The sequence below is a fragment of the Erythrolamprus reginae genome, chromosome 2 (genome assembly GCF_031021105.1).
Source record: "Erythrolamprus reginae isolate rEryReg1 chromosome 2, rEryReg1.hap1, whole genome shotgun sequence".
NCBI classification, from domain to species: Eukaryota; Metazoa; Chordata; class Lepidosauria; order Squamata; family Dipsadidae; genus Erythrolamprus; species Erythrolamprus reginae.
Window position 1 is genome coordinate 256,966,751 of NC_091951.1, and position 111,137 is coordinate 257,077,887.

Below are 111,137 nucleotides of genomic sequence, written 5' to 3' on the forward strand. Positions count from 1 at the left end.
GCCTATTTAGCACTACCAGCACTAATCCAGACAACAGCAAATGGTAGACCTGTGCAGGAACAATCCATGAGGGAAGCAATTGCAAAGATACATGTAAGCAGAAAATAGAATTACAGTGATACCTCATCTTACAAACGCCTCATCATACAAACTTTTCGAGATACAAACCCGGGGTTTAAGATTTTTTTGCCTCTTCTTACAAACTATTTTTACCTTACAAACCCACCGCCGCCACTGGGATGCCCCGCCTCCGGACTTCTGTTGCCAGCAAAGTACCCGTTTTTGCACTGCTGGGATTCCCCTGAGGCTCCCCTGCATGGGAAACCCCACCTCTGGACTTCCGTGTTTTTGTGATGCTGCAGGGGATTCCCAGTAGCGTGAAAATGGGTGCTTCGCTGGCAACGGAAGTCCAGAGGTGGGGTTTCCCAGTGAGGGGAGCCTTAATGAAATCGCAGCATTGCAAAAACACAGAGGTCCAGAGGTGGGGTTTCCCATGGAGGGGAGCCTCAGGGGAATCCCAGCAGCACAAAAATGGGCGCTTTGGCTGGCAAAAGGGGTGAGTTTTGGGCTTGCACGCATTAATCACTTTTCCATTGATTCCTATGGGAAACATTGTTTTGTCTTACAAACATTTCACCTTAAGAACCTTGTCCTGGAACCAATTAAGTTTGTAAGACAAGGTACCACTGTACTAGAAAATTTAGTATGCTTGGACATCAACTTAACAAAGATCAGGATAAACTCTAGCAGGATATGTCACAGCAAGTACAAATTTGTACAACACCATAAGAGGTAATCCTTCCTTCCTTCCTCCCTCCCTCCCTCCCTCCTCTTCCCTTCTCTTCCCTTCCTTTCCCTTCTCCTTCTCTTCCCCTCCCTTCCCCTTAAGAGCAATACACTTCTTTCCCTTTACTTTCCTCCTCTTCCCACAAGACCAATACACTTGTATGTACCTGATGAAGTGATGATTGTGATTCAGAAAAGTGTACGGGTTTTTAAAATTTTGTTTAGTTTTATTTCTAAAGACTGGCACAGCAATCTCTCTTACAGTTCAGGATCTTGCTTTTGAGAGTATATTTATTTCTGACTTGCCCCAGTTAATTGAAAACTGCAGCCAAAGGTGGTTCATTTTTCTTTTGAATTAGACAAAAATGTTTTGTTGTTGTTGTGCAGTGGAATTATTCTTGCTTCCTATCCTACCATTCCATCTCTTGGTATCCAGTTTCTGGTCAGTCCTAATCCTGCAAGATTCAGCAGTCCATCTGCATTCAAAAGACAAAGGCCACTCCCTTGAAGACAGAAAAATCCACATTTTGGACAGAGAGGACCACTGGTTTGAAAGAGGGGTCAAAGAGCCCATCTATATCAAAATTGAGCAGGCTCCACACCATTTTGCACCACTCAGGTGATCCTGATGACACAGATAAACCTCCAGGTAGCCTCAATGACTCTCTAAATGAATGCAAATGACCAGCTATCTTCAAGGAGTATAAATCCTTCCATTCCCCACCATCCAATCAGAATTGAGGAAGCTTCTTGAAGGAGAAGGAAAATGTCTTCAAAGAAAAACCAGAAAGTCCAGTTGCCCCTTGAAAAAGCACCTTTGGGAAGAACACCAGCCGAAGCTTCTTTGATAAAATGAGAGATGGGATTTAAGAAATGAAAGGTTGGAAAATCTCTGTTCTAAACCATGTAGTATGAAGAGGAAATCTCCAGAATCTCTGGTTATGGGTAGAAATTACTGTAGCTGTGGGATTGTGATTGACCCTAAATTGGGTCCTGAGAGATGGAATGAGATGAAGCTTGAATAATTCTACTAGAAAGTGGGAGAAATCTTCAGATAACAAAAGCAATACTGCCTAGATTTCAAATTGCTTTGTGAAAAATAGGGAGGTGAAAACAATGGTTTGGTGGAAATAAAGCTATTGTTTATCAAGTAGAAGTATTATAGTAATACCGGTAGTAGTATAGTTCTTCTTCTTCTTCTTCTTCTTCTTCTTCTTCTTCTTCTTCTTCTTCTTCTTCTTCTTCTTATTATTATTATTATTATTATTATTATAATTATTATTATTATTATTATTATTATTATTATTATTATTATTATTATTATTGATTCCCATTATTTTGAGATTAGGACAAATGACAGCCCTCTCATTGTGCATTTCTGCTGCTTTATCAATCTCAGCTTTAGAATGTAAGTATCGCAGTTGTCACAAGAATGACATCATCATCATAATTACTTTCAGGCTCTATTCAAGTCATGCATTTGATCTTATAAAGCTCTACATGGCTTGGTATCTGGACCATGTCGTCTTCCCAGACTCAACTCATCCTGCAAATTTCACCTCGAGGACAGATGTTGAGCTTTAGGAGACCACATCTGGCTCACTTTTTGTAAGACTGTACAAAATATACAGCAATCTGCCGTATTTATTTTGATCTAAAATCATTACAAGCCAATTTAGATCAAAATTATTTTGATTTAAATTGGCTTGTAATTTTTGCTACGTGTTGTTCTTGATAGTTCTACTGTTGTTGTATTTCAAAGTCCCTTAGATTTTGAAAGCAGGCTAGGTATAAAAATTTAGAAACAATTAGTAAATTAACAGTGCTGTAGAGATTCAAAGCTACTGACTGGAAAACAGGCTTACGTTTGCTTTGCTCACTGACCGTTCCATTAACGGACACTTTTATCCCAGATTTATTAGCACTTTATTTTTTTAGTTGTGTACAAAATATTGGACAAAAGGACAAAATATTTCTTTCTGTGTCCCCTTGGCATTAGTCTTCTGGGGAGGTGGGGTCGTTGGCAGCGAACACGGCCCCGTAGGTCACACGAGGAAAAAGGAGGCGAGAAACATTTAATGCTTTTGGCAGTAAAACCCAGAGGCCTGTTCTCCACCTTGGGTGGAGTAATTTTTGCCCTCCTAAGCAGCAACACCCACAACAAACCTCACCCCCTTCCTTCCCCCTCCTTCCCACCCCACTTGGGGCAAGGCTAAGCCAGTTTTTTAAAGCCTGCCAATGGGCAATCACTCTTAATACCTTCCCCGTTCGGGGAATGTCAATACTGCTTTCCTGGACTCCGCCTGTTGTATCTAGAGGAAGGCGTGTTCGCATTGTCTTCCCTGCTTGCCCCAGGAAACATGATATCACACTTGAACAAAAGCGGGAAAGCTGTCAGATCTATTGAGATGGGTGTGACCCCAATACACACCTAAACCAGGCAGAGCCAGGGGGTCAGCAGTTCTTTAGTATGGGAGGATAAGTGTGCAATCTCCTGACTTGCCAAGAAGAGAAGAATTGGTATCCAGGACAGCGGTTGCTCTCAGAAATACAACAGTCTCTGCTTTACAATATTCATTTTGTGACTGTTCCAAACAGCATTGAAAAAAACAGTGACTTGACGGTTTTTCACACTTATGACCATTGCGGCATCTACTCACAAGAGCCTACAAAACTTTTGCCAGACCCATCCTAGACTACTGCTCATCTGTCTGGAACCCATACCACATCTCAGACATCAACACCCTTGAAAATGTCCAAAGATATTTCACCAGAAGAGCCCTTCACTCCTCCACTCGAAACAGAATATCCTACGAAAATAGACTAACAATCCTGGGCCTAGAAAGCCTAGAACTACGGCGCCTAAAACACGATTTGAGTATTGCCCACAAGATCATATGCTGCACTGTCCTACCAGTCAATGACTACTTCAGCTTCAACCGCAACAACACAAGAGGACACAACAGATTCAAACTTAACACGAACCACTCCAAACTTGACTGTAAAAAATATGATTTCAACAACCGAGTTATCGAAGCGTGGAACTCATTACCGGACTCAATTGTGTCAACCCCTAACCCCCATCATTTCTCCCTTAGACTCTCCACGATTGACCTCTCCAGGTTCCTAAGAGGCCAGTAAGGGGCATACATAAGTGCACTGGTGTGCCTTTCATCCCCTGTCCAATTGTCTTTCCTTTCTTTCAACTATCCTATATATTCTCTTCCTTTCATGTATCCTCTCCTCTAAGTTTACTTTCACCCTCTTTTATATTATCACATGTCTATCTTTCTTCCTATGTATTTGTGTATTGGAGAAATGAATAAATAAATAAAATAAAAAATAAATCTCTACAGTCACATGTTCAAAATTCAGATGCTTGGCAACTGGTTCATATTTATGACAGGTTCATATTTATGACAGAGACCCGTGTCCCTGGTCATGTGATCACCTTTTGCGACCTTCTCCTAAGCAAAAAAAGCCATATGGGAAGCCAGATTCACTTAACAGCCGTGTTACTAACTGAATAACTGCAGTGATTCACTTAACAACTGTGGTAAGAAAGATCGTAAAATGGGACTAGGCTCACTTAACAAAAGGCCTCACTTAGCGACATACATTTTGGGCTCAGCTGTGGTTGTAAATCCACAATATCTACCTGGAAGCCAAGTGGATAATGAACCAGCAAGGGCATTTTTATTTTATTTTATTTAATAAAGTAGTATATGATGAATGTTCAATGTGGAAAAATGATGTTTCCATGCATTCATCCTTCTTTTAAAGAAATTAGAATATTATATGATATATGCGTCTTTCTCCCTTCCTCCTCTCCTCACTAATTTTGGAAAATAAAGTTGAGGAGAACAAATAATTTACAACAAATAACAAATAACAATCTCTCTCTCTCTCTCCCTCCCTCCCTCCCTCCCTCCCTTCGTAAAATCCAGCATTTGCATTCTAAATTTTTCATTCTACATTGTTATACAAACTCTCAAAAAATGTATTCCCTTTCTTTTGTACTTGTCCCTATTTATGGAACATAAAGTAAAGATTGAATGCTATTTTCTACTTATTGACGGCAAGCCCTCCTGAAAAACATCCAGTTATGATTTTATAATTAAAACTAACAAAGAAATCTATGATCTCTATTTGTTTTTCTCAGTGAAGATTAACAACTGGCCAAGAATTGTTTTAGTTTATAGAAAGGACAAAGCCCTTTAGATACCGGCTTTCTCTTCCCCTCTGGTAAACCATCTGCTACAATTTAAAGTGAAAAATGCTGCACCGTTAAGCCTACAGATATTCGTGGAATTAAAGTAGTTAATTTTGTCTCGTGCAAATAGTGGCACACACATTCTAAAAAACTTAATATTGGAATATAAAGGAAATCAATATTTGTCGTCCGAATGATTGAATCGTGTTTTAATTTCACCAAATATAGATTGTTTAGTACTTTTTAATTTTTGTCCCACCTTTCTTCGGGGCTTCTAAAGGATAAAGTATTTCCAAAGTGAATGAACTTAACTATACACCTTAATAACCTTTAACACTTTTTACTCTTTATTTCTAAGGTTTTTTGGACCGAAATTTAAAAGAAATATAGGTGCGTTTTTTAAAAATAAGATTGTCAAGTGTAAATAGTACTGAAATGTTATATATAAGATTTTGTGATACTTTGGATAAAATGCTTTCTGCTTTATTTTCATTTCATCCTTACAAAAATTTTGAACCCATGTCACCTGCATAGTGAATTTTTCATATTTATTTGTTTAACTATGTGATTTTTTTTCATTCAATTCCTACCATTACTTTTTTTTAGGAAAATAAAAGCAAGCTGGCCAGAGATAAGCTATTGAATGAATGATACTTGGGATATAGCCATTAATTAAAGGCAGGGAAAGAAGAAGAAAAATAACATTTTAAAAAAACATTTGACTATCACAATAAAAATATGACTCGAATTTGAGTTTAGTACGTTAGCATGAATTTTAATTCTAAGAAATGTTATATGGCTGCTGGTCAACATGTAAACAAAGGAAGCTAATTTTGTCATTAATGCATATATGTGCAAGACTTGACTTCCACCGAACTAAAGTACTGATATCGTAATCAAGACAGACAGTATCAAACCATTAATAGCACAACTATTTAAATTGTGCCCCAAAACAAAGTACAAACATTCCACACATTTGTTAAACAATTATTTGGTAGAACAAATCTTACTAAAAGTGCATCTTTTAAATTACTTTTAAATCTTACTAAAAGTACATCTTTTAAATTACTTACGAACATCCCAATGATCAAAAGACATCATGGCTAATGAAGAATATGCTTTTTATTGTCACGTATCAAGTTAAGTGAACAGACAATTAGAGAACAACTTTAATGCAAGGATTTTGAGATCTTTACTATGAAGTTGCAAAGAACTAAAAAAAACCCACTCCTACCTGAAAGCATAAGGCGGAATCCACAGAAAAGAAGAAGTGCTAAAAATGTCCACGCTTTTCCAAGTATATCCATCCAGTTTATACTTTAGTTCATGAAATACCAGAGGTCCTTTCCGTGGGATCAGCCTCAATCTTCACTCTTTCTTCGCATCGCACAGCAAACTTGCTTACCAGGGAGCAACAGATTCACTGAAATACTGGGGTAGACTAGAGCAAGGTCTTAGCTGTCTCAGCAATGGGAGTTTTAAGTTCCTTTTTCCTGTTTCCTCTTGTAGATTAGGATGGGGAAAGCAGGATCTTAAAGTCATTCTTCATCAGCAGGATTTGTGAGATTGTCTGAGCAGCGTCTATTACATCTAAAAACTTTGCTTCTCCTGTAGGGAGGGAGGGGGAATGGGTTGTAAGCTCTCCCTCCCCAGGTCATGGCCAGTGCTGTCAGAAACAATAGAACATCCTCCGGGAGGGAGAATTATGAAAATAACAAACCCCTCCACCTAGACATGGTATGTGAAAATGTGCTACTCCACCTCCTCTTCCATCTCACCATCTGATAATTATTCCCAGGGCTCCCGTTTGGAATAAAAAGTTTTTGAATTCTTGATTTACCTGTAAGTACATAGCTGGTCCTTGAATGTTCAGGAAATACCTCCCTCCCTTCATTCTGCACCATTCTTTGTCATATGTAATTACCCTGGTCCTCATTCCTGGCCAAATTCTGTAGAGGGTAAGAATCTATCATTCTCAGCAACTCCACCCAGCTCCTTGCATCCCTATGGTTAGAGACAGAAGTGGTATTCAGTCGGTTCGAATCAGTTTGCATGAACCGGTAGTAGCGACCTGTGAGTCTGCCCCTTCCACCTGTCCACCTGTCCACCTGTCCACCGTCCCTGGTGTTACGCTATCCTATTTATTCATATTTTCAAGCCATGCGCATGAGTGCAAGCTGCAAAGCACATGTGTGGGAGGCTGTATGCAAGTGTGGAAGATGCATGCATGACCAAAGTGAGGGTATGAACACTGGATGAACTGATAGGGAAATTATGAGAATCCCACCTCTGGTTAGAGATGCAAGGAATTCAGAAACACTTAATGTTGTGGTTAGCTCTGGCCCAGCTCCTGCCCCAAGGAATGTGCAGGTGGATGTGGGGGAGACATCCACATGCCGCAGGCCTGTTTTGCTCCCGATGGAATCTGCCGATGAAGCCTCCTCTGACCAAGGCAGCATGAGTGACAGGGAAGAGGGGAGTTTGGCAGACAGCCCAGGAGGAGATCAATCATCTGTATCATCTTTGGATTCTGAACAAGAATTAATGACACATCCATGCATGCGTAGAGTGATGCATAGGAGACAACAACTGAAGGATTATTACAAGAGAAAATGAGGCCACCTGTGGTTGGGTGGGGCTCCAGTAATTAGGGCTGCTGCTAAAAATAGCAGCGTGTGGATTTGGCCATTGTGAAAGAGTATCTGATCGCAGTTTGTCAGGAATCCTGGGTTGCTGGTTTCTGGACTTTGCTTGTTGATTTTTCACGCCTTTGAAAACAAAGCACTTCGTTGGAAGAAGAAGAGATGTGAAGTTTCTTCACAGCTGCTAGCTAAGTACTTAATGACTGCTTAAGGTTAATTGTACAGACTACCCGGTTGTTTTGGGACGAGTGCTCTTTGCAATACAAAAAGAGAGTTTAGTTTATTTTGACTTTTGGGATAAAGAACATTGTTTTGAATTTTCATACGTGTGTGTGTCTGAAATTTGTACCCTTGAATTTTTGGGATGATCCTACCAGAGAGCCCAGCAGATCACTTAAGAACCAATGGTTTTCCACCAAATTGAAAGAAGAGATCCATAAAACTCGCTAAGTGTTTTTTTAAAGAACAACACAACTGTTGCATTTACAACATCAACACCAAACCCTTTAAATTGTGGCATAGTACAGGGTGAGAGCCCAATCCAGGGTTGATAGACTGCACTAAACTATGTTTTGACTACAGTTTATGGAACGAACCATTGTGGTCCCATTCATCTATAATACAAAGTGATAAATCCCCACCCACCACGCTGAACTAAACCCAAATATTGGGAGTCCTTATTTTACAACCACAATCAAGCCCAACATTTGTTGCTAAGTGAGACAGTTCTTAAGTGACTTTTGCCCCATAGGTAAGTTGTTAAGTGAATCACTGCAGCAGAGGGAAGAGATGGAGAGTGTATGAAGGGAGTGAGAAAATGAGATCTGAATGTAGACAGGTGATTTATCATGAAAAAGAAATAAATATGGATATAGAAATGATTAGGAATATTGATTAAGGTACTGTTTTTGACATTTCCATAAGATATATATACTGATATTTGTATGAATATTTGTTAAAAAAAACTTTTTACGAAAAAAGAATCACTGCAGTTGTTGAGTGAATCTGGCTTCCCCATTGACTTATTATTATTTATTAGATTTGTATTTATTTATTTATTCAATTTTTATGCCGCCCTTCTCCTTAGACTCAGGGCGGCTTACAACATGTTAGCAATAGCACTTTTTTAACAGAGCTAGGCTATTGCCCCCACAATCCGGGTCCTCATTTTACCCACCTCAGAAGGATGGAAGGCTGAGTCAACCTTGAGCCGGTGATGAGATTTGAACCGCTGACCTTCAGATCTACAAGTCAGCTTCAGTGGCCTGCAGCACAGCATTCTACCTGCTGCGCCACCCTGGCTCATTGTATGCCGCCCCTCTCTGTAGACTCAGGACTCAGCTTGTCAGAAGGCTGCAAAAGGTCATCATATGACCCCAGGAAACTCCAACTATCATAAATATGAATCAGTTGCCAAATATCTGAATTTTGATCCTGTGACCATGGGGATCAGTGGTTGGTTACTACCAGTTTGGATGAGCCAGTGGTGGACATTTGGCCCCATTCGCCAAACTGGTAGTGATGGCCAGCTTCCAAGCCCCCAAACTGGTTCGCTGGAAGCCGCTGCTTGAAAGTGGCTAGCAAATCGCCCTCCGCACATGTGCAAAGGCTTCTGTGCATGCACAGAGGGTCAGTACCCAGATGTGACATGCGCACTTCTGAACTGATAAGGAAAGTAAGATAAACCCACCCCTCTAAGTTTGGTTGTTTGCTTGCAGATATTTCATAAACCAACTAGATAATATAATTGTCTCACTGTTACATTGTTTTTGTATTACTGTTGTGAGCCGCCCCGAGTCTTCGGAGAGGGGCGGCATACAAATCTAATTATTAATAATAATAATAATAATAATAATAATAATAATAATAATAATAATCGGTACTGTTAATGTTACCTAGTTGATTAACGAACTGATGATATTACCTAGCTGGGTAACAAAATGTCTGTAAGCAAACAAGCAAACTCAGAGAGCACCAAGGACTCCACAAAACACATCAGAAGCAGAACGTGAAATCAGTATGCATTAGAAGTCTTTGGTTGATAGGAACTCATTACTCTTTTCAAGAATGAGAAGAAGAAAGAAATGCAACAGCCATCTTCTGCATAATTTACTTGCATTTACACTTCACCGAAACCAAGAGAACTTGGGTAGAGGTGCATATAATTCTGGTCTCAGTGTGCACCTCTAAGGTTGCAGTTGCAAAGCAAGGCATAATCGTATGAGAAAGCTTGTAGCAAAACATATATGAAAAAAAAAATACATGGAAGTTGGTTTCCTCATTGTGGAATTTATTGCACTATTTGGCTTGTTTATTCATGCCAAAATAAATATCCTGACTTTCTAAGTAAAGGCCATCTTGAAGAAACATACAACACATTAAAATAAAACGAACATGCAAAGCAGATGAATATATTAGCAAACTGACAGAATTATGATTAAGAAGTGTAGTTACTATAGAAGATCAATCAGTAAACAAACAAACAAACAAACAAACAAACAAACTCTTGTTGATGTGATTTGCTTTTAAAAATATGTTTAAAATGAAGTTTGATTCCATGGCTGATCGTCTTTGAATTTTGGAACCCCTCCAAGCTTTGCCCTAAGCGTAGCTACAACTAATCATCCTTGATGGACATCCTGATGATGCAGCCTTTCTTTCTTCCTAGATGTCATCTTGACAAAGGAATGCAAGAGTGCTTATGTAAGCATTCAGCCTAGCCCTGAAATATAGATGATCAGGACACCCACCCACCCTTCAAAATAGACCTGCTTTGATTCTCTCATCACAAAGAGAATCCAGACAGGTCAATATTGAGTTTCTTTATGATCTCTTCCTTTCTTTCAGAGAAGAAGGAGAAAAATTCTATCAGGCTCTCAAGATTCATTATTACACCTTACAACAATAATCATGAGTCCAGGAGACCTTGTAGAGACTGTTTCTGGGAGACCTTGTAGAGACTGTTTATTGAAGGGGTTACATCTCCAACAGGGGTGGGTTCTAAGTTACCTTGCTGCCGGTTCGCTTCCTCCCATGCCCATGGACTGTCACTGACTGAACCGGTTCTGTGATGTCACCAACGGATCGCTATCAGTTCAGGCGAACCAGTCTGAACCAGTCGGATAAATAAATAAACCCACCTCTAATTTCCATTCTATAGTTGAGGTAGACAAAAACATATTAAAAATGGTTGCAGGAATAGGGTATGACTAATCTAGAGAAAAGAAGGATTAGGGGTGACATGATAGCAGTATTTCAGTATTTGGGGGGCTGCCATAAAGAAGGGATGGTGGTTGTCAACTTATTTTCCAAAGCACCAGAAGGCCAGAAGAAAAGACGGATAGAAACTAATCAAGGCGAGAATTAAGGAGAAACTTCCTAATAGTGAAAAAAATTAACCAGTGGAAAATCTTGTCTTCAGAAATTGCAGCTGCTTCATTACTGGAAGTTTTTAAGAACAGATTGGACAGTCACCTTTCTGAAATAATATAAGGTCTCCTGTTTGAGCAGGGGGTGGGACTAGAAGACCTCTAAGGTCCCTTCCAGATCTTTTCTGACTGATGAATGCTCAGTTGCCCAGAGAAACAGAGTTGGTAATTTCACTGGGGAAGAGGCTAGGAGGTAAAAGGTAACACCCAGTTAATCTTTCAGTTATACTGGCACTGAAAAAAAATGACTTACATAAGTCCTCGCACTTACAAAAGTCTTTGCACTTATCACCATTGAAGCATCCCCATGGTCATATGATCGAAATTTGAGTGCTTGGCAACTGGCATGTATTTATAATGGCTGTGGGGTCGTCTGATCACCGTTTCTGTGCTTTCCAGATAGTTTCCAAAGTTAATGGGGAAAGCCACATTTTCTTAACAACTATGCGATTCACTTAACACTGTAGTGATTTTAAAAAATATTATTTATTTATTTTTGAGATTTATAAGCCGCCCCACTCCTTCTGTGTTGCATATAGAGAGGGGCGGCATACAAATCCAATAAATTATTATTATTAAATTATTATTATTACAACCGTGGCAAAAAGTCATAAAATTAGCCATGACTCCTCTTGCTTAGTAACAGAACTTCTGGTCCCAATTGTAGTTGTAAATCAAAGATTACCTGTGTATATATTATTTGAAAGCCAGTTGTATATTTAAGAGAGAGGGTAATATTTTGAATCAGACATTAGACAAACAGTCCTTGGCAGGTGTACATTAGAAAAGTGTACTTTATGCAGTGATGGGCTCCTACGGGAACGGTCAGGAACACAGTTCCGGTAGCAAAATTTGGAGCTCCACCCCAGAACACCCAATTTGCACTGAAAGATGTTGAAACAAAATGCATAAGCCACACCCACAGTGTGATAGTAAAAATTTTGGTAGCCCATCACTGACTTTATGTGTAGTCAGAACCTAAATATCACATGCAATTTTATCTGAATAGAAATGTACAATTGAAAACTGCCTATGGATCTGATTGTGCTAAACTGTTGGAGAGATATAAAAATAAGATTTTATTTTAGTTTTTAGGTCTTACTAGGCAACAATACAGGTTCGACTACTGTAATGCTCTCTACATGGGGCTACCTTTGAAAAGTGTTCGGAAACTCCAGATCGTGCAGAATGCAGCTGCGAGAGCAGTCATGGGCTTACCTAGGTATGCCCATGTTTCACCAACACTCCGCAGTCTGCATTGGTTGCCGATCAATTTCCGGTCACAATTCAAAGTGTTGGTTATGACCTTTAAAGCCCTTCATGGCACTGGACCAGAATATCTCCAAGACCACCTGCTGCCCCACGAATCCCAGCGACCGATTAGGTCCCACAGAGTGGGCCTTCTCCGGGTCCCGTCAACTAAACAATGTTGGTTGGCGGGCCCCAGGGGAAGAGCCTTCTCTATGGCGGCCCCGACCCTCTGGAACCAACTCCCCCCGGCGATTAGAACTGCCCCTACTCTCCTTGCCTTTCGTAAGCTCCTTAAGACCCACCTTTGTCGTCAGGCATGGGGGAACTGAGACATCTCCCCCGGGCATATACAATTTATGAATGGTATGTCTGTATGTATGTTTGTTTAGAAAATGGGGTTTTTAAAATATTTTTAAACTGTAATTTAGATTTGTTGTAAATTGTTTCACTTTGTTGTGAGCCGCCCCGAGTCTGCGGAGAGGGGCGGCATACAAATTTAAATAATAAATAAATAATAATAAATAATAAACAAAGTGGTTGAATGAAATCAAGTTAAGTTTCTTTTCCTTCATACTTTGTTTTATACATTTATGTTATACGTTTATTTTATTTATGTTTGATTTGTTTTGAGACTGTTATTGATTGTCAGTCGATTTGACTGAGCAAGTAATATTCTTTATGAAAAGAATTTTTCACTATCAAAAAAGCTGAGACTAAGTAATATTTTGAAAATGGATTGAAAATCTGCATGTAGCATCAAAGGTTAGCTGAGCCAGTGATTCACCTCAAAAATATTGTTTTGGATAATATTTTAGATGATATATTTGCATTCGGATAGTTGTATGGAAGGATAACTGAAGAATGTATACCAAGGACTCAGGAGTGGGTTCTAACTTACCTCACTGCTAATTTGCTTCCTCTCGCACTGTGTTATTGCGCCAAGTGGGCGTGTTTTGCGCACATACACACGTGCAGTGCCAAAATCTTTAAGAAATCCCCTCTCAAAAAAAGCCAAAACCAAGATGGCAACTGCATGCACAAGGCCAGAAACTCAGCTTTGGCACATGCTCAGAAGAAAAAATAAATAAATAAAAAATTCCCCCAAAAGTTGGCGGTGCCCACAGACTGGCACCGACCAAACCAGTTCTGTAACATTTATTTATTTATTTATTTATTTATCTATCTATCTATCAGATTTGTATGCCGCCCCTCTCTGTAGACTCGGGGCGGCTAACAGCAATAATAATAACACAATGTAAACAAATCTAATATTTAAGTTAATTTTAAAAAACCCCAATTTAAGAAACCAATCATACATACTGATATACCATGCATACATTTTATAAGCCTATAGGGAAGGGAAAGTCTCAATTCCCCCATGCCTGGCGACAGAGGTAGGTTTTAAGGAGGTTACGAAAGGCAAGGAGGGTGGGGGCAACTCTGATATCTGGGGGGAGTTGGTTCCAAAGGGTCGGGGCCACCACAGTGAAGGCTCTTCCCCTGGGTCCTGCCAAATGACATTGTTTAGTTGACGGGACCCAGAGAAGGCCAACTCTGTGAGACCTAACTGGTCACAGGGATTCGTGCGGCAGAAGGTGGTCCTGGAGATATTCTGGTCCGGTGCCATGAAGGGCTTTATAGGTCATAACCAACACTTTGAATTGTGACCAGAAACTGATCGGCAACCAATGCAGACTGCGGAGTGTTGGTGTAACATGGGCATATAACATTATCGTGATGTCACCAGTGGTTCACTACTGGTTCGAATAAACCAGTCCAAACTGGGAGGAACCCAATTCTGCAAGGACTGGGCTCACAATAGTGTTTTAGCAAAGTTTGACCGGATAGCGTCTAGACAGGGCCGCCGATAGGGGGGTATTACTGGTAGTGGTGTACCGGGCCCGGCCATGAGAGGGCCCGGTTTTGCCCGCCGTCGCACATGCGCAGTACCGGCCCTCTCTTGCCTGCCTCACCAACGAAAAAGGCGGGCCCTCTGACCCTCGCGAGGCAGGACTCGAAGAAGCCCCGACGGAGCCTTTGGCAGCGCGGTCCTCCAGTCCCAGAGTAAAGCGTGCGGCGAAGGTAGGAGCCCCTTCGGGTGGCGGTTGCAACTTGCACTTGTGTTAAATTTTGTTTCTTTCCTAAGCAGCCTTCTGTGTAAAAAAATCCATTTGGGAACGAGTCATTCCAAAATGGATTTTTTTACACAGAAGGCTGCTTAGGAAAGAAACAAAATTTAACACAAGCGCAAGTTGTAGGCTTGCGCAAGTTGTAGGCTCCCACGCGTACGCCAGCGTCCCCCAAAAGCCCCCCCGCACCCTTTTCCAAGGGCGCGCATGAAGCCACGGCCGCCCCCGCCCCCCCCGCGCCTCTAGCCCCCTTGCGCCCCCATGGCTACTCGCCGCTGCCCTCGCCCGCCCGTCCGCTCCGCCTCTCTTCCCTGCAGGCATTCTCACAGCGGGGGCCACCGCGCTCTCTCCATCTCCCTGCTAGCCTGCCCGGAGCATTCAAAGTAAGAGCGAAGGTTTTTCTTACTTTGAATTTTCCGGGTTGGGCTGGCAGCAGAAGATGGGGAGAGCGCGCGTCAGCCCACGCGCCCGACATTCCAGGCGCCGTCCCCTGACCCCGGTTTCCTGGATTCCTGGTGGCGCCGACCGAGCCCTGACCAGCGGGCTCCCGACCGAGCCCGGCCGCGGGAACGAAGCGAGTGGGGTGCTCCCCACCCGGCTGCGGCTCTTGTAACTCGGCCCGGGATGGGTGTGACTCTACGGGCTGCCCTCGTCGAGGAAAGGGAGGGGAGGGGAGGGGAAGAGAGGGCCAGGAGGACACAGAAGGGAAGGAAGGAAGGAAAAATAGGAAGGGAAGGAAGGGGAAGAGGGAGGAGAAGGAAACAGGAAGAAGAGATAGGTTGGTTGGTTGGAATGAAGGAAGAAGGGAAAGAAGGAGAAAGGGGAAGGGAAGGAAGGAAAGGAAAAGAGGGAAGGGGAAAGGAAGGAAGGAGAGATAGGTTGATTGTAATTGAAAATTACAATTGAAAGTAATTGAAAATTACTTTCACCAGCCTCCGGAGAACGAGAGAGAGTGAGAGTGATGACAGAACAAGATAGAGAGAAAGTGAGAGAGAGAGAGAGAGAGAGAGAGAAATAGGGTGAGAGAAAGAGATAGCAAGAGAGAGAGAAAGAGTGTGAGAGAGAAAGCAAGAGAGAGAGAGAAAGAAAACAAGAGAGGGAAAGTGAGAAAAAGAGAGAGAGAGAAAGAGGGGGAGAGATAGAGAAAGAGAGAGAAAGAAAAGAGAGAGAGATCAGAGAGGAAGGAAGAGTGAGAGAGAGGAAGAAAGCAAGAGAGAGAAAGAGAGAGAGAAAGAAAGTAAGAGATGAGAGAGGAAGGAAGAGAGAGAGAGAGGAAGAAAGCAAGATAGAGAAAGAGAGAGAGAAAGAAAGAAAGAAAGAAAGAGAGAGAGAGATGAGAGAGGAAGGAAGAGAGTGAGAGAGGAAGAAAGCAAGAGAGAGAAAGAGAGAGAAAGAAAGAAAGAAAGAGAGAGAGGGGGGAAGAAAGCAAGATAGAGAAAGAGAGAGAGAGATAGAAAGAGAGAGAGAGAAATGAGAGAGGAAGGAAGAGAGTGAGAGAGAGGAAGAAAGCAAGATAGAGAAAGAGAGAGAGAAGGAAAGAAAGAAAGAGATGAGAGAGGAAGGAAGAGAGGAAGAGAGAGGAAGAAAGCAAGATAGAGAAAGAAAGAGATGAGAGAGGAAGGGAGTGAGAGAAAGAGAAAGAAAGCAAGAGAGAGAAAGAGAAAGAAAGAAAGAGATGAGAGAGGAAGGAAGAGAGTGAAAGAGAGGAAGAAAGAGAGAGAGAAGAGTGGAAGGAAGAGAGAGAGAAATGATAGAAAAAAGGGGAGAAAAAAAGAGAAATGAGAAAATGATTGAGGCAGAGAATGACAGAAAAGAGAGAGAAACAGAGGGAGAAGTGATTCTTGATTTAAAGCATATGGTAAAAGCACTTAAATAATAACAGAGAAAAAAACCCAGCCCTCACCTGTTTTTATTAATAGTTTTGCTGGTTGTTTTAGTTTTAATAGTAATGGATTTTGGGTTTTTTAAATTATTATTGACAAAATTGAATGGGTCCAAAGACAGGCTACAAGAATGGTGGAAGGTCTTAAGCATAAAACTTATCAGGAAAGATTTCATGAACTCAATCTGTATAGTCTGGAGGACAGAAGGAAAAGGGGGGACATGATCGAAACATTTAAATATGTTAAAGGGTTAAATAAGGTCCAGGAGGGAAGTGTTTTTAATAGGAAAGTGAACACAAGGACAAGGGGACACAATCTGAAGTTAGTTGGGGGAAAGATCAAAAGCAACCTGAGAAAACATTATTTCACTGAAAGAGTAGTAGATGCTTGGAACAAACTTCCAGCAGACGTGGTTGGTAAATCCACAGTATCTGAATTTAAACATGCCTGGGATAAACATATATCCATTGTAAGATAAAATACAGGAAATAGTATAAGGGCAGACTAGATAGACCATGAGGTCTTTTTCTGCCATCAGTCTTCTATGTTTCTATGTTTCTATTAATTTCTTTTAATAAAAAAGAAGGGATTTATTTATTTATTTATTTATTTATTTTTTATTTCTATGCCGCCCAGTCCCAAGTTTTTCCTTATTTCCAGATTGCATTTCTTCTTGGTGAGGTTCCGCCCATTGCTTCTTGTACTACCTTCAGGTGGCATGGAGAATAAATAGATGCCATCTGCTCTGTGGCAGCCCTTTAAGATTGGGAAACTACTATTATATTCCCCCTCAGTTTTCTATTTATTGAGTTAAACATACTCATTTTCTTAGCCCTTGTTCATAGGATTTAGCCTCTAGGCCAGGGGTGTCAAACTCAATTTCATTGAGGGCCACATCAGGGCTGTGTTTGACCTCAGAGGGCCGGGGGAGGGCTTGCCCAGGGTGTGTGGCCATGGTGGGCATGGAACCGGATTTGGGGGGCAGTAGTTTTAAAATGGCCGGGGGGGGGGCAGACACTTAGGCTGTATGGGGCCCCAAAATTCCTGATGGTGGCCCTGCTTCTAGATGTGACATTCAAAGTAAGCTGAATATCACAGAAACAAAACTTCAATTATTTGAAATAAACAGCAGGATTGCAGTAACTAAAATATTTCCGTTGCAAATCAAACATTTTTTGAAATAATCCATTCCTCCCTCCCCTCCCCCCTGTTCATTTTTCATCTTTGGATGAAATGAATGAGTCTATAAATGAGCCAATCCCTTTTAAAATGACTTCCCTGGTCCCAAACTCTGGGAGTAACTTGTGAATCAGCACCAATAAAAAGACCTGGAAATCGACAAGGCCAGAATGTATTGCTTGAAATTCATAGGATACTTTTAAAAGACAGGACTATAGGAAATTGAGGTGGATATGTGATCTATTTGCTTCTGGACATCCATGCAACAGCTTAATTCAGAATGTCCAAGAAGTTAATCTCAGCTCATTTCCTTCTATTTCTATCTCTTCTGAAACGTTAAAAGAAGCTAAGTATGTGTTCAGCATTGTGTATATCCTGCTTTGGAAACAGCAAGGAATGCCAAAAATCATAGGAGAACAAAAGGCAGGATTTTTTTTTTAAAAAAATGCTTAACATAAGTGTTGCAAGACAAGATTCTCCAGGCATCAGTAAAGCAAGCAAACTATTCTCTGAGTTTTTCAGATTTTTTTTAAAGAAAGAGAAATTTACCTATTTATGATTGTTCATAGCCCAGGAGCTAAGAACAAAAAGAAAAGGAAGACAAAAACAATGATTACATGTATACCAACACACACACAAAGAAACATTATCCAATAACAACCTTATCAAACTTCTTTGATTGGATGTCTTTTACGATTGATATGAAGTCTACAGTTCTCATTAGCTATATTGGCTGATAGAGAGTATGAAATGCAATCCAGCAGATTTTGATGGGCATCATGCAAACTTCATGATGCCAATCAAATTCAGGTAGTCCTTGACTTACAACAGTGATAGAATAGGATAGATAGAATTTTATTGGCCAAGTGTGATTGGACACACAAGAAATTTGTCTTGGTGCATATGCTCTCAGTATCCATAAAAGAAAAGATAAGTTCATCAAGAATTATAAGAAACAACACTTAATGATAATCTGGGTACAAATAAACAATCCAATCTTATTAGGAACCAATCGATATAAATTGTAAGGATACAAGCAGCAAAGTTACAATCTTAGAGTCATTTGTGGGAAGAGATGGGTGATAGAAATGATGAGAAAATTAATAGTAGTTGTTATGGAGTGTGCATAACCCTTGAGTTATCAAGGACATGTACAGAGGAAAATGTGGCATTCCTGCAGATATCCAGAAGATATGAATAATTATTTAGTAATACAAGACAGATACATTCAAATGTATAAAATAGTGTTTACTTTATTAATAGCACAGTCAGGTTAAGCAGTCAATATTTCTTAATACAACAATAGAATTACAAGCCTGTCTCTGTCTTACATATCAGATATACATTACAGTTTACAAATACATCAAATTATCATTGAATACACAGAGTTTACTACATCAGTCACAGTGAATCAGTAGAAAGAACAGAGAGAGCAGAGAGAAATAATTTATTTATTTATTGGATTTGTATGCCGCCCCTCTCCGAGGCTCACAACATATCTAAAAAAAATATACAATATACATATCTTAAAAAAATCAAATTAATATAGCTAAAAAACTTTAAAAACTCTAATAACACTTAAAATCATTCATTCCCATTCACACAAGAAGACATACTACCCTCGTCAGCCAGGGTGCTAGAGTCTAATGGCCCCAAGCCTGGTGGTACAGATTGGTGTTTAAACTTTTACAGAAGGCGAGGAGGGTGGGGGCCTGATTCCAGAGGGCTGCCCCCCCCCAGAAAAGGCTCTTCCCTTAGGTCCTGCCAAGCATCATTGTCTAGTTGATGGGACCTGGAGAAAACCGACTCTGTGGGACCTAACTGGTCACTGGGACTCATGCGGCAGAAGGCGGTCCTGGAGGTAAGAATCATGTTTTTTAGCTCCCTCTTATGGCAATTTGCAACACTATTTCTTAAAGCTAGAGTATCTCAATACAAACAAACATTCATTGTTAGTTTGTATATTGCAAACCCAAATGTTTTGTACTAACAGTAGTGCAGCCTTAGTGAATAGTTTGACAGTGTTGAGGGAATTGTTTAGTAGAGTGATGGCGTTTGGGGGAAAACTGTTCTTGTGTCTAGTTGTTCTGCTGTACAGTACTCTGTAGTGTTGTTTTGAGGGCAGGAGTTGAAACAGTTTGTGTCCAGAATGTGATGTGTCTAAATATTTTCACAGCCCTCTTTTTGTCTCGTGCAGTATACAGGTACACAATGGAAGGCAGGTTGGTAGCAATTGTTTTTTCTGCAGTTCTGATTATCTTCTGAAGTTTCTGTCTTGTCTTGATGGGTTGCAGAACCAAATCAGACAGTTATAGAGGTGCAGATGGTAGACTCAATAATTCCTCTGTAGAACTATATCAACAACTCCTTGGGCAGTTTGAGCTTCCTGAGTTGGCACAGAAAGAACATTCTTTGTTCTGGTTTTTCGATGATGTTTTTGATGTTTTGATGTCCATTTTAGATCTTGCAATATAGTCAAACCTAGAAACCTAGAAAGTCTCTACTGTTAATACTGTGTTGTCTAGTATTCTAAGATGTGGAAGTATGGGCAGGTTTCTTCTAAAGTCTACCACCATTTTTATGGTTTTGAGTGTATTCAGTTCCAGATTGTTCTGGTTGCACCACAAGATTAGTTGTTCAACCTCCCATCTGTATGTGGCTTCATCATTGTCTGGAATGAGTCCAATCACTGTTGTATCATGTGCGAACTTCAGTATTTTTAACAGATGGATTGTTAGAGATGCAGTCATTGGTATATAGAGAGAAGAGAAGTGGTGAGAGTACACAGCCTTGATGGGCTCCTGCGCTACTTGTACAAGTATCCGATGTGATTCTGCTTAGCTTCACCTGCTGCTTCCTGTTTGTTAGGAAGTTTATGATTATTCGAAAGTTACCATGGCACTGAAAAAAGCGACTAAAACATTTCTCATATAACCATTGTGGCCACCCCAAATGTCACATAATCAAAATTTAGATACTCGGCAATTGACTCATATTTATGACGGCTCAAGTATCCTGGGGTCACATGATCACCTTTTGCAATTTTCTTACAGAGTCAATGAGGAAGCCACATTCACTTAACAGCCGTGTTACTAACTTCACAACTGCAGTGATTCACTTAACAACTTAACAACTGTGGCAAGAAAGGTTATAAAATGGAACAAAGCTCAATTAACAAAGCATCTTGCTTAGCAACAGAAATGTTGGGCTCCATTGTGGTCGTAAGTCAAGGACTACCTGTATTGGTTTATTAGTTTATTCAAATAGCCTGGTAGGATTTACATTCATGTGCGGTCCTTACGTGGGACATTTTAGAGACTTACAATGGGACATTTACAGAGCAAACCCTATTTTAGCATTCGGTGATCGAAACAGGTACCAAAACTTCTTTCATGCTAGTTCAGTTCCACACAGGATTTGGCTAGCAACACAGGGTATAGCAACTAAAAATATCATAGAGCAACATTTACCATTTTATCAATGTTTTCTGGCTGAATTGCAAAAAATAAAAATCCATATAAGGCACGGGTGTCAAACTCACTGCATTATGTTGCCATCACGTGACTTTTGTGACATCACATGACATTTCATGATGTTTTTCCCATTCACAGCGCTGGTGTGGGCGTGGCCTGCGTGTGTGACCCAACCGGCCCGCGAGCCACCCAGTTTGACACCCCTGATCTAAATTTTTTTTAATTTTCACTCATGTTAGTTTTCTAGTTTTCTTTTTTTTTTTAAATGTACGCTGAGAGCATATGCACAAAAACAAATTCCTTGTGTGTCCAATCACACTTGGCCAATAAAATTCTATTCTATTCTATTCTATTCTATTCTTCTAGTTTGTTTGGCACCTAAACTCTTACCTTACAGGTGCTAGGCTATCATAACATACCTGTATAAAGGTATCAACAGAGAGACCAACTAGCATGGATGTGTCATGAATTTGAAATTTGCATCAAACATACTAGCATGACTGAGTTTTTTAGCAACTGTCTTCATTGTTCAGCCTGGCGGGGGTTGCTGGAAGTTACAATTAGCAACATCTGGTGGCCCACAAGTTCTTCCACTTTGGGATACAGTAGGTTAAAAAATAGGTCAAAATTTAAGTGGGACATCTTCCTTTAGGGTAGTCTATGGCTGGGTGAACCTATACTGCTCCAAAAATGAAGGGAATACTCAAATAACACATCCTAGATCTGAATGAATGAAATATTCTCATTGGATACTTTGTTCTTTACAAAGTTGAATGTGCACAACATGTGAAATTGCTTGTCAATCAGTGTTGCTTCCTAAGTGGACAGTTTGATTTCACAGAAGTTTGATTTACGTGGAGTTATATTCTGTTGTTTAAGTGTTCCCTTTATTTTTTTGAGCAGTGTATTACAGTGAGTTAGATATATGAAAAATATTGTGATCTATTTCTGGAATATTTAAAAAGTTTCTTTTTCCCCTTGGAGTTCTCCAGCAAGTGATTGGGGGATGAGATGGCGTGTTTATTTCATAAATGAATCTTCAAGAAGTTAACAGCAATGTCCCACAGATGGCCCTGCTTTGAATTGTCAACCTGATAAACCCTCCCAGGACATTTCATGAATGAAATATTTAGGCTTGCAGACAGCTAAGGATTTTTTAAAAAATGCAATAGTATAGCTTATCTGAACACTTGTGACTAATTATGGTTTAACCTGATGATCTGGTTATAACACATTCATTTCATAGCTAGATTTCTACAATTTCATATGCCACCCGGGTTTTTAAAAACCCTTTGGCCCACCCTAACATGAGCCTGGTTGTTAGATATCAATGTGATGTCCAGAGAAGAAAAAAGGAAAACAGACATGATATATAATTAGTCTAGACAAGTCAGACTCCAAGGAATCATATAACTATGACATGTTTGATATGTTCCCAATGACTGAAATAAAAGGAACTGAAGAAACCCCAATCAGCTGTTTAGCATCTACAAACTATCAGCTAGATAAAAGGAGAATTACAGGTAGATAAAGCTGTAAAAGGAGAATTACAGCTAGATAAAAGTAGAATTAGACAAATGCAGGATTTCAGCCATTGTCTGAGCATCCTTTCAAGTAAAAAGGTTGACCGTGTCATAATGGTCTTCCAGGTCTCCCCAGCATGTTATGAAGTTCACTTCTCTATGGCTTGCCGCAAGGCATGGTATGCCAAGTCAACCAAAGGAACTTCTTGGAAGTAATCTGTATTGGGGTCCCAAATCCCATGATGTGGATCAGTACACCCGTGGCCTGTTAGGAACCGGGCTGCGCAGCTGGAGGTGAGCAGAGGTTGGCAGGCAGGGTAATTGCTCCCCAGCTCTAGCATCATTGCCTCAGATCATCAGGCATTAGATTCTCATATGAGTGTGAACCCTACTGTAAATTGCACATGCGAGAAATCTAGGTTGTGTACTCCCCCACAAACACCCCGTTCTGTGGAAAAATCATCTTGCACAAAATTGGTCCCTGGTGCCAAAACATTTGTGGACCATTGATCTATAAATGTATCATATCATATCATATCATATCATATCATATCATATCATACTATATCGTATATATCTATCATCTATCAGTCTATCTGTCCATCCATCCATCCATCCACTCATCATCTCCTATCAATTAATCTAATCTAATCTAATCTAATCTAATCTAATCTAATCTAATCTGCTCTGATCCGATCCGATCCAATCCAATCCAATCTAATCTAATCTAATGTATCCTTTGTAGGTCGAAAGAAATCATGGTTTAGAAACCAAAGAGGATAGATTTGCAATTATTACCAAGACAAAACAAGAAACTATTATTTGGCTTAGCACTGTGTATCACACTGTACACATGATGGTGCATTTTGGCTCTGTAGAGTAGAAAAGAGTACAATTAGGTGTATTAGATGTTATTAAGTCAGTGGAAGTCTTTCAATAAAATAGGTAAAATCTTGAGTTCCCAAGAACTCTTCATCAAACAAGGTATTTAAAATCTCAGGCAAAAGCATTAAAAAAACCAATCTAGACAATTATTTTATATTTCAGACACAGATTATTTCATCATTGTCAATCGAGGCAGGGCATTGCTTAATTTTAGGAAAATGCTCCAGGAAGTTTCAAGGTTGGAATTTGAACTCAGTTCCGTAAATCATCAAAACAATAATACAATCTTATACAAGTGTGTTCAAAGTATGCAATTGCAGGTCAGTGTGTAAAGGACTGCAGTCTTGGCCTTCCTTCCTAATCCATTCTTCCTCCTTGGTTGTTTAGCCTCTTTAGTACAAAAATAAGAACTGTTTAGATTGGAGATGGTTCATTTCTGCTCTCCTGGCATTTTAATGAAAGTCTCAAAGTTGCAATGGCTACCTTTGTGTACAGTTTATTTTCTGATACAAAAAGCCCTTGTGCCATGTCCAATTTGTCATTCAAAATTTTGTCCTGTGGTTCATTTCTAGGAAAAGTTAATACGGGAGGAGCATGTTCCATAATTTCCTTTGCAATGATACCCCAGTGATGGCAGTACAGTGATCCCTCGATTATCGCGAGGGTTCCGTTCCAAGACCCCTCGCGATAATCGATTTTTCGCGATGTAGTGGTGCGGAAGTAAAAACACCATCTGCGCCTGCGTGCCCTTCTTCCATGGCCGCGCATGCGCAGATGGTGGAGTTTGCGTGGGCGGCGGGGAAGACCGGAGGCGGCTGCCGAGCAGCTGATCTGCTCGGCAGCGCGGCAGCAGTGATGAGCCGAAGATCGGGGTTTCCCCTTTGCGTGGGCGGCGGGGAAACCCCGATCTTCGGCTCCTCGCTGCTGCCGCGCTGCCGAGCATTGGGCATTGGGCTTGGTGGAAAGTCCGGGGGCAGCTCCAGCGACTCCCCTCCCGTGGCTGCTGTTGAAGCGGCAGTGAGAAGCCCGGACAACGCCGGAGCGCTGGGCAGCCCTGCCGCCGCCGCCGCGGGGAGAGGCGGGCATGTGGGCTGGCGGCATTGGACTTGGTGGAAAGTCCGGGGGCAGCTCCAGCGACTCCCCTCCTGTGGCTGCTGTTGAGGCGGCAGCGGCGGCAGCCTCCGGCACGTGGCTCTCTCTCCATTCTTCTCTTTCCCCCTCTCGGGCTCCGAATGCGGCGGCGGGAAGAGGAAACGAGGCGCAAGGCAGCGCGTCTGCAGGAACGGGTGGTGGGGCGCCGTTGTTGTCCTCACGGCGCAAAGCCACACAGTCCCGGATCGCTTGCTTCCCCGGCCAGCAAGCCGGCTGCCTGGGAAAGCGTTTTTCAAATGCGCTGCTTTCCCAGGCAGCCGGCTTGCTGGCCGGGGAAAGCAAGCGATCCGGGACCGTGTGGCTTTGTGCCGTGAGGACAACAACGGCGCCCCACCACCCGTTCCTGCAGATGCGGCGACGTATGCGCCGCTGCCTTGCGCCTCGTTTCCTCTTCCCGCCGCCGTATTCGGAGCCCGATAGGGGGAAATAGAAGAATGGAGAGAGAGCCGCGCGCCAGAGGCTGCCGCCGCTGCCGCCTCAACAGCAGCCACGGGAGGGGAGTCGCTGGAGCTGCCCCCGGACTTTCCACCAAGCCCAATGCCGCCAGCCCACATGCCTGCCTCTCCCCACGGCTGAGGAGGAGCGAGAGGAGCAGCAAAGTCCCGCGCAAGTGCATCTTCTCCAGGCAGGGGCAAGAGCGGCGGGGCGAGTCCGCAGGAAAAAAGCCGCGGGCGACCGAGCGGATCCTGTCGTTTGGGGCATTCGGCGGGCAGGGGCATGAAGGATCTCCCCGCCGGCCTCGGGAGCGCGTGGGAGGGTGGCGAGCCTAGGAAGACGAGGCGACGCCGGCCGCCGTCGAGGTAGAGGAGGAAGCGGATCGGTGCTCCGCCCCGCCAGGGTTCCTCTCCATGAGGGCGTCCGCGCGAGGGGGGCAAATCGGGGCCGAGCTGCCCGTCTTCAATTCACCGTCTCACCCGGGCTCCCGATCCTGCTGGGCGGCGGGGAGACCGCGCGTCAGGGACCCAGAGCGCCCTTGTGGCCACCCATTCATGCCGCTCCGTCGCTCGCCATGCCGGCTTCCCCTCAGGAGACGCGCCTGAGCGGCCTTTTTGCTGTTCCTCTCAAGAGTTCTTGCGTGGGGAAAGCCGCTAGCCAGCTTTCGGAGCTCCTCCACCGTCACCCGGCTTCTGGTAGAAGCCTTCTCTCTTTTTTTTCTTGCTGCGAGCCCGAGTCGTTCCTCTCTCGACCGCAGCCGAGCTTCCCTCGGCCCTCTTTGGCCCCGTCGACTCCTCCCCGCCTGCCTTTCCTCGCCAAGCGCACTGCCTGCTTCTGTTTCTCTCGCTTGAAATTTTATACCTCCCTCTCATGACGTCTTTGAGACCGGGCCGGGCACAGGGGGAGCAACCGAGGGCTCTCCCTCTCTCTCTCTCTAAGCCCAGCCTTCGCGTTCAGCGCAATGCTCAGGGGGCGCTATTGGGTTGGGGGTTTGGGGGTGTGTGAACTTCCGCGTTTGGCTTCAGGACTCAGCTGGGAAGCGGCGCGGCTGTTTTAAAAGGTCGCAGCCGGCCTGGGGGGCTTCCCAGCACCCCCCCGAACAGTTTGGGGGGGGTGCTGGGAAGCCCCCCAGGCCGTCTGCGACCTTTTAAAACAGCCGCGCCGCTTCCGAGCTGAGTCCTGAAGCCAAACGCGGAAGTGAGTTTTTTTTAAATTAATATTTTTTTAAAAATCGCGATATAGCGTTTCGCGAAGATCGAGATCGCGAAACTCGAGGGATCACTGTATCTGTTTTATACACCTATTAAAATATCTCAAAATCTGTACATCATCAAATCCTAGAATAGATACTTAACTTATATCAGTCAAGAGTAACACACTTTTCTTAGAAGTTAGATTTTCAAAATGATGTAACAGGTGTAGAAACATCACAACAACCAAGTTTCTGAAGTCATGTTTGAATTGAAGATGGATTCCTATTCCAAACATTAAAGACGAATACCTTATACGACTTCCACAGAATTGGGAGGTTACATAACTGTATTACTAATCAATAGGCAACATCACTAACTGGCAACACCACTACATTGATTGGCTTATTCAGTACATCTTTCTACTCAGCAAAAAGGTAGTGTTTCCCAAGTACAGTACAACTTTGTTGAGCAGTCCAAAATCTGGTCAGTATAGGAGACTGCTTCATTTCTGCTTCATTTCTGGGTATTTCTTGGAATTAGATGGACCTTGGTCTGATCCATCAAGGCAATTTAGATGCTCTTAATTTACAAATGAGGCAATTGGACAGTAACTATATGAATCCAGATTTCACACTTATCAAGTAAGATACCAATGCCAAATAAACAATTAGGTGACATTACAGATCCTGTGAATCCCTCTGTACAGGATTACAGATCCAAGTAATCATTCAAAAATAGGGGTTCATGCCTGTGCAAAATTAATTGGGACAAACATGTGGCAAATAATAGGCAGTCCCGGCTATATCTCATTTTAAAAGCATAGTTGCAGTATATAGTAACTGTGGACAAAATTATTGTTGATTAAATATAGAAGACTTTGTGTGTAACTTTTGATACATAAAGGCTGCCATTTTGTGCCATCCCTAACATATTGGATCATTGGTATTACTGCTTGATTAGCATCTTACGGAGTTGAATCAGAATCATAATAGAGATGGAAAGGACCATAGAGGTCTTCTAGTCCAGCCCCTGTCTCAAGCAGGTGATAGAAGATGGGAGAGGAAGGAAATAATAGAAAAAAATATACTAGACAAATATACATTTAAAAATAGAATATATTAATAAGTGAAAAATGTGAAAGAAATAGAAAAGAGGTGTTAAATAAATAATGAATTGAGAGTGCAGGAAGACCATCCTGAGGTCTATTACAGGGGCCCCAAACTTTTTACACAGGGGGCCAGTTCACTGTCCCTCGGACTGTTGGGAGGGCCGGACTATAAAATAAACTATGAACAAATCCCTATGCACACTGCACATATCTTATTTTAAAGTAAAAAACAAAAAGGGGAACATACTTTTTAGAGGGGGGGAGAAGTCTGAAATTCATATACCGTATTTTTCGGTGTATAAGACGCACCGGTGTATAAGGTGCACCTAGATTTTAGAGGAGGAAAACAAGGAAAAAAGTATTCTGAACCAAATGATGCAACATTATATTATTTAATAAAATACCAGTGTAGCAGAATACTTTTTACAACCATGCATGCTGTTTAAAACCATGTACACTTTTTAAAACCATGTACACTTTTTACAAACTTCAAACTTGACAGCTTCAAGACTTATGGACTTCAACTCCTAGAATTCCTCCTTCAATCATACTACCTCAGGAATGGGAGTTGAAGTCCACAAGCCTTAAACCTGCCAGGTTTGAAGACCCTTACACTCCTAACCCCTAACTCAGGGGTTTTCAAACTTGACAGCTTTAAGACTTGTGGACTTCAACTCCCAGAATTCCTCCTTCAGTCACAAGCCTCAAATTTGCCGGGTTTAAGTCCACAAGCCTTAAACTTGCCAGGTTTGAAGACCCTTGCACTCCTAACTCAGGGGGTTTTCCAACTTGGAAGTTGGTCTTCAAACCTGTCAGGCAGCTTGCTTCAGGCATGGGGGAAACCCGAGCTTCTGTCTTCCGTCGTGTGGGTGCCTCTCTCCCTTGGTAGGTTTGTCTCACATGTAAAGATCGAGAGTGCCCACCTTTTCTTCTCCCTCTCGGCCACCGAAGAGAGCAGCATGGCGCTTGCAATGAGAGCCATCTTGGTTGCCCTCCCCATTGGGAGCCTCGCGTGATGTAAAGTACATTGTGAAATAATATGAAATAATGTACATTTGTGAAATAAAATTTAAAAATTGTAAAAAAAGGCAGGAGACCCTATACCAGTGATGGTGAACCTTTTTTTTTCAGGTGCTGAAAGAGCATACTTGTGTGCTATTGTACATGCGCAAGTGCCCACACTCATAATTCAATGCCTGGGGAGGGTGCAAACAGCTTCACTTAACCCCCAGAGGCCCTCTGTAGGTCTGAAACAGCCCATTTCTCAAACTGGTGGGCCTGGTAGGCCCGTTTTTCACCCTCCTCAGGCTCCAGAGGCAAAAATGGCCTGTTTCCCAACGTTTGTATAGGCTTGTGTCGTCCCCCCCCCCCCAGGCTCCAAAGGCTTCCCTGGAACCGGAGGAGGGTAAAAATGCCCTCCCCATCCCCCGGAGGCTCTCTGGAAGCCAAAAATGCCCTCCCAGAGCCTCAAAAACCAGCTGGCCTGCAGACACATGCATGTTGGAGCTAGCTAAGGCAATGGCTCTCATGCCAGCAGATATGGCTCTGTGTGCCACCTCTGGCACCTGTTCCATAGGTTCACCATTACTGCCCTAAACCATTTCAGACAGGTAGCTGTCCATGCTTTTCTTAAAAACCTCCAGTGATGAAGCAACCAAAACTTCTGAAGGTAAACTCTTCCATAGATTATTTGTCCTCGCTGTTAGGAAGTTTCTCCTTATTTCCAGGTTGCTTCTCTCTTTCATTAGTTTCTATCCATTGTTTCTTGTCTTGCCCTCTGGTGCTTTGGAAAATAATCCTTTCAAATACTGGATAAACCTCTCACATACTGGAATCAAGTTACAACAAAGCAAGCCAATAGAAAAACATACTTCTGATTCAAACGATCAATAGAAAGACATAACACAACATAGCTCATACAAATGAGAGTTCTCAAATTGTGATGATTCTCTAATTCTTACCGAAGCTGTTGTGCTAGAATTGGAATGGCGCAAAACACTTGCTTTTCCAGGTTTGGTCATTGCAGCATTAGTGTCTTTTGTACTACAAAGCAGGTCTTATTATTATTATTATTTAAAAAAGCAAATTGAAGAAAATAATCAGTTTCCGAGGCAGAAAATGTTTGTGGGGTTAAATATCAAAGCCGTGAGATACAGATTAAAAAATGTTTGAGACGTCTATAGATAAGAAATAAGCTTTTCAAGAGAGAATATCAAGGATTGTATCTTTAGAATCAAAATGTTCTTATTGTAGATACCCCATGAAGTAGAGACACAAGTCTGGGAAATTTTCCGATGCTATTCTGCAAAATCAGTGCCATGTCACAACTGATCCCATATGAAGAACACAATGAAATTTCATATAGTGTGCTTACTCAAGAGTGTGACTTTTGTCCATTAAAATACATGTGTTATTGTAGCATGGGAGATTTCAATGGATAAAGAGCCTGACAAAAAGACCCCTGTGAAATTATTAGAGACCAGCTTTTATCTTAATAAAAAATAAGAAAGTCTCACTGGAATAACTGAAAGTTCTCCCCAAAAGGAAGGAAGAGATATTAGTGGGAATTTCCCCTAGATAATAGGCTTGGGTCTATAGAAATCCTGTTTTGTCTTACTTAGATATTACGATATGAAAAACCGAATGAAGCAGATTTATTGGGTTGAAGCAGGAAATTGACAATTCTGAAGGGTATTCCTAAACCTGCCATTTTAATAAACAGCATCTATTTTTGTTTTCTCTTCAGATGGAGCAAAAAAAAGGAACCAGATGCTAGAAAATATATGAAGCCAAGTCCACGCTTTTATAAAGTTGTGCAGAAGAACAAATTCAGTTTCTTTAATAGTTCCCAAAACAATGGGTGTGCTATCCTATTCTGCATCTTACCTACACTGCTGAGTGAAGTGTTAGTGATTTCTGGCTATCAACAAATGCACAATGTCAAACATGTAGTGGTCTATTGTGTTCCATTATTCTAAAATGAAATAAAATTCTCCTCCAGGCAAAGCTGAAAACACATTTATTTTGAAGTGTAGCTGTAAGAGTTGTATAAATCCAAGAAGTTTCAGATCCTGGAAAATTAACCTCACTTTCTGATGATATGAGCAGTGGTTTAAAGACTGAGAACACTTCAACATGTTGCCCTGTCTGTAGCGGAACATGCACTAATAGTTTTTAAGATCACATCTTCGTGATGCAGTCTTCATCTTCATCCCATAGCTGAATCTACCTAACTATCCAATATGATGTTAATTTGTTACTTTCCATCTTCCTGAGTAGAGAATCTACTCACCAGTATCTGTTAATAGTACCCCAAATACTTACTTTTATAGGGAGAAGAGGGAGGAGACAGTATAGATAAGTGAATGAAAAAAGCAGAAGAGTAAGAGAGAAAGGTGAGAGCAAAAATATATGAATCACATAGGTGTAGAAATAGAAAAAACAACAAGCCCACCCAAATCATAGTGCTGATAATAATCTACTTATAAGTGCTTATGATAGATAAAATAGAGATGGCAAGGAAGTTAGTGATGGAGCCAGTAGAGTTGCTCCTAGTAACAGAGCCAACAACTAGTCAAAACAGGTCTGACAAGGTGACATTAGTGATGGAGTCAGTGATAGAGATGGAGCTATGATGGATCTGCAATAGAGCCAATTATAGCGCTGTTAGTTGATGATGGAATTGGTGATACAAATGTTGGAATTGATGATGGAGACCAGAAATTGAGATGGTGGCACTTATGATGGAGCTAGTGTTAGAATGGTAGAGCTAGCAACAGAGAGTGATGCAGAGGAACAGGTGATGGTTGAGAGAATGAACAATGAAACAAGAGAAAATAAACGACCCAGCAATGTGAAACAGGAAGAGAGTGTTCATCTGTGCAATGGACACCATACATAATTCTAATTCATAGGGCAGGTGGAAACTTCCTGGTAAGGCAGGAGAGGAAAACAGCTGGTTAAATCTGCCAGTCAAAACACATCTCTTCCCTTGCTGCAAACCATGTCCAGGGGAGTTGGCAGGATATCTATCCATCAACCACTTTGCTTAACTTGTTCCACTTTAAAAACTATCAGGACAAGATCTCCCACTATCATCTTTTTCTGAGACAGAATAAAAATCAGCTGTTGGGAAAGAGGACATTCTGCCATTTACTTAGAGTAGCTGCAAATCTTTGGTAAATGCATTTGTTTGTGTGTTTGTTTGTTTAACCACCCATATACCTGACTGGTTAAGAAATTATCTTAATCTGCCAAAAGATATAGGCAAAACTAGATAAACCAACTTCCTCAATCCACCTTTCAGATTTATACAAATCAATTCTGCTGCAGGTCAATTTAGCATGTCTGATAAATATCACTAATTTTTGTACATTTTTACATTTAAAAATCCCTCCCTCTCGTTAAATATAGCACAAGCATGAAATAATGTCTAGTCAAATTCTAATAATAACAGTCAAATTCTACTCTAAGGAAACTCATTTGAAAGATTTCAGACAATCACTGACATAATGCTAAATCGTTAGGTGGTTTCTTTTGAGAGTAGAATAATATGTTATGTCCATAATGGTGAAGCCATTGGCTTGTTTGACTAACCATTTGGAAATGAGCTACAAGATACCTGTCATAACATTTGTACTAGAGAGACAAACAAGAGAGACAAGAACAAAAAATTAAAATCTGTTAGAAATACAGCTCCAAATACTTCATTAAAAAAAAAATGGATTACATTTTATTATTTTGCATTAGTCAATCTGTGTAACTGCTCTAGTCATTCTTGCATTCCCCAGAAATTACCAGGTTACTGACCATCCATTGGAAAGATAAAGCAGCATGAAAAAGTTATTATAACTGTGAGGAAAGGGAGTCATTTGGCCTGTTGGTATCAATCAGAAAAACTAGTTATGCATTTTTGTTCTGTTTTGCTTTTCTTGTTTAGGCTTATCAATGGGGTTTTGCAAACAGAACATTACTCACAGAAGGATCCCTTAGGAACAAGGGAGATGGGTCAACAAGAAGAGCTGATCTGGTTTTTACTAATTCACAATGACTCCCTCTTCAACGCAGTACTTCTGCTTTGCTGTTTTTTGGATCCCATTGGGAGTTTTATCCTCCTACAGCAAGAATGTGATTCCATATGAATCTTGTATGCTTCAGATAGAAAGAATGTTGTGAATTTTTCAAGTCAGGCAGCTTATTTCAAGCTGGAGTCCCTGGCTTCCTCAGATACTGAAGGTTAAGAAGTCATTTCTTAGATATTCATTTTGCTACATATGACTTTTACTGCATAATTTTTTTGGGGGGGAAATACAGGATGACTTCTTAAATTACTTTATTTTAATATCCTTATGCATCTTAAACACAATGCAATGCTGAACAATTCTGATATGACAAGATAAATAGAAATATAGAATAATAACATTTTCTGCTTTTACAGTTACAACTTTAAGAAGAAATGTAAGCACTGCAGTGTACTTACAATGACTTTTTTAAAAAAATGATGTAAATAAAACTATATTGTTTATTTAACAAAGCAAAAGAAATATAAATTAAAGAACCTTTATTGAACAGTTGTTTCACAATACAGAATGAATTCAAAGGAAAACAAACAAATGTTCCTGGCATGGGTCTATCATGCTCCCTAGAATACAGGAAAAAAAGGCACACAGGTTATACTAATGCGAAGTGCCTTCAAATGTCAACGTTCTAAACAATAACTGTATGTAAATTCTTAATTTGGTTCATCCAGGAAGGTAGATCTAGGTCAATTCTTGCTGTTCTGTAAAGCTTCTATTATAGTTTTGTTATATTCTGCAACTTCCTTCATGACATCATTCATTATGGGCCGGTAGTCACTTTCCTGGCTTTTTGTAGCTATAACTTTATTATATCAATTAAGGAAAAAATTCTCCAATAAATGTAAAAGCTATCAATAAGAAACGCCATCAACTCCTAGTGCCTAAAGAACTGAGGCCATACTGGGAGAAAAAAATCCTAGATATCTATCATTTTTAGTGTGTAACATTTTGCCAGAGAAGAAGATGGCAACAGGGTTGAAAAAAACTCAGGGCACTTTTTTCAACAAGATGCACTCTCACTAATCAATCAAACAATCAATAACCACTTCTGAAACAATCCATTCTCTTTGGAGGGAAAAGGAATATTTGCAGAACACCCAAACATGTTATAGTAATTTATAAAGTATGAATTGGCTTCCACTGAATAAAGAGCCTGCTCCCCCGCCTCCCAATATACTCCTGGGTCAAGAAATTAAGAATAAGTAAGGAGTTGGGAATAAGCATGCTTAATAATCACAGACAATAAGGTTCTTTTTGTGTGTAGTGATTTAGAGTATTCGCACCTGGATTTACCACTAATGCCAGATGTAACAGTAAGATAGGACACATGTTAAATTACATCAAGGCCCTGTGTACATGGTTTTACATAATACTACCATGCAGGGGTGGGCTACTGCACAGACAGGGGGGAACGCTGTGGGGTAGCAAAAATGAAGCTCCACCCCAGAGTACCCAATTTGCACTGAAAGATGTTGAAAGAAATGAACAGCATCCTGCATAAGCCACACCCACAATGTGGTAGTAAAAATTTTTGGTAGCCCTTCACTGCTACTATGCCTCCACTTTGTGTGCTATGTATAACCAATGGAGAATTCTACTGATGCTAAGCACCCTAAAGGTCCTTATTACACTGAAAAATGGTAAAGGTTTGCCTTATTGTGGTCTCACCAAGGATAAGTTCCTTCTGGTTTGGACCAGACTGCCCGAGAACATAAAATGAGATAGAGTGATCTACTGGTGACGCAACAATGGCATTGCGGATCCAGTTCGGTCGGTGCTGATCTGTGGGCGTTGCCATCATTTGGGGGAATTTTTCTATGTTTGGATGGCTTCACCTCTTGAAAAAGAGCCCTCCTGCCCACCCCCGGGTTAATAATGACCTTTATTTCTTCGCCCGAAGCACAGCTGACAAGCTCCTCAGCTCTGTTTCGGGCTGAATCCTGCTGCTGAGCATGTGTGGAAGTGAAATCGCATGAGGGGACGCACATGTGTGTGAGTGGAGTGCGCATGCATGCAAAATGTCAAATGCAAATTGGTGGTGAAGGTAAGTGGAACCCACCCCTGGGTCTCATTGACTCTTTTTGGCCAAGGATCTCTAAAAATTCTGAAGGTACGATCACAGAGAAATTACTGTTTCACAAAGTACCACTCAGCAGTGAGAAGGAACAATGGAAACACATACAAATGCGAAATTCCTGCTTGCTGTGGTTATCTGGAAATTCACCATAGAAAAATGTTGAATGGAAAGAACATTCAGTTGTGCAACTATTCTTGTTATCCATCTCAAAATCTTGGTGGAACTTCTATTGGTCAAATAAACCCCCCAAACTACATATAAACCCTTAGTAAAGAAGCAACTATTAACCAATTGCTGTATTTTACCAGATGACTAATCAAATAACATATTTGCATATTACAACACACAATAAGCAGGTTATATTTTGGGTTCTGTATGATCTGAGAAGGTAGACAATATTTAACAAGCCTCAATTTATGCATCTGATTTAATTTATTAAACTCAGTACAGTGTGTAAGTGTTCGATGTGTGCCCTCATTGTATTCAGAAATATATCTGCACCAAATTTATTAAGAATAAATGTCAGAAGACTGGGGCTTTGGAGGAAGTACAGTAATAGTAATAATTTGCAGTATTTGACAACAGTAATGCTATTTATGAAAACAAAAAGGATACATTCTTTCATAACAAAATTATTTTGTTCATGATGTTGCCACTTCCTTTCCAGATTTGTAAGCTGAAGGTAGAAAATGAAAAATATGGTAACAACAGGAATGAATACTGTAGTTCCACTTTTTAACACAAGACTGGCCCTTCCTTCTATTCAACTGTTTAGTTATGTTGCTTTCTTTTAAGCATTCTGATTAACACTAATTGCACTATAATCTTCTCTTTCTATATGTGCATGCATGTGTGTATACATCAGTGGTTGGTTCTTCCCAGTTCGGACCGGTTCTATGGAACCGGTAATAACTTTGAGGCCTGGGATTGCTGGAACCAGCAGCGACCCAGGCCTGCCACGCTCCTGAATCGGCACTCTTGTTCCACACATGCACAGACTACCCCCTGTACGAAGCATGCGCACCTGCGTGGCACATCAAGGAACGAACCTGCAGCAAAGAAACCAGAACCCATACCTGAGATGTATGCATATGTGTTTGTACACACACACACACACGTTTAATGGTTGGGACGCTGACTTAGAAACCAGAAGACTGCAAATTCTAGTCCTGCTTTGCCTAAGTCATTCTCTCTCAGCCCAACCGACCTCACGGAGTTGTCATTGTGAGGAAAATAGAAGGAGGAAAGAGTATCATGTATGATACAGATTCTTAAGAGGTCAGTAAGGGACAAGTACAAGTGCACTAGAGTGCCTTCCGTCCCCTGTCCTATTGCTCTCCTATATCTCCTATACCTTTCCTCTATTCCTATATCTCTTCTTCTATTCTTTCATTGATATATTCTATTCCTATATCTTCTTTTCTATTATTTCTTAGATATATTTTACTATGAGTATCTCCTCTATAACCTTCATCATGTATTTTACTATGTGTATATTGATATATACCCACTAAAACCCTCATTGTGTATTAGACAAAATAAATAAATAAAAATAAATAAATAAATGTTCACCATCTTGAATTATTTATAAAAATAATAAAGATAGAATAAAAATCTAATAAATAAATACAAACTTATTTTTATAGCAACAAACTATTAAAATAACAATCCATCACAGCGAGGATTTGCTTTAGATGGGGCACAGAATTCTGCTAGTCTGGGGTTTTTTTGAGGGGGAGGAGGGTCGGGAGGGGGGGAAGGACTCAACAATTGCTTCCAAAATATTTTACTTATATTAAACTATTATATACTCTGCACTAAGGGGGAGAAACTTCCTCACTTCCATAGCTGAATTTCCTGTCTGATGGCAGAATGTGTGATTAAGAACTAGGTCTGTGCTGAGAATAGTCCAACACAATAAGTTAAACAGTGGAATTTTTGCCATTCGCTGTGCATAAATAACAAGGTTATATGGCTATTATATTTATGACTGCTTCCTAAAAATACTAGCAGCAGTTTGCTTGCCTAATATTACTGTTCAAACCTTGTTGGAATCAAAACATGTTGGCTCCTTACAATGAAACTTTCAAAAACATTCTGTGGAAGTCAACATGTTTACTTCAAGTATATCTCACTGTAAATGGAAAATTAAAATATAAGCCATTGTACGCATTAAAACAACAATTGTCCATTAATATTTGAGTTGGAAAAATACTTTAAGTTTTATTTATCAGTAAATTTTGAGAAACAAAATACTAAATCATAAGTACCATATGATTATAATTAATTGTTTTCTATGACATACTCAGCATAAAAAGTTATCAATTCATGTTATAAAAATTTATATAACAGTAGCCTCTGTTCTTTTCAGAAAGCTGAGTTCCATCCTCCTTTTTAATTCAAATTTGCCATCAGAGGTATTTACTAAAAAGTATATATTTTGTCCACATGTTAAAACACTTGTCTCAAGACATTTTTAAACAATTTAGTGCCTTAACAATTTACCTGTGCATGTGTTTCATTCTCCTGGAGTTGCAATTTTAGGCCTTCATATTCTTTGTTCAAATGTTCCATAATTTTCTTGAATGCATCCCGATGTTTGGTCAATCTTTCTTTCTCTTCTTGCAGTTTCTTAGCAAGATGAAATAATACAAAGTCAAACCACTCAAGGAGAGATAAATTATTTATATTTATAATTAAGTCTGCAGCACAGCATTTACCATAAAGAGAACATAAAATGAGATAGAGCTGATTTTTCAGGTTATGATTGAAGAGTGGCCAGCTTTCAGTTTTAAGTTATTCGAAGTTTTAGCAAGTTGAAAAATAAAACCCAGAAGATTTGCATGAATCCAGACTTTATACCTTTTATGTGAATCATTTTTTTTTCTCTTTTGTTGTGCTCATGCACCCACTTTAGATTTAATTTTTTGATTCCCAGCCAGTGTTTATGAACACATTGGCTTCTGCTATTTTTTCCTAGCTTTTACTTTCTAACACATTTCCTCTTCTCATAAAATCTTTTGTTCAGAGTAATAAATGGCACTTAAATACTGAAACACTTGGTATAAATAATGCACATTAGAATAAAGGATCTAAGGGATTGTAAAAAGGGAGGTACTATTCCAGATCTATCAGAAAAATGTATAGTAGGATAAAACTTGAATGGTTAATAACATATTGAAGGAGGGCACAACAAACTCCAATCCTCAAGACTCAAATTAAGCAGTAAGAATGTATTGTCCCCAAAAGCTTCACCTGTGGAACAGCTCTTAGCATAAAGAAGAAACAGAAGGGATTAAAATCTATACTGCATTTATTAGTTACAAATATTAAATCAAAATTGTTGAAGTGAATCTGCATTTTTTCCCATTGGGGAAAGTGTGGTCCAAAACTATCACAGCTGTATGTACTTTTTATCAGTTAAAGCCAAGAACAAAAAGAGCAGTCAGAAAAATGGGATTCATTGTTGTTGTATAGGATAAGAAAAACACACAAAAAGGATGAACCAGTGGTTCAGAAATAGGTTCTAGTGCAAAAGGTATAGGCATAGTTGTGTATCTAGTATACAAGTATACAAGGTTATTGCCATAGAACAGTGTGGGTTGAAAGAATTTGCAGTAGCTGCTGATTTAACTGATTTTAAAGCTTTAGCATTAATGTATCAATAAAACTTTACAGTTCCCTCAATTAAATGTTATATTATGGCTCCAAGGAAATGCATCTTTTCTATCATGGCTCCTGTCCTTTAGAATAGCATTCCCCCAGATATATGTATGGCTCCCATGTTTCCAGTCTTTCCTAAATTCCTTAAGACCTGGTTCTACTCCTGGGATTGAGTTTAGGGTGGTTGTGGAGCCCCTGGCATGATTCCCCCCCCCCCCAAGCTTTTGTGAATGTTACTGTTCTTGAATTATCCAGCAAATTATACATATTCCGTTATGCTATGTTTTTACTGTGTTTTAATTACACATTTGATATTCTGAAAGCTCCTGAGAGTTTTCTTGGAAATAGGGTTAGGGTTATGTCCACTTCGTATCAGAGTCCTTCCTGCTTATATTTACAGAAACCTTCTCAGTTGTGTAACATCCTGCAGATATTTGCCTAGCAGGAATAGGACTTTTTGCATTGTGTCTTCCGGTTGAACAACAGGAGATAAGCCACCTATTTTATACATTTTGGTATTCCAACATTTTATATTTATTTTATATGCTTCTACACTATTTTATATTGTACCTTATCTTGTTTACCCAATTATTAAATGTGTTATTTACTGTTTATTACAATCATAATATCAGGTACTGTAGAAACAGAATTGTTTATTTGAATAAATAAATTCAAATTCAGAAAATTATATTTCATTATGCTATGTTTTTAACTGTGTTTTAATTACACATTTATATGCCTCCTGAGTCCTCTGGAGTTGGGCGGCATATAAATCAAATAAATAAATAAAATCAAATAAAAAAAATAAATTTTAACTGTGATGCTTCTGACATGAATAAACAATAAACAAACATATCAATCTGTTTTGCATTACTGGCAGTATATGAACCCTTTAAATCATGGATGTCAAACTGATGGCCTAGATGTGTCACATGGTGGCCATGCCCACCCCTGGTTTAGTGTAGGGAAAACAAGTTGCGATACGTCACATGATGAGAGTCATCGCGAGTTTGACACCCCTGCTTTAAAACATCATTTACACCAACACCAACTTCTCCTTGCAGGCACTTTTAATTCTGTAAGGTAAAGAAACACAAATTGGGATAGCCTGAAAAATACACCTTCTAACAAACAGAACAAAGCACTGGGAGAGTGATTTGGAAACAACTGATTCCACTGCAAGAGAAAAGAGGAAAGCCTGTTTTGGTTGGATTAATTTATTGCCCATTCTAAACATTCATTCCTAAAAGGAAGCACTACTAATTTTCACAGTACTTATTTCAAGTGAGAAGACGGTTGGCTGTATAAGAAAAAAATATTTTTTTAAAGAATTTTTTAATGACTTTTCAATTTTAGGCATAAAATGGTTTCTAAGCATTCACTGATAGTTTTAAAGTATTTTTTTAACCAGTCTGATTATGAACCTTCTACTGGGAAAAACGGGAAGCCATATGAAGCAGCTGGATTGTATCTTCAGTTGCAGCAGTAAATATGCAAGTATTGCAACTACATATTCTGAGTTATTACTGACCCATCAAATGGCTCTGCCATATTCAGTTGAGATAAGATACGGGGAAGTTAGTCCTGTCTTATTTCACTGTGCCGTTAACAGTAAAAGCCCTATTGGGTGCAAGCAGTGGAGCATAATCCTACAAAAGTGATTATACAGTAAGAGCAGTTTCTATAGATAGGTTTTAGTAGGCTGAAGACCATCTGCTCCGAGTCCTCGGAGACAGGCGGCATACAAATCTAATTATTATTATTATTAATAATAATAATAATAGTAATAATAATAATGGTGGTAATAATAATAATAATAATAATAATAATTTAATGTCAAGCATATTTTCTAATTGCTTTTTAAAAGGTTGTCACACAAAAGAGAGAAAGTGAACTTATTCTTATTGCCCCAGAAGGCAGAATTGGAATCAGTGACTTAAAATTATAGGTTAGTGATGGTGAACCTATGGCACGGGTGCCACAGGTGGCATGTGGAGCCTTATCTGCTGGCACACAAGCCGTTGCCCTAGCTCAGCTCCAACGTGCATGTGTGTGCCAGCCAGCTGATTTTTGGCTCTCACAGAGGCTCTAGGAGGGCACTTGTGGCTTCCAGAGAGCCTCCTCAGGGGATGGGAGAGAGTGTTTTTACCCTCCCCCGGCTCCAGGGAAGCCTTTGGAGCCTGGGGAGGGTGAAACATGAGCCTACTGGGCCCACTAAAGTTGGGAAACAGGCCATTCCCAGCCTCCAGAGGACTTCCGGAGAGTGGGAGAAGCTGTTTTTGCCCTCCCCAGGCATTGAATTGTGTGTGTGGACACTTGCACATGCGTAATAGCGCGCACACAGGCTCTTTTGCACCCGAGGAAAAAAAGGTTTGCCATCAGTGCTATAGGTAATCGTCATTTACAGGTAGTTGTTGACTTATAACAATTTGTTTAATGACCATCTGAAGCACTGAAAAAAGGGACATGACCGTTTTTCACACTTATGACCGTTGCAGCCTCCCAATGGTCACATGATCAACATTCGGATATATGGCAGCTGACTCATATTTATGATGGCTGCAGGGTCACGAGGTCACATGATCCCCTTTTGTGACCTTGGGGAAGTCAGATTCACTTAACAATCAAATTACTAACTTCACAACTGCAGTAATTGACTTAACAGCCGTGGCAAGAAAGGTTGTAAAATGTGGCAAAATTCACTTAACAAATGTTTTGCTCAGCATCAAAAAAACAAAACAAAATAAAACAAAAAACCCTGAGGCTCAATTGCAGTTGTATGTCGAAGACTACCTGTGTCAACCATAACTGGATCTGGCAATTTGGCCTTTGAAGTAAAAAACGTAAGGGCAGCCACAGTTTCACTTAGTGATCATCTGAGTGAAACTGTGGCTGCGCTTACATTTTTAACTTCAGTTTTCTTTTGGTTTACAAATCTGCAGCGGTCATAAATGTGAGAATTGTTTGCAAAGCAACTTTTTTATCTCCACTGTAATTGAAAACAGTAGCTAAACAAGGTGGTTGCTAAATAAGGCCTACTTATAAACTGGACAACAGGAAGAATTTCCTGACTATATCATTCAGAGGAATAGGCTACCGAAAAAGTGCCAATTTTTCCTGTGCTAGATGTCATCAAAGAGAGGCTTGGTAATCGTCTGTCAGAGATACTCCAGTAGTAGATCCAGCACTGAGCAGAAATTGGATTAGATGACTCTCAATATCCCTTGTAACTCTATGGTTTTAGGATTTGGACTGCTGATTACCTTTTTCTTTTCTTCTCCTGCTGTTTTCAGAGCAGGCAGATTGTTATATACTTCCAGGTCCTTAGTCATCTGTTCAATTTTTTCTTTGAGTGAAGTTAGTTCATCAACCATTTTTCCCTCCAATAAGCCCATCTTCTGGAGGTCCATTTGGAGTCTCTGACTATCTATAACAAAGGAAAACGGTCTAGTATGAATTATTGACATACATATTTTCCAGCACAGAACATATTTACTTATCCAGTAGGATAACCAAGTCCTGCACCTTGGCACTAATCCATCTTTTGCATACAAATATCCATTATCTGATGAACTACCCTTTCCCCCCAAAATAAGATATCCCCTGATAATAAACCTAATTGGGCTTTTGAATGCAAGGCAATAAGGCCAAATGCTTAATTCAGGGTTAAAAAATACCATAGCATTATGGCAAAGACTGGTGCTGAAACAGTTTACTTCTGGCAGGAAAAGCTGCCAAACTGAAATTAAGGCTGTTATTCTTAATTTATATTTGTGACTAAAAGGAAGAACAATGAAAATAATTCCATTGCCTTCCTTAGCTTTAAATGATCCAAAATGTTATAAACTCCTAAAGATTATGCTGGTAATTTAGAAGGGGGGAAAAGCAGATTACTATGATTCAAATAGAAGCCAATCCTTTGTATACCAATTTTGTTGACCCACAATACAGTCCAACTGGTATACAGCTTTGAGGCCATATTTTAAAAATGTTTTTAATACTGAACTTACATCCAGATGCTATGTGGTCTGCCCATTTTTATTATTATTATTATTTATTCGATTTGTATGCCGCCCCTCTCCGAAGACTCGGGGCGGCTCACAACATGTAACAACAAATCATAAATAATCCAACAGTTTTTAAAATGTTTAAAGATTTAAAAGACCCCATATACTAACAGACATACACACACGCATACCATATATAAATTAAACATGCCCAGGGGGAGATGTTTCAATTCCCCCATGCCTGATGACAAAGGTGGGTTTTAAGGAGTTTACGGAAGGCAGGAAGAGTAGGGGCAATCCTAATCTCCGGGGGGAGTTGGTTCCATAGGGCCGGTGCCGCCACAGAGAAGGCTCTTCCCCTGGGGCCCGCCAACCGACATTGTTTAGTTGACGGGACCCGGAGAAGGCCCACTCTGTGGGACCTAATCGGTCGCTGGGATTCGTGCGGCAGTAGACTCATACCTGTCCAGTTTTAAAAATACCAAATCTCCAAAAATAATAATAATAATTAACCAATAGTGATTTTGTCATTGCCAATGATCAAAACTGATGGTGTTCAAGTGGTAATCTTAAATGTTTTGGAATTGCACACAAGGAATCTATTACAAATAGTACTATTTACTATTTCTTCTCTGCTGAACAATTGTTCACACTTGATGAAGAACATCCAAATTCCAGATTCCTATCTAAAACCATAGAAAGCTACTGCTACACAGTGTAAGCAAAATCAAAAGAGCAACAATTTGGTGATAAGACAGGCTGTTTTGCTGAACAATCTGGAGAAGGTACTAATTTTCTTCATCCAAATACCATCCTAGAGTAAAAAAAGGAAAGGAAAAGGGGGGAAAAACACAACCCTTTTCTCTGGGAAGAGACAGGAAGAGGATGCAGTCCAGTTCCTTCTGATATGCCACTAAGTCACAGACTTCAACAAGCAGTGTGTACATAGTAGAAAATTCTGAGACAAAATTGCTTCTGTGCTTTGACCTAGGGAAACGTTAGTGGGAAATGCTGCCATCAGCAAATCTGTTTACTCACAGAAGTTTCCTTTAAGGAGTGAAAGGCAGACAACTCTGTAGTGGTATTTTACACAAAGAGGGAACTTATAGTCTCCAAGAAATTTTCTAAAAATATGGAAGACTTGTTACTAAGTGAACAGCATATGTGCATATTGTGAAATACATGATTTCAAGACCAAGTCTTGCCTTCCTTTTATAGTTGTTTAAACAAATCAGCAACCAGAATAATAGATTAAGCAGTTTAAGAGAACTAAAACAGAATAAAAAATTGCCTCACTTGCCTGCCTTTTCCATCTTCCCTTTAAATTATATCCCATATATTTGTTTACAGTGCAATTCACAGATTCACAATTCAAATATAACAAATCTATGGTATAATCAACTCCACAAATGTTCCCATCCAGGATGCACACAAAGTATACAGAATGTGTCAAGATCTGAGTCCCAAAATGGTTTGTTCCTAAATTAATATTTCTGAAAATTGATAGTGCTTTTATTTTTATTCACAATTCATATAATCTCAGTGCCTTGTAACTTTATTTGGAGCCAAATGGCTTCTGGAAGATATAAATAAAACTATTTGAATTTTTTTTTTTGAAACGGTATATCCATATATCCATAAGTTTGGGGAAAACAGCAGTATTTGCCTGATTCAAACCAGTTTCAAACATTTTATTTAAATATATATGGTAAATATGTTCCTATTTATAGTTGAAGTGGTGCAGTGGTTAGACTGCAGCACTACAGGTGGGGGTGACACAGTGGTTAGAGTGCAGCACTGCAGGCTACCTCAGTTAACTGCTAGCTGTAATTCAGCAGTTTAAATCTCACCACCGGCTCAAGATTGACTCAGCCTTCCATCCTTCTGTGGTGGGTAAAATCAGCACCCAGATTGCTGGGGGCAATACACTGATTCTGTAAACCAGTTAGAGAGGACCGTAAAAGCACTATGAAATGGTATATAAGTCTAAATGCTATTGCTATAATGCAAGGAAAATACATACAAAAACATAACTCCAATCATTCAACCCACAGAAAAAGGGAAAGCAAATATAATTTTCATAGGCAATCTGAGATTTTTATTGCTTTTTGTAATTTTCCACTCATACTATCAAACAAAATTCAATAAAGAGAACTAGACAATTAGTCAACTTGAGATATTACAATAATTTGCTTGACTCATAATTAATGAGACAAATTCACCATGTAGTTATGGAGCAGGGAAAAACAAAGACACTGTTTCTCAAAGATCTATGGAAAACTTTACTGTAAGCATTTTTTTTTCTTTTCCAAATATAACATTCCACAAATAGCTTATCTTTCCTCTCATTACTCCCTAATAGAATTTGTAAGTTTAGCTACTTGGTCAAATTAAAAATCTTTCTCAGTGCTAAAACCTTAATGATGAACAAAGAGCGTGAACTATGAAACAGCTGAGTCTTTGAGATATAAAAGGGGAAGAGTTGTTTTTTGTAATGGAATAAATACATCTCTTACCTGTACCCAGGTTTTTAGCTGTACTCTGTGATTTTTGCATTTCACTTGATTTGAAAGTGAGATCTTCCTGCATAATCTTCAGTTCTTGATTTGTTACAGAAGATATCTGCTTGATACGACTTACATTCTGCACATTACAACAATAACAACATCAAACACTTTCCAAATGTGTTGCCATGTTTAGAGGCAGATCAATAAAAAATCTTTTTCCATAATGATTTTATCAGTCATGGTAAATGCCCTTAGGACATGTAAATATTAGAGAATATATTTCAAATAAAACATGGCTATGTTATCCATACAAATGGCTTCATTACTACTATAGTTTACATAATGAATCAAGGCTAAAGGTAAACAAAACATTAAAGGCTTACAATAATTGGAGAAAATTTAACCAAGGAATCCAGGTAGTCCTCGACGTACAACCCCAAATGAGCCTGAAATTTCTGTTGCTAGGTGAGACATTTTCTTAAGTGAGTTTTGCCCCATTTTACAACCTTTCTTGCCACAGTTGTTAAGTGAATCAGTACAGTTGTTAGGTTAGTACTGTAATAAGATTGCTAAATGAATCTGGCTTCCTCATTGACTTTGCTTACCAAAAGGTCTCAAAAGGTGATCACGTGACCCCAGGACCCTGCAACTGTCATAAATATGAATCAGTTGCCAATTTCTGAATTTTGTTCATGTGATAATAGGGATGTTGCAATAGTCATAAATGTGAAAAATGGCCATAAGTCACTTTTTTCAGTGCATTTATAACTTTGAATGGCCACTAAGACCACCTGTAGTTGTTTCTTGAAAAATAACCCTAACCCTTATGGTCTGAAAAACATCTTCACAGGCAATGTATCCGAAAGGAAAACTTTCTGAAATGTTAATGGGACAATCAGATTCTACTTCTGAAATTCTAAAGGAAGCTATTTTCACCAAAACATGGCACCTTAAGATGTTTCCAGTGAATTGACTTGCACCTGCAAAAGACTTAATAAAACACTGACAAATTTTATGTAAGGACAGTTTTTAGGCAAATATATGAAATGTAATTACTACATGGTTTAAGTTGTGCTAGGATGCTTTGGAAACATAAAAAGCATATCTGACAATCACTGTTCTGTTTCACATCATGTGCGATTGGTTGCAATTTGAGAAAAAAATTCTCTTTTCAGGCGTAGGCATAATAGAATAGAATAGAATTTTTATTGGCCAAGTGTGATTGGACACACAAGGAATTTGTCTTGGTGCATATGCTCTCAGCGTACATAAAATAAAATATACATTTGTCAAGAATCATATGGTACAACACTTAATGATTGTCATAGGGGTCAAATAAGCAATGAAGAAGCAATATTAATAAAAATCTTAGGATATAAGCAACAAGTTACAGTATTAAGGTATCAAAGGAAGAAACAAAAGTGATGGGGGAAAAGGAAAGAGGAGAAGTAAGATCAATTCTATGGAACCCAATGACTTCCTATGAGCTATGTTTTTAAAACCCCTGAAAATGTAACCCTACCTTAATTAAGTGCTAACACTAATGTTAAACAAACCAAAGAAGTATTCTTCTATCCTAGTAGCTAAGATCTCAAAGAGATCAAAGAGGCTTAAAATGTGTTTAAGAAAGATCTTGTTGTAAAAACACCATTTCAGGATGAAAAAAGCTAAAGCAAGGGTAGACTCTTCATTTATTAATTGCGTTTACTTTTGAAAATCTATATTAGGAAGGAAGAACTCTCAGTGACTTCTCCAACTGTGGTTATCCCTTAAGGAGCTCTGATAAAAATGTAAGGGAGTCTGTACTCACTCCTACGCTGCCTAGACATGGAGCTTGTTGGTACCAGACCAAGCCATATGCAGGATCCAGCTGCTGAAACATTCTTCAATAAACTTTTTACTCACTATAATGACTCCTATGAACTTGCTCATTCTTGAGTACTCTCCAACAAAAGGTAATTTTCCTTCTATTTATTTACTTACTTACTTACTTACTTACTTACTTACTTACTTACTTACTTACTTACTTATTAGATTTCTATGCTGCCCTTCTCGAGACGACTCAGGGCGGCGTGCAACATTAAATTTAACAATATACAAGAAATCTAAATAACTATACAAATTATGAAATTTTACTAAAAAACCACATTTTAAAATAATGTTTTCACACACATTAATCTAGTCCAATCCAATCATATCTAATAATGTCCGGAGACAATCTCATCACTCATGGCCCCCATGCCCAACGGAGGGGGAGGTACGTATCTCTGGGGGAGTTCATTCCAGAGGGCCGCCGTCATCATGGAGAAGGCTCTTCCCATAGGCCCCGCCAGTCAACATTGTCTGGACGACGGGACCTGGAGAATGCGACTATGTGGGATCTAACTGGCTGCTGGGATGCCAAGGTGACTCTTTCTGGGGGAATACCCCTAAGCATGGATGTCCATTCCAGGCAGGGAAATATTGCTTCTCCTTTCCTTTTTATGTTAGGAGAATGACATGCCCTGACTGCCTGTCTTTCTGGAGCATATCCTCAAAGTGCTATATTTTCTTAAGGTGGCTGCTCTCAATATAGGAAGACAGCCATCTCCTTGATAGCAATTACTAGTGAGGACTTTCCTTTTCTTCCTGTACCTATAGGAAATGGCTTCCTTCCTTACTCTTTTATGTGTAGTTCATAATAGGGAGGGTAATATCATACAAATTCAATAATTATTTTAGAGAGTCATAGTACCACAAAGTCTGAGAATTCTTGACACTAAATTACTATTATATTTACTCTTCTTTGCTTTCTGAAGAAATACAAACACAAAGAAATTTTAAGAAACCCATGTTATTATCAAATGGCTCTATGTTATTTAACGGGACGATTTTCATCTTTTAAAAAAATTAAATAATTGTCTTGGTTTCATTTGTTTGAGAGAGAGATATTTCCCTAATAGCAAATTAGGATTTCAAGAGGGATTATGTCTTACCCGACTTGAGTGCTCTAAAAGTGCCACAATATTGGCCTCTATCTCCGATTTCCGTTCCAGTTCCTGGTTCTTTGTCTCTTCAAAAGTTTCGAGAAAGTCTAAAGATTAAAAAAAAAAGATAGAGGAAGCTATTGTTTACAATAGGAACAGCAGAGAAGTCCAGCAGCATTGCTTACAATTGCGCTTTGAATGTTAAAACATTTAAAAATATATAAATAGCGAGTTTAAAATCAGAAAATAATTCAATGAAAAAATAGTTTATATGAAAAAGGACAATGAGAATCAGTTATTTAATTGTCACTCAATTGACACTTCAGCTCTATATCCCAAACTAACAAATAATAATTAAAATATTTCTAAGACGTTCAATGCCTCAATTACATTCCATCTGGACTCCTGTAACACAATCTATTTATCTATTATAACATAATCTCTGAAGAATATTCAAAAATTTAAGCAGAATGCTACACCTTATTGATTTCCCCCCCTAACAATAGCTTCACTGGCTAAAATACTGTTTCCAAATCCAATTTAAAATATTGATGATGATCCATTAAAACCATATATACAGGCTGCATGAAAGACCCTAAACCAGCAATACTGAATTCAATGGGAAGCTTTGGCTCATTTATTTATTAAATTTCTATGCCGCCCTTCTCGACACTCAGATGGCTTACAACAAAAACAAATACAGAGTACAAAGCATGTAGAAATCTAATATTAAAAAATTCTTTAAAACCCCCATTTCATAAAAAACTATCATCCAGATTTCATTCATCCACATTAATAATTCATCCAAATTTGTGATTCATTCATGACATCGGCCAGAGTTACATTTTAACACTCACCCCCACCCCCACCCACCCCCGGCATTGCCTGCCAGCACAGATGGTTCATCAGGGCCTGGTGGCCTATTCTGCTAAAATAGACTAAATGTTTCCTTAGCCATTTATCTTGGCAAAGTAATAATATATAGAATTCTTGAAATGAAATTAACTTCAGAAATTACTATTCTTTATTAGTCACGGTCTTGCCAAATGTCTGTTTTCTTTTATGATATTTTTCAACACATAAGGGAATATTTCAATTTACTTTTAATTTCTAATAATTTATTTTACATTCAAAAGACCTCAATGGGAACCAATTTTTACTCAATGTGTTGCCATAAATCCAGTTATTATGTGGGAAACTTTAAAAATTGGACTTATGAGTTTTAGCATTCCTACCAAGAGACTGACGATGCAGTCTTGTTCTCACTTACCTGAAACTAAAGGATAAAACATTGATAATATTTTTTCTGAGTAGACATATTAGCAAAATAATAGAGTTGGAAGGGACCTTGGAGGTCTTCTAGTCCAACCCCTTGCTTAGGCAGGAAACCCTACCATTCCAGACAAATGACTGTCCAATCTTTTCTTAAAAACTTCCAGTGTTGGAGCATTCACAACTTCTGGAAGCAAGCTGTTTCTCAGATTAACTGTTCTGTTGGGAAATTCCTCCTTAGTTTTTGGTTGCTTCTCTCCTTAAATGAATGTTTTCAGGGCACTAAATGCAAAGTTTGCATTTGATATATGTTTATTAATCTTACTTACTATCCATGCTTTCCTCTCGCTTCTTCAATTCTTTATATTTCAGATTTTTTTCACCTACAAAAAAACAATTTAAAATTAAACAATTAATACGGCAGTTGTTTTGTATTGACAGATTAGGATATAGGAAACCTTAGTTAATGATGGTAAGTGGGACCAAAATTTCCATTACTAAATGATGCAGTCAAAGTGTAATATCACGTTACCATTTTTCTTAGCAATGGAAATCCAGGCAGTTCCCATGGCCATCATTAATCAAATCCCACTGGTTGTTAGGCAAGGACCCACCCTAATTTAAACCATTCCTGACTTGGTTCCTCCTAACTGTTTAACCTCCCTTCTTAATTACTTTCGGAAATTGCTTTTTAGTTACTAGCAATTTTTATAATAACAAGTTAATTTGGAGTACTGGGTGAATCTCCTTCAATCTTTAGCAAAAACAAATAAATGCAAATAAAAATACAAATTTAAGAATTCAGAAGGAATACAAAATGAGTTAATTTGATCAAAGTTAAAGTAGATATTGTTATCTCTGCAAACCTTTAATAGACTTTTGTAACCAAGACTGAACAAGGTTTTAAAGATTTATTTATACATAAGACATGAGAGATAGGGGGAAGAAACCATTTGTTATATTTTAGGAAAGGCAAGTTACCAAAATTGTCTAGATTTGTTCCAATGAAGGAAGAAGTAATTTCTTTATATATATATATTTTGCTACAATATTCTTATTTATTCTTTCCTTCCTATTTGTTTTTGTCTTTTTTCTTCTACTTTTTTCTTTTTGTACTTTATTTTTCTTTTAGTTTAATGTGTTCTAGTTTTTAAACAGGTTATTCAAATTCCTATTAAATAAACTATTTTTAATGGCCACACTTGCAATATGGAGCAGCCTCCCTGTTGATATCAGGTTGACCTCTATATTATTGACCTTCTAAAAAATGTTAAAAATGGAATCATGTTGAAGGACAAATAGTGAAAGAAATGGCGCTGATCTATGATGTATAGTTTTAGTGCTTTGTATTAAATGCCTTTAGGAAGGCACTTAAGACCTGACTCTTCCTGCAGGCTCTGCCTTACTTTGGTGTGTGGCCACTAACAACTAGCAGTGCTGTAGAATATTTGAATCTATTTCTTCCCTTCATTCTTTTCAATGTCTTTATTTTCACTGTTTTTAACCCATTATAAGTGGTCTAGTCATAGAGTGAGTGACCTTAAAAATTGATCAAATAAATCATTGTATTAGGACTTTTTTTTAAAACCACAGATGTTTTATTACATCATTCAACATTATTGTAAAGCATTAAGAGTCCTGTTGAGTGCACTGGGGGCAAATTGAAAGATAAATAAGATGCATTTGAATTAATACATGATATATCTCTTCCATGATATACATCTATGATACCCACACTTTATTTATGATAACTGTAATCTCTATTGACTTACAAAAATGGCACATACAAAAATTTAAAATTAAGCGAGTAGATAACAGCTTTAGAACCTAAAGAAAAATGGAATGCATAAGCTAAAAATAAACCATATTAGAACTGGTAGTCCTGCCTTCTATTTTCCCTGCTATATTAGATGACATTCTTACTGTTTGCATTTATAAATTATAAATATGTGCACTGTCCTAAGAAGACATTTTTTAAAACATCCTGGCAACTAGGGTCCTATTTTTGTCAATATTCCCTTTCATGATAGGAAAAAAAATACTGAATTTAAAATCTAATTTTCAGAGGACCCTGAATGAAGATGTAGATTGAGGCTTAAACAAAAAAAATATTTGAAAAATATTTTATGAAAAATAGCTTCAGTTATCAAGCTATAAATAGTAAAACAATTTCTTACCATCTACAGTCATCCAAGCAATATAGGAAAACGATGCAAAAAGTGTATGAAAATAAAACAGATAAAAGCAGAACGATGGAATTACTATGGAAAGGCTAAAATCAAATACTAATTATATGATCAAACATAAGACTCAAGAAAGAAAAACAATACTGTTTAAATCACACGTCTAAGGAGATAGCATTAAGATAATTATTTCCTTTTAGATATTAAATCAAAACATACATCTACATGTACTTGTTTCATTTATCTAAGGTCATTTAAATGACTGCCCAATTCAAATAACATGACTCTGGGCAACATATAAAAAGAAAAGAAAAAAGAAAAGAAAAGAAAAATAATGAATCAATAAACATAAAAAAGCTGATTATATTGTAACTCCTCAAATTGGGAATTCTATTCAATTGACCCAAATGTTTGATGAATGAGCCAAATATCAACTGCTGTCATTGAGAAGGCATGGCTTTTGGGTTCCATAAGATGGCACCATTTCGGTAAAACAACCCAAGGTGTGCCCTCTGTATAGAATAGAAGCATCATTGGGTGTCACTGGATTACAACTCCCACAATAATCTGTTCAGATTTGGGAAGCACTAAGTTGGAAAAGGCTACATTATTAGTTGAAACACTTCCCCCTCCCCCAATTGCATGGAACTCATTATATATGGAACATTTCATTATACATATGTAGAGAATTACCCACATTCACATTCTTCCAAATAGTCTTGCTTACACAAAGCAAGTAAGAAGATTATCTATATATGTTGCAAGGATTAATGGGAGTTTTGCTGCATGATGATAGAATATGAACAACTCTTACTAGGTAGGATTAATTTTTGCCTTATTTTTGTCACACCATTATTATTATTTTCATTCATAGTGAAATACATTCTTTAAAGTCTTTTGAGAAAAGGGATATTTCCAGACAGTTAACAAGCTATCAGGTGCAATGCACTATGAAGCTGTATTAGCTGTGAACATCTTTTATAGATGTTTTAGCAGTAAGAAAATGGATAGAAGCGGAAGGTAAACTACAGGAAGGTAACAAATGAAAATAATTATCATATATAAGTATGGAATAAAATGTTGCACACAATTATGCAGTTTGCATATATGGGCACATTTTTGTATCTATTCACAATTCACAGACTATCTGAATATAAATAACCCCATTTCTGAATCAACTATAATAGAACATTTAAATAAAGTTTGGAATTCAGGTCTCAAAGCCTTCTTTCACCTTGGTGTTCCTCTAAATCCATGTCAAGCTGCCGGATTCCTTCATTGAGATGGTTGATCTTTTCTTTTATCTCTGTTAGCCTAAAACAATGTGTAAAGGGCATGGTGATAACTATAAATATGCAGCTTTAGACACTAGCTTTTTGCAAAAAGTACTGAACAAATAGCTTTCAGACTAACAATCAAACAACATTGTCTTTTTCTCCTAACATGTTTTCCCTTCTTCATATTTTTGAACTGAGTTTATACAATTTTACCTAAGCGAGTTTAATTTTGTAGAGAATGTAAGAACATAAGAATTTCTTATGTTAAATAATGTGTCCCCCTGCTGGTTAAAAAATTCATTACAATAATGTTACAGCAGAGTAGTGTTTCTTTACCTGACTTTCTCAAATTAAGTTTGATTTCAGAGACAAATGTAGGTAAAACATTAATTAAAAGAACCCAGCCGAAGTGCCCATTCTTGCGTTGCTGGGATTTCCCTGAGCCTTCCCTCAGTGGGATTCAAAGCAGCGCTGGCAAAAATGAAGGGAATCCCAGCGAGGGCAGCCTCAGGGTAATCCCAGCAAGAACGGGCGCTTCAGTTGGCAACAGAACTCCAGAAGTGGGGATTCCCAGCGAGGGGAGGCTCAGGGGAATCCCAGTGTTTCGGCTGGCAATGGAAGTCCGGAGGCGGAGCATCCCAGCGGCAGCAGCTCTGGTTCGTAAGGTGAAAATAGTTTGGAAGAAGAGACAAAAATATCTCAAAGACTGGGTTAGTATCTCAAAATGTTTGTTAGTAGAGGCATTCGTAAGACGAGGTACCACTGTACTATTGTACTATTGTTAATACTACAGTGTCATTAACTAGTTAAGACATCAGATGCTCCATTTTCACATATGATTCTTCAGAATATTTCAACAAGCAGCTCATAAAAACACCCCTGCTTCTTTTTACAGTCAATGGATACAATACACACGACTGACAAATCTTCCAAAAATATGCGGATATAAATGAAACTGATTTTACAGCAGACATTGAAAACTAGAGGAGCAATATAAAAAAGCACTCACTGCCTCTCCATGCTTGCTATTTCTTGATTGTCTTCCTTCACCTTAAAAAGAAATAACAGTAAAATAACATATTTCTTAGTGACCCAAATAAATTACTCAGTTATGGAAAGAATGGTAACAATGCTAACTTAGCTGTAGAAACAGACTGATATTACTTGTATTGTCTTTCAGTATCAAATATATGTATCATAGAAAGGTAATATACAAGTAGTGTTTCACATAGAACTAAAATTAAGCCCAGAATTATAGTCATAAGTTATTGTGGTCATAAGTCAAGCCATCGTGAGCTGACTTAATTTTTTGACATTTTTTGTGACGCCCTTAAGAGAATGCACTGGTCATTAGGCAAACATGGCAGTTGTTAAGTGAATCCATTTTCTCCAGTGGGAAAGTAAATAGGTGGGAATCAGCAAACACCCCCCCCCCAAACATTTCAAATCACAGTCATATGACTATGGGATGTTAGAAATGGCTACAAAAGGGACCTAGTTGCCAACTGCCCAAAATGTATCACACCACTGTGGGTGCAATTATTGTAACTTTGAAAATAGGCTGTAAGTAGCTCATGGAGGTCCATCTTAACTTTGACTAGTTGTTAAACTACAGGTTATAAATCAATGTATAGGATTATAAGTCTTACCTATAGGGGCAGAAATGTCTCCAAATATATCTGCTCAGATATTCACTAAAGTTGATGGTTTGGGATTCAAGGGACACAGAACTAAACCCAGAATAGCACAAATGTCATTCCTGGAGATATCCTATATTCACTTTACATTTTTTGTCAGCTACATGGCACTGGTAGCTTAGGTAGTTTTTCACATCTACTGCTACTAAATCAGATTTTCATAATCTTTTAGTTACATCCTTGATATTTTTCAGCCATCTAAATATGATACATTTTATTAACTCTTTTGGTTAGTCCAGTATTTCAGTCTATCAGAGAAGGGAAAATAAATTGTATAACACATACATATTTATTGCCTTCTCAGTTTTTATGATATGTGAATACTAAGTCACAATCAACATACAGTATCTCCTTCCAAACAAAAGAGAATAGAGTTCCTTACAAAAATGTGCTCTCACAGTTAGCTCTGTTGGTCAAGGTCACCAAGCTCCAATCATTACATTTGCTGGCCTAGAGTCATGATGGTGAAAATAAGTGTGGCTTTTCTACATTAACATGATATGTAAGTACTATAGGCCTTTATTTCCACCTGTTAATTGAGTTTTACAAATGTTACACAGTCTTTTTTCTACCTGTTTTAATAGTCTTTCTCTCTCCTCCTGGGGAGATCCCATGTTTTTGTCCTCTGCAATCATTTGATCTCGATGTTCCTCAAGACCATGGAGTTTTTCATACAGCTGTAAGGCCTCTTGTTTAATTTGGGAGTGGGTAATTTCCTAAAGACAGAATACATGCAAGTGGTATTTTGTATTTATACAACTAATAAAAGGTAATGACTAGGGACAATGAATTGATTTTGGCTTGCAAATCACATTATTTTATGTCTAACCAGCAAGTAGAGAGTCGCATAGGAAAGTTCCTGCCAAAACTGAGCCCTATGCCCATACATTCTTTAATAAAAGGCAAAAGATTTATATAATCTGAAGAGAAACCAGAGTATATTGACCATACATTCTTTATATTATATATATTCATTGATTCATAGATTATCCCTCCTAAATACTTCTAAACAAACAGATAGAACAAAGCCATTTTCTATCTTCACATACAGAGATATACACTCCTAATTAATATCTATATCCATTTTCCTATTTCCCATCTATTTCTCAGCCTTCTAAATCATTCTTGATTTCAGAACACATGTATTATCCAAATTATAATTCCCAATGTATGAAAATTACAAGGTAATAAAAGCAGCTGTCAAAATTATTTTCTGGTGAGATTTTAAAACTAATTGAAGTAATATCAAAGTTATAAACTTTGAAGTATCACATAACAACTTTTTAATAGAGTATCAAATGGGAAAATTCATAGAATAGTTGATACATACATATAAAAATTGTGGGAGTAATTGAACTGAAGACAACAAGTATTTAAAAAGTTACCCAAAGCTCTCTTGATTAGTATAATACTGTGGTTTAACATTATAAATTGAATAGTAGGAGTCTACTTAAAAGTTCCCACTTTAGAAATAGTTTGACTTTTATTTATTGAATGAGACACAACTGCATGAGTTTACAAGTCCCAATGGCTAAAGTCAGTCATTATGCTATGTAATATAGAATCCAGCCACATGGCTTACTGTTACCCAACAAAGGAAGCAAATAGTGATAATTTTCCTTCAGGAAACAATGATCCCTTCCAGTATTTTATGTTAAAATTTACTAAATGTATCGCTGAGTTGAATATAGTAATAGAATGAATAATTAAATAATATCCACTTATCCCAAGTTTTTGAGAAGGACTTGATAAATAAAAATGCCAAATCCATTCAAATACTTTGCTGACAAATCATAATAATAGAAGTAGAAAAGAAACAACTGGACAAAATAAACAAAATGTAAATACCTTCAAATAGCAATGGAATGATTATGGCAAAAGAAAGCAAGAATAGTACCAATATATTTTGCAGTGGTACCTCTTCTTACGAATGTCTCTTCTAATGAACTTTTCAAGATACGAACCTGGTGTTTAAGATTTTTTTGCTTCTTCTTCCGAATTATTTTCACCTTACGAACCCAAGCCGCTGCCGCTGGGATGCCCCGCCTCCCGACTTCCGTTGCCAGCCAAAGCGCCCGTTATTGCACCGTTGGGATTCCCTTGAGGCTCCCCTCGCTGGGAAACTCTACCTCAAGACTTCCGTTGCCAGCGTTTGTGTTAAAGAAGCAAGGTGAACGGAGTACTTGGAGAGACACTGAAAGGGTGTGTTTGAAGGAAGAAAAGGGAGGAGTGGCTTGGAGAGACAGCAAAAGAGTTTGTGTGAAGGAAGCAAGGTGAACTGAGTGCTTGTTTGTGTGAAGGAAGCAAGGTGAACTGAGTGCTTGTAAGGCACTGAAAGGGTGTGTTTGAAGGAAGAAAAGGGAGGGGCACCCCCTCGCCTTTCTTCCTTCCCACACACCATTTCGCTGCCTCTCCAAGCACCCCGCTAGCCTTGCTTCCTCCATCCACCCCTTTTCGCTCCTCCTCCGCGCCCTCCATTCGCCTCCCTTCTAAAGTTTGGGATTTTCCTAATGAATTTGTACGCATTATTCATTTTTACATTGATTCCTATGGGAAACATTGTTTCATCTTACGAATGTTTCTACTTACGAACCTCATCACGGAACAAATTAAGTTCGTAAGACGAGGTACCACTGTACATGCTTGGGGTGTAATCTTTAAACATATGGAGTCCCCATGAACACCAATGACATTTACAAAATCAATTTCAGTCAATGGCAAAAGGCAGCTTTACTTGGAACAGCTTACATCTTGGGACAATACTTTTAATAACATCAAGCAACAATATTCACCTTTTTTATTTACCTTACCCACAAAAAAAAATCAGGTATTTAAACTGTTTTTCACTTTGTTTATCCACCTAACTAGTCCTTCCCTTCCCGAGGATTAGATAGTATTCTGAAGGTAACAAACAGCTAAAATGAAACTAGACAGGGATTTTGACATTATTTTTAATTGTATGTAAGACATACAATCATCACATTTCAACTTATCTTTCCATTATGTAATGAATTTGAGAATAGAAAAATACATACTGCTTCCAGAACTTGTTCTTTCATATTCACAGCATCCATTTCTTGTTGTAAAGAAGACAATTCCTAGGAGAGGAAGTAAGATTTTCATATAATAAAAAACTGTTAAAGAGATTTAGTGCTTGAAAGGAACTTTGAAAATCAAGGCTTTATGGGCAGCCCAGTTATGATCATATTCTATATAAATGTACATATGTATTCACGGCATCCAATCTTATACTTGAAGTCACCCGTTTCTTTGCATAATTTAATCATTGGATTAATTCCCTCATCAACATGATCATCATCATCTTTAGATCCTCAGGACATGAATTATTTCAGTTTCCACCAGCCTTAGGCTGTGACTCTAAATGTAGATCTCCTAGGAATAATTATTCCAGGAATAATTGGAATAATTTCTTCTGCATTTGTAGATAATAAACTATGGAAATCAGTTTCCCTTTGAAACAGATGAACTCAAAATCTGAATGGGAATCTCTCCACATTTTAGGGTTTTTATTTGCTAAATGTTATAGTCAAAATTAATTTACTAGGTTCCTACACAGCTAAAATGAGATTCTTATAGAAACAAATATAAAAACATAAGGAATAATAGCTGTAATTCAGTAATTGAGTCAAGCAAAGTTAGATTATAACTCATGCTTCAAAATGTGACATTATTGTAAACGTTCTGATGTTAAAGAAAAACGTTGTCTCCTTAAAACTTTAGATTCATTTATCTTGTTCTGAACATTTTTTTTCTTGAAGGGGGTTAATCAAATATTTCATTCCAACATGGAGCTTTTCTACAAAGAAAAGCATCACACTAAATAATCATGCATGCCTAATGTGCACATTAGTCTTGCAATGGCTAGTTCCTCCAATGTGAGAGACAGCTACCAAGCCACACATCTATGGTCTCTTTAAAATAAGAAAGCATGCATCTGGAAAGAGACTGGAGAACTAAATGTATAAGAAAGAAAAAGAGGTTGGTAGATTCTGTAACATAATTTATGTGATAAAGAGTCAATCACACCCGTTCAACCTTTAAAAGATTAAAATCTTAGATTTGGCTGGAAGATATTTCCTCTGACATGTTGACTGAAGCTTCCAGAATTTTTTTTAAAAATTCCTTGGTCTGAAACTAGGCCGGCACATATCAAACTGTAAATTAGGGAAATATCAAAGACTACCTGCAAGAGCTTTTCATTTGCCATTTTCATTTCTATGTACTTGGTTTGATCTTCTTCCGACATATTTTTTATTATATTTTCTGCTGCTTGTTTTTCCTTCCGGATGTCATCTTCCACAGCTTGAATTAGTTTTTCTTTGCTGCATCACAAAAATAAATATTGTGTAAACCCGGTTCACTTTTTTTTAATACTAATTATTTTTAAATTTAGAACAGCAGTAAATTTTACACTAAAGAGAGTGAAAGCAAAAACAAAGCAATAACAACAAAAAGTAAAATTTTCCTTGATTTCTAATGACTTCATGGATTTTCTATGCAACATAGAAATGCTATTGTCAACTATGGGGATTTTTTGTTTTCAAGATTTTTTTAAAAAAAATTAAACAATATTATCATTATTTTAGCTAATATTTCATTAAACAATAAATTAAACAATATGTTTGGAGGGTTCTCTTGAGACCACAAAAAAAGGGTCATGAGGGCCATAATTTGCTTACAGTAACTAAAACACTGAAACTGCTGAGGTGGATTTGGAAGAGGACCTGACTATTAAAGAAAGTATGACAGAAATACCCGGCCAACGGTTTTAACCATTGGCCGGAGTTGCCTCAGGGGCGGGGGGCGACGGTGATGCAGCTCTTTTGAGCTGCGAACTTCCGGGTCTTCGGAAACCGGAAGTTCGGCTTCTGGCAGCGCGCCAATGAGAGCGCGCTGCCGGCTGGCTGAGGCGGGCCCACAGATCGCCCTATTTAAAGGGCGATCTGCATGAGACCCGCACTGGTTTTTCTTCTGAGCAAACACCCGCCCACCCTCCGCTATCACCAGTGTGTCCTCCAGAGGTCGCCTCGGGGCCGAATAGGAATTTTTTGCGGCCTCCCCTTTAGAGGCGGCCGTTTTTTCGCCTATTCCACACTGACGGGTGCGGATTGGTTTGGTTAGGGGGTGCGGTGTATTTAGATAATAAATAGGCCTCCCTTTGGTCATTGGGATTTGGCAGGTTTGGGGCGGAAATGGGCAATTAGATGCAACTGCGCATGCTCCTTTCAGGGCATCATTAAAGGGTGATGGACCGCCTCTCTCCAGGAACTAGAGGTTCGAGCAACGTCGGGGATTGGAGAGAGGATGTCCATGGGAATCACCGGATCCAATGTCCCACGGGGATTGGAGGGTGATCTCCTCCCACACGCAGAGGTGTGGCTAGGATCCAGGTGAAGGTGGTACCTTCACCTGGTTCAGCAAGGAGTTATTGCCCAATGTTGCCAAAGAATGTTATGGTAGGAATTTCCGCCCCGTTAAGTTTTGGCTCTGCAGGTCCTTAGTTTGTGTTGAATTAAATATTCAAATTTATTTATTTAAAGTTATTTAAAGTTATTTAAATATGTTAATTAATAAATGACTCTTAATTAATCCACAATCCATGTCTCAGCGTCGTTACTCCGCCTCCGGGGGCAAACAACATTTCCTTACACTGTTCAGACCCTTATTATGAAGCTCAGCTACTATTTGTTATCTGTTTTTTCTTGACCTTTATCTAAAATCAAGCATATGCCTGTTTTCTTTTAAAAACAAAATTTATAGACAGGCTATGTTATGTGCCAGGACTGATTTTTTTAAAAAAAACCTGCTAGTAGCAGTCATCACCCCATTAAAAAATGAAGAACTCTAACTTTCTAGCCTTAGCTCTTTGTATCCAGTGCAAAGTTTTATTGAAAACTCTAGATTAGTGCGCCCTCATCTTGCAATTTAATGTCATAAAACTGCACAGATCATATTCAAAAGTCTTCTTGATTGGTTGAAAGGCTCTTAAGCATAGAGGAACACAAATAGTCAATCTTTTGCTAAAGGTGTCCTGCACTTTATTTTAAACTTCCTCCCTGCTAATTGGGTACAAAGGTTGCAGCCAAGTACAGAAACATTACAACTTCCCTCTCGTCTTTTTCAATCATAGGATAATATGCGAGAATGATATTCCGAAGAAAAATTAAGAAGGTATGTTATATACAAATAAATCATGGTACAATTGTGTGATACTAAAATTTCCTTCATTGTGTGTGTGTGTGTGTGTGCATATAATGTCTGGTTCTGATTTTTTATGAAATTCAGAAAAGATACTGAACGATTTATGCTTTGTTAGAAGTTGTATTTAACTCTACTGTTGCCTTGAAATTGTACTTTGCTTTTAAACCACTTAAAACATAACAAAGATTGCTTCGGCAATAAATAGCAAACCTTGAGAAATTGCCTATGCTTGATTTTTAAAAAAAAATATGGCTGAAGCCTGAAGGTAAGATTGAGAGATGTTTTCACCACGAAACTTTACCGCAACCTTGGTTTTGTTTCGCAGGCTACCGCACTGTATAAAATAAACATCTTGTTAACTGTATTTTTTATCAATCTTTGAGAGATTTATGCACTGTTTTTTATAAAGAATGGTCACATAAATTGCATCATGACAATGAGAGATGACTCTCTGCTTTGTGCTGCCCTTTAAAGTGCAACCATTTTACAGCTCAGTGGGAGCAAAAAGCAATGCTCTTAAATTATTGAAGTTGCATTTAGAGAATATTTGGGTGGGTTTTTTTGTATTTTATAAAAATCTACAACAATATTAATTAGATGAATCAATGCATTTATATGAAGAGTTTGTACTTTTAGCAAGTGGACTTGGCATTCTTTGAATTCTTAAAAATAATAATTGCTGTTTGGTTTGCCAGCTAAAGATGCTTTAGAGAGAAAATCACAGATACTTTGAAACATTGAGGGAGCACGTTTCACAGGCTTTTTCCTACCTAGTCACATTTTCTGTAAGAAAAAAAAAACACTCTGAAATTGGAGAGACAATTTAGAAAGTTCTAGGCCAGAATTTTGCCTCCTCTATATGCATTCTGCGTGGGGTTGATTTGTCAATCACCTTTGCAAAAGTTTCTATGTATCATTATTCAAAACAAAAGGCAGAATTTGGGAATATGGGAGTATGAAGAATTACTGTGTGCATCTCTCTGTGTAGGTATTTGAGTATGTGTGTGTTTTTGCTCACATCATGCACAGTATCTTATCTTTTGTAAAGTCAGAGTAAGCGTTTCTTCCATACAGTAGGTCATCAGATAGTTGAATGAATGATTTAGGGATGAAAACTTTAATTTCAATGCTTTAATTAAACTCTAAGAATTCTATTCATTTATTTTGCTCTGCAATTGACTTTCGTATTATGGCGACAAATCATGACCCAAAGAACAAATAATAGCTCCTTAGTTTTCTATGTTAAATCCTCCATTCTTGTTACTATTTGAATTATATCAAAAATTAACAGATTTTGAACATGAAGCTTGCTTGGCTCCTGATACTGGTTGCAGGTCTTCATTATGTCAGTACTGAATGCAGTGATACATCTCAAACTGTAAGTTATCATTGTTTAGCTGTTAGCTCCCAATTTCTAATTCGATGAGAATGAGATTTAGATACAATAGAGCTATTTTTATGATGCTATGCAGTTTAAAAATGTTTTAGAACATGTATAAATTTGTGATATTTATAAAATATAATGATCACATATTTCTATTAATACCTAATACCTAGACCACTCCTGAGCACATATGTTCAAGAGTGGTCATTCCACCACTCTTGAACATATATGTGCCCAGAGCATGTCACACAATCCATACCAAAATTAAGAAATGCTTCTTCAGAGTGTTAAAAAACCCCATTAGAGAATATTTATTGTAAGAGATTAGAGCAGTGATGATGAACCCCAGGTGCCAAAAGGACGCACATGCATGCAATAGCGGCATGTTTTCCCACACCCATAATGCAATGCCCTCCCCCTGGGCATGTGCACATAACCCATACACACACTCCCCCCCACACACATGCACACAGGCTTCACTGAAACTTCTGGGCTTCTGGTAGGCCCATTGGGCCATTTTTGGTTCTCCTTAGGCTTCAGGAAAGTATATAACAGTACCACTGGGACTATTTTTTGTATTCAACAGGTTCTAGAGGCTTTCCTGAAGCTTGGGGAATGCAAAAATGGCCTCCCCCACCCTCTGGAAGATCCAAAATCAGCTGTTCAGTGTGCACATGCATGCTGAAGCTGACACAGGGCAACACCTTATGTGCCCTCAGATATGGCTCTGTGTGCTACCTGCGGCACACATGCGATAGTTTCGCCATCAGGGGATTAGAAATTCAATATAGGACTGAACATTTTGTAATACAGTGATACCTCGTCTTACGAACCCCTCATCATACAATTGCGATTTCGCTGAGGCTTCCCCCGCTGGGAAACCCCACCTCCGGACTTCCATTGCTAGCGAAGCGGCGGTTTTTGCGATGCTGGGATTCCCCTGCAGCATCGCAAAAACGCAGAAGTCCGGAGGTGGGGTTTCCCATGGAGGGGAGCCTCATGGGAATCCCACCAGCACGAAAACGGATGCTTCGGCTGGCAAAAGGGGTGAATTTTGGGCTTGCACGCATTAATCGCTTTTCCATTGATTCCTATGGGAAACATTGTTTTGTCTTACGAACTTTTCACCTTACGAACCTTGTCCTGGAACCAATTAAGTTCGTAAGACAAGGTATCACTGTATTCAGATTCAATTGCTTCAAGTATCATATTTTGCTGAACATATAGTGTCCATTATAAATCACAATGACATAATAAACAGATCTGGGTCATGATGTATTTATTGCAGAAGATGCTATTATATACCACATTTGATTTTCATGAGATGAAATCAGCCCAAAAAGTGAAGAAGCATTCCTGATCATGATATCTGATGCAAATAATTAACAATTTAAAATGGTCACATGGGCATGTTGGTATGATGCATATGTCAACATGTGGTGTCCCTTGCATCCTTTGCCAGCTATGGAGATTTTTAGAATGAAACAGCTCCTTATACCAAAAGATAATTTTCAGTCTAGGTTACATGAAAATGTCACATGCATTATGTTTCCTACTCCATTACAGAAAGCTTTCTAAAGACTTTGGAATATGGAAATTTTAAAGTATCCAGAATCAACATTCCTTCTTGTATACAGTATACTTGGAATAAAAATATTCATAACTAGAAACAGCTTTGTTTCTGATTTGGGTGGTGTTTATTTTGCTGTTCTCTGTTGCTACTTTTCTAATCTTGTTGGATTTTGTTGTCACATGGTTCTTTATTTTATTATCTAAATTACATGAATTTCTGTTTGAGCTGACAGTCACTTTTTAAACAACAAATATTATAAAGATTTGTAAAATATTTTTGTGAATAATTTGTTATGGTATTTAACTGTTTTTTCCCATTTCACAGGTAAATTGTCAGGAAGTGGCAAAAAACCATGTTTCTGTTCCTTCTAACATAAACAAAGACATTTCTGTGTTATATCTTAGTTGTAACCATATTATTTTAGACAAGAATGACACAGCAATGCTGTGGCAGTACAATAATCTCTCAGAACTGTATTTGAACAACAACTCTATTGTCGTTGTTTCTAATTACAGCTTTGTAAAACTTTTAAAGTTAAAAATTCTTGATGTCAGTAACAATTATATCCAAACAATTGAAAAAGCAGCATTTGCTGGTTTGAATGAATTGCAAATTCTGAATCTACAAAATAACAAAATTACAGAATTAAATCCTGATGTATTTGCCGGGCTAAAGAAGTTGAAAGTCCTAAACTTAGAAAACAATTTTTTAAAAGTTTTTGATGTTAAGGGAACAGTTAATTTAATATGTATTCAATTAAATGGAAATGTGACTTCTTCATGTGACCATCATTGGCTGAATAGCTCTATTGTGATAACTGGTAGGTCAATATATATTTAGTCTTGATTGTTTTTCCATTTCTAAAAGTAATTTCAGAATCGCTTTCTGAAATTCCTAATTTGGGAACCAAAAACTGTAAAAGAAAACTGTATATTGGAACAGGATAAGATACTTGGCTTATATACAACATTAATGTGATTTCCAAACAGCTGGATTGGGAAATGAGCTTATGTAATTGAGTTTTTAAATTTATTTATCATGAATTAATTTATGCACAATGCTAGTATCTTTGAAAGTGAAACTAAATATTGGCAAGACTCTTTGTCTAATATTGCAGGACCTGGTTTGGGATCATTCCAATCACATATGAAGCATTTAGGCATGGTTTAACACTTGTTAGCATCCCCATATGAAACTAAATATAGTCCTCATATTTTAAAGTATTTGAAATAGCAATTTCAAGAGTTATCTGTTTATCCAAGTGGATTAGAAAAGAGGTTTGCACAGCGAATCAGAAATATATTCAGAATAATGTAATTTACTAAAATAACTTTGATACTTTAATTAAGGCTATCTACCAGATCTGAGCTGGAAAAAAAATCAAGGGGACCAGTAGATGATAGCATAGAGAAAAAATTAACTGCTGTTATCTGCTAGTTGTTCAGGGTTTTCCAATGCAGATCTGATAATCCTACATTTCAGTATCTGCTTATAAGTGAGTCACTTTGGAGTTCTAAAGAATATCCTTCTAAGAAAGCAATTAACACAATTTAAACAGATAAGTAACACAATAATATACCTGTTGTTCTGTTTTATAATGATAGTTAAAACAGCATATTCATACATTTTTACTCAGAAATTGTTTTCTTTGGATGTCCAGTTTTTGTGAGATACTGTACATTACTAGAATTGATTTTTTACTACTATAACATTTTCCAGATGATTATCTAATGAATTATTCCATTACTGAAGCTGACAGTGATGGATTATATTTTTGAATTAGCTATTCATTAAACTTAGAACCAAGAAAGTGGCATTTCACTACAAAATTCTTCTGATATATGCAAACCAGTTGTTAATGAGTAAGATCAGTAAACCTGGACAGCATTTTTTGAAATTCTCAAATGAAGTTTGCTTTCTGTGCATGAATGCTAAATATTTTCTGTTGATATGTTTATCTTGTTATCTGCCCTAAAAGACCACGGATTTTGGTTTATTATGTTACATACTATTTACTTTGCTTCACTCTGTCAATCATATTGTGCTATCTCATCCATTTTTTACATTTATAAACTAAACAATATTTTAATATAAAAAGTTTGTCTTTATATAAGAGTGCAGGCCAAACATTTTAATGCTGATACTGAATATATTTACAGAAAATCTGAACAATACTACATGCCCTATTCCAATTACTTTGGAAGAATACCCTAACAAGGACCCAAATACATTAAATTATAAACAAATGGGCATATGTGGAACAAATGTCTCACCTTTTACTACTATTAATATTACCAATGGTACTACATGTAATTATACAAATGGACCAGCACATTCAGGTACATTTTAATTTAAATAAACAATTAAGTGTATATTATTATTATTATTATTATTATTATTATTATTATTATTATTATTATTATTATTAATTGGATTTGTATGCCGCCCCTCTCCGCAGACTCAGGGTTTTGGAGTTTTAAGTGTATAAAATGTCATTAATAATATAATTTATTTTGATTTTAAATATGACTTAGGCAGGTACCAGAGATCTATATAGAAAGTCAAGATTAATCATTAATTTATTATTACTTCAGTTGAAATTCCATATGTGATATTTAAAAGTACCACACTAGTTGACAAGTTTAATAAATAATAACAATTACAAAATAATAGTCAATTAAAATTACTTTAAATGTTTACAGCAGTTATATCTTTTAAAAAAAATTCAATAGGCTGCTAACCTAAAGCCCATATTTCTCATAAGGAAGAGGACTGTTTGCTTAATCAGATCAATAGACATTAACAAATGGCCTCTGGAAATCAAACAATTTCTCAAAATGTTTGTGTAGAACAGAGAGTTACGGAGGATGACTACACATTACAAATACTTTATTTCAACCTGCAGGTATTCAGCCTGTTGGCAAAAGCTGGACTTTTTTGATGGGTGTCCTAGCAGTTATCCTCAGCACTACAGCACTGATTATTGCTGCTATCAAATTTCCGACATGGTACCGTTATTTAAAAAGCTATAATCACAGACGCCTCCAAGAAAAAGAAGAATCTGAGATGTTTGAAGAAACGTTCACTCCTCAATTAGGGATACCCCCACAAGCATCAGCGACTAATGAAGAAGAGTCTATAGTTGTCTTTGAACAATTCCGTCCATATATTCCAGAAGATGAAGGATTTATTGAAGACAAATATATTGATCCATAAATGTTTACCATATATATTATAGACTGAAACTATTTCTATTATTAACACAGAATTGTGCCCTTCATTGTCCTATATATAGGACAAAAATACACACACACAATCTGTGTTGTCATTGATCAATTTCATATGATCTAAACTTATTAAGAAAAACATTACAACTGTGATTTAGCAGATATTGATATGATGGATTTCTAACGCAATGAATTAAATTTCTGTGGTAATTTATGACATTTGTTTTATGATGCCTATATTATTTGCATTTATTTACATAATTAATCTCTGAGGGAATGGGAGTTTAAGAAATAGCAATTATAAATAAAAATTTGCATCCAATAATAGAATAGAAAAATGTGGTTGTGATTATGAAGTAGCTCTTATTAAATGTGGGATAATTCAGTGCAGTCAATGGCTTCTGAAGGGAGACCACTGGTTTTGTCAATCTGCTCTCATCTACTGTACTGAATTATCCCACACTTAATAAGAGCTACTTCACAATACAGTATTTATACCAATTCTTGTTACTGTTGCTTTTTTAGTGTGGTAAATATGCAAATTATGAAAGGCTTCTTCAAATGTTTGAAAATATACCCCGGACAAACTGGAATGCATATGAAAATTCCATTCCACATTTTTTTAAAAAAAAATGTATTTAGGTACTTACCTCTGTCTTTCTGTAAAAATAATGTCTATGCTCTGAGCTTCACGGTCATTTTGAGCTTTTAACTATTAAAAAGACAAAATCATTATAATATCACCATATAAGAATGGAAACTGCTTTGGTCACACTAATGGATGATCTCTGGTAAGCCTGAGATGGGGGTCATTCCTCTATCTTGGTGCTACTTGACCTCTCAGTAGGTTTCGATGCCATTGACCATGGTATCCTTCTGGGATGACTAAGGGAGCTAGGGTTGGGAGGCACTATGCTGAGATGATTTTCATCCTCCTTCTCTGGTCGTTCACAGTCGGTGTTGCCAGGGGGACAGAGGTCGACCTCTAGACCCCTTGTTTGTGGGGTGCTTCAGAGGTTGGTCCTCTCTCCCCTCCTATTTAATATTTATGGGGTGAGGTATCAGCAATATGCTGATGAAACTAAGTTGTATATCTCCATCCCACATTAGTTCAGTGAAGTAGTGGATGTAATGTGCTGCTGCCTAGAAGCTGTGAGGGTCTGGATGGGTGTCAACAGGCCCAGACTTAACCCAGACAAGACCGAATGGCTGAGGGTACTGCTTCCTAAAGATTGTATTGACTGTTCATCCTTGGCTCGAGGGGGGGTAGGGGAGAAATTGTCCTCCTCAGAACAGGTTCACAATTTGGGTGTCCTCCTAGACCTATAGCTAAGATTAGACCAACATCTAATAGCTGTGGCTACGGGGACCTTTGCATGAGTTCATCTGGTGCACCAGTTGAGACCCTACTTGAATCAGGAGGTTCTTCACACAGTCACTCATACCCTTATCATCTCATGGTTGGATTATGCAACACACGCTACATGGGGCTACCCCTGAAGAGCATTCAGAGACTACAATTGGTCCTGAATGCAGCCACGCGAGTGGTTATAGGTTCACCTAAATCCATTCACATTACACCAAGCTCCACTGGCTCCCTATTGGCCTCCAGGCTCAATTCAAGGTGTTGGTTATTACCTTTAAAGCCCTACATGACTCAGGGCCGGGTTATCTCTGAGATCGCTTCTACCTCATAGTTCCCAGTGACCAGTAAGATCTCACAGATCTCCAGGTCCTGTCAGCTAAAAAGTGTTGGCTGGTGGGCCCGCGGAGAAGGGCCTTCTCTGTGGCTGCCCTGGCTCTCTGGAAACAACTAACTCTGGACTGACCCCATTCTATTGACCTTCTGGAAAGCATTGAAAAACTGGCTTTTCTGCAGGCTTGGGGCCGTTGATCTCACAATTTTACAAGGTTCGGCTTGAATGATATGTATATATGTGATTTTTAAACTGTTTTCTTCTTACTCTTTTATGATGTTTTTAAATGTATTTTATATCCCGTTGTAAGATGCCCAGAGTCCTAAGGGAGTTGGGCGGCATAGAAATACAATCAATCAATGCAATAAATAATACCAATACTAAAAAGAAACATCAGTTTTATGCTTACCAGGTTATAGTCACTCATTACTTCCTCCATATCAGTATTTGTGTTAAGTTTATCTACCAACTAAATCAATAAGAAAAGTTAATTAATCCTTTATGTAATCTCATATAGGAACAAAATCAAAAGCATTATTGCTTAGCATAGTTACTGTCAAATCTGCATTGATCTGAACTAGATTAGAGAAACAATAGTTGGAATGGTATTTACAAAGGCAATTCAAAATTGAGCCCAATTTTCATGCTGCATGATTCAATCTAAATATTACAAATTATTTATGAAACAATAACATACCATATTGTAGTCTGCCAACTGTCCTTGAAATTCTTTGATTTCACTAGCTAAAGATTCTGCTCTAAGAGCACAAGAAAATACAAGATTATTACAAAGTCTAGCAATGAATGGAATTTAAAACAAGCTCAGCAGTACACGTCCAACAAGTTACTCACAAATATGAATCCACTAAGAACAAGTGTATTTATAGATTCTGATTTGCAATTTACCTTTTTTCATAGGACAGATAGACAGAATTCTCCTGGTTATACATATCAACTTCTTTCTGAAGTTTATTGATTTCTGCAGTAAGCTCGTTTATTTTGCCTCTATAAGAAAAGAAATAGACGATCATCTTAACATATATACTGTAATCTTTGGTATTGCTGAAATTTCATATAATTTTGCTTGAGGTTGTACTTGAGAGAACCAAATGTAGTAAAAATACCACTCCATCTTTTTCATCTTGACAATAAAGGACTAAATAGAATGTGTACTAAATTGGATTTTTTCTGAGACCCGCAGTCCTGATTGTAATATTAAAATAGTTAGGATTTTTAATAGGGTCTTTTAAAATGTCCATATCAGTGTTCTGAAATATGAATTTAATATACAAGAGGATATATTTATCACTGACTAATTTGACAAAACTGTATTATTTTAGGGTAAGCTGGTTTTTCCTAGAGTAAGAACTATTACAGGTTTTGTATAGATGTCTTTCCAAAAAAAAGAGAGATGTTTTTATAGTTATCAATTCTTTCCCATTACAATGGTAGAACTATGGAAGTAGAAGGAAGTCTGCTTTAGGCTTAAAAATATGCAAGGAGATCTGGTATGGAGTATAGCCACTTCACTATTTATGTAGTAAGAAAATGATGGTAATTTAAAATGAGCTAAAAAAACCTAGCTTTAAGCAAATGGAAGGCAAATCATATAGTACAGAAAAAAAGCAAATAAAGTATAGCTGCTATAATATTGGCAAGAGTCTATTTCATTTCATTAAAAAATGATATGTTGAGAGAATACTGTAACCCTACACCTCACTCATTCAGATCTTAAGAATGTTCCTCTTGATACTACAATTTTTTCAAATGTGGAAAAGTATGCAACATTTGAACCAATACCATCTCATCTAACTAGTGATAAATTATTTCACATACCTAAGCACGCCAAGATAATAGGATTTATCCATAATTTGTCTCTGTGGACCTAAGGAAAAAAATATTATTCTGATATGACAAAAAAGTTTAATTAAAAATAGTGAAATGATTCTTACAAAACAACAAAATTATCATATAGAAAATTTATTCACTAATCACAAAAAATGTAGCATTTCCCTCTCAAAGATTAATGATAATATACTATCTATAAAATTAGAAAACTACTGTGTTTCCCCCAAAATAAGGCCCGGTCTTATATTTTTGAGAGCTCCAAAATAAACACCAGGGCTTATTTTGGGGAAAACACAGTATAGGCACTGGATATATTTGCTTTATTCTGGCTAACAGAATCTAGATTCAATCTAGCATTGATGGTACTGCTTATTCTATATTAAAATCTACATTATTTTAGTCTTTGTTATAGTCAACTAAATGAATTGTACACTGCCCCATGGTAGCCACAGCCTGTAACTGCTGGCTCATCCTAGCCAGCTCACTCTGGCTAGCTTGCCCCGAGCAATTTGTTTTGGGACAACTCACCCTGCAGGAAAACTAGCCATGGGTGAAATTATTGTACTGCAGCGCTAGGGCCTCATTGCGGGTCTGGCTGAGTCCAGCTGCCCCTTCCACCTCTTTGTCCTTGTAGAGAGAGTTGTCCTGCAACAAATAGTTTGGGGTGAGCTGTCTGGGACAAATTGTTGGTGACAACCAATGGTGGTGAGCCAGCCAGAGTAAGTCAGTGGTGGAGCACCAGCTGCAGTGAGCTGGCAAAATGTTCTATTGCATCCTCTGGAACATGAACGTATAAACATTCATAATAGTGAAGGAACCTAATATTTTGACTAAGAAATAATTATAAACTGTCTAGCCTCCCAAGGGGGAAGGAGTCAGTAAAAAAGGGGCAGACAATTCCAGAGGAATGGGTAGCAAATAAAAAGGTGTGCTTGTGTGGTCTCTGATCACGGTAGACTATAATTGAGAGAATGTGTGAGAAGTCTAGCATATCAGATCTAATCGTGGGCAGATGTTACAGACAGAATATGTCTCGGAAGTATCTAGATCTCAAATATTGAAAGCTATAAAGATGACAACCAGCATCTTACATTGTACCCAGAAGCAAATAGCTATCCGTGCACTCTTGGAGTAAAGTTGTTGTTTGAATACTTTAATATACAGTATACCATTTGTTGTCTGATCCACTGCCTTCTGGACCTATCAGACCTCCTCTGAAGTAACTATGAAGGTAGCTAAATTATATGCAATAACAATTGCTGCAAGGAAAACATGGATCTAACGGAATGGTATCTTCATTCCTATTAGATTAGATATTGTTGTATATTATATTAATTATTTAACTTTTCAATTTTCATTTAATTTTTACCTTGTGATGGTTTTAACCTTTGAATGGAAATAAAAAGATAAATGAGGTTAATATTTTTGTACTTTCATATCTCAAAGTACCTTTTATTCCTGTTTTCATTCCACTCAGTCCTTGCTGTGTCACTGGACGGTCTGCAACTTTAATCTGAGAGGACAAAACCACACCAGTTCCTATGGATCCACCACGTGTACCAGGTCTGGATGTACCGGGGGGCATCTGATACAGAAATCAAAATAAATAGGAAAACATAATTAAAATAGCACTCTCAAAGAACAGGACAGCCAGTTTGTTCCAAATGGCAACCTATGAATAAACAGGCTAAGGTACTGAAATTTTAAAAAATGCATAGCTTTTAATATTACTGTATATAAAACAGATTCTTTAACGAAAGAGTAGTTATAGGCAGGCAAAGATTGTGTAAATGCAAAGATGTATATTGGCTTTTATACTGTGGGATATAGCTAGTGCATAAAGAAGTAGTGAATTGAAAAGAATTTAAGATCCTACTGTTCATATGATTAAAATGATTTCTTCAAGAACCTCTTCAGGATACTGTGATAACCCATTAAACTAAACAATTTGTTTGTTAAACTATGGTTATTGAATACACCATAATTTGTAGACCACAATTCACAAATCTTGTTGGCAGGATTCACATAACACCCAACCAAAGACAAAAAGCATACCTATTCCTTACAATTGTCAAAGTACTGCTTTAAACCTTTATGTATATAGAATAGAGTACTATGTTAATTAGAGTGGTAGCCAATATGACACTAGAGAGATAAAGCTGTATCCCATCCAAGCCCTAACCAGGCATGGAAGATTCCCACAATACCGGCACACAATTAGCTACAGGGAGGGTATTTCAAAGTAATCTCCTTGACATAAAAATGTAGAACGGCCTTAATACATTTACGATGTATCAGTGACTACCATATATCTAAATTGGAAAGGGAAAGTTCTGATTACTTGGTTATTGAATATATTAACTTACCCCTCCACCAAGTAATGCTGCAGATGGAGGTCGTAATGAGGATGAAGGCGGCCTGGCACTCAGGCCTATTCGTGAAGAAGGACGGGCTGTAGGAGGTTTATTACTACTCGCCATTTCCACTCTTCTTCAAATTTCTTTCTAAAAAAAGACAATCATATTTTATCTAGAATCCTCCTTACTAGATAACTCTGATCTGTCTAATAAGCCAATTATTTTTTTAGAAAATAATAACATGCTCTCCATATTTTAAATAAAAACCACAAATCTTGGATATGTGCAATAAAGAACAACTTTTGGAAAAGAAAGGTTTTCTCAATTGCATTGAGAGTAATTACTAAAAGGGACAATGTTAAAAATGAATTTAAAATGGCACAAATTGATGAAACAATGCACATTAATGCTGATCTTTGGGTACTTATATAGTGACAATTATAAATCACAGGGGGTCAAAATGATAAAACATGATTTATTAAAGGAGGAGTATACTGAATGAACATTTTTTAAATTATAAGTGAATTTTACAAGATGTAAAATAAGCACTATTCAAAGTGGTTATTTTGCATCTTGTATAATTCAGTGTAGCTGGCACTTAGGTTTGCCATAATGATAATAGTTTGCATTATTTCTCTACTGTTTGCTATTTCTCAATTTTTCAGGAAGGGAATTTGACATTATATCACCCTTCCTGGAAGGATTTTTGGATTTATTAATGGATGTATTAAATCCTTTCATTCCCCCTTCCCCTCTTCAATCAGAACGAAATGTCTTCAATGAAAAAAACAATAAAGTCCAGTTCCCTTTTGAAAAGCATCTTTGGGACAACTAGAATAACAGTTAAAAACATTAATAGATCTGTCTTTTTGTTGTTTTAAATGTAAATAATAAAGTTTTTTTTTAAAAAAAGATCTGTCCCAGTCAGAACCAACCAAGAGAGAGCAGGGTCAACAGACCAATGGTAGCCCAAGCTTATCCAACCACTTTGTTTACATCTTCAAGCGGAACAAATGAAATGAGTTCATAACATTTTATCTTGACAATAGGAAAGTCAGAGCCCTCTCACTTCTCTTGTTAATTCTGCTGTGGCTGGCTACAGATCCCCAAATTTGAAGGGATGGCAAGACAAGTATGTATCTACTGAGATGGGGTGCGGTGGGAAGTGGCTCTTATACTTCCAGTTATCCCATACCATAGAAAAATATATCCATGGGACCAGATAACCATTGAGGAAGAAAAATGTGTGAGGGGAAGTTACCTTCCCTTCTGTTAACCTCAGCTATATACCCAGACCTGTGACAGACCAACATGTAACCTGGGGAACTACTGTATACTTTTTGACAACATGTAGTTTTCTGCAAACTGACTGGGCATATGTTAAAAAGCACCCTAGTGGATTAAGCATTGCAGAGATTAATCCACTAAGTAAAGGCAGTTTTGATATGTGTGGGGGAAAGTGGGGGTTCAGCTAAAGAGCCATTTGCTTCCCTTATCCTTCCCTGTCAACGATGCTTGCAATAACAACAAGATCTGCTCCTTCTCCAGTGTGGCAAGAGCCAGCACACTTTGGTTATGAACTGCCCAAAGTCACTTGGGATTTGGGTGGCATACAAATCCAAATCCATCCGTCCATCCATCCATCAATCAAGCTAGGGTATAAGCCTGACAAAATATAATTCCTTTGGTGAAAGTTCTTCAATCCAACAGAATGCTGAGATAACTAACAGAAAACCTGCAGGTCTTCTGAGCTGCCATTAGCTGATGATAAAGGTGTTTTTCACTGAGCTTCTCATTTGGGAGAGAATTATTCTGCTTCACTGCCATTGCAGTAGAGAGATTACAAATTTGGTCACAAGTTCTTTAAGTTTACATATATTCCTGGCAGTTTCCATACTGGATTTTTTTTTAATCTATCTATCTATCTATCTATCTATCTATCTATCTATCTATCTATCTATCTATCTATCTATCCATCCATTCATCCATCCAATACACAATACATATTGAAGAGAATAGACATGTAGTAATATATATAAAGAAAAGGATAGAAGAAAAGATATAAAAATAGAGAAGATATATGAAAGGAAGAAAAGATATATGAGATAAAGGAGAGACAATTTGTATGTTATTGCAGAAAACGCCACGGTATAGCTCAGCTTTCTCAAAGTGTGGTCTGAGGATCCCTGGAGGTCCTCCAAGATCCCTTCCAAAGGGCCATGAAATCAAAATTAGTTGCCATCTTATGGTGAAAAATAATACAATATTCAAATCACATCAAACACCTGTGAGAAGGGGCAGTGGTAGCGAATCCATTGATTTTATTTTTCAATAGTAAATACAGGTAGTCATCAATTCATGTCCACAACTGAGACAATTGCTAAGTGAATTTTGACTCATTTTACAATCTATCTTGCCACAGTTGTTAACCAAATTGTGGCAGTTGTGAACATGGTAATGCGGTTGGTAAATGAATCTGGCTTTCCCATTGACTTTGCTTGTCAGAATGTCACAAGTTGTGATCACATGACCTTGGAACACTGCAACTGGTAGAAATATGAGTCAGTTGCTGAGTGTCTGAATTTTGATCTCATGAGGACAGGGATGTTGAGGTGGTTAAGTGTGTAAAATGGTCATGACTATTGTAAGTTCAAAAAGTCACTAAATGAGCTATTGTAAGTCGAAGGCTACTGCATTGATGAACATATCCCATACAAAACAAAGCTCTTTGGGAGTCCTCCAATGTTTTTAAAGTGAGAGAAAAGTTTTAAGAAACACTTATTTTGACTTAAGATCAAGAACCAATCTGCCTTGCAAACTGTCATTCACATGTGGTATTTTGTAAGCCTTCAGTGATTTGTCAAATAAACCTATGCAGACAAATGACGTGATTTATCGTGATGCGACTTCACTTCAAGGTTTTCCTATCTGATTCCATTACACACCAGTCTATGCCGAAGAAGTCGAGGGCGGGAAGCGGGGCGATGCTGATGCGGACTTTCGGTGAGCAGTCCGGGGGCGTCGGTGATAGTCCGATTACTCCCATCCAGCACAACCGCAGAGAGTCAGGCAGACGAATCTAAAGACGCCCCTTTTGCTCCCTACTTCGAGTTTCGGCCTCCTACCTGGCTCTCTGCACGCGCGAAACGTCCAAGGCAGCGGTTGCTGCCAGCAAACTCCTTCACGCGCGCGGCGCCCGTATCATAGCAACGCGAGGCAGATCAGTTAAAGGGCCGTTTTCCTTCCACCATTCCGGAACGTAGACAAGCACGCGTTCCTTCACGTATTTTATCGCGAGATTCCATTTCCTCCCCCCCCCATATAATACAACCCGTGTTTATTTATTAGATTTATGTAGTCCCTATCTCATTTAGAAGGGACTCTAGTGAAAATATAATGTTATATTGTACTATAGTACAGTGTAGTATCATATTATATTATGTTATTATATGTAAACCGCTGAATGGAATAGAATGGAATGAAATGGAATTAGAATAGAATAGAACGGAATACAATAGAATTCTTTATTGGCCAAGTTTGATTACACAAAGAATTTGTCTTTGGTGCATATGCACTCAGTGTACATACAAGAGAAGATACATTTGTCAAGAATCATGAGGTACAACACTTAATGATTGCCATAGAGGTCAAATAAGCAATCAGGACTCAATCAATATTAATATAAATCTTAAGGATAGAAGCAACAAGTTAAAGGGGGGTGTAAAATATTGTGAAGTGCTATATAAATCAAAGTACTATTGCTATTTATCTGAAAATAAGATCTGAAGGGGAGCGGTTCAAATCTCATCACCGGCTTCAAGGTTGACTCAGCCTTCCATCCTTTCAAGGTGGGTAAAACACCAGTACGCACTATCTTTCCCCATTGCCTAAATGCTACAATCGGTTCGTTACGGTAGTGCTTATTGATTTATATACAACGAATGTCTGCAGAGATTCTCAGTCATCCAGGTAGTGGTTGTCCCAAAGGTGCTTTTTCAGGAGGCAACTCCACATTGTTTTTTTCTTTGAAGAAGTCCAGTTGCCTCCTGGGGGGGGGGGGGAAAGCACCTTTGGGTCAATCATGACCTGGATGACTGAGAATCGCTACAGATTTTTAGCTATACTGTACAGTTTGGGATCGAATACCTTTTGAATGGTGCGGGAGTAGGAATGATTTCCAGAAGTAAAAAAAATTGCAGACGACAGGAACCATTAACACTCCTCAGATGATCCTGAGGGCACCAATAAACCCCCAAATGCTTCAACGACCCTCTACAAAGGAGGCAAATCACCAGCTGTTGGCAAGGGATATAAATCCTTCTATTTCCCATTACCCTGTTTCAGGTGAAGAAGCTCCTTGTATGAAAAGCAAAATATATTCAAAGGGGGATGGGGGCGAGGAAAATCCAGTTGCCTTCGGAAAAAGCACTTTTGGGATATACAACGAACTTTAAATGCAAGACCGCCCCCTTCTCTCACCCCCGCGCCCCGTTAACGAGAAAACTAGGGGACCTCATTCCCCCTCCCTAGTGCTAGTCTCCTTCCGTCCTTATTGATTTCTAAGGAATCTTGGGATATGTAGTCCTCGTCTGTTTCCCGCCGCAGAGAACTGTGGTTTGTCGTCGTTTTCCGGCGCTTGGAGCTGACGTCATACGGGGGGGAAGCAAAAAGTGGGTGGGAAGAGGAAGGCAAGCGGGTGTGGTGACGGCTGCCGGTGGTGCCGCTGCTGGTGCTGTGTCAGTGTGTGTGTGTGTATATAAAATACCTGAGTGCGGGCGGGATGGCCACCCCGGTAGGTGTTTACCGGCTCCGCTGCTCCTTGGTTGGGCACGAGCTGGATGTCCGGGGCCTCAGTTGCTGCCTCTTCCCGACAGGGTCGTTCGTGTCCGTATCCCGAGACCGGACGGCGCGTGTCTGGGCTCCGAACAGGTTAGTACGGTGGTAACTCAGGGAAAGCCCAAGAATGTGCCGGGGGAGGGGGGGGGATAAAGGCGCCCTATAGGGGCTGGAGGCGATCTTGCCTTGCCTGCTTTTCGCGTTACTGTGTGATATCTGATGGGCTCCCCACTCTCTGAAATGGCATAGCCGTGATTCTATCTATTTGGGGGGGAAACCGGAAGGGAGTTGAAACAATTTGCCGGTTAGGACAATACCGGGGTGGGGTGGAGAGGAGGAGTGTCTTGGCTGAAAATCTGTCCAAATTACTACTTTTTCCTGTTTTATTAGATCAGAGGTTGATGGTCCCAGATAGTTTGAACTACAGCTCTCATCAGACATAGCCAGCATAATCATTGGTAGGTGCTTCTGAGAACTGAGGTCCAGAAACTAGGAGGCCTATAAATTTAATAAATTAAATTAAATAGCACTTTACCTGTCTGTTTGCAAACGGGGCAGTAGTGTTTAAAAATAACAAAGCCAAAAAAAAAGTTGTGTAGATGCTCCATCCATTGTGCATATTGAGATGGTCCCGGCAAATATGCATCATCGAGGTCTGTCTGGCTTTATGGAAATAAAAAACAATGTTTTTGGTAGTCTTGTGAATGCATCAAAAGAAATTGAACGATGTGGCAGTATGTTCGATTTCAATCGGAAGGAGTACCAAATCTGGCTTTTTTAGTGGAAGACAGAACTTTTATAAGCCCAGTTTTCTGAAATTTATAATGCCTGCCTCGGGATTTCTTACAAATCTACAACAAAAATGCAGTGCCTATGTTACATGTACCATCAGCATACATTCATTATTAGAAATTATTCTCAGATTTGCTTCTCAAATATTTTCCCAAACTATTTGCTTAAATATATTATTGCTGCTGTTACCTAACTTCTGTAAGCTTTGAATCCATTTTTTTAAAGAATACTGTTTTTTAGAATAATACTGTAAGTATAACTCATTTATATTTGATTAGATATACTGTACATATGAAAGGCCTGAATAGACATTATTTGATGTATTCATTGGAGAAATAGAAAGCATTGTGCCATTGGAGAAATGGAAAGCATGCTGACTAAGGAAGTGAGAAGAAGAAAAGGAAGATGTTTCAGTTTATAAAGGTTTAATTAGATCCTTGTGGTTTGTGGCATAGTTCCCCTGAAGAATAAGTTCTTCTAAACGATAATCAGAACTATTTGCAATACGTTGAATTATAACGGAATTATTTGCAATAAAGTATATGTATCCTTTTTCTTCACATCTCCTTAGTCTGGTGCATTTTTTCTCTTTGCCTTCCAGTGAATGGGTAATGCTTAAACTAATATATTGAGCAATTACAAATCAAGCTTGTTGTACAGTTAATCCTTAACTTACAGTCATTCATTTAGTGACTGTTCAAAGTTACAAAAAAAGTGACATGAACGTTTTTTACACTTGGGACCATTTCAACATTCCCATGATCACATGATCAAAATTCAGACACTTGGCAACTGGCATGTATTTATGAATATTCCCGGGTCATATGACTACCTTTAGAACCTTTGACAAGCAAAGTAAATGAAGTCAGATTCTCTTAATAACCATGTTACTAACTTAACAATTGTAGTGATTCACTTAAGAAAGGTAGTAAAACTCACTTAACTGTCTTGCTTAGTAGAGGAAAAGTTGGACTTAATTGTGATTGTAAGTTGAGAACTACCTATATTTATACATCTGGCTGGAACTCAATTGCAAACCCTGGGGGAATTCCGTAGCTCATTTTAAAAAACAAATTACATTCGATGTTCATCTGTTTATTAGATCAGGGATGTCAAACTGGTGGCTCGCAGGCCAGATGCATCACACGCAGGCCATGTCCATCCCAGCTCCGTAAAGGGGAAAAACTTTGTGAAATATCACATGACAGCAACGTGGTGCTGCGGGTTTGGCACCTACAATCTAGATTGTTTGCATTTCAAAAGTATTCCAGAAGATTTAGGATTTACAAAGAATCAGGGATTTTTTCAACATGAATGAGAGTTTTGTGGATAAAGGATCACTATTTTAAACATTTTTAACCTTCTGAAATTGTTGAAATGTATATTTTAGTTACAACTCAGTTATTTTATTTTTTTAGCAAAAACTCTTCTTGGATTGCAGAGAAAATAGGAACTATGACACGTTAATAAAGTACAGTGGTACCTCGAGATACGAGTTTAATTCGTTCCGGACCTGGGCTCTTAAGTCGAGCAGCTCTTATCTCAAACGACTTTTCCCCATAGGAATTAATGTAAATAATTTTAATTGGTTCCAGCCATCAAAAAACTCACAAAGTTAGTCTAAATTATGCAGAAAGACATGTTTTTAATGAAGAAATGTACATGTACATATAAATGAATAATGAAGTTTCTTTCACTTAACTTGTAAACTTTCTTAAACTTTTAAATTTACATATGTTCAACTTCTCTGCCACCCAATCCTGTAGGACAGAGGTCCCCAACCCTTTTTGCACCAGGGACCGGCTTTAAGCGATCAAGAGAGGAATGGGTGAATGAATGGACGGAGGGTGGGAAGGAAGGAAGGAAAGAGGGAAGGGACAGGAACAGAGGAAGGAAGCAAGGAAACTTATGAAAGGGGAGAGTAAGAGAGGAATGAGTGAAGGGAGGGAGGGAGGGAAGAAGGTGGGAAGGAGAAAGAAAAGAAGAAATAGAGGAAGGGAAGGTAAAAGAGAGAAAGAAAAAGAGAAAGAAAGAAAGAAAGCTGCAAGCACCCCCCCGAGCCTCCCAGGCCGGCTGCAACCTTTTAAAACACGCGCGCCGCTTCGCAGCTGTCTCCTGAAGCCGAACGCGGAAGTTAGCGTTTGGCTTCAGGAGACAGCTCCTTGGCGCTTGTATCTCGAATTTGGGCTTGTAAGTAGAACAAAAATATCTCTCCCCTCCCAGCTCTTATCTCGAGTTGCTCTTAAGTAGAGCAGCTCTTATGTCGGGGTTCCACTGTATACTGTATTTTAAGGTTCTGTCTCAAACATTTTCTCTAATCTCTTCAGTATATTAACATCTAAAAGTTTTATTTGATTTGTTGATCTGATTTTGGTTGTAAATTTGGTATTTATTTTTAGTCCAAACAGAGGATTTCATGAAATGCACTGCTTGAGCGGCCACTCCAATTTTGTTTCTTGTGTGTGTGTCATCCCTCCAAGTGACCTTTACCCCCGTGGATTAATTGCTACTGGTGGTAATGACAGCAATATTTGTATCTTCACTTTGGACAAGCCTACACCACTGTATATCCTCAAAGGTCATAAAAACACTGGTAAGAAAAATCTGTTTTAATTATATGTGATTTTCAGCAAAAGGGCATAAGTTATCTTAGCAGCTGTTATATACCGATAAACATATTTTGGGGGAAATATTCAAATTTATGTCGCTTTATCATATTCCGAATTAATTTGGCAGGGCATTATTATGAATGTGCAATCACATTTTATGATGCTCTGAGTTGAAGAAAGCTAAATATCCATACAAGTCAATATTAATTTGTATTTTGTACAAAATGTTATATGAGCTGGGGTGGCAAAGCAGGTAGAGCGCAGTACTGCAGGCCACTCAAGCTGACTGTAGATCTGTAGGTCAGCGGTTCAAATCTCATCACCGGCTCAAGGTTGACTCAGCCTTCCGAGGTGGGTAAAATGAGGAGCTGGATTGTGGGGGCAATATGCTGATTCTGTTAAAAAGTGCTATTGCTAACATGTTGTAAGCCACCCTGAATCTAAGGAGAAGGGTGGCATAAAAATCAAATGAATGAATGAATAATAGTATCTGTAGTTTTATAAAGGATTTCACATTTGACAGGTTTAGCCTTGTAAATAGGACAAATACTTAGGGAATGGCTAAGCTAGCCATGTTATATTGATACTGTTATATTTTGCCTATGACCATAAATTCTATGCAGTGCATCTCTACATTTACATTTCTACTTAGAAAAATCCAAAGCAATATGTTTAAGGAAAGGGAAAAGGCAGATTGAATTCAGTAATTTGTAGGAATGAGAGAAAGTGTGATAAAAAAAAAATTGAAGCCAGAGGAAACTTAATACAGAGTGTTAATGGCTATTTGGAAAGGATGTTGCTTGTTTAGGTATTTCATTTGGCTGTGGTTTCCATGGTGGTTTAGCATAATTTTATTGCTATTTCATAAATGAAATAATTATGGAAAACAATATTGGATTTTGTTCTGCTGTATCTTTAGGATTGCAGTAGTTATCTGAAAAGCTATATCTAAACTGTTCCTGATTGCTAGCATATCAACACTATTTCTAGATTTGACAGTGCTGATTTTGTTTTATTTTCTAGTTTGCAGCCTCTCCTCTGGAAAATTTGGCACCCTTCTTAGTGGTTCATGGGACACTACAGCTAAAGTCTGGTTGAATGATAAATGTATGATGATCTTACAGGTATGGAAGCTCCTTTGCTGCCATTGGTGAACCAACAGATAATGTGTGTATTTATTAAGTGCACACTTCAGAAATCACAGATGGGCTCTGGCAGAGAAAATATCCTTTTTTTATAGGGCCACACTGCAGCAGTCTGGGCTGTGAAGATACTACCTGAACAAGGTTTGATGTTGACTGGTTCAGCTGATAAAACTATTAAACTGTGGAAGGCAGGTAGATGCGAGAGAACATTTACTGGTAGGTAATTGCCTGTACAGTTTTTAAATACAAAATTGTGGAAAACTTCTTTTTTATGCAAAAATGGATATCTTTCCCTATCCTGAATGTTGAAACACAAAAAGGAAAAATCTTGTTTTGTTACTAAATACAACCATCAGAATATTTTATTTTGCTAGTCTGGTTCAGCTTCTGTTTACTCGAGAAATGCTGTGTTTCAGTTGAGACTTTTGACTCTGTTAGAACAGAGAATAGGTCACGTCAGTGTTTGATTTTACAGTACATGCACTGTAAATGATCTTGATTGGGTTATCAAAAAAGCTTTTTACATTTAACGAATAATGTGCAAGAAAATAATTGCGTCCATTTCCTTGATTAGTTTAATGACAGCCCGTTTATTCAAAAACCCTAAGGAAGTTTAGAGTTTAACAAAGTATCTTCTCACATAAATGAGTTTAACCCAATAATTCCCTTCTGTTATCCTCATATGAGGATAAGATTTCCATTGAAAGTAGTTAGCCTAGTGGCTTATTTACAATTCATATATCGTTTGTTAATACACTGTTAGAACAGAGAATAGGAAAATGTTAAAATAGGTGACAGGCACTAGAAAAATGTTTTTCCTTGGGGAAAACTAGCTTATTGTAAATGTTATGAGCTACTGTAAACTTACAGGCCCAGGAAAATTAGATCATTTTGGATCAAGTTTGGAGTTTTGTTGAAAATGAATGAACATCTTTGGTTAGAATTTAAAGACGTGAATATTTCTATACCTTTCTACTATTGTGGAAGGATATTCTGTGTTTGATTTTGCCACTAGAATGATAATTATTCATCTCTGAAGTCTCTGTTTTGTGCAGATATGGGCTTGACAACCCAGCAACAGGCAAAATTATTAACTAATTATTCTATTAACAAAGTTTGCTATAAATGAACTCCATTATGGAAAGTCTCAGATATTAAAAGTTAACATCTTCCTTTCTAAAATTGATCAATTTAAGCTGTCTTTTCCATACTGGGTGGGGAGGCAGTTGGTATCCTACACAATGTTTGTAACAGGAAGCAATTAAAGTATAGGTATGGTGGAGAAAGAAATTTATTTTAAAAAATTGGTATGGCTGAACCAACTTTGGTTGGTTCAAAGCAGCAATAAAACTAGTGACTATAAATCATAAAGCAGTAAAACAATTAAACCCCTCCTCCCCCCCAAAAAACTCTGCACTTTAATGTCTATGGAGATTCTCAGTCATCCAGGCCATGGCTATCCCCAAAATGCTTTTTCAAGAGGCAACTGGACTTTTTGGTTTTTCTTTGAAAATGTTTCACTTCCCATCCAAGAACCTTTTTCAACAGTTGGATTCAGAGCTGGATTCTCCAGAACTGAAGAAGCTTCTTGGATGAGAAGCAAAATGTCTTAAATACAAACAAACCAGAAAGTCCATTTGTCTCTTGAAAAAGCACCTTTGGGGTCTCTGCACCTTAATTACCCCCTTAGGATGCCTCACAGCAAAGTTCAGTTATCCTTAGTTTATTCTTCCCATCCCATGGCCTGAGTAAAAATCCAGGTGTGGATGGTCTTCTAAAAAGCTAAAAGAATTAGGGCTCCCAAATTGCAGGACAATTGCTGTTCCATGAGGTAGGGGCAACCACGGAAAAAGCATGCTTCGGAGATCCCAAGTGGTAGGATTTTCTGCTAAGGTATCTAAATAATCTTAGGGAAAGTTAATATGGATAAGAAGAAACGAAAGTTACTGGACCAGTTAGGCATATTGAAATCTCCTATTTGGCTCAAATACAAGTAGTCTTCTATTTACAACTGCTTACTTAGTGATTAAAGTTACAACAGCACTGGGGGGGGGGGGATTTACACTGCTCAAAAAAAAGTAAAGGGAACACTTAAACAACACAATATAATTCCAAGTAAATCAAATTTTTGTAAAATCAAACTGTCCACTTAGGAAGCAACACTGATTGACCATCAGTTTCACATTCTGTTATGCACATTCAACTTTGTACAGAACAAAGTTTTCAATGAGAATATTTCATTCATTCAGACCTAGGATGTGTTATTTGAGTGTTCCCTTTATTTTTTTGAGCAGTATACATGCAATCCTTCCACTTAAGGATTGTTGCAGGAGCCCCACCATCACATGATTGAAATTTGGGTGCTTAGCAACCAGCGTCTGTTTATGACAGTTGCAAAGTCCTGGGGTCAGGCGGCTGCCATTTCCAATTTTCTCAAATGGCTTCTAACAAGTAAAGTCAATGGGGATGAGCAGGATTCACTTAATGAGCACGGGCTATGGAAAAGTATGTGGTGAGAGAGCTATTAATTCTCGCATTTTAAAATATTTATTTATATTTATTTATTTATTGGATTAATATGACCACAGGAGGAAAATAATTATTGTTTTTTCTTGCAGGGTGTTTTTTTGGTTATTCATGTCTGGAGCATCACACTTAATATACAAGGCATAGTATATGCCATAAAATTAAAAATATAAATTTAAAATATTTCCTCGTAGTGATGCATAGAAGGTCCTCTAACCCAGTGTTTCCCAACCTTTTTTGAGTCGCGGCACATTATTCATATTTTCAAAATCCTGGGGAACATTGAAGGGGGGGGGGCTAAAGAAAAGTTTGGACAAAAAAGCCCTCTCTCTTCCTCCCTTTCGCTCTCTTTCTCCCTCTTTCTCTCTTTTCCTTCCTTCCCTTCTTTCTCTCTCTCCATCCCTCTTTCTTTCTTTCTTCCTCTCTTTTTTGCTCTCTTTCTCTCTCCCTCCTTCCCTTCCTCTATGTCTTTCTCTCTCCCTTGCTCTCTCTCTCTCTCTGTCTCTCTTGCTATCTCTTTCTTGCTTTTTTCTCTCTTTCTTGTTCTCTCTCTCTCTTTCACTGTCTCTTGCTATATGTCTTTTTCTTTCTCTTTGCCTCTCTTGATATCTCTCTTTCTTTCTCTATCTCTCTCTCTTTCTCTCTCTTTCTTTCTCTCTCTCTCTCTGCCTCTCTTTCTCTGCCTCTCTTGCTATGTCTCTCTTTCTCTCTCTCTCTCTCTCTGTGCCTCTCTTATATGTCTCTCTTTCTTTCTCTCTCTCTCAGCTGACTGCAAGCGGGAGCCCTGACGGAGGCAGCTGGACGTGCTGCTGGACGCTGTATATGCCAGGCCCGCAGCGCTAGCAATTACGGCGTCCAGCAGCACGTCCAATTGCCACCGTCGGTTCCTCCACCCTGGAGCTCTCCCCGCGACTGCCTGCGGCCGCTGCCATCTCCCCGCCATCTCCCCGTGACTGCGCCGCTGCAGCCGCCACCCACCCACCCCGCTCCCACCGCCAGTGCCCTCCCGCCGGGCCCCAAAGGACACTTGCCGCCGACGCCAGGGAAGCTCCAGCTGGGTGGGGCGCTGCCGGTGCCTCCGACCTCCCGGTTCTTGCTCGATGCCGCGGTTTCTGGCATTCTCCTGCTGGGCCCCAAAGAAGGAAGGCGGGAAAAAGGTGCGAAGAATGAAGCTCTCCTTCTTCCTGCCTCCCTTCTTTGGGGCCCAGCAGGAGAGCGCCAGAAACCGCGGCATCGGGCAGGAGCCGGGAGGTCGGAGGCACCGGCAGCGCCCCGCCCAGCTGGAGCTTCCCTAGCTTCGCGGCACACCTGGCCGTGTTTCGCGGCACACTAGTGTGTTGCGGCACACCGGTTGGGAAACGCTGCTCTAACCACCCTTATTTTGCATTCAGTTTCTGGAGTTTTAAAATTCTGATTTGCCTCTTACATAGCTTAATCAATAACCCTATCAATGTAACCAGGGTTCTGATAAGGAATGCTGAAGAAAACTATTTTTAAAACTTTTCCCTATTTTGTTTTAAAAACCACCAAGTCACTTGTTATTTAGTCTGTTTGGTTCAAGCTATTGTTGCTGCTTTAGAAGCTCCCTAGTGGGCGACAAAAAAGCTCCCTAAGGCAATAATCCCTTTTATAGGAGGTTGGAAGAAGTTGATGATAATAATTAGTTATTGCAACCTGTCAAATATTGAATTTGACCTAACCTGATAGACAAGTTAACAAGTTGTTTTAAATAACATGAAAATAGTTTTCTACTATCTTATATTAGACTACTATGCAAAGATTTTTTTTATTTCTTTGAGACAACTCAAAGTATGATTGATAATGGCTAAGGACTATTGACTTTCTGTAGGAGATGCCAGTTATGGTTTGGGCATATTCTGTTATTCTGTTATTGCCACATTTTGGACAGAAAGCTGCAGGGATGGATTGAACTTAAGGCTATGTGTTAAGAAGTATATGTTCTCCTTGACTGTATGCTTAATATTTGGAATCTATCAAAATAGCAAAAATTGTGAATTATTCTGAGGAGGGAGCCACCTGTAAGAATCAGCATTCAATAATAGAAGTCTATATCTGATTTTCAGCATTGATTCTTTAATATGAACTTTTTGTCAACTTTCAAACTAGTTTTTCTTGCCAAAAGAAAAAGGCAAGAAAACTTCCTGTATCTTAATTTATCTTAATGAGAAGTTGTACAGTATTGCTATTTACAACTTAATGCAAGGCTTCTTTAAGTTTTAGAAATAGTCCAGTGTGGTTGATATTTTCATGATCTAGTGTGGATTTAGCTGGGTGTTTATTTGAGTATGAAGAGATTCCAATATATGTTGATATATGGAAAAAATGCCCACATTGAAAGGACTGCTGTAATTTTTGCATCAGTGAAAATCCTTTTCTATGTATTAAGTTGCAACATAGATGCATACAGAATATACAACACATCAGTATATGGTTCTCCCTTTAACTGAAGCTTATGTGCCAACTTCACTTCTAGTCTCAGAAAACTCAGGTGTATATATATATATATCACATGTCACATGGGTTTTTTTGCTGAATTTGAAAATTAAGGGAGACTAGGATAGATCTATTTTGGCCTTATTTTGGCCTCATCAGCTAGCCATACCCACTGGGACTTGAACCTGCAACCTTTGCCTTGTAAGGCAGAGAATTATCCTCTAGGCTACAGTGTCCAATCCCTTCAGCTCTGCACCATGGAAGGGTTACATATTTTTGTGTTGAATCACCCTGGTGTATTGAAGGAACATCACACATACATATATATAGAGAGAGACAATGCAGACTAAGCAAGAGCATGTATGGCAATTACTGTAAACTTGGTTACAAAGCTTGCTTATTGTCATTTAAAAGAGGTTGAGACAGGTCTTTGTAGGGTTGAACACGGGCATGTCTCTTTTATAGCGAGGACAAAAACTTTTGAACAAGTTACTGAAGAAATGGATTTCTAATCTATCAAACCTTACTTTTCCCCCAAAAGGACATGAAGACTGTGTAAGAGGCCTAGCGATTTTAAGTGAAACAGAATTTCTTTCCTGTGCAAACGATGCCAGCATTCGAAGATGGCATACATCTGGTGAATGTCTTCAAATTTATTATGGCCACACCAATTATATATATTGCATTTCTGTCTTTCCTCAAAGTAAAGGTAAGACTTGGGCTGCAAAATAACTCTCTGTACTTTTTTTTTCTTTGACAAATGGCAACATCGTTATTGTATTTTCCAGATTATTGTCACTGTTAGTGTAGACTTACTATTGAATGAAATTTTGGTTCCTTCTCTAGCATTACAATAATAGTTCATTACTTAATGTAATACCAATTCTTTCTTCTGCCAAGACATTTCTGGCCACCTGCCACAAACTCTGAAATAGCGAGAGTTGTAGTAGCAGAGTTTGAGGAACAAATACATAATGCCAAGTAATAATATGGTTTGATTTTGGTTTAGCAGTTTGTGAGCACAGTGATTTAATGTTGTGTGAACTATGTCATTGGGATTTATTGAACCAGCTGTGCTAGAAATACATTAATAAATATATCACGAATCATCTTAACACATGGCTCTAGTCTAGCAGTGTTCACAGTGAACTGTCCAGGTTTGTTTAGTACTTTCCTTTGCCTCTTCTGAATTAATAATTCACCTTAGATCAAGGACTCCTATTTATTTTATTTATAAATAAAAATTGTTAATGATGACTGTTGATAGACATCTTTCATTCCTCCTTTGTAATATGGATAAAATTTTATACTATAGAATTACAGTGGTTCCTCTACTTAAAGAACTTAATTTGTTCCGTGACCAGGTTCTTAAGTAGAAACGTTATTAAGTAGAATCAATTTTTCCCATAGTAATCAATGTAAAAGCAAATAATGTGCGCAAACCTATTAGGAAAGAAATAAAAGCTCGGAATTTGGGTGGGAGGAGGATGAGGAAGAACAGGAGGAGAAGAGTTGCTGTCGAAGGAAGAAGGCCAGGTGAGGGGAATCAAAAAATTTCAAAACTTTAAGGCTTTAAAAAAAAAGAGGGACTCAGGTGGTGAGGAGGAGCACGCGCCTCCCATACACCCTACGTGAGGCTGCCTCCCATACACTGCCTCCCATACACTGGCTGCTGCTGCTGCTGTCTCTTCCTTCCCATGCTGAAGAGCTCCCCTCTCCTCTTGCTCACTCGCTTTGTAGCTGGCACCTTTCATTTGCTGTGGTGACTCTTTGGCTGCCCAGAGCAAAGGGAGCGTTTCTTTTCTCTGGGCGCTGGCAGAGGTTTATTCCCTCTCCAAGCGCCCAGAGAAAGGAAAATGCTTCATTCACTCTGGACTGACAAAGCCTGCTTAAGCAACAATAAAAGGCTCCTCTGGCAGCCTAGAGAAGCCCGTGATGGCCAGGATTAAAGGGGGAATGGCAGGAAACTGGCTGGGCCTTCATGCAGCTCTCAAATTTCCTGGGAAATTTTTCCGGGCTCGGGTTCTTAAGTAGAAAATCGTTCTTAAGAAGAGGCAAAAATTTTTTGAACACCCGGTTCTTATCTAGAACAGTTCTTAAGTAGAGGCGTTCTTAAGTAGAGGTATCATTGTACAGGTATTCCTCGACTTACAACAGTTCCTTTGGTTACTGTTCAAAATTACAGCGGCATTGAAAAATTGACATATGGCCATTTTTTCACACTTAATAACAATTATAGCATCACCATTGCCACATGACCAGAATTCAACTGCTTGGCAATTGATTCATATTTATGACCATTGCAATGTCCTGGGAGATGTGATCCCCTTTTGCGACCTTCTGACAAGCAAACACAGTGAGGAAGTCAGTTTCATTTAACAACCATGATACTGACTTGACAACTGCAGTAATAACTGTGGCAATAAAAGTTGTAAAATGGGGCAAAATGCTCTTAAATGTTTAGTTAGCAACAGAAATATTGGGCTCAATTGTAGTTGTAAATCAGGGACTACCTGTACAATACTAATGTTAATGTTCCTAGTCTAGTCTAGAATAGAATAGAATAGAATAAAATAGAATAGTCCTTGAAGGTTACTCTAAGCAGGCATTTGAGTAGAGGCCTAATAATTGGTGCTCTACTCCATTCTTATGTAATATGATACCAGCAAATTTAGTTTTAGCTAAGTACGCTTGGTGTGGTTTAATTGTCAGATTTCTTGGTAGTTTTTCCTGAATTTGTTCAGGTTAATAGCTTGGCTCCAAAGAATTTCTTTTGTCAGTGCCACTTCCATTGTGGTGAGTTTTGTTCCTAATATATTGCTTTGTAGAACCTCTTCTAATATGGTGTGTAATGTAGCACAGCAATTGCTGCTAGGTGAAAGGGATTTGGTCATGCTTTCAAATACATTATATCCACTTTTTAAATCTAACTGTAAGAGAACAAATGCTCCTGATTGTATAATGGTGTTGTGGCATGTAAGCCATTCTACACAATGTAGGAAATAACAGCTTCAAATGAGCAAATATTAATGTGGGATTATCATACATCTCCAATATGTTAATGGACATAATTTGTATGGACATAATGCAACTGTTATATAGTCTTTTATATTCTTTTATATAGTCTTTTATACAGTCATTCTTTGTTGCCTCATTACAGATTTTGTTACAACTGGTGAAGATCGATCACTAAGAATTTGGAGAAAAGGAGATTGTGTACAAACAATCAGGTTTCCAGCTCAGTCTGTTTGGTGTTGCTGTATTTTAGACAATGGAGATCTTGTGGTTGGAGCAAGGTATCTTGCCACCCATTTAAGATAAATTAGTAACAGCACTAGGCAAGAACAGCATTTATCAGTTTCATGCAATGTAATTAAATAATTTGGTGTATTTACTAATACTGGCTGCAGTTATGAGTCTGTGGAGAGGGGCAGCATACAAATCTAATAAATTATTAAATTATTATTACTTCAGTGTTCTATATATTATCCTTAGCATAGTTAGGTTTACACTCTATCCTCTTACTTAGCTTGGCTGTGAGAAGTGAGTGGAAGTTTCTGCTTCACTTTTGATTAAGAAGATCAATTGAGCTGGCTTCAAGAAGCCATAAATAAGAGTCACAGTTTGATGGAGTTCAGTCATTAGGGTCACTTTTTCAACCGTTAGGATAAGCTTCCAATATTCTAAAGCTGAAATTTTGACTTTCAATCATATTATCAGGAGTATAATATGAAAAGAAGTACAGTATCACATTAAATGAGAGTTTAACATATATTAAAGAGAGTGTGGATTTAGCAGCAAAGTATCATATGAAACAAAAAAAATATCACATTTTCCCCAAGACTACATTTGCTCCCTACCTTTCCCATCACCCGGACAGCAACCTACTTGACTTGAGGCAGGGATTTCATAGCTGATAATTAAGTACCAGCTGAGGGTCCTTCCCTGCGAGTGGTATTATACAGCTACTGGCTATCTCAAGGAAAGGACAGTAATTAAGGGTATTTGGTGGGGCTTTTGTGTAATCACTGAATAGATGACATGAGGGTAGGGACCATATCTTCAGCGGGGCTCCATGATAAAATATACAGATGAAGTGTTCAGCAGAGTATTCCTAGAGAAGATTATTAGCAAGTTTGTAGGTAGATGCCACGTAAACTACTGATGTCCCAATCTGTTTTTCAATAATATCTTCAGGAAGTGATGTGGCTCTTATAATGTGCTGAATGAGGGATAACATAAATTGAAATTGAATCCAAACAAGATGGAGATGCTCATTGTGAGGGACCATAATTCCAGAGAGGTGTAAATATGTCTGTTCTGAATGGGATTATCCTCTCCCAGAAGGAGCAGGTACGCAGTCTGGAGGTGCTTCTAGATCCAAATTTCTCTCTGGTTTCCCAGATTGATGGAACCATCTGGAATGCCTTTTATCAATTTCAGCTGTGTTCTTTTCTGGAAGAAAATGATGTTAAAAGTATGATGTCTGTGCTGGCAGCCACCAGGTTTGATAATGACAATATACGTGGTACTGCCTCTATATCTAATCTGGAAACTTCAACCAGTACAAAGCTCAACAGCCAGGTTGGTCTGGGAAGAAACACAGAGGCCATATTTGGGTTCTGACCAAAACCTAAAGTGTTGATTATTGCCTTTAAAGCCTTCACACCATTGGAGAGAATGTCCCTTTTCTACGAACTTTTCACTTTTGCAGGAGTCATCTTGGGAGGTTTATTTACAGTAGTGGCCAAAATTGTAAAAAGTTTTTGGGGAAAGTGTACAGTTCTTTTGAGGTTTGATGCTACTAACATCATTTGTTGTTGGTTTTTTTTGGGGGGGGGGATAGTACCATAAAATTATGTATCAATGGACAGATAATTTAATCAAGAATGTAATGCAATAACTTTTATGAAGGATTTGCTAGTAGAATAGCTATAAAAAAAAGTGTAACATGTAGAAAAAATGAGACACTGTATACAAAAGTTATTACCATTAAAAAAAAAACAGATTTTCTTCTGTCATCTAGGCACAGTCTCTTTAATTCTTCTTTCATCGCTTGCTGTTGTGCACCTTTTCCTGCCTTTACCAGTGTGATTTTTTAGTGACTGGGTCACTTTATACCTCTTCAAAAACTTTAAAATACCACCTTTGGTTAAGTTTCCACCAATTTTTCTTCTAATTTCTTTATAACTGTAACCTTCTTCACTTAACAGTACTATTTTACATCGCTTTCTGGGTGGACCAATCAACTCTTTGCACTATTACTTTAATTTTATTATGTTTTACAAGCCACTAAATGAAAGAATACAAAAAATCCCAACCAACTGGATAGCAATCACATAACACACTGTCAAATGTTCTCCTATCAGCTTCTGTACATGACATCAGTAACTGAATCCTATTGTGATCTGATTGGCTCATTGCCAAAACAAGATGACACCTGATTGGCTCGCTAAACACTCGTCCTCATTGGCTACAATCAGATGAAGGAAAGCTACCTGATATCAACCTCATCAAGTTATGCTTCCTTTTTCTGGTTATTTGGCCATAACTTTTCATAGAATACAGATAATTGAACAAACTTTGTTGCATTACATTCCTGTTTATCTTTCAAATGATGATGATGATGATTATTATTATTAATACTATTATTTAGATTTGTACACCGCCCTGAGTCTTCGAAGAAGGGCGGCATACAAATCTAATAAATATAGTAGTACTGTATTGCAAAAAAAAAATAGTGGTGTTATTAGCCATCAAACCACTTTTCCCAAAAGGTTTCCATAATTTTGGGCACTACTGTATAGTTGCCATGAGAATTTCTGGGAATGGATCGGCATTTGGACTTCCCTGTTACTACTGTAGTTCTTTCCAAGTCATATTGTGGGGCCAATATCTTTACTTTTTAATTTTTTAAAAAATTGGTAATTGTTACTTTTAATTATCTTATGCAGTTTATCTGTTTTTATGAGATAATTTAATTACTTCAAGTGTTTGATTTTCAATTAGACTTAATTGTAAACTGCTGAGAAATTTTAGCGGACAGCAGAATGGACAATAATTTCTAAAGAGCAAATTGATAATAGACAATGCCTGCTGATATTATTTGAAAAATACACCTTGCCTGCTACCCTTCTTCCTTTTCCCTAAATAATTAATAACTCTATAAGAGCCATTGATCATACCAATTTAAAACAGAACTTTCATATTCAAAGATAGTGAACTTTAGATACTGGAGAAAGTTATTCTCTCATTGGACCAGCAAAGTTCTTGGAGATATTGGACCAGCTATTCTGAATTTCACTCTAGTTCAATTACACTGCTCAAAAAAAATAAAGGAAACACTTAAACAACATAATATAACTCCAAGTAAATCAAACTTCTGTGAAATCAAACTGTCCACTTAGGAAACAACACTGATTGACAATCAATTTCACATGCTGTTGTGCACATTCAACTTTGTACAGAACAAAGTATTCAATGACAATATTTCATTCATTCAGATCTAGCATGTGTTATTTGATTGTTCCCTTTATCTTTTTGAGCAGTATATATTGATCAAAGAAGTAATTTAACATGGGTTTTTTAATGAATTTTAAATATGTCCTTCAGCATATCTTGTTTTGTGACTTTAGGACACATCGTTGTATTTATGGCACCTAGTGTTTTCATTTCTTTAAAAAGTAGACTGAAATGTGATATTTCATTGCATTATTTTGAATTCATTGGGGGAAAAAATCTAAGATTGGGTTCTTTGTGAGTTGGACCTTTTAGACATACACATAGCAGTAAATAGAAAAGTAATGATGGAAACTCCTTTGTTGGATAACCAGAACAATTTTTACTCTTCTCTCAGTGATGGAATTATCAGAGTGTTCACAGAATCTTTGGAACGCACAGCCAGCCTGGAGGAGATCCGTGCTTTTGAAAATGAGCTTTCTCAATCAACCATTGATACTAAAACTGGTGACCTAGGGGACATTAATTCTGATGACCTTCCTGGTAAAGAACATCTGGATGAACCTGGTATGGCACTGTTGTCTTTTCCTTCTCCCAAAAGTTAAAGCAAAAGTTAATTATTGTTGAGTTAAAAGTTACCATATTTTTCGGTGTATAAGATGCACCTTTTTACTTCAAAAAAGTGCACCAAAAACTGGGTGCATCTTTTACACCGAATGCTGCTGGGCGGGCGGCAGCAGCAGTCTTCCCATAGTCCCCCGGTGGCGGATTTTCATGCCGTTTGGCAGCTGGCGTCGGCCGCCGCTACCAAACTGTGTGAGAAGTCGCTATCTTCTGATTACGGGAAGGCTGCTGCTGCTGCTGTTGACCGCCGGACTACGGGACTACGCCCCAAGTTTCACGGCATGGGAGGAAACCGGAGCTTCTGTCCTCCGTTGCATGGGCTCTTCTCTCCCTTAGTAGGCTCATCTTGTTTCCTCCTCTGTAAACCAACTCGGCTCTTCCTCCTCGGTAAACGAACTTCCGTAGCAAGCTCAAATGCCGCTGCCACTTCCTCCTTTGTAAGTCAATTTGTCGTTTCATGGAGAGGACAGGAGGCTGCTGTTTTCGCCACTGCTGCTGCTTCTAATGGAGGCTGAGGCAAACGGGCAGCACTGCGTTCTCGTCAGATCCGCTTCAGCCTTCCCCCTCAGCCACCCGTTTTTCCCCAGTCCTAACTAGGTCCTAATGATCTTCCCAGCTCTTATCTTGTAGGCACTTTCATTGTTACTCTCTGTGAAGAATATTTTTCAAGCCCTGTTTTATATTTTAAAATCAATAAAATATTTTTTTTAAAGAGAATCTCTTATATTACAAATCCCAATTTGTGACAAGAAAATGTGCCGCAACTTCTAATTTGATTTAAAATCAAATTCACGTCATGTTCATGTTATATTTTCACAAACTTACTGGATATATTATTAAAAACTGTAACTTGTTGCTTGTATCCTATTATTTTTAGTAATATTGTTTGTTTCTTCATTGCTTAAATAACCCCTATGACAATCATTAAGTGTTGTACCACATGATTCTTGACAAATGTATCTTTTTCTTTTATATACGCTGAGAGCATATGCACCAAGACAAATTCCTTGTGTGTCCAATCACACTTGGCCAATAAAAATTCTATTCTGTTCTATTCTATTCTGTTCTGTTCTATTCTATTCTAAACGCGTGCATTATATTTGTTTAATTGTGTACCTCTTTGTTTATACATACATTTTTTTTTGCTTTTAAAGCTGGGGTCTGCCATAAGTGTTGCATCAAATGTTTGCATTAGGCATGCTACTTTATATTAGAAGCCTTAAAAGCCTTAAACTCTGGGAAATTTTATTGACATAATTCATACATACATCTGCATATGATCACAGGAATGTTTTGTTTTGATGTAAGCAACATGCAGAATGCAAAAAAAGAAAGAAATAAGATAAAGTCAAGGAAATCCAGAGGCCTGAATGCAGGTAGTCCTTGATTTATAACTGGCTGCTAAGCGAGTTAGTGAGTTATGACATGATTCTGTGTGGGCCAGTTTTGCAGACTTATTAAATTATGCTTTTCCCCAGTTATTTATTGATTATCTGTTGCAATCAGCATATTGGTGTGCCTTTTACATTCAAAAAGGAAACTGTCGCCAAACTATGCTTTCTTTATCACAACCACCACCAATATGCATTTTCAACAACATATATGGTGCTTTAGTATGGTCCCATAGGCACTGAGAACTATTTGGCCTTTGGTCAATCAGGGCCTTCACATAATGGTTTCTTCTAAAGAGAGTATAGAGTAAATTACGAGGCTTAGTTGTACCTGTGCCATTAATAGCATTCTCTACAGTACTAATGGTGCAAAATCACATTAAGTGGTAGGTATACCAAAGGCATAACCAAAACTTCATCCTGAAACATGTTCATGCTATACTGTGCAAGATAAAAAAATTAATTTAGAGCAGGTTTTCTCAGCCTTGAAATAATCTTTAGATCTCAAGAGACCTCCTCCATAAAACTGAAAAAAAATGCAGAAATGTCAGTATACAATTAACTTCTAATCCACATATTACAATGTTTACAACAATAACAGGTAAAAATTTCCACCAATGCAGGTGGTAGTATTCTGCAAAATTCAAAAAGTATATATATTTATTTTGACATCTCACTGAATTCCTATTAACCTCAACCCTAATGGAGAAAGGCTGATTTAGATCAACTTGTAAACCAAGCTAGAAAGTATATGTATTAGGAAGCTATGAATAAAATTTCTTTCAAATCTATTTCAGCAGATTGTCAAGAATTCACCATGACATGGCATTTCATGACACTAAAATTTCAGCATATAAATTATAATCTTTTAGATTATGCTAGTAGTTTAGGGCAAATTATACAAAAACAAACCTCCCAGAATTATCATATTTTAATGCAATAAAATATGTTACAAAATAATTTTCTCTGGTCACACAGTTAATGTTCTTTTCTATATATTTTAAGGTACAAGAGATGGGCAAACGAGACTTATTAAAGACAATGGAAAAGTTGAAGCCTACCAGTGGAGTAGTAGTGAAGACAAGTGGATCAAAATTGGAGATGTTGTTGGCTCATCTGGAGCAACCCAGCAGACATCTGGAAAAGTTTTGTTTGAAGGAAAGGTAAATCATTTTTCCCAAATGACTAATTGTTCAGTGTACTCATCTATGTGCTTTGAAGTAAAATATAAGAAAATAATTGTTTCTATTTTGACTTCCGTTGAAAGGAATTCGACTATGTTTTCACTATTGATGTAAATGAAGGTGGCCCCTCTTATAAGCTGCCATATAATATTACTGACGATCCATGGCTGACAGCATACAACTTCCTGCAAAAGAATGATCTGAATCCCATGTTCCTGGATCAAGTGGCCAAGTTCATAATAGATAACACCAAAGGGAAAACACTGGGACCCACAGAGACTAACTTTTCAGATCCTTTCACAGGTAAGGCAAAAATTGAACTCCTGGAAAAAGCATGACAGAGTATAACTCTGACTCATTTTTATATATGTAATGCAGATCTTGGCATTCTTTTGCTTCAGCCATGTTCAGCCAGTACTAATTTGTTCAAATTTCAATCCAGACTTGGCTAAGCAGCGATTTTCTGAAAATAAAGAGACTTGATGTCTCAAACTTTATAGATAATATGGGCTTAAACCTGTACTTCTTGGTTTTAAAGATATTAGCTATTTCACTGTCTGTGTAACTCTAAATATGTGTCTTCCTGAGAAGCGTGTGGTCAGAATATAGCAGCCAAAAAATTCGATTACATGGATTTTCATAACAAGGGACAAACAAGAAAACTAATATAACACTTTTTATTATGAGTTACTCTGTTCTGGATTGCACTAATCAAGCCTCTGGTGATAAAGTACTGTAAAAAAAGTGCAGTACAGTGTTCCCTCGATTTTCGCGGGTTCGAACTTCGCGAATATCCTATACCACGGTTTTTCAAAAAATATTAATTAAAAAATACTTCGCGGTTTTTTCCCTATACCACGGTTTTTCCCATCCGATAACATCATACTTCATCGCCAAACTAATAATTTTTGCAAATAAATAACAAAAAAAATAATTATTGTTAATAAATAATTATGTTTATAAATATCAGGATCACTAAGTGCCTTATTCAATGGTGAGTACCAGTAATAATGGTGAGTAAATGGTTGTTAAGGGAATGGGAAATGGTAATTTAGGGGTTTAAAGTGTTAAGGGATGGCTTGTGATACTGCCCATAGCCAAAAATGGTGTATTTACTTCCGCATCTCTACTTCGCGGAAATTCGACTTTCGTGGGCGGTCTCGGAACGCATCCCCCGTGGAAATCGAGGGAACACTGTAATGTAAAATATGTCCTTTATGAAAAAGATAGTGTCCTAGCTAATTGAAACAATCAGATCATAGAACGTACAAGATTCCTGTCCAAGACACCAATGAAAATAATATTTTGGACATATTGTGCATCTTGCTCTCATCTGAAGTTTATGATGCTGGCATGAGAAAAAGTTGATGACCAGCAGCAAGTGGAATTAAGGAAGTGATAAAATGATTCATTGTAAGGCCTGAAGGGTTTTGTTGGGGATAGACCATCTCAAAGAAGGTCTATATGTGTGGCCATTAAGATTACAAAGAAAATCTTGATAAAATGTTTTATAGATGGCATTTTGCACCCTCAAGGTTAGGAAAGATGTTTAACGATAAATCTGCACAATATTGGAAATGCCACCAGGTACCTGGTTCATACTATACATGTGGTGGACATGTCAAAAAGGGAAAAAATATTGAACAAAATATATACATGGCTGTAAAAAATGATAAAGCAACAAACAACTTTTGAAACCAGAGACATTTTTGTTGGGCATTTTACCAGACAAGTACAACAAAGGGAATATATATTTCATTTTACATGTATTGACTGCAGTTTCCACAACAATGGAAAAGTGAAGAGATCCCAACAGATGAAGATGTGATTAGAAAAATATTAGAATATGCAGAAATGGATAAGCTAACAAAATTAAAGGGGGGAGGGAATGAAATATTTTTTGACTTGAGACTTATTTTATCAATGGTTAGCTGATAAAAACAGGAGCGAGAGCCTGGGAAATATGTGGAAGGATTAGTGATACAAAGTAGGTATGCTAACCTGGTGATATTAATGCAGTGAATATTGTTGTAAACACTTTATTATTTCCTAAAATGACTTGTACCCAGACAACACACTGTTCAATTGAAATTGTAATTTTTGTATGTTATAAAATGAAGTAAAAAGTTATATATTTTTAAAAAGAATTAATGTTAGCTTGATGATCATATTGATTATTCAATATAATAATGACCTTGTTCTTCTGTTGGGTACATCTTTTCATAGGTGGTGGCCGCTATGTGCCAGGCTCTTCCTCAGAAACTAATGAAAGACTTGCCACAGATCCATTTACAGGTATGACTGTCTTCCAAGGTATTAAAAAATTGTTCACAAAATGAAAAATACAGTGTTGATTCCATGCATTTAGAGTCAGACAAAGAGATTATCCAAGAACATGGGATGAGTTGTCATCAGTATGGTGATGACACCCAGTTGCACATCTCCACCCCGTGTCCACTCGGCGAAGCAGTGGAAGTGATGTGCCGGTGCCTGGAGGCTGTTAGGGTCTGGATGGGTGCCAACAAGCTCAAGCTCAACCCTGACAAGACAGAGTGGCTATGGGTTTTGCCTCCCAAGGGCAATCCCATCTGTCCGTCCATTACCTTGGGGGGGAGGGCAAAATCATTGACCCCCTCAGAGAGGGTCTGCAACTTGGGCGTCCTCGGTCTACAAGCTGACTTTAGAACACCATCTTTCAGCTGTGGCGAGGGGGGTGTTTGCCCAGGTTCGCCTAGTGCACCTATCTGGCAGGAAGTCACTGCTCACGGTCACTCATGCCCTTATCACCTCGAGGTCCGACTACTGCCCCGAGTCCACGGAGAGGGGCGGCATAAAAATCCAATTAAATCTTAAATCTTACTGCAACGATCTCTACATGGGGCTACCTCTGAAGAGTGTTCGGAAACTTCAAATCGTGGAGATGCGGCTGCGCGAGCGATCATAGGTCTCCCCAGATATACCCATGTTTCTCCAACACTCCGCGGACTGCATTGTCTGCCAATTGGTTTCCAGACACAATTCAAAGTGTTGGTGATGACCTATAAAGCCCTACATGGCATTGGACCAGATTACTTACGGGAATGCCTTCTGCCGCACAAATCCCAGTGGCCAATTAGGTCCCACAGAGTTGGCCTTCTCCAGGTCCTGTTGTCCAGACAATGTCGTTTGACAGGACCTAGGGGAAGAGCCTTCTCTGTGCTGACCCCGGCCCTCTGGAATCAGCTCCCTCCAGGGATTCACACCCCACCCTCCTCCCCTTTCGCAAGAGCCTTAAGACTGTCGCCAGGCATGGGCAGCTAGACCATGCCCCTCCTCTCTGACCATTAAATGTTATGTGTGGATGTGACTGAGTTAATTGACTGCTTTTTAATGTAATGGGATCTTAGCTTATAGTTTTAACTAATTAGATTTGTATACATATTGGGGGGGGGGGGGTTGTATTGTATTAAGTAAGCCGCCCCGAGTCTTCGGAGAAGGGCAGCATACAAGTCTAAAAACAAACAAACAAAATAATTATAATTATAATTATAATTATTATTTCTGTCAAAAAAGGAAGATACTATATTATACTATGTGAATGAATCTATACAATTTGAGCAGCTGAAGCCCATCTTAATAAAGCAGTGTTTTATACCTTCAGATGCAAATTAATGTAACTGAAGTCAGAAAAAATAATGGGTTATATTCTATCCACATATTTATGAATAACTCTATTGGCCCATATTCACAATTACACATGGTACATTAGGTATAATGTTTAGATATTTTTAATGTATTTATTGAATATTGATTATTCCAATTTATTTAGCTGTCCCATCTCAAATATATACGGAGAAGGGCGGCATACAAATCCAATAAATAAATAAATAAATAATAAATAAATAAATAAATATTACTCTAGGCAACTCACATATGAAAAAACAATATAAAAGACCAAAAAATGTAAGAAAAATAAAAACAATACAAAAATCATGCAATTCATAGCTGCAGTAGTCTTAACATCCATCAATAATAATCAACACAGCACAAGCTTTTTACCACATTCCTATGTCCCCATGCCTGTGGCAGAACTACATTTTTAGAGCCAAAACCCAATCTGATTTCCAGGGAACAATGTTCCAAAGGACGGGAAGCACAACCTTTTGTAAATACCTGCAAAATTTTAGTAAATTCTTGGCCCTTTTTTTAGCTTTTAAATTTTATTAGGTTCTTGACTGCCATCTAGTGGCATTACTGTAATTTTGCCTATCAATAGGTGCGCTAACTAGGCCAGTGCCCCCGAATTCTGGGAGTTGAAGTCCACAAGTGTTAAAGTTGCCAAGTTTGAAGACCTTTGATCTAGGCTATAAATATAGTATTTATACTAGAGAATGAAAAATGTTTGGCACTGTTCTTTTGTTGTTGTGGCTTGCTTTTGCATACCTCTTTAATTTATATCAGTCAATAGGCTGTTCCTTATATTATTCAAAAGTTAATTCCAGTTGGTGGTTATATTTGTTTTATTATTAATCCCGTGTTAATTATTTTTATAAATAAGGTGGTAATTATACCTAGTACTCCTTCCTCTTCCTGACAGCAACAACCCTGTGAGGTTAGTTGGGTTGAGAAATGGACAACAAACGTAGAATGAAATATGGATATGATTTTTTTTAGTCAAAATTGAATATCTATATAAGCTTATATTATAAATGTCTATGTATGCTTTGTGAATATATCTTTATTTGTTACTGTTGTTTTGTTTTTAAGGTACTGGTCGTTATGTCCCAGGTGCTACATCTGATCTTTCAACTTCTCAAAGTGGAATTCATCCAGGTAAGTGGACAGCTTTTCACAATTAAGAGATTAACTTGTATTCATTATTCTCCTCCTTATTTGTCACAGTCAACAAATACAACAATTCCTTTATTGTCCATTTACCTGTTTGGCTACCGTTTTATAGCTAGAACCACTGATAAGCTATTATTAAATAAATCATATTTTATATAAAACATGTTTCAGTTTCTCCAGGCTTTGAAATATTATTGGCTTTTCAAAAGTATGTATTGAGTAGGGTATCTGTATTATGGTGCAAGTGGCTTCATTCGTTGTTATAAAAGATGGTTTATAAATCTCAGCAATTGGATTTGCATTAAATGTTAAATCTGTACTCGAGAAACCACATTGCTTTCAGCACTGTGTGAATCATATCAAATAATTTGGTTCATTATTAGTATCTGTTCACAGCAGTGTGAAGTCACAGCTGCCAGTTCTTCAGCTGATATTAGCTTTATTATGCATCAAATTCTTCCCAAGAACTTAGGATGTTATAACATATCAGTGTATTGTTTATTATATCCCACATTTGATATATTTATAAATCTCAAGACGGTGTGAATATACATCATACTCTTTCCTTCTATATTATCCACAATAACCACACTGTGAGGTGGGTGACTGGCCCAAAGTCATGCAGCTGGCTTTTCAGCCTAAGGTGGAACTTAACGTATAGTTTAGATTGTTTTCCTCCATGAAGAAGTATAATATTTTTCACTCATTTGCTTAGTTCCTTTTATCTAGTTTTAGGAGAAAATGTGGAGAATAGATTACATTTTAGGTCATATTTCTTGAAATAATTGAAAATTCAAAAAGGTTCAGAAACTTTCATGTACCTATGTGGTTGGCAATCAAGTAATTTACTCTTCAGTATATCAGCAATAAACTGATTTTCTGCTAAATTGGCTGGCAATCTTCTCCTTTTCTTTTTACCTTTTTTCTTTAGGGCCCAAAGCTAACACTGAAAATATTTACTTTCCAAAGAAAGAAGCTGTTACATTTGATCAGGCCAATCCTTCATTAATACTGGGTGAGTATGTTTGTAATGACTTCTTCAATGATTTGTGCAAAAAACATATTTTTCTGGTCTATTAATTTTGAAAAAAATATTTTAATCCCTTGGTACTTGCCGTACAAACATCTTCACTTTAATTACATGTCTGAGTATAAATATAGAAAGAGAATTTATGTTTTTAATAGACTGAAGCTGGTATTTACTTCTTATAAAGTATAGGCATTGCAGGTCAGTTTTTTCAAAGAGTTTTAGTTTTCCCAACAATGCTCTGTTTTCTCCTATTGGAGAAAATGTTAGACTGGCATAATGCTGAATTTGTTGTGTTTACTTTTTTGTCTTTTTGATAAGCCATCAGTCATAATCTTCACTGGGTAACTGTTTTGTTATCAGGCTGAACATGAAAAGCGCTGCCTGCTTTCTTCTCTCCATGGTGGCAAAAATATATATATTTAAAATCCAAAGAGTAGCTTATCTGACTACCAAATCTTATGCAAAGAGAAAAACATTGTGAGTTCATTAGATACCTACAGATTTTAGGTTTTTATCTCACTTTTTAAAACATATAACTCAAGCCAGAAAACTTAACTAAAACTCCTGCCTGCTGTTTTCTGGACAATAACATTCCAGGGATGGATGTATAAGACACACTTTTTTCCTCCCTAAAAGAGGCTGAAAATTCAGGTGCTGTTATACTCGGAACGTAGCTCTTTTTTGGGGGTGGGGGAGCTTTATTTCACATCCCTAACAAGGTGCTAACGATCTTCCCAGCTCTTACCTTGCAAGCTCTTTACTCTCGCTGAATAGGGCTTTTAAAAAACAGGCAATTTCATAGTGTGTGGATTAGTAAAGTTACATCTAATTTAAACATAACGATGAAAAAGCTGACAAGTCATGCTTGGTTGAAATATGGTGGGTTTGTCTCTAGGCTATCTCAGTTTTTAATTTTTTTTAAAAAAAGTTAATAAAATGTGTTTTATAAACTGAAATTCATTAATATAAATAGTTAATGCACACAGGTTGATATTAAGGAATGATTAGACCAGATTGAATTTGATTCAGTAATTACAAGAAAAATAATGCAGTGTTTTTATAACAAGGCGTGAAATGCATTGTAGAGAAAACTGGAAACTAATTTCGAATTATTTCACATCTCCCATGTAGGTAAGATGAAAGAACTAAATGGGGATGTGCCTGAAGAACAACAGTTAACTGAAGAGGATCTTGATGGTTTAGAAAAGATGCTGTCTATAATGTGCAGTGTGACCATCGAAACACCCACACAAGAGCAGCTGAAAACTTTGTGGAGAGCGATTAACTGGCCAAATGGTATGCAGTAATTGTTGAGGACAGATCTCACAAATTATATGGACTAAAGGCAGTGTCTTAATACATCCTTTTAAGTAAGCCATTTTTATCCCACACTTACCTTAGATCAGTACACTCCATATTTAAAGTTGAGAATTTTTTGTACATACGTATTCAACATGCTCTTTCCTTTTGGAGTAAGCAACCTTACAAGGAGTATAAAAAAGGAATAAAAATAGTATGCAAAAGAAATTCAAAGCGTGAAAAAGGATAAAAGAGAATCTAGCTAAGGCTACATCACCCTAAAGCCATTCATTGTATCCCTCCACATTTTCCTGTCCTTACAAACCATCTTTGTTTCTACTATATCATATTCTGATTCATATCTTGCTTTAAAAAAAAAATCTTAGTTCCTTCTTTTGGAGGATGTGATCTCCATCCAATCATAATTGTTTTAGTCTTCTCCTTCTTCTCAATTCTTTCTCCATTCATACTATTTACAGAAAGCCCCAAATAGATAAACTCTAAGCAGTGTAAATGTAGGGAACAATTAAAATCCACATTGCATTGCATAAAATGGCCTCTCAGGATCTTCATGGTGAGCCAAATATTCTTTTAAAAAGAATGGATTAAAATACCTCCTAAAACATTGGAGGGATAGAAGCCACACATGTCTCCAAAGGTTGCTGTTACATATTGTACAGATAATTAGCAAAGAATGTGCCTTCTGGTCTTTCCAGAATTGGAACCTTCAGTAAGCCGTCCATAGAGGACCTGACCTTGGTCATCCTTAGCAGAAGATCCTTCTAAATGTGTCTCTACTATAATTGACGTTCCTGATTAGAAATCTGGCCAATACATTCTATATCAGTCATACCTTCCAAGTCCTTGTATTTAAAGGCAGCCCCATGTAGAATGCATTGCAGGTTCCATTCATAGTGATCAAAGCAGAAGTTACAGCTGCTGAGACTGCCTTGTCCAGGTAGGTTTATAACTGATGTATCTGTTAGAGCTGGGTTCCTAGCCATGATTTCCACCTTTTGCTCCACTGGGAAGCACAAATCCAGGATCCCCTCCTTCCTCAAATCACAAAAACCGGTTTCATCAGAGCCGTTCAATCCCATTATAGAGCAACTACTGCAGAATGTTTCTCAAAATAGTTTAATCTTACTTTCAGATAATGATGAATACAAGCTACACATAAATGTGAATTGCTTTAGGAATTCTCATGAAGGGATATAAACTTTTATAATGCATATTGTTTTAAAAATTGATTGTAATTCCCTAATAACAGTGGACGCCGAAAACTTTCTTAGAAATTAAGAATGGTGGTAAGTGTAGCACAGTGTTTTGCTTGGACTATTCCCATAAATGGGCACTTTATTATTCATTATATTCCATTGTTGCTACTGTGTGAATATGCATGTCCTTGCATAAGTCTTTCCAGTTTGTACAATTGCTTGACAAAGTTCATGGTATATCTCCCAATGAACAAAAATGGGGAATCCATGTACTAGAACCAGGTAAAAGCTGGAAGTTCAGCTTAGATATGTAGTTTGACTAATTGGAAATGCACACAGTGAATGCTTGTTTATGTTTATATAATGCTAGTAATCGTTTTCCTCTAGAAAAAAAATGTTTGGGGCCTTTTCATTTCTCTGATTTCTAAGGTTAGTGTAATTAGAAAGAAAAATAACCAGATCAGCTAGAGTTCATAACACCTTGTTTACACAGGCTTGTGGCAGGATATACACAATTAGTAGAAATGATGTGAATTCACATGGATAATTAAAAGGTTTGCAATTGATAAGACTCTTAAATTTTCATCACAGAATTGTGTATTATAAGTTATGTCCTAAGACCAGCTGTTGTTGATATATATACATATACCCTCCCCCTCCGATATTTCTACAATCCAGTCTGCTCGAAGTATCTGAAACCCTGGTATATGCTGCTATTGTCATCAATTTACTCACGTATACAACACAGATGCGTTGTATACATCAGAATTGTATCTATTTAAAGGGAGTATTTCATCCATCTTATTAGCAAGTGAATGTAAATTGGTAAGAAAGATTGAAGGGAGCAGGTTTTTTAAAATTCCCTTATTCCTTAGTCTGTTCAAAATTCCTGCTGTTTTACCTCTTTGTCTCTGCCCTCTGCATTTGCTTTTCACCAAGGCAGTCTTCGTCTTTGCCATCTTGGATAAGATCTTGGTATACTGCTATATCATCTTACAAACAAGTTAATCTAGATTTTCATAATATGCTATATACAGGCCATTGTTACAAACGTTGTGGCATTGATATTAGTACAAAGATCTATAGTTTAATTTCTGGTTAGCCCACTGTCTTAATTATTAAATTCAAGTCTCCTACAAGTTGAGCTTGATTGCTGTTGACTTCATGAAAATATGCCTAATTTTCTTGGCAACAATACAGAAGTGGTTTGCCAGAGCTTTTTTTATGGAATATTTCTTCATTTCCTAGCCTAGTTTACAGCTTAGTGTTTCCTTAAAAGCTCTCCTACCGATAAGACTTCGATTCAGGGTATGTATGGGTACTACATAACACAGATACTATGTGCACACCACATGTATTTCAAACCATTGCTTCCCTTTATATCCAGATTGCTGAATAGATTTCCAGTGAGACCTGGTGCTGCTTAGCTTCTGAGCCTAAACAAGGTCATCAGCCTAGGCATTGTAAACGGAATCCCTATGTATGAGTTCATTTTGATATCCGTGTTTAGTTTTTCCATTTTCAGCAGTGGGAATATGAAGTGTGTTCATGAGAAAACCATTTCATTCCTAATCTTTGGTGAGTTAATTCTGCTCAGCTATTGGAATAGTGAGAGTTACTAATTTACTGACAATTCTGTACAATTTAATGGGAAGACCATTAACTGCTTCTGTATTTCTGTTTTTAGACTTTGTCTTTCCAGCACTAGATATTATTCGATTAGCAATCAGGCATCCCAGCGTGAATGAAAGCTTCTGTGGCGAAAAGGATGGTCTTCAGTTCTGCAGTCATCTCATCAAATTCCTGAACACTGGAGGAAAGCAAGCCAACCAGATGCTGGCTCTGCGAATTTTATGCAATTGTTTTATTCACCCAGTTGGCCAAAAGCTCATGATGGCACAGGGGGACTCCATAATGTCACAAGCAATAGAACTGAAGCAGAGCAGCAATAAGAACATTCACATTGCACTGGCTACGTTGGCTTTAAATTATGCCATTTGTCTACATAAGAGTAACAACATTGAGGGGAAAGCTCAGTGTTTGTCAGTGATCAGCACAGTCATGGAGGTAGTGCAAGACCTTGAAGCTATTTTTAGATTGCTGGTGGCTCTTGGGACATTGATCAGTGATGATTCAAATGCTGTACAATTAGCCAAGTCCCTAGGTGTCGATTCTCAAATTAAAAAGTATTCCTCTGTATCAGAACCAGCTAAAGTAAATGAATGCTGTGGATTTGTTCTTAATTTGCTGTAAACCCCTCTTTTTTAAAAAAAACAACAACAACACTTGGGAGTCTAGGACTATATCAAAGATACCCATTGTCATATTTTACAAAAAAAAAATTGGGCAAACTCTGGAAATGAAATGACCTGAATAAAAAATTTTGCACTGATTTTAAAAGTGTTTTTCTTCGAAGCTGTTAATTGCATGCTTATTTAAAGATAATTTTAGTAGCTTCTGTGGGTTAGGAGTAACAAACATTACTAAGGAAATCTTGATTCATTGACAAGTATGACACATTTACTGCTGCTTTTCATTAGGCAGAAATCACTTGCAGAATGGATTCTTGTTTCATCAGGTTTCTCCATTTTGGTAAAACCATCTAGAATTGATTTGTATCTGGGATTAGATCCACGGGGCTGCAAAGAAGAAGGGATGGAAAAGTTCTTTTGAGCAAGCAGAATTTTCTCACTATCCACTGAGAGAATTGGAAGGAAAAGTTAACTACATTTAAGTTTTCTGTTTTGGAGGAAATTCCAGCAATATGTTTTGATATTAGTTCCTTACTTATTCTGTGAGCTTTTACATTGTATGACACTACTAATAGCGGTCCTGATTCTTTATAAAACTGGGGATTTCATAAAGTTGACTTCCTGCATACAGAAGATGTCTTTTTAACCACCATTCCAGAAAAATCTAGCATACCTGGAAATAAGTCTTTTGTATTTCCAGGTGTACTGTGCTCTTTTTCATTTTTGGTTGTCTTTCTATATAATGTTTCTTCAGAATACATATAGTTCTATCTTTCTCTGAATTTAGTGATAACCTTCCCAGTGTTGAGTGCAGTGTTATCTTCAGCCAGCCAGATTTGCAAGAATAATGCTACAAAGTATGAGCTGTCTCATTCATATTGATGAAATGCTCATTCTAAAGTCTAAGCCCTTATACCTAAATGTCAGCATTATTTCTTAGTTCCTTATCAGAAACATGCAGCTCCTATGCTTATCATTTCTTGTGGGTTTAGAAATGCAGCTGCAATGCTACATATGCAAATAATTATTTCCATTCTGAATGTTCTCAATTTATTTTGGGAAGTTTCCTTTATAGGAGGTGGTTTCTTATTGAAATGGAAATTATAAGTAAATTTTGTGTGAGACCAACCAAGTTTCGAAATCAAAGTCTGAATATAATATTTAACAGGATTGATAAGATATCCAAACTTTAATATATCCTGCTAAGACACAAACAGATTGCAAACTATAATATAGGGTTGATAAAATGTGTCAAAATATTATCTACTGTAGCATAAAAAGCAGCCCCAGCCACTATGTCTTAGTGTAGGAATACAACAATTCTTATGTTGTATTTGTCTCCCTGTACTCAAACAACCCCCATTCTACCATATGAATGTGATATATTTCAAACAACCATATTGACTAATTCTGATCACAATAAACAAAATAGTAGTTAAAAATTAGGTGAGTGGGTGTTGGAGGGGTCCTTGTTGCTCTCTGAACTTGGTTGTTTTCTTATAGATGTTTCAAACTAGGTAAATGTTATTCGTGCTTAATCACTGGGAGTTGATACACTTCCCTAAATTACAGAAAGCTTCCTTAGACTCAGCGTGGTATAAAAGGAGTGTTCTCCAACTTTTCTTAGATTTGGTGCCTATATGCAAAACGATCAGAATGTCATAGGATACGTTTGAGTAACAAATAATACCTTAGCATCATATATTAATCTATAATTGGTTTGGTTTGCATAAGACAGCTGAGACCATTCAGTTATGGAAATAACAAAAGTCTGAGTGGTTCCGCAGATGTATAAACTTTTAGATGGTTGTAGTTTATATACCAGATATGGTTTGATGGCAAATCATATCTGAGGGCACGTGAGGCATTGCCCTATATCAGCTCCAGAACGCATGTGCTCTCTAGCCAGCTGATTTTCAGCCTTCATTTCGGCTGTTTTCACTCTCCCCAGACTTCACGAAAGCTTCCTGAACACTGGGGATGGCAAAAAATGGGCCAACAGGCCAACCGGAAGTTCATTGCTGAACTTCTGGTTGGCCCGTTTCGCCATTTTTCACTCTCCCTGGACTTCAGGAGGCTTCCCTGAACCCCGGATTGGCAAAAATGGCCCAACCAAAACTTCTGGTTGATCCATTGAGCCATTTTTCGCTTCCCCCCAGTCTTCAGGAGGCTTTTCTGAACCCTGGGGAGAGAAAAACAAACCAACAGACTTACCAGAAGTCCAGTGAGGCCTTTGCGCATGTGAGGGGGGCAGTGTGGGGGTTGTGCACATGCACAGTGGGGAGGGCATTGTGTTATGGATCTGGGCACACACTATTATGTTCATGTGCATCCTTTTGGCATCCAAGCCAAAAATACTTTGTCACTGCTGTTATATACAGTTACCAGATGATGAACATAGGACACCTGATTCTAAAAATCATAGTCATTTAAGATGAACACATTACATTCACCTTTTTAAGAGAGATTGCTGGTATAGCTATCTTACTGTATCTTTAATTAAAGGTACAAATGTTTGCTTTGGATTGCTATGAAATTGCCCTATTGCCTTGCTGTTGTTCTGCCGGCGTGTTTCAACCGCCCGTAATTACAGGGTAATTAGTCCAGGAAGGCACACACCACACGATAAAAGGAAAACCCAAAAGTTTTTATAAACAGAAAAACAGAAACAGCTCCCTTTTTAAATGTCAAAGGGATTTTCTGGTACACACAAGGCAAAGTTTAAATGCAATCCAATTGCTCACCCAATAACTGGGAAATTGAGCCCAATTCTAAAGTCCAGAGAGTCCACACACAATCTTGAACAGCACAAAAACCACGATCTTGACAAAACAATGAATCAGATAAACTGCCATGAGGCTAAAACACCAGGTTGCACTTTTATCTGTAGCAGTAATTACAGCAGCCCCACCCAACTGCAGGCGGCCTCATTTTCTCTTGTAATAATCCTTCAGTTGTTGTCTCCTGTGCATCACTCTACGCATGCGTGGATGTGTCATTAATTCTTGTTCAGAATCCCAAGGATGATACAGATGATTGATCTCCTGAGCTGTCTGCCAAACTCCCCTCTTCCCTGTCACTCACGCTTCCTTGGTCAGAGGAGGCTTTGTCGGCAGATTCCATCGGGAGCAAAACAGGCCTGCGGCATGTGGATGTTTCCCCCACATCCACCTGCACATTCCTTGGGGCAGGAGCTGGGCCAGAGCTAACCACAACAGCTATTAGTTCCACATTCAAAATGTTTAAATATTCTCTGCAACTAGTATTCTCTTAACAACAAAACATCTGCAACAAATATTCTCTTAATCCTGCTAGGATTAAGAGAACATTTTCAGGCAGATGTTTTGGCTCTTCAAGCAGAACAGATTTACTCTCCTTGAAGGGCCAAAGCAAATACCTGAAAACCTGGCAGATACATTCCTCCAATCCTATAAAAATATTTGAATACTTCATTCCCCTACAATAAATGGGCAGAAAACATAGCCAATTCTCCAGGGATTTCCTAAAGGCCAGCAGGCTCTGTGCTACATTTTTATGTATATTCTTTAGATTTTTATGGGACCTAACCAAATGCATTTATGAGTCACAGAATACATTTGAGCTCATGGACTATACAGTTGAAATCATGGATATTCTGTTAAATAATATTGAGAAAAGATAAAGGTTTGCCCAACCCAGTCGTCTCGGACTCTAGGGAGTGGTGCTCATCTCCATTTCCTAGTTCCTTCAGCCAACATTGTTTGAAGACACTTTCATGGTCATATGACTGGCACTGACTATACATTGAGCCACACGGAACGCCGTTACCTTCCGATCAAAATGGTACCTATTTATTTGCATTTGAATGCTTTTTGTTAGGTTAGCGGGAGCTGGGGCAATAACAGGAACTCCCCATCACATTATGGTACTTGGGTGTTAAAATGCCAACCTTCTGGTCTACAAGCAACCTCTTAACCACTGAGGAGGGGAGGAAGAGGGAAGGAGAAGGAGAAGAAGAAGAGCAGTCATGATTTTTTTTGAGTTGAGGATATTAACACAGATTTTTCTTAAAAATGAAGTGATTCTAATAAAATATAAGGAAATAACATTACATTTGTGTTTTCAATTATAATGCAACAGGTACAAATAACAAATCTGAGCATGGTGTTCATAGATTCAAATACTGTTTAGACAGGAA

The 111,137-nt window shown here is 38.1% G+C and overlaps 4 protein-coding genes across 10 annotated transcripts in view; 2 read left to right on the forward strand and 2 right to left on the reverse strand.

Annotated features, from left to right (window-relative positions):
- TEK (TEK receptor tyrosine kinase) overlaps positions 1-6,605 on the reverse strand; it is a 78,113-nt gene extending 71,508 nt beyond the window's left edge. Inside the window, exon 1 of the mRNA XM_070742473.1 lies at positions 6,234-6,605. Coding sequence (XP_070598574.1) covers positions 6,234-6,306 — 73 coding nt within the window. The 5' untranslated portion in view covers positions 6,307-6,605. The remainder of the gene's footprint in view (positions 1-6,233) is intronic.
- A 26,220-nt stretch (positions 6,606-32,825) lies between these two features.
- On the reverse strand, positions 32,826-75,610 carry IFT74 (intraflagellar transport 74). Of its 3 annotated transcripts, none has more exons than XR_011558296.1 (20): positions 75,261-75,576; positions 72,325-72,462; positions 71,408-71,543; positions 69,947-69,995; positions 69,017-69,115; positions 68,808-68,868; positions 68,520-68,579; positions 67,064-67,125; positions 58,212-58,350; positions 57,043-57,105; positions 54,580-54,723; positions 53,320-53,360; positions 52,268-52,347; positions 49,180-49,233; positions 47,588-47,685; positions 44,622-44,748; positions 41,330-41,525; positions 36,941-37,289; positions 35,051-35,111; positions 32,826-33,160 (listed from the first exon to the last, which is right to left on the reverse strand). XR_011558296.1 is itself a non-coding variant. In XM_070742482.1 (20 exons), the coding sequence occupies exons 2-20, from the start codon at positions 72,436-72,438 to the stop codon at positions 33,045-33,047; spliced, it is 1,794 nt and encodes a 597-aa protein (XP_070598583.1). In that variant the 5' UTR covers positions 72,439-72,462; positions 75,441-75,610; the 3' UTR covers positions 32,826-33,044. The 3 variants fall into 3 exon arrangements, 2 of the variants coding, with proteins under 2 accessions (XP_070598583.1, XP_070598582.1); XM_070742482.1 differs by having other exon boundaries at positions 36,941-37,066; positions 41,362-41,525; positions 75,441-75,610; XM_070742481.1 differs by having other exon boundaries at positions 36,941-37,066; positions 41,362-41,525; positions 75,261-75,574.
- Positions 60,028-69,287, forward strand: LRRC19 (leucine rich repeat containing 19). The gene is made up of 5 exons (XM_070742483.1): positions 60,028-60,199; positions 61,521-61,607; positions 63,511-64,006; positions 65,346-65,525; positions 66,092-69,287. Exons 1-5 carry the CDS (start codon positions 60,173-60,175, stop codon positions 66,400-66,402), a joined length of 1,101 nt encoding a protein of 366 aa, XP_070598584.1. The 5' UTR covers positions 60,028-60,172; the 3' UTR covers positions 66,403-69,287.
- A 1,306-nt stretch (positions 75,611-76,916) lies between the features above and the next one.
- PLAA (phospholipase A2 activating protein) lies at positions 76,917-107,101 on the forward strand. Of its 5 annotated transcripts, XM_070742477.1 has the most exons (16): positions 76,971-77,107; positions 77,190-77,244; positions 77,542-77,609; positions 80,343-80,536; positions 81,576-81,676; positions 81,793-81,913; positions 87,219-87,386; positions 89,838-89,973; positions 93,534-93,703; positions 96,157-96,314; positions 96,419-96,638; positions 98,562-98,630; positions 101,082-101,147; positions 102,094-102,177; positions 103,324-103,488; positions 106,396-107,101. In XM_070742477.1, exons 4-16 carry the CDS (start codon positions 80,365-80,367, stop codon positions 106,959-106,961), a joined length of 2,196 nt encoding a protein of 731 aa, XP_070598578.1. In that variant the 5' UTR covers positions 76,971-77,107; positions 77,190-77,244; positions 77,542-77,609; positions 80,343-80,364; the 3' UTR covers positions 106,962-107,101. The 5 variants fall into 5 exon arrangements, 4 of the variants coding, with proteins under 4 accessions (XP_070598577.1, XP_070598578.1, XP_070598581.1 ...); XM_070742480.1 differs by lacking the exon at positions 77,542-77,609 and having other exon boundaries at positions 76,975-77,107; XM_070742478.1 differs by lacking the exon at positions 76,971-77,107 and having other exon boundaries at positions 77,185-77,244.
- Positions 107,102-111,137: the final 4,036 nt, after the last annotated feature.

Coding starts and splice junctions, on each gene's coding strand:
- LRRC19 (XM_070742483.1), top strand. CDS start 60,173: ATGATATTCCGAAGAAAAATTAAGAAG. Junction 60,200..61,520: donor TCCGAAGAAAAATTAAGAAG/GTATGTTATATA, acceptor AAAAATTAACAG/ATTTTGAACATGAAGCTTGC. Junction 65,526..66,091: donor AAATGGACCAGCACATTCAG/GTACATTTTAAT, acceptor TTCAACCTGCAG/GTATTCAGCCTGTTGGCAAA.
- IFT74 (XM_070742482.1), bottom strand. CDS start 72,438: ATGGCGAGTAGTAATAAACCTCCTACAGCCCGTCCTTCTTCACGAATA. Junction 58,351..67,063: donor ATTTTTACAGAAAGACAGAG/GTAAGTACCTAA, acceptor TTTGTGATGCAG/CAAAGAAAAACTAATTCAAG. Junction 44,749..47,587: donor TTTTAGAGCACTCAAGTCGG/GTAAGACATAAT, acceptor TGTAATGTGCAG/AATGTAAGTCGTATCAAGCA.
- PLAA (XM_070742476.1), top strand. CDS start 77,096: ATGGCCACCCCGGTAGGTGTTTACCGGCTCCGCTGCTCCTTGGTTGGG. Junction 80,537..81,575: donor CAAAGGTCATAAAAACACTG/GTAAGAAAAATC, acceptor TTTATTTTCTAG/TTTGCAGCCTCTCCTCTGGA. Junction 93,704..96,156: donor AGAACATCTGGATGAACCTG/GTATGGCACTGT, acceptor ATATATTTTAAG/GTACAAGAGATGGGCAAACG.